At 48.6% G+C, this 144,179-nt stretch overlaps 4 protein-coding genes across 4 annotated transcripts; 1 reads left to right on the forward strand and 3 right to left on the reverse strand.

The window, feature by feature from the left end:
- Positions 1–40,014: 40,014 nt before the first annotated feature.
- On the reverse strand, positions 40,015–44,067 carry Polg1 (DNA polymerase gamma, catalytic subunit tam). Its single transcript, XM_077694868.1, has one exon. The coding sequence runs from the start codon at positions 43,984–43,986 to the stop codon at positions 40,501–40,503; it is 3,486 nt and encodes a 1,161-aa protein (XP_077550994.1). The 5' UTR covers positions 43,987–44,067; the 3' UTR covers positions 40,015–40,500.
- A 360-nt stretch (positions 44,068–44,427) lies between these two features.
- LOC144164354 (ubiquitin thioesterase OTUB1) lies at positions 44,428–77,538 on the forward strand. The gene is made up of 8 exons (XM_077694869.1): positions 44,428–44,564; positions 44,939–44,991; positions 49,579–49,677; positions 55,245–55,363; positions 59,431–59,515; positions 64,805–64,908; positions 68,392–68,482; positions 74,654–77,538. Exons 1-8 carry the CDS (start codon positions 44,486–44,488, stop codon positions 74,849–74,851), a joined length of 828 nt encoding a protein of 275 aa, XP_077550995.1. The 5' UTR covers positions 44,428–44,485; the 3' UTR covers positions 74,852–77,538.
- A 6,795-nt stretch (positions 77,539–84,333) lies between these two features.
- Positions 84,334–87,162, reverse strand: LOC144163904 (uncharacterized). The gene has a single exon (XM_077694570.1). The coding sequence runs from the start codon at positions 87,160–87,162 to the stop codon at positions 84,334–84,336; it is 2,829 nt and encodes a 942-aa protein (XP_077550696.1).
- Positions 87,163–98,552: 11,390 nt separating this feature from the next.
- On the reverse strand, positions 98,553–106,683 carry LOC144164110 (iris-like). Its single transcript, XM_077694662.1, has 2 exons — positions 106,451–106,683; positions 98,553–99,246 (listed from the first exon to the last, which is right to left on the reverse strand). The coding sequence occupies exons 1-2, from the start codon at positions 106,623–106,625 to the stop codon at positions 98,684–98,686; spliced, it is 738 nt and encodes a 245-aa protein (XP_077550788.1). The 5' UTR covers positions 106,626–106,683; the 3' UTR covers positions 98,553–98,683.
- Between the last annotated feature and the right edge of the window lie 37,496 nt (positions 106,684–144,179).

Below are 144,179 nucleotides of genomic sequence, written 5' to 3' on the forward strand. Positions count from 1 at the left end.
AAACTTACCATAGAGTGCCGTGCATTTGCCCGAAAATGCGGAATCGGCGGACGTAACACATTTAATTGTTATAATAGCGTAGACAGCGATAATTAATCGCAGGGAATGTGAAAAGGGATGCATACAAAAACATAAAAATCCTGAAATATGTACGAAGAGTACCAATGAAATAAAAAAAATTACCTTATATGCCGCCATCAGGAAGCGACGTCAAAATTAAAACAAGTCTTTTTTTGTCTTATAAGCCGCCCTCACGAACCGACGGCAAGAATTAAACAATTCTTACAGGATGACGGAAACACGAATAAAAAATTATGAAAAGCACCATCGCCCAAAAGGCATTGTTGTAGGAGATGCATAAAGGAATGTGCACAGTCCAAAAATGTACTCACCAATCTCACGCTAAGTCAACAAATATACAAGCATAAAAATATACAGAGACATTTATTAAAAGATCGCAGCCAAGAGTGTTGCTCTACACTAAAGGACCGCCGAAGAGAAAGGAAAGAAATAAAAAAAAAGGAAAGAAGTTTGGAAAAGGCGAAGGAAATGAAAAAACGGGCATCGTATAAAACCAATCAAACAGGTAATAACAATATTGCAATAAGCAGAACTGGGCAGTAGTAATAAAATATACAAATAACAAATAAAAGACAGGAACAAATTCACCGCAATTGAAGTAATGCTGCGTTCTACGTGTTACAACGTTATCTGCTACAATATCCGGTCACTAGAAGTTCTGCCTTGGCGAGATTTTCAGACTTATTTTTTAAAGAACAAAGATAGAGAGAAGAAAGACCAAATTCAAGGAGAAAGGCAGTAAATACCGATTAATCCGCACACAGAAACAGAATGCAGTTTACGCGCTCTGACTCCGCGTTCTTTTACCTCTCCCCTTCCCCCGTGTGCGGTTTTGCTCGGCAAAAAAGAGGGGCTGCTCCGCTCACTTGAACTAGACTCTCAAACAAAAACTAAAACTCACAAACTAAAAAAAAAAATACGTCGTGGTAGCCCTCCTTCCCTTTGACCGTAAGCCCTCCGCATCCAAACAAGTTCACAAAAGCCGCGCCCACCCGAGGGGCCTGCGCGGGGAGAGGGGCCAACAGTTTCAAGGGTGGTTCTGGCACGGGTGAAGTCGCATGCAGGGGAAAGGAAAGGGGGGATTTCCCCGCGTGGCAAGTGACATGCGGGGGAATCGGCACTGTGATTTCGGAACGGGAGGATGGCCCGCGGGGGGCGCGTGCTACAGCCCATAATGTACTTGTTTTTGCGGCGGGTTGCGCTATATTTTTGCTTCCGTTCTTTTTTTTGTTTTCTTTTGTTTTGTTTTGCAAGTTGATTCTCTCATGCTGCTACCTTCAAGCGCACCGAGCTTTTCTTGCGCGCGTTCATTTCGCCGCATGTGGTTTCGGTTATGCTCCCCTCTCCGTGTTTCTAGTTAAGCGCTTCGCAAGTCGCCCGTGCGTGCGCCGGGGGCGCACACATCTGGTAATTATTTACATTCTTGGGCGCTAACAACTAAAATAAACAGTAGACACAATGACATTTTTTTCTGCCCCATGTGTCGTTCTTCCGAGTTCTCTTTTGCCAAAGAGCAGAACTCGTGTTCGTTCGATCTTCGTTCACGGATGGATGCTCCAAAGGTGTAGAAAGCAGAAATGGTCTGCTCGTGCGTCGCGTTCGGCTGCACTAATCGCGCGAAGAAGGCGTCGGGGATCACCTTTCATCTGTAAGTACTGAGGGTATCTGTTTGTTTTGGGTTTCGAGGGCATTACTAGTATTATAACGTTATGAGTGCACATTTGCCCGCCGTTTGTGCGTGATGTAAAGGGAAAATTTGCCGTAGCACCTGCCGTCCGCAATTACTGAGTATACCTTACGCGCTTGTTTACGCAGATATGCGAATATTTTCGCTCGTAGTTGTGGTGGTCCTGTAGTCGCTTGGCTGCGCGAAATCACATGTTTGTAACTATGTGGGGCGCAAATTGTTTTTCCGCACTAATTTAAATGCAGAGTATTGCTAAGGCAGTTACCGTCAAAAATCAAGGCACTCTTGTTTAATATATTTCCTTTACATCCGGCCATACGTGAATACACTGACGTTTCTCGTTAGCGCTGTTTCGTAGAAGTCTTTGATGCACCGGAATGCTCTCCCGCGTTCTTCGTCCGCGTGATTTTGTTATCAATAGCACGCTGCTCGCGTCCGAACTTGCGCGGTCAACGAGGTTGTGAATGTGATTGAGTAACCTTCTGCGAGTAGTTTTCTTATCAATAGCACGCTAATATCGTGCCAACGTGCACGGTTAATGTAGTTGTGCATCCAATTAAGTAACCATCTGGATTTGAAAAATAAAGTCAATGCGAGTCTCATGCCTTCTGTAAAGTGCACGCGGAATAAAAAAAAACCTGCTTTAATGTGCTTCAGTGTGTGCCAAATCCATTTCGCAAAATAAGATTGAAAAGCTGGAAATAGACCCGCCGCGTTGGCTCAGTGGCTAATGCACTGTGCTGCTCATCCCTAGAACGCGGATTCGATTCCCTGCCGCGGCAGCCGCTTTTCTGGTGAAGGCGAAAAGCGAAAACTACTGTGTGAACGAGATTTCGGTGCACGTTAAAGATTCGGTGCACGTTAAAGCCTTTACCATAGCGCTGCGCGTTTTCCCGCATCGACAGCTCTGTTGACCACCGTAAGATATACACAGGCGAACTCGCTGCTTGAACCATATACGGCGCGCCTCATCGCCTGCGTTGCGTCAGCGCGTTAAACCCCACAATGAATCAATCAATCAACCAATCAATCAATCAAAAGCTCGTGCTTAATTTGGTCTTCGGCAAGGGCAAAACTGGGCATGTTGTTTAAACCAGAAAACGTGCATTTGCACTACATATAAAGATTGCAATATCCTGATGGATATGATTCTTGCAGTACTGCTTAAAAACCATTCGAACCGCTACTGCATTATTATTTATTAATCATTAATGAATAAGCATTCATTAATCCTAGCCACGCCGCTAAAAGAAACAAGCGTCAAATAATCGCGCTTTCGCGTGTCCCGCACTTCCAGCGTGAAATCACGGCTAATAGTAACCTTATAACGCGGAATCTCTTGCCATGGCGCGCAACATGAGGTAATTTTAATGTTAAGGGGGCGGTCTATAGCCTTAGCTATACCGAATAAACGTTTATTGAAATAAAATCAGGGGTGGAGCCTTTACCATAGCGCTGCGCGTTTTCCCGCATCGACAGCTCTGTTGACCATTGTAAGATATACACAGGCGAACTCGCTGCTTGAACCATATCTTACGTCAAAACCTTACACGTAAGGCAAAATTCAGTCTGCCCTCAAATATCGTAATCGATATACTAGCTTACCATCGTTTTCTCCCTTGTAAAGCCAAAAAAACGCGACCGCACTTCAGCGTCCCTGCCGGCGCAGCGCCTTTTCTACCCACGGCAATATGGCCGCCGACCGGTTCGCCCGGCTTCACCTCCCCGCGTTGCCCGCTATGGGCGGCCTCCACTCCAGAAGTTTTATATAACCTCCTTGACTGAGCCGCGTCGCTGTCGTCGTGACCGAGGAAACGATGGCTGGACCGACGAGGGAAAGAAAAAGCGAATGATGCCCCGCACTGGGCACCTTCAGTAATCTTAGTGACGGTATTGGCGAAACCGCGGACCCCGAGGCCCCAAACATAAGCTGGAATCAACCGTGGCGATCTGTTTTAAGGTGAAGGGTTCTGACGGCCACCTTTAACGGTGGCCATCGGAGCCCAGGTCAAGCTCCAGCCGATGGGCTGCCTGTCTGTTTACCTGGCAGGAAGCTCCGGGACCTCTCTCGGTATCAGGGTAACCCGAGCGAAGGAAGTACCTCCGTCCCCTTTCCCCCTCCGCTGCCTGTTCTTGCTCGGTTCCTGCGGCGTTTTGAAGAAGGGGGCGGGGGGTTGCGGCTGCGTCATTCTCCAGTGGCAAGTCAGGACACCTCCCTCCTTCCCCGCAGCTGTATCCAAGGTCTCGCCAGGGGGGGAGACGTTGTCGGCGCCTTCATTCCTTTCATTTTCTCAGTCTCTCCCCAGCTCTCAGCGGGTGCAGTCATGCACAAAGACGGCTCCTCGAGAGCGGAAGGCGCGAGCGCGCCGAACCGGTCCTCTGCGCCACCCGAAGTGCCCGCCGCTCGGGCGGGCTACCGTACCCTGCTTCCCACCCTGCCGACGGGTAAGCTAAGTGAAAACTCGGTGTTTTTGCATGGTGACCCGTCGGCACGGCCGTACAAGATCGACGACGTTGCAGCGGCTCTCAGCGCTGTGACTGACTTGAAGAAGATCACCGGCCTAGGACCTTTTCAGTTTAACCATGTATGGATGGTTACGTTCCAGTCGCCCGAAGAAATGAAAGAACTGGCCTCGAAGGGGGAAATCGAGGCGAAAGGAAAAAGGTGCCTGGTCATTGACCCGAACAATCAGGAAAAGACAGTGAAGCTCCACTGGGTACCCACAACCGTGCCAAACGAACTTCTGGTGCACCACCTGGAACGCTTCGGTGTCGTCAAAAGTGTTTCGTTCGAGAAGTGGCGACGCCCAAACATGGACCACATGGGAAGCACCACGAGGGTGGTGCAGATCGTGCCGAGGGACGCGAACTCCCTTGATGCGATACCCGACCAGGTCACCATCTACGGAAACCTGGTCCTAATAGAAGTACCCGGCCGGCCTGCCATGTGCCTGCGCTGCCAATTGCGCGGCCACATGCGCCGGCAGTGTACAACGCCCTGGTGTCGCGTCTGTCGCACGTTTGGGCACGACAGCGCTGCGTGTGTGCAAAGCTACGCCGCCAAGGCCAGAGGCAAGCGCGCGGAACAACCTCTCGATGAGTTTATGGACATCGAAGAAATGCAAGAAACAACGAACCCACAGCCTTCCTCCCAGGAAAAGGGCGTTCAACCCGCCAAGGAAAATGAAAGGAATGAAGGCGCCGACAACGTCTCCCCCCCCTGGCGAGACCTTGGATACAGCTGCGGGGAAGGAGGGAGGTGTCCCCGACTTGCCACTGGAGAATGACGCAGCCGCAACCCCCCGCCCCCTTCTTCAAAACGCCGCCGGAACCGAGCAAGAACAGGCAGCGGAGGTGGAAAACGAGCAGGAAACCAGCCGAGAAGAAAAGAACGCGGCGCCGGCGCCCATCAGCGACCCGTGCCCCTCCACCTCAGTAGCCAGCCAGGGAGCACCTCAAGAGAGAAGAGTCGAAACACGACGTCAGGCACGAGCCAAGCAAGCCGCCACCACCCCAGACGGTCAGGAGGGGAAGAGGCCCACCACAAAAGACGCACCACCGAGAATTCCTGAACAGCTCAGGGGGGAACAGAAAACAGCCCCAGCGCAAGACGGCAGGACCGCCTCCCCCACCCGCTGTGCGGACACGACACCGCGCGACAATGGCAGCGGTTGCGGCTGAGCGGATAATCGGTAAGCCCTCACCCCACGATGACAGCCCCCCTCAACGCGGTTAAAATAGCTACTATTAACGTAGTTAGCCTAATTTCTTCCAAACGTAAGAACTGGCTGCTCGACCTTTTAAACAACGAGAATATCGATGTTGCCCTTTTGCAAGAAACCAAGTTATCATCAATCGAAGACAGCCAAAATTTTGTACGCCTATTCGGCCACAAATTCTGGTGCTTCCACACCTTAACTTCAGCCCGCGCAGGCGGTACAGCCATTTTAATACGGAAAAACCCTTCCCTCAAAATTGTTGACTGCGAGCTCGCAGAAAACGGCCGTTTTTGCCTCGTTGATGTCCTCGTGGGGAGCGAGCTGGTGCGATTCGCGTGTGTCTACGCCCCCAATGAAACAGCAGCTCGCTCGGACCTGTTTAATGTCCTGTGGCCTTACTTGTGTGTGTCTGGGTCAGTTTTCCTTGGGGGTGACTTCAACTGTGTGTTGAGGGCTAACGACAGAACAGGGAAAGGTGGTGGCGTCGACGCATCGTCCCGTGTTTTGAGCGCAGTCCTACGGGACAGCGACCTGTCCGACGTAGCCTTGGGGCGCAGCTGGCCAACCAAACGCTACACGCGCTGGCAGGGCTCGTCCCACGCGCGTCTGGACCGGATCTACGTGTCGGGGGAAGGGGTTACACGAGTGTCCGACTACACCGTCACTCCCATCTCGTTCTCTGACCACGGCCTCGTAACGTGCACCGTGGCCCTTAAAACATACACGGCTAAGCAGAACTCAAGTACCCGATGGCTAATGAACTCCACAGTACTTAAAAACGAGACATTTGTCGAAAACACTCAAAAAGAAATTGAAGCACTTCGGTCGGGAACCATTAGTGTGGAAAAGTGGGAAACTTTTAAAGCACGTATAAAAAGTTTTGCAGTCACCATAGGGCGCGAGGAGGCCGCACGAAAAAAAGAAAAAAAGGGCCGCCTCACGGAGACTCTCTGCGCGCTCATCGAGGCTGATGAAGAAAGACCAGGGGAGTTTAAAGACGATATCCGGTTAATTAAAGAAGAGCTCCGGGGAGAGCTTGAGAAGAGTTTTTGGGGAGCCCTGGTGCGGAGCAGGGAGCAAAAGGTAGGGTTCGAGGCAAGGCCATCGAAGCTTTTTGCAGCCTTCGAAAGGGAGAACTCGGCACAGAAAAACATCACGGAGGTCAAACATCCCGCAGGTGTGGCAAGAAGCAATGAGGAAGTCGCAAGAGCTTTCGCTGAATATTATGCAGAACTATTCTCTCGACGGTCAGTCCTAGATGCAATCCCAGCTGAAGTGCTAAATCAAATTCCCAAAATACCTGAAGAAACCAAAGATTTGATCAACACCCCCATAACAGAAGCGGAAATAGAGCGTACCATCAAGAGCCTACCGTGGAACAAATCTCCTGGACCGGATGGTATCATCTCAGAGTTCTATATAGCCTTTAGAAAGGAACTGAGCCCCATCCTAGCCATGGTCTTCGAAGAAATAAGAAAACAGAAGCGCCTGCCATCCTCCATGCGGACAAGCCACCTGGCCTTAATCCCCAAAAAAGTACCCACCGATTCTATCCCCGACGTTGCCGATTACCGTCCGATCAGCCTTCTCTCAACGGACTACAAGATCCTGGCCCGAGTTCTCGCCAGACGGCTGGAGAGTGCACTAAGCGCTGTAGTTGGTCCTCACCAGACATGCGGTTTCAAGGGGCGGTCCATCAATTCCAACCTACATCGCATGAGGGTAGCCATCGAGGCGGCTGAAACAGGTCTGCTACCTTTGGCCATCGTTCAACTGGACCTGAGGAAAGCGTTCGATCAGGTGGACCACAATTTTCTACTGGATCTCCTCCAACACTGCGGAATCGGTGACACAATGATCGATTGGATCAAAACTTGCTACGAGGACATATCTACCTGCGTAGTAACAAATAGGTCTGTGGGAACGCCCATAGACATCCACAGGTCGGAGCGCCAGGGCTGCCCCATGTCACCCATCCTATTCACCCTCTATCTTGAGCCACTTTGCCGTATGGGCGTTGCATCCGAGGTCATCAATGGCCTGAAGATTGGATACGAGGAGCTCCGTGTTCTAACCTATGCGGTCGACGTGGCCTTCATCTGCACTCGTGGATCACAAGTGGGCGAGGTAATTAAACTAGCAAACCAGTTTTGCCGCTTTTCGGGAGCAGAGATAAATTTACTTAAGTTGAGGGGAGCCTGGCTGGGCGATTGGGCTTCCAAACCAAGTTACCTATTGGAATGGCCTGGGAAGAGGAGATGTCCAATTACTTGGGAGTCAACCTCAACCAAAGCGTCACAGTCAAAAATCGGTGGAAACCCAAGCTGTCGGCTGCGGAAAGAAAGCTGCAACCATGGAGAAATAGAAACATTGCTCTATTCACGAGGGCTCATGTGTGCAATGCGATTGCATACCCCGCAGTGCTGTACGGGGCCCGCATAACTTCCATCGACGCAGACACCCTGAATAGGCTGCACCGGTCCTGGGCGGTGTTTCTCTGGCGGTCCACATTCGAGCCCATGCGCCGCTCAAACCTCTTCTGGAGCCTAGAAAAGGGTGGATTTGGGCTCGTCAACGCGGAGCTCAAACTCACTATCCAACGATTCTTGTACTTTCTGGGTCTACGCGATCCGTTCCTAGTGGCAGCCACGCAGTGCCTGGGCACCAGACACTTGGCCCCGTGGCTTGCCACGACAGCATCACTCTGCTTTGACACGCGCGGAACGAGGTTCTACAAAGAAATCGCGCTAGCCTTAGCCATGCTCGAGCAGCATTTCTCTTGGGATTATCTGCTCAAAACAAAACCCAGAAAACTATACTGGGACCTCGTGGAGAAGGTCCTGCCGCCCCCTCTCTACCGACAACCCCCAATACCTAACGATGTCTTGAAGCGAGTAAGACGACTCCCTGTGCCCACCGCCTCAAAGGACTTTTTCTTCCGCCTCCACATGGGGGTGCTGCCCGCAAAGGCACGTCTGGAGGATAAGGGCTTCTTTCTCCATGGCGGCGCGGGTTGTCTCCTCTGTGGAAAACGCGAGACGGCAGAACACGTCCTCACAGATTGTAACGCCGCGGCCGTCTTCTGGGACGAGCTGCAGACCGCGTACACCGAGCGATGGGACCTGTCGTGGTCAGGCCTCCGGCACCTGAGTGCGCCCACAGAGAACAAGGCGCTTCGGGACTGCGTGCTTGTCCTGGGGCTCCACTCGCTGTGGAGGGCCCGAGTGGATGCAGTGGAGTGCGCCAGGAACCCCAGGCCTACCTGGAGGCACTTCACGGCAAAGGCTGAATGGACAGTGAGCGTGTTGGGGGCATCAGATTCTGACACGGAGCTCCGCGACTCACTGCAAAAAGGATGCCAAGCACTGCAGCGCTTTAAAGAAAAAGAGATGCAGCGCTGGCAATGGCTGTGATCTTGCCTCACTAGTACTTTGTAGAGACGCTTTTCCCCTCTGAACAGGCTTTGTACATCCTTGCCCAGAGTTTACACTCATATGTGAACATGTTACCTTCACACGATTCCCAGTTCATGTACTCTGATATTACACTGTCTCAGGATGTCATATTTTCCTGCTTGTTTGTTCGTTGTTGCCACCGCAGTCCCACTACGTTGCTTACTCTGCGGCTCAAGTGAAGGCACGCCTAAAGGTGATTGGAGTCCCTGCGGCGACAGTATGTACGCGTACCAGCATTGGTCACCGCATCGAGCGTGCCACTGCATTATGTATATATGTATATCCTTGTAAATAAAAAATCGTGTTTGGAAAAAAAAAAAAAAGCCGGCTCGTGGCCTAGCGGTCTGCGACGCTCGAATTTGTTTTGAAAGTCGCAAGTTCGAATCCCCGAGGGTACATGTATTTTTTTTTTGTAAGTTGATTTTTTCGTATGCGGCCGATGTTCCCCGAGGGTACATGTATTTTTTTTTGTAAGTTGATTTTTTCGTATGCGGCCGATGTTTTCTGAACTGAGTTCATCATTTTTGGGCCGTAACGTTCACTGCTCCACGAGTGAGATCGCAGAACGCGCGCATACTGACAATGACGCGCTAGCGAGTTCTCGTTGGCGTGCTGTTGCCACAAGCACCGACTGCTTGCGGGCAGTGGGCCCAGGCCTGAATCAGCACACCCTTGGCCTGGTGCGAACTAGCTTTTTACGAACAGACATGAGTGAGGCAAGCTTCGAATATGCGGGAAAAGCGCATGGCATTTGAGAGTCTGCGGTGACGCGGAGGGCGTTCATCCACTGCGTAGGCCTCGTCTAGTGATTTCTACGATTCCAAGCCGCCCTGGGAGGTTTATCTTAGACATTTGACAGCCGACAACATGGCAGAAGCGCGGTACGGCGATAATTGAGAAATCGAGAATGCCCATCCAACAACGCCATCAGATGTCAAGCATGTTGTTTTACAGAACCGAAACCGAAACCGAAACTTTTGATTGCTAACCTTGGGCATCGTGCAATCACGGTGCCCCCCCCCCTCCTGACGTCACAGCCTTTAGTTGGTGCGGCCGCCGCAAACCGCGCATAGTAGTTTTTCTTCTTTCGCGCTTTGTAAAATAATTACCGATTTGTCAACCGGATAAACGATGAATAGTGTGTTAATTTGAGCCAGTCTACACAGTGCAAGCAAAAACGGGAGCTTGACAAATTCACTTCAGTGTCCCTTTAAAGAACCCAGTGGAGCCCTCCACTACGGCGCGCCTCATCGCCTGCGGGCGTCGGGCGGTATACAATCAATCAAATCAATCACCATAGGACGAAATGATCAAATAATTCCAACCAAGCACATAATTTTAACTTTGACCGCTCAACACTTCCTCAGTCGGTCAACGCAGGTTTCATGAGATGTCCAACCCGACCCTACGTGCCAAACCCACGCCGCTGCTGCAAGTGTCAGCAGTTCGGACACGGCACATCCTCTTGCCATGGTAAACTGACGTGTGCAAAATGTGCAGCGCATGATCACTCAACCGACAATTGTGCATCCGAGAGCTTCACCTGTGCGAACTGCCAGAGACTGCACGCTGCGTATTCTAGGAGTTGTGAAACGTTCAAGCAAGAAAAACATATCATTGCCGTAAAAGTCAACGAGAACATCACCTTCCCAGAGGCGCAAAAGAGGTTTGCCTCTTTCCCTCTGGGGAAGTACGCCGACGCAGGTCGCCGGGGGGCCGAGAGGCGTCTGGTTTCGGTGGTGATCTAGTACCGCGAGTCGGACCTGGCCCCGCCCCCACCCCCTCTCGAGTTGCCTCTGGCGGCCCGCGCCGCCCCCGCACCGCTCGCTGAGCCAGTAGCGGCTGAAGTGGCAACCATGTCTGTTGGGGAGGCCGCTGCATCCACTGCTTCCTCTCCACCGGCCCAAAGCACACGCGAGGGCCGGTGGAAAGGAAGCAGTGGATGGAGCGGCACGGAAACGGATATGGAGTTGGAGGCACCCGCAACAGTTCTCACCTCGCCGCACCCCCTTTGCCACAAGCGCCCCCGGCTGCCGCGGCACCAACGAGGGCACCGGGAAGAGTGCCAAGTCCAAGGGGTCCGGTCCGCCGGCTACTCCCCACAAATCTGATGACGAGATGGATGTGGGACCTTTCCTGTCTGCTTTGCAGCGGAAGGAGCGGGTCCCTTCATCCAAACCTCCAGAGAAGGTAAAAAAAAACTTTCCAAGAGTCCAAGCCCCGAAAGACCATACATAAATAGTCACACTCCAGTAGCTCTGAACACATAATAATGGGAAGAGAAAATATTGTACAATGAATCTGCAGAGGCCTTCTGAATAATGTTTACGGCGTGTACAAGATTCTGCATGCTAATCAGCGCAGTGTAATGTCTGTCTTAGAAACACATTCAAATTCCAATGATACAAATTTATTAAATAGCTATATGGTATTCAGAAAGGATACGGTTGGCTGCACACACTCTTCGCGCATTGTGGACATAATCGCCAAGAAATCCTTAACACGCCTACCTATCACCTGGAACACTGTCCTCGAGGGTTGGCAATTCACACAATAATATTTAATAGGTTGATAACGTTATGCTCCATTTCCATTCGTCCTGATTTTGTCATTTCGATCTCGGACTCCGAGGCGCAGGTTCACCAGTTGCCCGAACCATATATCCTCACAGGCGACCTTAATACACACAATTCTCTTTGAGGCTCTTCTCGCACGGATGCACTAGTTTGCCTCTTAGAGAAATTCCTTACACCTTCAGGAGCATGCCTCTTCAACAAAAATAAGCCCACATACGTTAATATAGGACACAACACCACTCATATCTTGACTTCGCTATTGGCTCCGCAGTTCTATTTCCTCTCCTCGAGTGGGGTGTGGGCACTAACCCATATGCTAGTGACCATTTCCCAACTTCATTAACGCATATAGGTACAGGCCCAAGCAGTTCATCTTCCCAGAACAGGTTCAATGAAGCAAGAGCTGACTGTAATACATTTACAGAGACATCCAAACTACACTGCGCAACCATAAGACACCTACACATTGAAGAAGTTTCCCAACTACTCACGGCGCACATCCTCGACACCGCCGAAAAGTGCATTCCCCACGGCTCTGCTGCCCCGCGCAACCAGAGTAGGCCGTGGTGGAATGAGGGCTGTAGGCGGGCGCGAGAGGCCCAGAACAAGGCGTGGGTTATCCTTCGTCGGTACCCCACGTCGGGTAACCTCCTGTTGTTCAAATGGACCAAGGCGTTTGGAAAACGTGTGAGCCGTGAGCCAGAACGAGAGATTTGGCACACATTCTTGACATCAATTAATTCATACACGGACACACACAAAGTCTGGACACGTATACGTAAGCTCAAAAGACAACAGACACACACAGCCTTCCCCTGGTTAGCACAACACGGGACACGCTCGAAGACCAGGCTAACACACTTGCACAACACTTCGAACACGTGTCCAGTTCAGCGCACTGCACAAACACTTTCACGGAACAGAAATCATCTGCAGAAAAGAAGTCCCTGCGCGATACCAACAAGTCGCACACTTCCTACAATTATCCTTTTTCAGTTCATGAGCTGAAGTCCGCTCTGACCACATGTAAACCTTCGGCTACAGGTGCACTCAATATTACATACACCATGATACAACACCTACACTCAGACACCCTAGAAACCATTCTACGTCTATACAATAAAATATGGCTTTCAGGGCAAATTCTACGCTCTTGCAGGGCGGCCATAGTAGTGGCCTTTCTGAAGGAGGGGAAGGACCCTTCCTCTCCCGCTAGCTATCGGCCTATCACCCTTACAAGCTGCGTATGCAAGCTCTTCGAGAAGATGATAAATAAGAGACTTGTGTACTTTCTTGAGTACAACGGTCTTCTCGAGGGCTGGCAGGCAGGCTTGAGGGCGGAGTGATCCACGAATGACCAACTTGTCGCCCTTGAATCTTACATCAAGGACGCTTTCATTCACAAACAGTTTTGCGCAACGGTGTTTTTTGACCTTGAGAAGGGTGTCCGGTTGTGGACCCGATGGCTCGTGCGTCGCAGCAACACCGGCGTGCCCCTGTGGAACCAGCTTAGCTCTGGGGCGATTGGCGACGCTGCGCCGGAGCCGCTTGATAAATAAACATGTGTCACATAATACGTATACCCTGTGTGTGTCATTGAGGCAGCAGTAAGCATGATAATCACACTAATCCTAGACAACGAGGAAAGCTAAGAATAACCAGCTGAGTCTTAGATCACGCTATACGTATATCCTGGCATAGCCGAGCTAAGCCACTGCTAATTTTTTGTTTCTCTCTCCTTCAGAATTGGCCCTCTCCTCTCCACAATCTCTTCCTGCCTCTCCTCGCTAGCATCTCTTCTTTTGTTGTTACGCAACGGACACACCAGCAGTGTGCAGGTGTTCATTTCTCCTACTCAGCAGTTAATTGCTAACGAGCTTACGCAGACAGCCTTGCGCTTCTAGATGTGCTTGTCTTGATCGCGTGTGCCATGTTTCGCACTGCCTGGTGGTAATCACGCGAGTGGACAGTATTACAACATTTCTCTTAATAGAGCTGGGTTGGCGCCTATACTGTATTATTCCTTTCGCATTTTTTAGTGATTTGGATTTCCGCGCTCTCCAAAGCATTGTGTTGTACATTAAATTAAAATTTCTTGCAAGTCTGTCACGCGAAACTGTATTTATAGGCGTAATTGTTTTCGTTGGGATTTTACGACTCCCCCATTTTAAAGGGACCCTGCAACACTTTCGATAAACGCTTTCACTCTATCCTTTCCGCCTGGCAGCACCGCGAAAGCTATAGCAGAGTCTTTCAATGTTTTACTGGTCACGAAACTTCGGCGCTCGTTTCATATAGGGACCGCGCGCGCCGCTACAGGCGCCACCGCCGCACGAAGGTCATCCAGCCGCCGCGCGTGCGGCGTATTGGCCAGCTCTTGGCGTGCAAACGCTTGCTGCTTTTGGTGTCTGCGCGCGCTGATTAAGTGTGTTTTTTTTTCGCAGTAGTTACCGACGAATAGCCCAGTCATTGTGTATATCACCTGCCTTCAATGGGGTTTTAGTTTTCGAAGCAAAATACCGTATACTTCGGCCGCGAACGGCAACGGCTTCTGCGTGCTCTGGCACAAGCGCTGCGCCGTCGTGTTTACGGATTTTTAAATCTATATTGCTTTTTTTCGTAAAGCAAAGCTGTAATTACCACATATACGGTAGCTGTGTAGTCACGGAAGTCTGCGGGCCTATCGATAATACAACAAAAAAACTGAAAGAAACCAAGTACGTGTCGTTCAGACTACGCTTAATGAATCCGTTGATTGCTCTGGAATGCACAGAACGCTAAGAGAGATAGCCCAATAGTATTGTCGTTTCGATGAGTTGTTACATACTTGAGAACATGTAAAAACGCTGCAGAAACGCGAAGGATCAAAACACGAAGAGATATATGTTGCACCATGTGTCTTTCTGCATTCACGCTTTGCAATACTTGAACAAAAAAAAGGAAGCGAAAGAAGAATAATAAAACTGATTTTATCACACGCAACAAAAAATTTCAATGTTACGAAGGGAGACAAAAGAGCGTGGTCCAGCGTACAAAAATTTATTTTTTCGCGCTGCGATGTGCAGCACACGGAGAAAACAGAATAGTTCCACGTAGCCAAGAACGAAGCAAAGCTTTTCTGAACGCAGCGAGCAAGCGATCTCCTGCACTACAAAAGACTAGAATGAAACACAAACGTCGAAGAAGCAGCCCTCATTCCCACAGCCGTTTTTCACCCCGTCACGTCACCGTCCCGTCACTGTCTTCCGTCATGGGCGCCGTTTTTCGATCGATTTCTCGCCGAAAACGGTGCGACGGTGACGGGAGGCCGAGCTCTACGTTTCCGTCACGTCAACGTGACGGGACCATGCCCTGCGCTAAATTAGCTAATCAGAAAAATTTTTACGGCTAAATATTGCGAAAAGTGAGCCCAAACCATTTTCCTTACTTTTTAGATTAAAAAAGCTCAAGTCTAGGCTAAACTGATCACTAGGCAGACGACCCTGTAATCTGACGGAAAGCTCCCGTGTAGATCCAGTCTGAACACTTCTCCGTTCCGTCAACGTCGCTTTTTGTTGACGTGACGGTGCCATGACGGAGAAGGTGACGGCTGTGTGAATGAGGGCTGACGTGCACAGATGAACGTCGATAAAGTGAGTTGCGTGGCGTTTGCTATGCATGCATTACTCTCGGAACGTTATTAATTTCAGATCCATGGAAATGGGATCGAGAACATTGCCGAAGAAACAAAAAATCAAGTTAGCGACAAGGTGGCACCCTTTCCATATCAAAGAATATTGCCTGACCGGACGTACGACAAACAGAGTAAATGGGCGCTCCGGTTGAAACGCCAGATAAGAAACCGGAATCGGCCACGCGCGGTTACAAAACAAACAAAACGAATCCTCAGGGATAATTCGCGGAATATGAAAAGTAAAACCACAAGGACGTCCCAAAGCTTTTTTACACGCGAGCCTGAGCGCAAGGTAATACAAGTTTGCAAACAGGTAATGGAGCACCGCTACAACCTGACTGATATGACAAAAATCCGGCTTTAAGTTAGCCTTGTACAATTCTAGGTCCACGATGCTCTCAAAATAGTACATTGCTTTTTCCAATCTCACACACAGTGCATTTCCACACACTGTCGCACATTTATAATCGAAGCTGAAATCTCCCTTTGCTTGCCTCGGAATGGCGCGCCTCCAATTCTCACGCAGCTGCCCGACGCTCGGTCAACAGAACAAGGAAACATTTTCTGTGGTATCGTTGTACAAGGAACGACATCCCGGGACGCAACACATGTTCGGCATCGTCGTTGCACTACTTAAGTCGCATCACAAGAGTGCGATATGCCCGTTACATTTTTTTCCCGCACCAAACAAACACAACTCGCCGCGACTCCGCCGTTCGAGCCAGCGCAACGCCGCCCGAGGAGTGACCTCAGTGAGAGGGTGGCGCCACCGCGCGGCGGCCAAACGCAGCATATGAAGCTCTCCCATTGAGTTACGGAGCAGTTTCGTGACCAGTAAAGCATTGAAAGACTCTGGCTATAGTTATTGCCAGCACGGAGCGGCACAGCGCGATTTGCTCGTTGCACCAGATACGTCTTCCCTTTCTGCTTTGTTTTTGCGGCTTTATTTTAAAAGTTGCTATCGAAAAGCGTTCATTGCTGTAACTGGAGGAAAAGTGACCAACAACCGCTACATGGCCTTAATGACGTAATTCGAGCAGTCAAATAACGTTAAAACCGTGAAACAGAGAAAACTTTTTTGAGCGAGTTTCCAAGTTATCTGATGGACATGGAGCAATATTTCTTGTCAGAGGTACTTTGCGACCCGCTAATCTACGTGGTGGGTGTGTTGGGTGACTACGCTGTGCAAGCATTTAAAGGTGTTGTGCCACCAAATTTGTTGCTTGTGCATTCTTTGTTGCAAACGTTTTATATTTCATTAGAAAGCATGATACATGCTCTCACATGCACATATTCTGAGTAAAGAATTTATTATCGCACGATTCATGTGAACAGGATTCGGTTTCGGTTTCTGGGCGCCGATTCAAGCAGTGACGTCACAGCGTTGCGCCATAGCCTCCTTTAGTAGGTTATATAGGAGGCTATGGTTGCGCGGACGCTCTGCCACGCGTGTCTACCATGCGGCGCTGCGGTACGTTGCGACTTTACTGCGGCGTCTGCTCCCCCACATACGTGCTTCACCACGGAAGTAAACACGCCGACTCGTCACGTCAAGCCGCGACAGCTCCGACGCGGATTCTTTGTCTGCATCCTCGGATGCAGACAAATGAAAACCATGGATTTGCAAACCATAAAAATGCTAAAAAAACGCTCAAAAAAAAAAAAAGCTGCCCCCGCCGCGAATCGAACCGGCAACGTTGACCGGATGGGCGGAACGCGCGAGACCACTGAGCCAGCGAACAAACGGTTCCACTACGCGATATAGCCGGTGTACTAGATGGAGGCCCATCCTTGGAGTCGTACGTCGGTGTTTACTAGCTAGTTTACAGAATTCCTGGCTTGCAAACTCACATTTTTTAAATAGCGCTTGCGCAGCAAGGTTCCGCGAAGCCCCCGCGACAGCTTATCGCCATCAACTCTGCTCTTCTGCGAAAGCGCTCGCAAAAATAAGTGTGCCCGGCTGCGACTGCGATTTTGCACTGAAGGGATAGTGCTTGCCGTACTTTGGTTTTACGTTTTACGTTAAAAACCTTTGCCGATACTGATCTCTTATTACCCAAATTACCCTACGTAACTGTTCTTCTGCACGAAACTGACCTTATATTTTCTACAGGCGAGCCGATCGCACACGCATTCCGGGGTAGCGGCGTCGCCGAAGAGCACGGCCGAAGCGTCGAACGCCAAAATACGGATCGCATTAGCGCTAGTGTTGAGTTGTATGGGCTTCATGGAACTTACTGAGTTTATTACCCTCCAGAAACTAACAAAATAGAGCCGCGTTCATTGCGGCACGAATGTTGTCGGGGCGCAGTTTTCGCTTCTCGGTCGATTGCCGACGCGTCGTGCGACCAGTCAGGCGACCGGTTTTGTTCGCGTCTTCGGTCGGCGAGTCAGTCACACTACGGCGACTTTCCATCGGCCGACGTGTTTTTGTCGCCGTCGGCGTGGTGTGACAACGCGGTCTGGCAATTCGGCAGTTGGCCGATGTTTTAACCACTCGTCGGCGTCGTCGCCGTCGTATCGGTATAGTGTGTCGATACGACCAAGCGACCAAACAAACTGTGGTAACTGGAGTTCACGTTCACGTCGCTCGAGTCGCTAGCGTTGTATGACGTCACAAACTTTGCTGCGCTGGCAATTCACTGACGTCATGGTTAGTGGCGCTAGCGATGGGTCCCGATTTCCAGAAGAGCATTTAGGTAATTTTTAGAAGCGAATTAAAATATATATTAAGCGCTTGCTGTACCCAGCACTTCGTGTTGAGGGTCGTTGCATGCAGAGGAAGCCTACAGCAGGCTTTTTACAGACTTAAAATTTGGTGGCACAACACCTTTAAGATTTCAAAAAAGTTGAAAAATTATTTATTTATTATTTATTTGTAGATACTGCGATCTCGTAACGAGACCTTAGCAGGGTGGGTTACATCTTTGTAACGAGTACATAACATGACACAAAGTTATACAGAAACATAGTCGATGGCAGGTAATAGAAACAAAAGACAACAACAACAATCAAAGCAAGTGCGACTTGAATAAAGATAATGTACTTAGTGAAACAACATCATTCGCCAGGTCATTCCATTCTACAATGGTACGTGTGAAAAAAGAATATTTAAAACAGTTATTTCGCGGAACAAGTGGTGTAATCATAAGGGAGTGCCGTTTTCTGGTAGCATAACCTGAAGAACAGGATAAAATGTGCGACGTATCTACATGGTAGTGCCCTTTGACTAACTGAAAAAGAAATTTTAAGCGACAGATGCGATTTCTCTCGGAAACTGATTGGAACCCACTTCTGTTTAGGAGTTCAGTAATGGAGGAGCGACCATATGAGTTATATATAAATCGAACTGCTTTCTTTTGTATTCTTTCTAATTTTTCTATATTATTCCTAGTGAAAGGGTCCCAAATGACGACTGCGTACTCCATTATCGGGCGAATTATTGAATTGTAGGCAAGAAGGCGAAGATCGGGTGTGGCGGACTTTAACGAACGCCTTAAGAAAAAAAGTTTCCGAAGACATTTTGTGGTTACAACATCAATATGCTTCGTCCAAGACAGGTCATTTGAAATCCAAACACCGAGATATTTGTACTCCTGAACTTCTGAAAGTAAAACGTTGTTTGCTGTGTAAGAAAACAAAAGCGGTCGCTTTTTATGTGTTATTCTCATAAATACCGTTTTTTCAAAGTTTATTGACATTTGCCACTTATCGCACCAAGAAATTACTTTCGCAAAGTTTTCGTTTAGACTGGCCTGATCTTCAACGGAACTAATTTTCTCATATAATACACAATCATCAGCGTATAGTTTAACTGGAAGTGACAGGTCTGTGACAATGTCATTTATAAACAACAAAAATTAGAGCGGGCCTAGAACCGATCCCTGAGGGACACCGGAATCAACTGTTACTTTGCCTGAACAAACTTCATTCAGAACAACAAATTGGTTACGGTTAGACAAGTAGGCTTTGATCTATGTTAGTATTTTTTCGTTTCTGATTATACAGCCTAATTTGTGCAGTAATTTAGTATGCGAGACTTTGTCAAATGCTTTACGGAAATCCATAAATATAACATCGATCCGTTTACCTTCATTTATTGCCTGTGAAAAATCATGAACAGTTTCAACTAATTGTGTCGTAGTGGAATACCCGCGCCGAAAACCATGTTGTGCATTCGTCAAGACATTATGTTCGTCGAGAAATTTAATCAGGTGTTTATGGATGATATGTTCCAGTAATTTGCACGTTGTTGATGTCAGGGAAATAGGGCGGTAGTTAGAAATGCATGCTTTGTCACCATTTTTATGCAAGGGTTTAATTTTAGCGGTTTTCCAGTCTTCCGGTAGAACACCTTCATTCAGAGATCTGGTATACAGGATGCATAAATATTTTGCGCACCACTCAGCATATTGCTTCAAGAAGGCATTGGAAATACCATCAGGGCCCGTGGATTTTTAACATCAAGTTGCAGTAACAAATTAAATACACCATGCTCAGAAATAGAAATATCAGGAACAGGGGGGTCCCTTTAGGAGGCTTTTTCACGGTCCCTAGAAACGTGCAAAAGCGGGGTTCTCTTTACCGCATGATGTGTTCGAGATCATGTTGGCTAAATCATCCTACGAACACTGATTTTTTTGTTTCAGGGCACAGTCATTGTATGAAGTCATCAGTAATAGCACCGAAGAAACAAACCTCGCCCAACCGTGTTGGAAGAATTTCTGTAAAGTTTCTCCGGATGAAATGGCATTGGCCGAATCCAACTAGTTACTTTACCGAATGCATAACGGCGGCTGACAATAAAAAAATGGGATGTGACGGTCGTGCGTGTGTCCCAACTTCTCCGAGCCAGATGAAAAATCTTTGGCCGCAGGACGTTTTCCCGTGGGAACGCGCGGCAGCATCGGAAAGGACACATGTTTCCTTTTTGCCTCGGGGAAAGCCAAGCTTCCCTTCGCTTGTCGCGTCCTTGGCGGGTGCGCGGACAGCCGCGTCGTCCGCCGCCGCTTGTGCCGGCCCTTCTCGCCCTTCTCCCCGCCGCTGCTCGGACGTAGTAGGAGGAGGAGATAAAGAGGACCGAACGGAGAGGATCGGGGTTGGACTTGGGGCGACCGTCTTGCTATTCGGACGCAGCTGTAGGAGCGATCCGAAAGTGCGTCCCTCCCAGGAGCCCGCACGCTGCCAGCGTTCCCTGACCTGATCTACACCTCGAGCCCGCCGAGCTTCCGGTCCTGCCAGGCCTCCCCTTCCTGACCGCGGCCTACAGCTCGAGCTCGCCGAACTACCGGTCCGGTACTGCCTCCCATTTCTGCCCTCGGATTCACCGCGCAGACCTTTTGAGCCACGGGCACCGCACTGCCTCCATCTCCTGGCCCCGCGACCCACTTCGCCCCTCGGCGTCCCGTCGACGTTTGACCACCCCTGCAACCCGAACGATTCCGCCCAACCTGGTGAGGAAGTCGACACCACTGAGGCATCCTATTAAACTAATTGTTAATATTTTTCGCCCGCCTCAGTGTGTCTCATTTCCTCCAAGCTCTGCGTGGACTCACATTAAAATAAGTTTGTGACTAACCAATTAACGAGCGTCACAGGGGAATGCATTTATTGCATTTATAATCGCCTTCACGACGTGCATGGGTGGATGGGGCATGGCGCCCGATCGTTAGTAATTTTTACTCTATTTTCAAACAATAATACACAATGTTTCTTAAGTAGCTGAGTTTCCTTCATAGTGACGCTCATGAGCATTGTTAAAGATTCGTTTTTGAATTGGCTTTCGCTACCTTTCGCTACCGTTTTTGAATTAGCTTTCACTTTTGCTTTTGCTTTTGGATTTTGTTTGATTTGGGAAAACTTTAAAACGCCTATCCAGTCAAAAGCCGTTCCACTTCAGAGATTAGTACTACATGAATGTTTTCACATATAAAAGCTATGATTTCTGAACCCAAACCGTCATGAAATCTATTCAGCGTATTTTCATTGTTTCTGTTTCAGGGTAAACGCAGAAGCCCTGTTCGCAATATACCCAAGCCGCTTGCTTTTGCTCGGTATTTCCGAGAGCTTGTGGTCGATAAAAGTTAATCAAACCATTATTTGCAGCTACAAAAAATTTCGCGGTGATGACCTTAGAAGTACTTGAAGGGCGTCTGTATTAACGAGTCGATTAAGTGTGAGTCGGTGCAAGCTGTTAATCTGATTTGTCAATCTCGTATGACGCTTCTTCTGTATGGTCTGACAACAGCACTGGGTAACCATTTACGTGGCAATATGTTGGTGACATGAATTGCTAGTTGAGAGTCAAGTGTTGGCGCATCTGCTGCGTACCCATCTGCTGGGTGGGGTATAGCGGAGAGGTTATGACATTACCTCCAGCCTCGCGAAGTGCAAATGTGAACGCTGATGTCGCTTCCTCCGATCTTTTGCACCCGTATTCGATCAGGAAGCCCACAAAACCAGACGAAGCCATTAGCAGGAGTACTCAACAGATGCCCGGTACGGTCTACTGTGAAGGACGCATGCTTAGAAGTACATGCAAGTTGCTGGAGTGGAGGGTATGCACTCAATGCCAATAGACGGGAGCGCGCTTTCCTGGGTAACGTGCAACTTTTGGTCTTGTAGAAGGCTGGTGGAATCTTGTACAGTATCCACTCCATGAACAACTTTCCCTACTAGGTAAAAAGTAAAAATTTAGCGCTACCTTTAAAAGAGAACGCGATGCAACGCTTTCTAGGCTTACTTTTTCGTACGAGCAAGGTGACGGGTTTAATACAACCGAGAAATAAACAGTTCGGGCATATTGGAAGCTGCAGAGCCAAACAACTGTCCAGCGAATAAAGGAACATGTTCGTTATAGCAAGGAAAGAAATATCCATAATAGATGCAGAAGAACTGCGATTGACAAGGAAGAATGAAGAAATTCGTCTGGTTCGTTGAATGGCTCTGTTGCATGCATCTGTGACGGAGGAGGAGGAATAGACTTTATTGAAGCCATAAAGGAATTCAGGTGATCAACCTGGGCTGGTCCCTACGTCCAGGGTCCCTTTGGTCCTGCAGGCCTCATCCGCTAAGGATATCAGCAGGCGCTGACCCTCCGCGTCCGAGGCCCTGATAGCTGTCTCCCAGGTGTTGGGGTGGTCTCGCAGTCGTGCAGCGTCTTGTGGTGCCGGATGGTTGGGGCAGGCAAGGACCATGTGGTAGATAGTGCCGCGGGCCTGTTGGCAGTTGGGACATGCGGGTGAGGGGTAGAGCTGGGGGTAGAGCAGGTTCATTCTGGCTGGTGTCGGGTAGGTGTTGCTCCGGAGCAGACGCCATTTGACTTGCTCCCCCTTGTCAAGCAAATGATGAGGTGGTGGTAGAGTGCGCCGCTGCTCCCGATAGTGTTTTGTAATACTCCTAAAGGTGGTGAGGGGAGTAGGTGGGTCCAGCCGCTCTTCCGGATCTTAGTCCCCCGAAACCACGGCACGGGCGCTAGCTTCTTCGCGTGCCAAGTGATGGTACCGGGCATTGCCTCTCACTTTGGTCTCAGTATGGGACGGAGTCCAGATGATGCGGATGGTCCGCTTCCTTTCTGGTGGGTGGTGGGTGTCGAGGATGTGATGAGCATCAGGGCAAATGTGACCACGTAGGTAGGCACGGCAGGCGTCTTGGGAGTCGGTGTAAATGTAGCGAGGATGCTGTATGATGGCTAGAGCGATGGCCACCTGCTCACCGATCAGAATTTCTTCCCTGACAGGGGTGCGAAGAGAAGCTACTTTCGAGTTGTCATCCCCAGTACATGCCACGGCTACCACTTCACCTGCACAGACCAGGGCTGCGTCTGTGTAGGCTACTCTGTGAGGGGCTATGTACTGAAGCATCTTGCTGAGTGCTTTGGCGCGTGCTTCTCGCCTGCCCTTGTGCTTCGTTGGGTGCATGTTTTTAAGTGCGAATGCACTTCTTAAGCGAGCCTGAATCGTCCGCCGCCGTCGTCCGCATAGCAACAGCTGCGGGTGCGCGCGCTCCTCGTCTTCCTCCTCGTCTTCCCTAGCAACGGGGGGAGATGGGCGCGCGCTACTCTCCTCCTCCTCTCTCCGCTCAGACACTGCGGGTGTTGGGCGCCTCCTCTCCACTTCGGGCGGGAGAGCTCTCGCTCGCGTAGTGGGCGCTCCGCATTCCGACGCGTGAGGGCGCTCGTGTAGCCCTCGCCGTAACGGCGGGCGCAACTCTCCTCCTCCTCTCTCCGCTCAGTGACTGCGGGTGTTGGGCGCCTCCTCTCCACTCCAAGATCACGATATCCACCGTAATCGCGCAATCAACAACCGTGCATTCGCACTTACACACTCTCCCGCTCGGGGAAGTGCGAGGGAATTTTTTTGGTATTGGGCGGACGTCGATAGGGGATCTCCAGGCAGGTGGTATTTTCCGGGGTGCTTCACCAACGTGGATGGGCTTGAGGTTCAGTTGAGTAAGGATGGTCTTTCCTGCTGGTGTTTTACCTAGTCTAACCAGTTGGTTAACGTGGTGCGCCTCAACCAATTCTGCAAGGGTGTTGTGGGCGCCCATCTCCACAAGTATCTGCGTGGATGACGAGGCTGGAAGATGCAAGGCTGTTTTCGTAACTTTCCGGAGCTTCCAGTCGAGCTTGCTCAGTTTTTAAAAGATTCATGTACGGAGTCACGTAGACTACGCAGGAAATGGCGAAGGCTTGTACCAGGCGTAGGGTGTCCGCTTCTCTCATTCCGCGATGTCTAGTCGTAACTCTCTGGATCATGTGGCCTAGTTGGTCTAATTGTTGCTCGAGGAGGTTGATCTGATGGGTCCATCTGTTGTTGGCTTGAATGGGGAGACCCAAAATCCGGACTGGCTTGCATGCAGGGCATACCTTTTGGTCTTCTATGGTGAGGAAGACTTGGTGGATTGCAGGGTCTTCAGAATTGCCTCTCTCCATAAACAGCAGTTCTGTATTCTGAGGTGCATATTTGAGGCCCATGACATGCATGTGTTCAGTAATTATGTCTGCGGCTTCTTGGAGTGTATCTTGTAGCTGGCCCAGGGCGTCCGGTTTGGGGGTCCATAAGGTAATGTCATCTGCATAGAAGGCTGCCTTGAGGTTTGGAATGTGTTGTATTTTCTGTGGTAGGTGGAGAAGGGAGAGATTAAAGAGGAGTGGAGAGCGAACTTCCCCTTGTGGGGTGCCCCTGTCACTGATCAGGAAGGTGTCCGACTCCAAGCCACCTATCTTGATTCGCGCTGTGCGTCCTGTTAAAAATGAGCGAATGTAGTTATAGGCGCGCTCACGGCAGTCAGTGCTGTTTAATGTAGCAAGGATACCCTCATGTAGCACGTTATCAAAGGCGCCTTTTAGATCCAGTGCCAATATACCTCTTTAAGTGTACCGGGTGGTCTTGTCAAATATGTCTTCTTTGAGTTGAAGGGGGACGTCCTGGGTGTTAAGATGTGGGCGGAAGCCAACCATGTTGTGTGGGAGTTGCCCAGTCTCTTCGGGGAAGTTTTGTAGTCGGGAGTGTATAATTTTCTCCATTAACTTGCCCACGCAAGAAGTGAGGGATATTGGTCTCAGATTTTCAATAGTGAGTGGTTTGCCTGGCTTCTGGATGAAAGTTACACTTGAGTGTTTCCATTCCTCGGGAATGGAACCCTGTTTTCAGGCTTGGTTCATGTGGTGGAGGAGTGATTCAAGGCCGGCGTCTTCCAAGTTCGCCAGGGCTTTGTACGTTATAGAGTCGGCTCCTGGTGCAGTGTTCTTATTAGTCGAGGCTAGCGCTTCTCTGTGACGGATCGGGTAATAATGTCGCCGTTTGTATGGTTCGGCTGATTGTAAGAGGAACTCATATCATATCATATGCAAGCTTTCGGCAAGGCTATTCAAGAGTCAGAAATACTAAATTCCATGGATAATCGAAAGCTATTTTTCCTACAAAGGGTTTGAGGCTTTCACGTCCATCTTTTTGCTTTCTTGCGTACAGGTCTATTGTAAGGCCAATACTTGTTTACGTTACTGTGAACTAGTATTCGTTTACTGAACGTAACATTTAGAAATTTAAACGAATATAAAAATAATGTGGTAGATCGCTCTTTCATCGGAATGGGTTAAACACGAAACTGGAACGGGCCTTCAGAGGATTAGTTGAATGTTTATTGTGCAAGGATATCAACTTTCACATCGCTATTTATATTTCGTATGTATGGAACCGTTAGACGCATCAATATTAGACACTGGATTTCACGTGCCGGGCCATTACGTAAATCCGAGTGAAACCACAGGCGCTCGCAAACCGTGCGAACGAAACCAAACCGGTTGTCAGCGAGCCGTTTGGTGAACTCACCGTCCGCTCCATAGAAAGGAGCATGATTTGCGGGGCTGTCTTGCGGGTGTGCTTGGAGAGCAACGGGTCGCTGGTGAGTCGCTTCGGCAAAGGCGCTACCACTTCGGTCCCGATCTGTGGCGCGTACGCCAGAGGATTGCGTTGCGACGAGCTCAGCTGGAGCGAACTGTCGGCGCTCATTAGCGTTGTGATGCACTACTTCTCTGCACCTCTCTTAGGCCGCAGCACTATCTGAATGGAGGAGGTTATAGGGAAGGGTGAAAGGCGCGCTCGCACCTCTATTTACGCTTGACTTTATATCGCAGTTGGCGGAGCGCTCGGTGCCTCCCGTTGCGGCGAGAACCATCGCCGGCTCGATTCCTGGCTCCGCCGCGTCAATGGATCTTTTTCTTGCGATGTCATTTCCGTGAAGGGTATGACGTCAGTCAGATCTTGCTGTCATCTTCATCATCATCACCAGCCTATCTACGCCCACACGCATGCATGGCAAAGGCCTCTCCCATTAATTTCCAATTATCCCGGTCCTGTGCTAACTGCACCAATTTATCCCCGCAAACTTCATGATCTCATCTGCCCATCTAACTTTCTGCCCCCCCCCCCTGCAACGCTTGCCTTCTATAGGGATACACTCTGTTACCCTTAATGACCAACGGTTATCTTGCCTTCGCATTACATGCCCTGCCCACGTCCATTTCTTGTTTTAATTTCTACTAATATGTCCTTATCACGCGTTTGTTTCCTGATCCACTCCGCTCTCTTCTTGTCCCTTAATGTTACACCTATCATTTTCCGCTCCTTTGCCCTGCTGAGTCGTTCTCAATTTAAGTTGCACCCTTTTAGTGAGCCTCCAAGTTTCTGCCCCGTAGGTGAGTACCCGTAGGATGCAGCTGTCATACACTTTCTTCTTCAAGGACAATGGTAGGCTGCCATTCATTATCTGAGAATGTCTGCCGTATGCACTCCACCCCATTCTTATCCTTGTAATTTTCTCTGCCTCATGGTTGGGATCCTGGGTCACAACTTGGCCTCAGTAGATATATTCGCTTACCACTTCCACTGCCTCGCCACCTATCTCAAACCGCTGTGCTGGCCCGAAGTTAGTGATCATTACTTTGGTTTTTTTGCATATTAATTTTCAGGCCCACGGTTCTACTCTGTTTCTCCAGTGCAGAAAGCATGATTTGCAATTTGTCCTCCGAGTTACTTAGCAAGGCAACGGCATCAGCAAATCTGAGGTTACTGCGTATTTTGTATCCCCGCATAAAACACTTTCATGTTAAAGGGGTCCTGTAATACCTTCCGCCGATGCATGGATGTACATGTAACCAAATAAGACAATGTATTAGCAATCTCCTCCAGCAAGAATTTTGTCAAAGCGATGAATATTAGCTGAGAAATCGTAAATCAAAAACCGCGCATTATCGTCACGCCGCGTTTCCTCCTCTTTTCAACTGTTGACCGCGCGCGAGCACTCCCTCCCATGATGCTGCGCTAGTCAGCGGTGACGTACTTCCGCATTACGCTCCTCCGACTGCCGTCTGCTACGGGCAAGTTTTGTTGACACCATGAATTCCGCACTCCGCTCAAGGATGGATAAGCGAACGAAAAATCTGGCCGCATGTGTGCGGTGGCCTGGCCTTGCCCTTTCGCGGTGTGCGTTGCTGCAGTGCAGCACGTGACTTTTAATCGGCGGCGAACTCGCAGCCGCTGGGGAGGATCTTGCGCTCGGTCCCTTTATGCACCGCGCACTGTTCATCTAAAAAGCGCCGTATCAGATGTGGCCCCGCTGGTGCCGGGTCTTATTTTGCGGCGGTGGTAATTCCTGCCGGCGGCATGTGAAAAAGTCATTTTAAACCGATACAGAACCCGTAAACAAAACGCTTTAATCATGGGACCAGTTCAGCTTGGGGCGACGCGTGGTGGAGAGCGGCAACGTTGGCAAAACATGCTCCGGCGCGGCTCTGGGCTTTCTAGCGCTGGAGCGAGCGCCTTTCTTTGACGATCTCAAACATCGGTTGCCTTGGCAACAAGGCACAAACCGCCCCAGAGGTCAGTTACGGTTACGTGATCCCGGTTCAGCTCGGGGCCCCACCTCGCGACATGTGGGCACTGCAGACGTACCACTCACTCTCATTAGGAAGTGTGAGATGCGTTTGGCATTACAGGAGGCGATGGTGTGTGTGTTGTGGACGCCTTTGTTTCGCGATGAAATGCGACGCTGTGCTTCTGCGGGTGGATAGTGCTTCCCATGGTTTGGATTATCTTTCTCGAGCGACGTACGACTCAACCTCGCATGGGGTATGTGCGGTGTGCGTGGCTAAAAGCCATCTCGGCTTGCGCGCCAGAGTTAAGTGACTTGCTGTTCGTCCCCGCAAACCGCGCGCGAATTTACGGACGGGCAGGAGGAGGCAACCCATCGTCTGTCAATCGCGGTTCAGACTTGCAACGCATGTTGTGACGTTGTGTTCGTTCGAAACGCATCTCTGGGTTGTTTTGAAGTGGAAAAAAATGTATCCGTCAAACCCGGGCATTCGGCTCAGGGCGTTCTCTGCGATTGCACGAAAGAAGTGCCATGGGGCTTCAACGCTTTCTTTATGGAACGTACTCCGGTAAGAGAATATCCATGTCGTGTTATGGCCGTGTTGCATTCAATACGAACGGTTAAGCGTTTGTTTACACTTGTTTCGTTTGTCGTAAAATGTCCAAGCACTCCGGCACTACCCTGCAGATCAGCCGGCGAGTCGACGCTGAGCAGACGACTCATCTCTTTGCCGGAAGTGCGTGAAAAAGCCGCCCAATAGCAGGATGTCTAGCTCATGACGAACATCTGGGAATCGATGATGTAGACATGTGAAGATGGCGGCGACCAAAAACACGAAGGAAAGGGTGAGAAAAAAGCGACAAACTTTGCAACAAAAGTGTGAGCTTTCCGCTGCGCGTAAAAGAGTAATACTTGGCCCAGATGACCTTGACGACCCAATCTAACGATTGCGCTACTTCATTTAGTGTGCTCAAAATGCCTTTCAGGGCCCCTTTAAGAAGCCGTTGTCTTCATATATAACAGCAGTAAATGAACTTGGGTAACTGAAACCACACTTACCTTACCGCTCAGAAAGAAACGGTATATGACGTTTAAAATATTTATGTCAGATATTATTAAACATTTCAAAAATACACTGTGAAAATTTCTGACTATTTCATATGGTTCCGCCACTAAAAAACGCCACGATCGCACAATAACTGCGTTCTGTGACGGCAATACATCCATCAAACGTTCCTTTTTTATGCCTGTGCAGGATTGGAATGGTTTAAATTCCGATTACGCCAATAAACCAATTTTGGCATCCTTGGCTGGCAGCCTGGAATAAAACACAAACAATTTCATTTGCGTATTTGACTTGTCCTCCATGCGTAAAACGCGACTAATTTTCTTGCTAAAACCATATATATCATCATCATCATCATAGCTGCACCGATTATTATTATTATTATATTGTTATTATTATTATTATTATTATTATTATTATTATTATTATTATTATTATTATTATTATTATTATTATTATTATTAATATAATTAAAGAAGCGCCGAAGCCGGGCATGTGTGGGTGCGTCAGACACATCTGGACTGGTCGTCGTTTCGCAGCCGAAGCGCCCCAAAGCTATGTTTGTTTCCAAGCTTTCTCCGACCACCACCCCTGCCAATCTCAATGCTCATCTGTCAACTTTAGGTGTCTCGCCCTTGAGCTGCCGACGACTGAAGACTAAATTCGACACCTATGCATCCTTTTATATTTCCTTGAATGAAGAGTGTTTCGAGCGCCTAAATGACCCCGCTGTTTGGCCGAAAGACTGCCTCTTTAAGGAGTTTCGAGGCATGTTTCGCGAAGGCATGCTTCACAGCTCTGAGCGCATCACGTAAGAAAAACAACCATGACTAGTTTAGATGTTTTTTATCAGAATGTGCGAGGTCTTCGAACTAAGGCGACTGAATTTTTTGGTAACGTTCTGGCTTCTTGCTTTCCGTTAATAGCTATATCTGAAACTTGGTTGTGCCCTGATATCCTATCCAGTGATTATTTTCCTCAAAATTACCATGTATATCGTAATGATCGTGCTTTAACGGGATGCAAACAAAAAGGGGGCGGGGTCCTTCTCGCCGTTGACAAATCTCTCCCGTGTGTGCTACGTAGCGATATTGATAACGCAGATGAGTCTTTATGGGTCGAAATTCATTTCTCTAAAACTGAAAAACTTCTAGTTGGTGTTTTTTACATTCCTCCTGATGTAGCTCCTGAGACGTTCAATAAGTTAATCTCCTCCATTGAACAGGTGCTTATCACTCATGGCACCCGCAAAGTCCTCCTGCTTGGAGATTTTAATGCTCCTGGCGTGGAGTGGAGCCAGCTAACTTGTTCCCACTACAACCACAACATTGAACAGAAGAGTAATAGGTTGCTAGATTTTTTGGCTTTCACTTCTATGGCACAGTGTAATCGCATAAAAAATTACAGTGGAAATATTCTGGACCTGTGCTTTTCGAACTTTGATGGCGTTAGTGTGTTGCACTCTGATTGTTCTTTAGTAATACCGGACAGATTTCATCCTCCTCTTTCTATTTCCTGTTGCCTCCCTTCATTGCTCCACCGTTCCGTAAATTCCAACAACACGCAACCTCATTACGCTTTCGCCCGGGGAGATTAGGCTGGGCTGTATGGCTATTTTTCCGCTGCCCCTTGGTCGACCGTCATTGACCACACTGATGTCAATGAACAAGTCGACCGTTTCACAGAGATTGTGCTTTCGGGTATGAAGGAATACGTCCCGCAATATTTACCGAGGAGGTTCAAGTTTCCACACTGGTTTTCTTCTGAATTGCGGGATGCCCTGAAACTCAAGGAACGTGCGCACAGAAAGATGAAGCGCTCTGGTGCCAACCAGTTTGCTCAGGAATTCCGGCGCCTACGTGCCCTATGTAAAATATTGCACAAACGTGATCGTACTTCGTACCTGGCGTCGGTAGAAACTAAAGCAACTCACCAACCGGGAGCCTTCTGGAAATACATTCATTCTAGATCTAGTACAACTAAAGATTCTATTCGTCTTCTAGACTCCAACGGCGATGAGGTTGTCAAGGTGGCCGACTGCTTTGCTCGTCAATTTTCTTCTTTTTTTGGGATTAGCGGTGGTAGTGACAACAGCAGCGCCCCTTGTCACCAGGGCGAGAACTCCGGTTGTTTACAACTGGACGAGAACATCATTCGGACCAGCATCAAGCGGCTCAAGCCCTCGCTTTCTTGTGGGCCAGATGGTATTCCTGCTGCAATCCTAAAAACATATGCAAATATATTCGTTCCTGTGTTCACTTCAATATTTAATAACTGTCTCCGGTCGGGAACGTTTCCTCGCTCATGGAAAATCTCTCGCGTATTCCCTGTTTTCAAGTCAGGCCTAAAAACTGATGCTATAAACTATAGGCCTGTCTCGCTGCTTTGTTCTGCCTCTAAAATTTTCGAGTTATCTCTTCATACGGTCTTGTCTTTCTCATTTAAACACGTCCTCATTCCTAATCAACATGGATTTATGCGTGGTCGTCCAACTTCCACGAACCTTGTATGCTTCATGGAGCAGGCTGTCCCAGCAATCGTTGGTAGAAGCCAACTGGATGTGGTCTACTGTGACATGAGCAAAGCCTTTGATGTTGTCAACCACTCGTTATTGCTTGCAAAGCTCACTCTGTTAGATGTACACGCTTCTTTGGTGGGTCTTATACGTTGTTATCTCAAGGAGCGATATTGCTATGTAAGTGTTAACGGTCAAACATCATTTAGGTACAAAGCAACCAGTGGTGTACCCCAAGGCTCCGTTCTGGGTCCCCTTCTTTTTTCCATTTTCATTAACGATGTTGCTTCTGCCATTCAAAATTCTTCTTTTTTGTTGTACGCTGATGATATAAAAATCTTCAGAGAAGTGCGCAATATTCATGACTGTAATTCTCTTCATGTTGATATTGTGTCATTCCATCGTTGGTGCACCAAAAACGACCTTATTTTGAACCCTTCAAAAACTAAAGTTGTCTCCTATAGTAGAAAAACTCAACAGCTGCAATACCCTTATGAAATTGCAGGCATCACACTGCCGAGGGTGACCGAAATTCGGGACTTGGGAGTACTTTTTGATTCTCCTCTGACTTTCTCTTCCCACATTGCACAAATTACCCGTCGGTCTCTTCGTTGTCTGGGTGCTGTTTGGAGGTATTCTAGAGAGTTTAAAGGTCCGCTTCCTTTCTTAAAGTTGTATTCGGCTCTCTGCTTACCTCTTCTTGAATACGGGTCTGTTGTCTGGAATGGAACTTGCAAGTCCAATAGTGACCGTATCGAAAGGGTTCAAAATAAGTTCCTTTCTATCTTTAAGCACCGCTTCCGTCATGTGCAAGACGACGCAAACGGCATCATGTCTCTTCTGAAAAGCATTCCTTCCCTTCGGTGTCGACGAATGCGAGCTGATATTATCTTTCTCTATAAACTTCTTCATGGTAATATTTTGTGTGACGATTTGGTTACACTTATCAATGTCAATTTGCCAAATAAACTTTTCAGAAAATTTCCAGCTTTCAGACCAGTTGCTTTAAATAGCCCACGCTCGTCCATCTGCCGAATACAATGTGCATATAATGAATATTCCGTTCGGCTTGATATATTCCAGAGCTCCTTTACTTTGTTCTCTAATGAGTTGAAAACTGTTGTAGCTTAAGTCCTTTATGTCATTCCAAATTTATGTACCCTATGTATTATGTGCAAACTGTTCTTGCTTGCTTTTCACTTTTTCTTGTTTTGTGTTGCTTGAATATTTGTACGTTTTAGTGTCAGTGTTGGTAATGCTGAAGCTTTTCCCCCTTTTTTTTTTTTTGGAGCTTTCTAATATGTTGTTAGAAAACCTTGGTTATATACGTATACTCTATGTCATGTTGATTCAATATTTGCTTGTATAGTTCCTATTTTTCACATCTACTGAACGTTTCGCTGGCCGAGTGGCATGGCTTGCAACACTAATCCTGCCTTTTCTTTTTTGACTTTCTGTTCTTTTTTTTTTTCCTTTTTTGCTTTCTAAGATTTCTGTAACTATTTTTACTTTATTGTTTATGTCATACATATAGTTTTTTTGTGTTGTCTTGTCTTAATTGTAGTGTTTTTTTTTTTGTATGGTGTACCAGTACCAAGACCCTAGGGTTGTTCCTGGGCACCGAAAATAAAGGTTGATTGATTGATTGATTATTATGATATCATCGGAGCACTCCCTTTCCAGGAGTAGGCCCTTCTTCGCCTCCGCTCACCTTGCCGCGACATGCTTGGATGCCAGAATTCTCACGCTTTCTTGCATTATACTAGGAAGCAAATGAATCGTCTGGTGGAGACGTAAACTGAACAGGGCAATGCTGCGGTCTCGTTACAGTCGTCTTCCAGCTTTCTACCCCGCATTACACATTGGAGGAGCACAAGTTGCACCCCCCTCCCCTTACCGAGGGGCTGGTACCCGGGGCCCAGGCCCCCCGCCTCACCCCCCCCCCCCCTTAGCGACGCCACTGCGCGGAGGACGTTTGTCCACGGGGTAGGCCTCGGCTACTGATTGCTATGATCCCAAGCCGTCCTGGGAGGCTTATCTTAGGCATTTTACAGCCGACAACCTGGCAGAAGCGGGGTATGACGATTACTGAGTTATCGAGAATGCCCATCAGATAACGTCGGATGTCAAGCATGTTGTTTTACAGAACCGAAACCGAAACTTGTTTGAATGCTAATCGTGGACATGGTCGAATAACGGTGCATCTCCTCCCGCCGTCACAGCGTTTAGTTGGTGCGGCCGCCGCAGACCGCGCATTGTAGTTTTTCTTCTTTCGAGCTTTATAAAATAATTACCGACTTCTCAACCGGATAAATGATGAAAAGCGTGTTAATTTGAGCCAGTCTATGCATTGAAAGCAAAAACGGGATCTTGACAAATTCACTTTAGTGTCCCTTTGAAGCTCCCCTCTCGCTGTGCCAGGGCCGCGCCTCTTATCTGGTATGCTGGTAAACACGGCACGCGCATCTAACATTTCGAAAAGCAAGTGCTCTCGCGATAAGATAAAATGGCAAAAAATCCGACCAAATAGTAAAATTATTTCATTTCTTGCTTTTACAATAGGAGAGAAACTTTCAATTACTGCGTGCTCTTGACGACGCATGCATCACGGAAATGTAGCATCATCGTAAACGCAGCTTTACCGCACAACGCGCCCTGGGGTGAAGCTGCGTTTAGGACAAAGTTGCCGCATTGCCCGCACTGTATGTACAGTGAACTGAACCCTAAGTTCACTCCCAATTCCCGTGAAACCACGCTGACACACGGAGGGCAGGAAATTGTGACAAGTGACACCGAGCGTTAGGCCTTTAGGGTGTCCACCGGAGCGCGCCACGCCATGAATGACAGCTGAACTAATGAGTCTTTCCTGCTTCGTGCACGCAATTCGACTGGCGTTGAACATCGCCTCGCAGTTGCCTTATATTTCACGGCACTGATTTGGAGCGGTTTCCTTCCGGCGCAGGCGGTGGCTACAAGGTTTTCCAGCGCTCGTTACTACCTGCGGCGCAAATAAGCCAATGCAAGCTTAACTTGAATTGTTTCCATGACATCATGATGTGCCAGTAGTTGACGAACGGTCAAAACCTTCTACCCCATCGATACGCATAACAAACATTGCAAACAAATACGCCGCCAAATGTGCTCTGGCAGCACTAGAATACACTAGAAGCAATCAAGTTGTAACACGTACGTGCTCACGCATTATCAGGGGTGGGGTGTACCAGTCAGAGGGCGCCAAAGTGTCGACGTGTGCACGTACGTTGGGAAGCGAAAAGGGAGACACGTCATCTTCCGAAATGCGATTTAAAGAGTGCTTTGCTCCAACAAGTTGATATGCCAGCGAAACTACGCCACGCTGTTTCACTGACTACGGCTTGGCGTAACCTTTACCCGTCGCTACAAGCACCTCATTGGCCTTATGAGTGACCCCGACTGTGAGACATGCCATGTACCAGAGACTATTTCGCATGTTCTCAGCCACTGTCCACGCTATGCGCATCCTCGAGAACAATTAGCGAGAACATTGGCCCGTTTTGACTGTCGTGTGTTGCCGGAGGAAGTGCTGCTGGGACCTTGGACAGACGCGAAGCGTTCCCACAAGGCATTTAAAGGGACACTGAAGTGATATGTAAACATTGCGGGATTACTAGCGCAAATTGTAGTCCGGAGTCCCCAGGCCATGTTTCGACCACTCTAGGCGCGTTTACGCGATTTTATTTAGTAGAAAAACTAATTCGAAAACGCTGTCCTCCTCTCTTTACGCTCGCCCATTTTCTGTGGCGTTTTCGTGTGACGTCAGGAGGGGATGAGCTGGCTGCGCCACGGCTGCGCTACTGCACGGCTCCCCGGCCGACAGAGTCAGTCGGCCCACCGTTTAGTCCGCCGGCCGCCAACGGGTCGTCGCAATTCGCTCGATCAGTTGAAACTAAGCCACAACACGTTTGGGAATGGAAGAATGGGTTTATTTACTTCGTTAGTTTGTACACTGTATCTAGCTCCAAGTCAAGGTCGCTTCACACAAGCGTTGCACAAGCGCACATGCGACGCTTCGCTGACTGGTACGCCAGTAGGAAAATATAAGGCCTCTTGAAGGGGGAGAAGAGTGAGCGAAGTCAATATAGGTACTAAGCAAATAAAATCAACTGATATTTTTACCGTACAGCGTAAAACTAGGGCGCGGGAAGCACTTTTTTGCGCTGGGCGAACAAGCACAGCGGTCAGCAGCACGACTGCGCATCTGCGAACGCTTTTCCGTCTACGAAATGCAATTGCTAGACGTGAGCTACTGTGGAAACTCGGGCGACGCTTACTGCACGATCGCAGTACAACAAATAGTCACCTTAGCGGCTTGAAATGCCAAAACTAAATAAAAGTGTAAACCGGTTGTACAAAATATACCCTATATTAGCAAGGCCTTCGCGTCTCGCTTTGTGGTCTAGCAATCTGGGGCGCTAGAAATTCACCCCAAATCTTTTGCGAGTGACGAGTTCGAATCCCCGCGGGTACGTGCTTTTTTTTTTTTTTTGTAAGTTAACTTTTTTTGTTTTCTGCCGATGTTTTCTATATTCAGTTCCCCTTTTTTGGGGCCGCAACGTTCATGGATACATGAACTAGTTCACAAAACGCGCGCAGGCTGGCACTGGCGCGCTAGCGAGTTCTCGTTGGCGTGCTGTTGCCATAAGCACCGACTGCTTGCAGGCAGTGGGCACAGGCCAGAATGAACAGACCCTTGGCCTGGTGCGAACACGCTTTTTACGATACAGGCATGAGGGAGGCAAGCTCCAAATATTGGGGAAAAGCGCATGACATTTGGGCGTCTGCGGGTACGCGGAGGGCGTTCATGCCCTGCGTAGGTCTCGGCTAGTGAATGCTACGACTACAAGCCGTCCTGGGAGGCTTATCTTGTGCATTTTACAGCCGACAACATGGCAGAAGCGCGGTACGATGATTACTGAGATATTGAGAATGCCCATCCAACAAAGCCATTGGTTATGTTTTACAGAACCGAAACCGAAACCGAAACTTGTGTGATTGCTAACCTTGGGCATCGTCCAATCACGGCGCCCCTCCTCTCAACGTCACAGCCTTAGTTGGTGCGGCCGCCGCAAACCGCGCATGGTAGTTTTTCTTCTTTCGCGCTTTGTAAAATAATTACCGATTTGTCAACCGGATAAACGATGAAAAGTGTGCTAATTTGAGCCAGTCTACCAGGGCTCGCAAGCTTGGACGTTCCCTGTCTTCCCTATAGGCGGCGTAAAAATCGACGCCCCACGTGACCAACCTTGACCAACCTAAAGCGCTGTTTTCGACCATCAAGCCCACCAGACGGCGCAGGCAAAATGTTACTTTTGGTATAGAATACAAAACATTCATTCCGTGACTCAAAGAGCCCACACAGTTCGCTTACAATGTGTTATTTAAAAATACTATTAACAAGTTCCGCATCAAACATCCGTTGAGCAAAAATGTACGCAACTTTTTACGAACAGCCGACTGGTGCACCACCTTGTTTCTGAATTCGCAACCACAAAGCCGCCAATTCAAATTGAAACCGCTGCAACGGCCGACCGTTTCAATGTGCGCGGAGCACCGGTTTCGTGACTGTTATTGCTGTTATGTGCTTTTGCGTCCATCAGTTGTTGAGAGGACTGGCAAAACACGAGAATTGAGTGCTTGTGGAATGACAAATGTGGGAAATTCCGCATCGGAAGGCAGCTGTCGAGGCCAGAATATTCGATTCTTCAAACAGAAGGTGAGTGTTATGCACTCCGCTAGAAAGACGGTGCAAAGGAAACCGTTGTCGCCGTCAATACTTCATTTGTGCCCTTCGTTCGAAATCTTAGCGCAAGTGAACGAGTTGTTATGGCAAAAAAAAAAAAAAATGTTGTCACGAAAGCGACGTACAATTGCAGCGATCGAAATGAAATGATGTCCTGGCCTCTGTAAACTTGCGGATGTCAATAAACGATTTGTTCTCACTTGCTGCTCACTGTGGTCTGTGCCAGTCGAGGCCATCTGGTCACCTGGCGTAACATCACTTCACTAGCGCGGCGCAAGTAAACACGCGACCAGCGTGCCAGCCAGGAGCCAGCAGGAGCAGCCACGGCCGGACTCGACGCCCCTTTCGCGCGCGGGAGGAGGAGAGTCGAGTCCGGCCGTGGAGCAGCGAGCCGGCGGCCGCCGTGCGAGGGCAGCCATGTTATTAAGGAGCTCAAGCGGCCTGTGCAAAAAGCATCCGCCATGTTTACAAAGCCGTGTTTACAGCGCCATCAAGCGGGCGTACTGGGTAGTTCACGACGCCGCCACTACGCTTTTTCTGGCACTACAGGCAAAGCTAGACCTTTGCTTCTCTAAAATCCTCCCTGTTCTGTGAGTCTACGCAGTGCAAGCAAAAACGGGAGCTTGACAAATTCACTTCAGTGTCCCTTTAAAGCTGTGCTGACATTTGTGCGCAGCAGTGGCCTCTCAGACATATTGTAGTTGAGGCCCGTCCGGCTTAACCTTAACACATGCACAGTATCGGTATAGGCATCTTCTATACATAGCCATTTATTTATTTCTCTGCCATCTTCATCTTTCTCGTCCTCTATCCACGCCCTTTCCTCCCCTTTCCCTTCCCACACACAGAATAGCTGGCCAGATATACTACCATCAGGCCGACCTTTCTGTGTTTTGTTTCATTTCAATAAAATTCCTCTCTCTCTCTGCATACAGTGAGCCCATTCTAACAAAGCAACTTTAATAACGTGCTAACTGTGCGTACCACTATAACCGTCTCAGTGGTCATGTTTGCTGGCTTTAGCAACTGCATTTGCTGCCTGCCGCTGCTTTTGTAGCCCACCAGTTTTGAATTGATTGATTGATTATGAGGTTTAATGCGCCAACGCTACACAGGCGACGAGGCGCGCCGTAGTGGAGGGCTCCGGATTAATTTTGACAAACTGGAGATCTTTAATGCGCACTGAAATCTCGAGCACACGGCGTTTTTGCTTTTCGCCTCCATCAGAAAAAGCAGCCGGGATTTGAACCCACGTCCTCGTGCCCACCAGTATTGACATTTCGTCGGTGCAATTTTTCATTCCTCACCCGTTTTGCTGCCCACACTGGCCGTTGACTCGATTCCACAATGCGTGCAAACAGTGGCGGGAGTCACAGGACTCGTCGAGGCAGAGGCATACTGGTATCATGGTGGCTGAACTCATGGAGAAAGTGCAGGCCAGATCGAAGAGACCTATTGCGAGCATACTGAATCAGCATTGTGGTTAACTGGCACAAGTGTGGAACTTACATTGGGGCTTTCTAAAAGTGCGCTTAGCTAGAGCAGGGGACAAGTATGCACTAATGCTTGACCCTTCAGACATCAACTGGTGGCTGCCAGGACTGACACAGTTGTGTTCTGAGCATCATCAGGGAATGAGTATTAACTTTAACAAATCTGTGCTTATGTCTTTGACTAGTAGCAAGTCCCCTTCCTCCTTCACGTACTCTTTTAACGGATCCACCCTAAAAAAGTAACAGAATACAAATATCTGGGTGTTATCCTTTCTAGCAACCTATCTTGGTCTCCACACATTAACTCTATCTGCATGCGATCATTAAAACAATTAGGGTTATCTAAGACGAACGCTGTACCAATACCCAAAAAGCACTAAATTACCAATGTATAAAACATTGAATTGGGCCGGTTTTGACTACGCATGCCCCGTATGAAACCCTCACAAGAAGGGCGATATCGATAAAATTGAGGCCATTGAAAAAAAAAGCCGTCAGGTCCATTTGTAATCGTTATGACCATTACTTCTCGCCTTAATTCCCTTGCCCTTTCATCCCTAGAACTTACCCCACTACGCACGCGCCGACTCAATAATTCTATGAAACTGCTTCACTGCTTTATCCATTCAGCTTATCGCATGTCTGACGTTACCTACATTTCATTTGCCTCGCCGTCCATTACTAGAAGCTACCACCATCTTAACATCACACCTTACCACTGAAGAACTAACACATTCGAATTTAGTTTTTTCCCTTTAACCGCCGAATACTGGAACGGATTGTCTGGCGACACCCATTCCTTTCCGCTCGAGCAATTTATAGTTGCCATTTCTGATTCGTCATGATTGTGCTTTTGTTATGTTGTTCCGCCGCTCTGTTTAATTGCTATTCGAGCTTATTCTGTTGTATGCTCACTCCTGCCATAGCCCCAAGTGGGGGCTGCAGTATTTGCAAATAAATAAATAAATAAATCATGATCATAATGTATGGCCATAAGGACAACGGCTTGAGTTTTCAGTTTTTAAATGTGCGGCGCTCTTGCACGTCTGCTTCTTGGCTCCTCAATCATACACTACTGTGTGCTGTGATCTTTGACATGATCATTCTCTGCAAACAAGGTCACTGCCGCAAGCGCACAAAGCAACTGCGTAAGCCAATGGCCCACAATGTTGTATTTTGGGGGCGTCCCAGGACCGCCACAACTGGAGATCTATGGGAGAGGCCTTTGCCCTGCAGTGGGTGTAGACAGGCTGATAATGACGATGATGATGACATACATCCCATGCCCGAGATTAGTCTTGCAGCTTCTACGTGAATGAAGTCCACAAAGACAGCACAAGCCACCACTGCAAAGCATAGCAGCTCTAGCGTTTTGCAAGCCATCAGAAACGATAGCTGCATAAGAACAGTGGACCAGAACATGGACAGAGAAATGCTGCTTGTACATAAGGCAGTATCTGATGATGATGATGATGATGCTATCTCTCTAGCCTTATGACTATGCTCTAGAAGATTTTCTAGAAGACCTGTAGATGAGTTTGGCCACAAGAACTTCTCAGCAGCAAAAGGTGCTGAGCATAGTAGCACGCGAGAATGAATCGTGATTGAAAAATGTAATTTATTCAAGCAAACTGCTCGTAGGAACTATGCAACGGTCCTGTTCCCGTAAGCTTCTCCCAAGTTAGGATGATACGGAAGAGTGTGGATACATCAGTATTGCAACAGCCCACATGTTGATGTTTCACTCGCATTTTCTTGGCACCAAGCTTGTGGATAATGTAAGGTGCAAGCAAAAATTATTTGCTTGCATAAAGCAATTAGTTCACAAAGGACACAAACTGTGTGATATATAGGTAATTTACAATCTAACTTTCTCCTCGAACTGAACAAGGCACTTGGCACTACCATAATGTATGACCGGAAAGCGAAATAATAGCACAAATGGTTACCATTGAGTTTGTAATGATATATGGTAACCAACGTTTGAGCAGAAGATCTTGTTCAAATACGCACCCTGTCTCAGCCAGCCTAGCTTCCAAAGTGAAACAAACTATTCACTCACAGGTACATTGAAAACTAAGTCATCAAGCTTGCCTTGCTTGACAAGAGAGGTGTCCTCCATGGGTCTTTTCCAAGACAGTGTAAATGTCCAATGCTTCTCCCGGAGGAACACCGTAGCCTTTCCTCAAGCCCTGAGGGTTCGACGGCGTCACACAGTCCATGTCCACCTCTTTCCTGAGCACTGTGTCCACTTCCACACTGCTGAAGAAAGCCACGCTCTGCGGGAGGTCCCACATGCCCAGTCTCCACGCAAAGAAGGAGCGCGTCAGCAGGTTGGTCACCTGCAGAGCCAAGGCAGCCCTGTACCTATCTTCAGATGCAACCAGGAAGCGGACTTCGTCGTGGATACTGACGGCAAAGCGGCCTCGGATCGCAAAGTCCTCCATGAGCCACCTCATGGTGACCAGCATGAGGTGGAGGTAGTCCACGGCCGAGCTCTGGACGACCCAGTTGATGCGGCTGTTGAAGAAGTTGGTGTTGACAGCAGCAGGCTCCAAGGCACGGCTGATGCAGCAGTCTAGGACAGGTGTCCTCGGAACCTTCGAGTCGGCGATCGCTTCAAGCTTGTTGAACATGTGCGACTCAGTTCCGCCAGACCAAACTCTGCGGGCGCCGTGGACGTAGACCTTCTGGCCGTTGACGTTCTCACCTGCCGAAACCCGAACGCCTTTCGTCTGGGCATACATCATCTTTGCCTTGGACGCGGCCTCTTCAGAGGTGAGCCGGTGATTGAACTGCATGAAGAGCCGCTGCGCGAACGGAATCCCGGCACCGTAGATGCGGGCGTAGTTGATGACTTTGGCCTGGTCCCGGCTGATCCCAACAGAGTGGGCAATACGGCTGTGCATGTCTGTGCCGGCCGCCTTGTTTCCCTGAAGGGTCATCCACCCAAAGGCAGTGCAACCGTGCATTCCGGCAAAGTGCGCGTCCGCAAGGACAGAAGCGATCCAGAGTTCCTGCGAGTCCACATCAGCACCGACAATGTGGTAGCCCTTGGGGGCCTGCACCATGCACTTGAGCTCGCTTCCGACGCGATCCTTGTACGCATTGCTTGCTGTGAGCCACGTCGTCTCGACACCTCGTCTCGTCACTGTGCCAGCTGGAATGATTCGTGGAAGGATGACACCGTAACCGGTCCGGTCACTGGCTTCGATGGTTCCCGGCAGCTCGCCCTTGTCAAACCAGACCACCATCTGGCCCATGATGCGGTCGCGGGCATTCTTCCAATACGATATCATCTTGCTCAGTGCCAGCACCTGATTGGCTTCAGGGTTGTCGCTCGACTGGAGGGTGCCGTCGGTCACCTTGGGCAAGAAGTCCTTGGCGAGCGGGTTTCCTACTCTCTTGTGAGGACCGTCCTTGTGTGGGAGCCGGAAGAAACTGCAGCCTTCTATGCCGATGTCCGTGTCCACATCCCTGGAGGCTGGCAGTTTTTCGAAGTTGTCTCCAAGCACTCTCTGCCATAGTTCACCCTGCTTTTCTTCGGGAATTGCTTCAAGCTTCTTCCACATTGCATCAGTGTCACCGTCATCTGTTGAACTCTTTGAGTAGCCACAAACCTTCAAGAACTCCGCAAAGGGGAACTTCGGCTTTTTTGCTTCTCCGATCTCTTCTCCGTCCACTGGTGGCGGGACAGCCACAGTTCCATCACTTCGTGTCTTCGGGACAAGGTAGCCCCAACCGTTCTTTTCATCGTAGTGGACAGGATAGCCATCCCACTTCAGTCGCAGTAACTTTGGCACAGAGCGCATCTGGGTGCTTATCAGGTACGGCCCAGGAGCCCAGTCCGGATTGTCTTCTGGCTTTGCAGGTGGCTTCGCGCAGAAGTCCCTGTACCAGGCAGGGTACCCAGGCATGAAGGGCTGCACTTTGTACAACAGCTTCGATGTGTCAAAGATATGCTGGACTTGGGTCAGCAACCCTTTCCCCGTAGCAACTGGACTGGCATGTTCGCTTCCTTCTAAAGTTAGGCTAAGGTTTGGTCCTTTCTCTGACGTACTAGGCTGTGTGTTTAGACTGCTTCTGGACCCACAGTTGGCTGGAGATTTGACTTTGGAAGAACTTGTTTTTCGCGGTGCTTTGGAGCCTTTTTTGCCATTTTCGGAGGTGCCGTTTGTAGGAACACTTGAAGCAGCAGGCATCTTTTTTATCCTGATGCTCTGGACTGTCCAATCCAGGTCCCAGAGCCATGGATCCTTCTTGTATGCCTCACCGTGCAACAAACGGCATGCTGCATTGGCGATGCTCGTGAGCATCTGCTTGAGCTCCTGCTGGTATCCCTCGTACACCGAGTCTGCTTCCTTGAGGTAGCGCTCCCAGTTCTGGTTCACTGGCAGGTATGCTGTCGACATTTCCAGCATCCCCGCAAACGACACTGGATGTGGGAAGCGCTCAAAGTAGAGCGGAAGCAACTTTCCTAGAATGAGATGTGTCGCGACCACGTCGTTGGCGCAATAGGTCATCAGTCCTTGGAAGTCGTCCGCAATGTCCTGCAAGGTTCCAGTTACAAAGGTGTCCCTGGACTCCTTTTTGAGCGTACCGCCCCCTGAGTAGAGCTTGTACACGTCCGCCAGGTTGTTCAGAGAACTCATTTCTTGCCACATTTCGACCGGGGGTCCGCGCGGCTTTTCCGACGTCTTCTCGGACTTACTGGCCATAGACAGCGCTCGCTGGAGGCTTGTCAGTCCAGAAACGCACATGTGGAGAGACAGGGTGTCCAAAAAGCGAAGCCGACTTCCATCGATCATGTATTGCTCCCTGACGAACGACCGGTCGAAGCCCACGTTGTGGCCCACAATGATTCGCGACGGAGCATTGTCCCGGTCTGTACTTCTCTCCAGGGGGATAAGATCGGCAAGCCTCACGTGCTCCTTCCACCTAAACCGCTCACCGACCAACTGCGGGCTGCACCACGAGTACCAACAATCGGCGGAGGCTGCCGTCGCGAGCGTCGGAAAGTGTCCCTCGTTCACACAGACTTCGACGTCGAAGACCAGTGACGTCTCGTCGGGGAAATCAACCATTGTCATGTCTTTCCCGCCATTGGTGTACTTCGTCCAGCCAGGCGCGAAGTTCCACTGCGGCGGCAGAGGGGGCAAGCGCGTTTGGCTCAGCGTTTCGGCGGCGAGCCTGTAGTCGGCGGAATAGCGTCGTCCAAGCTCCAAAAAGTGCTCCTCCAAATCACGTCCGAGTAGTTGGGGCAAAGCGAAGTCGAAGTCGGGTAGCGAAGCGGTTTCGTGACCCCAGAGCTTTTGCTCTTTCAGGTGACGTACGCTTCGCTCCACGGCTTCGGCGCTGGGCGTGTCGCGGGCACCGCCGAAGACCTGCCGGTGCAGTCCGGGTGACAGCATCTGGACCCCGATGGGATTGAAACGGCGCGCGTTTTTGGGCGCGTCGCTGCTCCGATCCAGCGGCGCGGTTTCCGAGAACGAGGACACATTTTGACGACGCCCCGTCGCGAACGTCGTTTCGCGAACACGAAAGAGCGAGAGTCTCATGTGCGTCAACATTAGGAATTCTTAACTGACGCCAATTTTTTTCATGGAACTTAGCAAAGCGAGCTTCGACCATGTGCATTGTGTTGTTTATGTTTATGTTTCTGTCGTGTCATTTCTCCAGGCTGCTGTAAAATAAAATTTTTTCGTGAAGTTGTGTGTTTAGCAGCGCCACCAGTATAACGGGCAAGGAAAGGTATTTTATTGTCCTACTAAAATTATTATGTATTGTAGTGCAATTTACTTTCAAGTATCAGTTGTTATTTAAAAATAATTTTGGGAATAAACATTTTAGTTTTCTCCGCTGGGTTGCCTAAATGTTCCTACCACTCAAATCTTGAATTCGTTTATTTTCAAATAAACTTCTCCAAAACACTTTCAATTAGGCATAAAAAAACAAACTTTTTTTTTAAATTTTCATTAGTTTTTACTTGATTCTTTTTCAATCACGTGAAAACCGAAATGAAACGCGCTGTGCGACGCTCGCGAGGCGCGCAGATGTCGCCACTCAAAAATGAACCCTCCAAACGTAAACATGGCCGATGATGTGCGGCAAATAGACCCGAAATCGCCCTCAAAAGACTCGGTGCCGGGTAAGTTGACGGCCTTTTTTGCATCGCGAACGCCTCGGGAACTTTTCAAACTTTCGCCTCGGTGCACCCGAAAACACGGAGACGTGAATTCGCTTAATCCGAGCGAGTATCATCGCACCATTGTATGGGCCTCCTAGGCCTTAATCTCCGCTTGCTCCTGCGCTTGTTTTTACCGAGGGATGGCGTTTTAGGATTTGTTTATGTGCCTGTTAATTTTATCAGGCGCTCTTGAAAGCTTGTCAGCTTCTGCCGGCGCGTCTTGTGAAGCAACCGTGACGAAATGGGGCCGTCTACGAGATTAAAGCCTGCCCGTTGAGGGGTCCCCTGGACAGCCGGTCATTAGCTTGCTTTTCTGCTTTCCTGCCCTCTTTCAGACATCAATCACGACGAAGCAATACTTGCGCAGGAGAAGGAAATTGAACGCGAGGTAAGTTGGCGGACGCTGGCTTCTTTTTTAACGTTTTTTCTTTTTGAAGTGGCTCGTTTAAACGGGCCCGCTTTTGCGGGAAAACGGCATTCGGAGCGTCCAGTACAGCGCTCGCCGTTGTGGGTTGGACCGGCGTGTTTCAAAGGCGCAGCTTTTTTTTACCAACAAGCAGCATACCACTTGTCTTCTTCAATCTTTCTTTGTTTTTTTCCATTGTGGCAGCTGTTTTAACGCCCAACTCTTCGCTGCGAATAGTAAAACTTAACCAATGAAGGTGTAAAATTGTGAGCTACTCGATTGTCGTGCGGCCGCAAGAAAACTAGCGGTCGGTTACTCTAAGCGCATTGCTGACGGCGGTGAATCAGTGTTTTGTTTAAGAGGCAACAGGAACAAACTTTTATGGTCAAATTTCGGGTAGCAGTATATCCAGCCAACTGGACGACGAATGGCATGTTTCTATTCCGCCATTTGCTGCGGCCATCGCGTGGGCCCTGCGTATTTGGCTGTGAACAGCTCTTGTATGCAAGAAAAAGGTTGCACGATTTTCGAAAGGGTGCTATGATCTAGAACCTCCGAATGTCATATAAGGACCACGAAAGCAAAATACCAGTTCAGTTCATTGAGAACACTGTCTCTATAACAAGTATACCAACTCTATTTCGAGGCCGCGTCTAATCTTACGGCAGCCGTGAGAATTACCTCCGGGAAATTCGCACGGCAGTTATCAATAGAAGCTGGCTGGCCTAAAATTTTCTGAATGATATTACGTCCCAACATACCTCACCGAACCTAACCTAACCTAACCGAACGCGTCATAACCTACCCAAATCCAGCCCAACTGCAACAAACCTAATCAAACCCAGCCCAACGACACGGAACACAGCCTATATTAAACGTAATTCAACCCATTCTAGAAGTCCTGTGCGTCAATCTTTTGATATAGTAAAAACCAGGGTAAGAAACAAAGCATTAACGAAATTGCGATGACCAAAATATTCCGAAAGCCAAAAGAAAAAAAATCACGGAAATGCGGGACTTGAACCTGAGCCTTCTCGTTTAAAACCGAGCACTATACCACAGGGTCAGCTGCAAATGCGGCTTTATTAGGGAATATTTATCCCGTAGAATCTCCGGGTAGCGCTCTTAGTCAATGAGGGGCGACTGCCGGGAGAAGTTTGAATGCTAACTTGAGTGATTTGAAAAATAGAGCGCAACTTGGACAACCACAGTAAAGAAGGATGACGGGACAAGCGCTTGTCCCGTCGTCCTTTTTTACTGTGGTTGTCCAAGTCTCGCTCTATTTTTCAAACATGCAGCACTGACTTGCCTAGCAACTTTGTTTAAGCAAACTTGGGTGAGAAGGTGGAATGCTAACGTGCGTTTAACACACTGGTAACTGTCTTACAGTATTCCCTTTACGACGTCACTGCCCAATGTAGTGCAGGATGTGCAAGTTTTTCTTTACCTGATTTTGTGTTTACAAGTACATCTTTCAGGTACTGAGTGGTGTTGTGAGACCAAAGGCTATACTCGGTTACAACTCAAGAACGGCACCACTTCATGTAGTGTATCACTCCGCCAAAGCGCCGGACCCGTGACGTCGGTGCGCGCGCGATTTGAAACGGGTTTGCTATGAATGCGTGATATCGTCTGCCTTGTCTCACGCAGTTTGTTTGTCGTCACTGGAGTCGTTTATAAGCACATTAAGTCCAAAAAATCACGGGAACGGCTCACGCCATGTTCAAAATATTCCCAGTAACGCCCTACTTGCGCCGCGCGGAGAAACATCCGGCTGCGGTGATAAGGCACAGCGGCAACTTCTGGTGCTGTTCTTAAGTTGTCACCGAGTATAGTTCTTTCATGAGGTTGGGCTTTGTTTTCATGGTTCTTTCAAATAGCCGATCTTAAATCTAGTGGCCACTGTGTGTTTTATTAAAGGTCAGAGTAGTGAATATTCTGTACACTGATATATATTTGTTCTGAGCACGTTGTAGGCCTCTTTCTTTCCTTTTTTTTTTTTCTCTCAACATTCATTTTACTTAAGGTGGAGTTGCAATTGGAAAAGTGATGTAGTTGGTTGAGGATTTAATTCGCTTTCGTGATGTCACGCAGTGGCAGACACATTCCGCGCTTCATTTCAACCACAGGTGTCCGTATTGACGACTGCGATAGTCGTGAGAAAGTCAGCGTGCCCGTTACGAAGTATCAGTGTTTGCAAATGAATCAAACGCCCTTCACTGTGACTGTATTCATATGCCAGTTTCTTCATCTTAATAATAAGGCCAGGTTTTGAAGTTTTTTGTTGCTGTTGAAGTTTAGCCATTACAGGAGCCAACTAATGTAGGACAGTTCTGTAGATTCTATCGTAACGGGGCCATGAAGACACAATTCAAGTTCTGTTCATTAGAAATACTTGCTTTGTCCCGATTGCAGTGAGTCAATTTTATCACACAGTTCAAACAAAAAGTGGAGATATTAAGGGAGACGGGGGAATGAGTGCGACTCCTCCTCAGCCAGTTTCCAGTGAAGTCTGTGTGATGTCGCAGGATCCTTTTTGTAGAATTGCTGGCCAATGACCTAAGCCACTGCCACAAGAAGCATGTCTGGACTATTTAAGTGGATTGTGTAGTTTTGCTTAATTGGATTTTTGTTTTTTGCATAAAATATACGTAATTTTATGGTGGATTTGTTGGGGAAAAAGCCGCTCTAGTCAGCTTGACAAGCACTATAATCCGTTGACAGAGGCAGCAGCAGGGGTGGTGTGAGAAAGAAAAGAAAAACAAAGAAAAAAACCCTTTCGATAAAAAAAGGGAAAAGAAGAAAAAAATAACAAAGAAAAGGAGGACTCCTCCCCAAAAAAGAAACCGGTGCCAGAGATGTACAATTCAAGGCATATTGTAATTCAATTCAATGTGGCAAGTATAACGGCTCGAGTGGGACACTGTTGCAACTAGTGACAAGCAGAACGCTAAATCTTGGGGCAGTACAGAATCAAGGCGACAAACATTACAAGAAGAGTACAGTTTACAGGCATCAAACATCAATGGCACACAAGGCGCATCACTAGAATTCAAAGACAAATGCGGTTTTGGCGTGGTGGGCAAACAAGATATGAAATGACATGAGCGTCAAAGAAGAAAATGGGTTTGTGCGCAAAGGAAACGCATTTGAAATTTGAGGCACGTATGAAAAAGGAAAGTGATGGCGGTTGTGAAGGCATCCATTGCATGCTAACTTGCAGTTAGTGCTGATCACTGTTTTTAGCATTAGGTTTGGTGTTGTCGCTGTTGCCCCTAAGCACAAATTTTGTTTAATATTTTGCTCTTTCGGTTAAAAAAAAAATGGCAGCATCTCCACTCCATGGATGAGGGTGAGGAGTATGGGGACTCGAAATGTTATCCAAGTTGCGCCTCGAGTGAAATCCGATTTGCACCCCGACCGTCATTAGATTTGAGGCGCGTGTTGCACCTTGATTATTCCCTAAATGAAACTGCAACTCACGGTTCAAGTCGAATTTCGCTTGATGGTGGTGTGCGCACGGATAGACGCCGACGGACATTGGGAGGTCCCAAGGTACTCGCACCGTTACAGGCAAGGGAGTCAGCCGTTTGACCCTCGGGTACTAACTCGCGGTCGTAGCCCAATGGGTAAGGCGACTGACACTAACTCTGTCTGGTCCACCAGACACAGGCTCGAATCCTGCCAGTGCCTGTGTGATTTTTTGCGATTGTAAATGGTATGCGTACGGACGCGGACGGACATTGTGCGGTCTTGAGGTGCTCCGCACCTAAAACTGTCTTTTGTGGCTGGAAGAGAGCTGGGCGAGGTACCAAGGGCTAGTTCTTGCAAGATCATAAAAGTTGTGTTTTGTCTTCATGGCCCCTTTCGTTGTTTAGTGCCTATTTATTGCAGTATTTGGTGAAGCGCCCCTGTCCCGTTCAGCATGATCCGAGCTTGCCGTAACACCTTGCCTATGCTCTTGGGCTCACGCGTAAACTGGCTGAGTGAAACCTTAAATATTGGCTGTGAAGCTGCAATCTCCCCATTGCGACAGCTGCCGCACACGGCCCGGCCCTTATTTAATTGGCAAGCACTCACCTCAGCGCCTTTTTTCTGCGCCAGCCGTTAGTCGTGACGCAACAAAACCACCCTTAACGTTTGAGAGCACGCGGAAAGATTTCCAAGTTGATCATGCTTTGGGAGAAATCGGTACAAACATTATATGCGATGAGGCAAGAGAACTTAGGGTCATCCCTCTGCCACTGGAGATTGGGTTATGATGGCTGTGTACAGGTGAACAAGTTCTCACTTGGTGGTCAGGTTTTGTGTTCTTCGCTAAAACAGGCCTTGCTCTAGTTTAAGCAAATAGTCGGCCACTCCCCAGAGGGGTGCGCAAGAGGAGGTGTTGCTAGAAGACATTGGAGTGCCGTCATCAGGTGTACCACAGGGCTCTGTACTGTGTCTACTACTGTTCAAACTCTTCCCTGAAGAAGCAGTGTGCGCGTCAAGACAGCAATAGTGGTGTGCGAGGCATGCCCCGTGTCATGCTGCGTGCCTTCCCTCCCTCCACTGTGGTCGTCCGTGCAGATAGCGGAGCGCATCCCCCTGGTGGACTGCAAGCAGGACCTGTCCATCCTGCAGAAGGAGTATGCTCTCGAGGATGAGGTGTACCAGCAGAAGGTCAAGGTGAGTGGGGCCACCACCCCCATGGTCACTGCCCTGGGATCACCCTGGGGTCATGAGAGTGGGCGGAATCTGCTAGGCCGCGACAACGCACGTGGGCGGTGCGATAAAGTCGTGGTAGGGTGAGGAGGGATCGCTGTTTTCGCAGAACTCGTAAACGATGAGCACGCTTCCAAAGCGACGTCTGGCGTGGTGTGGGGAAAAACTTTATTTCTGCCTCGCCTTGCTGCGACTTTCTCGTGCCACCACCCGTGCGCTGTTGCGGCCGCGGAGCAAGAATTTTCCAAAAACTGGATTTCCTTCTTTACCGTTACGTTGTCTCGCTGTTTGCGCGCACTGCCGTTGTCACAAACCGGCGAGCCTTTTTCGAAAGCTCGCCATGCACATTTTGCCTCGGCCACCTGACGACGGAGGGTGCATAGGCGGCGTGCCCAATGCTGTGACTGTATTGGGTCTCCAGAGCGAGTGGTGTCGGGGCTTTCTCCGTGGCCTGGGGGGCAAGTTTTTTACCTCTTTTCATGGGGGGTTGGGGGGCGGTTGCTTGTATGCACACACAAAATATTTTCCCCCTGCTGAATACTTTTGTTTTTGCAGCTGTTCTTTTTTTTTTTTGTATGTCGAGTGTTCAGTGGTACTTGCTGTACAAAAGCACTCCTTAGTTGTCAATGTGGTGGGTGCATTTCCCCTGTGCCGCCGAACTGTATATGTAGCACACTGGAGAGCTAGACACTAGAGAGTTATAGCAGATCGGAAAAACGGTTCCGGTACGGTACACGGTAGCCGCTACGGGACCGTACCGGGAAGGCTCGTTTTTAGAGTTATAGCAGACCGTCACTACCGCCATGCTACCGTGACTGGGAGCGACTTGTGTTGTACGTCGTTTGGCAATTTTTCGTGAGTCTGTGGCGCTTCCTGTGCTGAAGTATTAGTTTTCAGTTCTCAAAAGCATTAGAAAAAAAAAAAAAAAAAACATCCAACGCCCCTACGGAGATTCGAACTGCGACTGCGTGAACATGGAGCGGCATTTTAACTCTACGCCATTTCAATAGATGGCGCCAGTAGGTCAAGCTCAGTACATACGGCTGGCTGTTTCTAGTTTTTCGTTGCATTTGAGAGTCCCTCGCACTGATACCGCCTGTTCCTCACTCGCCGATTTGTAGACGGGCCCCATGTTGCTGTTAATGCTAGTTAAGTAGCCGCATCGCCTTTATTTAACCTAAAAGAAGCTATCTGACATCCGTCGTTCGACGACACAAGCCACGGCAGTTGGGCCGGGACCGTGTTTCGCTTGCTGCTTGAGCTGTCAGAATCGCGTGGATTTCACTTGTTGCAACCTCATTTTTCTTAAACGATCTCATATTTACAATCCATTCGACTAGGCGTGAGCCAATCGTACGTATCCTAAACTCTTCCAAAGCGGCCGCCCGCTTCCGAACGACGGACACGGTATGTCTCGGTACCGCGCGGCCAAGTCGCTCCGGTATACGGTAGGGTTCTGCGCATGCGCGGTGGCGTCCAGGCGGTAGACGTTAACGTACCGGAACCGTTTTTCCGATCTGCTATAACTCTCTACTGAGGACTGCCATCGTATGGAGACGAAAAGCAAAAATACCTGTGTGTACGAGATTTCGGCGCACGTTAAAACATCCCCAGGTGGTCGAAATTAATCCGGAGCCCTCAACTAGGCGCGCCTCATCGCCTGCGTTGCATCGGCGTGTAAAACCCTACAGTCAATCAATCAAGGACCGCCATTGTTGTGATCTGAGAGAACTGTTTCTCCTTTGTACTAGCCTATTTTTCCGAGTTGCTGTATAGCTTGTGAAGGATCCCAAATGTGAGTATATTTCCCACTGGGCTGCTTTTGGGAGAAGCAGAAAGTTGCCAGAGGGGCCATGTTTCATTATGGCGAGCATTTGCTGGCCAACCATTTTATAGACGTCCCAGGGGGGCATCATATGATTGGCCATGGCCGGGCTTGCGCCGTACAAAGCCGGAACGCTTTCGTAGTAGTACTGCATTCAGGAAGCATTGGCGTTGTGGGCAACCCTCTTTTCTCTATCATCATTGAATCACCATCAGGTATTGAGGGGGGGTATTTTATGATATCACTTTCAAGTGCCAAAATATTTAGACGAAGGACGTGAAGGACAGAGGGAGGTGCTTCAAAATTTATTTTGGGTTTAGGGGCAGGTCAGGATATATGTTCAATAATGAGCAGCATGCTTAATGTGTCAGCCTTTGGTTTGCAAAATACAAATTACAATTACAATTTTTCAAAAAAAAAATTTTTACAGACTGAAATTGCATTCTGATGAATGCCAGATAGAATACCACCACCATCGCTTATGCGCTGGCTCAGTTTCCAGTTGTGAATTCCTCGCTTAGTTGAGCTGTCCCAGCTGCATGTATTGCTTTACTGAATACAGTAAAAGCTCGTTAATACGGATCTCACGGGACCGGGAAAAAATGTCCGGATTATCCGAATGCCGAAATAATGAATGAACAGGAAAACAACATGAAAATCACGTTGGAGAAGCATACCTTTATTTGCTGATGTATTTTGTAATAGTCGTCTGCTTTTTCGCGGAGATTCCGGCTGACATTACAATTTTTCTTGACTCTTCCAAGTGGCCAACAGCACGCAAACTGTCGAAACTGCTCAGGCAAACGTCCTCCAATATCAAAAGCGCCTCCGAGACTTCTCGTGAGGTGCAATGAGGTCGCGGCTGCACCTCCTCGCATGACTCTTCGTCAGAATCGTGGTCTTCCTGGGCGCCCGTGACAGCATTAATAATTTCTTCATTCGTCAGGACACCAGTAGTGGCCACACAATCATCAATCGCGATGCAATCACGATGTAGTTCGGTGACGCTGCGATCGCCCCCACTAGCTGATGACGATGGCGATGCCTCTCAGGTTTCAGTTTCACTCCAGTAGTGCCAGCGCTGCTAATTTACCACACTTTTGTGTAGCGGCAGCCGTCAGCATTTGTCCGAATTAAGCGGTGCGGGGCCGAATTCTGACGAATTAACGAAGGTTTGGTCCCATATACTAACATGCGCTTTGGCCAGGACCAATAGAGCCGTCCGAATTATCCGAATTTCCGAATTAACGGGTGTCGAATTAACGAGCTTTTACTGTATCTCTGCTTGTCCCCTTGCATAAAAGGGTTAAACATCCTTCCCGCTGTGTGAGGCTGATGCTTCAGTTTCTTTAGCGTCTACCTCTGTGTTGGTGAATGGGCGGGGGGAAAAAACAGACTTCACGATATTTTATGGTTGTTCAGGCAGTTTACGGGTCCAATTGCAGATAAACATGGCAATGGCCGAGAACATTGTAAATGAGGAGAATGAAGCTGTTGGCAGGGTACTGGTAATCCAAAGGGAGAAGAACACTCCTGTTCTGTTTTTTTTTTTCTATTTGTTTCAAGTGGGGGTGCTGTGCGCATATGCTGCAAATGCAACTGCTTGTTCAGATTCAGTGTTGGCCGCGATTTCCGCAGGTTAGGCCTTGTTTCTTTTGAACAGTAGAAGTGGAAGACGCTGCGTGGCTCAAGTTACAAGAAATATTCGTTTCACCTGCCGTGTAGTGAGACCGAGTTACAGCTGGTGGACAATTAAAGTAACAGAGTGGATACTAAGAGATGGGCCTGGAAGATGGGGAAGGCCATTAATTGGCTCGATGGCGGGATGAAATAGCGAAACATCGGAGGCAAAGAACGGATTCGGGCAGCACAGGACAGGAGAGGGTGGGGGTCAAAGGTTGAGGCCTTTGCCCTGGAGGGGACCTAAATGGGCTGATGATGATGATGATGATGGTGGTGGGAAGTGGCAGAGTGAATTAGAATAGCATAAGAGTCCTCAAGGGGGGACACCACTTTTAAAACACCTTCCTTTAATTGTTAAATGAACTCTGTGCAACTTGTTAATCTTGCTGCTTCTTTCCCACATATTTCAAACATGCCACTATTTTTTCAGCTGTTCAATTACTTCTCAAGGTAATTAGAGGTATTAAGTCATTTTTGGAGGAACATTAGGCAGAACAGTGTTAGGCTAAAAACTGTAATCTTTATATTTTCCAATACTAGGAACCCTGGTGAGTGCGATAAGAGAATCGGTTTTTTGACGCACCGCATGGAACTACTATCTCCAATTATCTGGGTAACTATTTGACTGACAAGTTCCACAGAGTTTACTTAACAATTAAAGGAAGCTGTTTTAAGAGCAGTCTCCCCCCTTAAGGAAGTCATACCGTGTGCACTTGAATACTGGTCAAAACTTGAATATGCCACAGTTGTCTGGGACACTTTTATTAAAAAAAAAAAGTTCCCTCCAGCCCCTCGTATTCAAAAAAAAAAAAAAGTGGTAAGATTTATTTTTTTAAAATATAAGAGGTGTGTGTCTCCAACATCTTTGATGAAACTTAACAACATTCCAACATTAGAAGCATGCAAGAAAATTAGTCGACTTTCATTCTTACATAGTTGTGTAACTGGCAAGTTAGCTCTCCCCCCCAAATTGGGAAACCCCCGATTGCCAGTATCACAAGACGCAGTCGTAGTGCGCTCTAGCACCAATTTTCACTCGCGCAACTGCTTTTAAAAACAGCTATTTTTTTTCCCGCGCACAGTGTCAGGAGGGAACTCGCTGCTGCCAGGTGTGTTTGAATCCGGCAGATTTTTAGAACTACAGCGTCTCTTCTTGTTAGCTTAGAACTGCAGGGGGGTTATGAAGTGCTTTGCCGTTTTTTCTTCTATTGTGGGATGTACTTTGATGTGTCCTACTGTATTTGATGTGCCTCCTGCATTGTCTGTGATGATGCTAGTCTTGTTTTGCTTACTTTTTTTTTTTGTTGCCTATCCTCCCTGTGCCTAAATATTGGCCTGCAGTACCAATAAATACAAAAAAAAATTAAATTAGTTCCACTCATTGTGAAAGCTGTCGAAACAAAATTCCCGCCTTCGCAGTGCTCGCGCACCCCCTGCCTGAAACTGCGCCAGCGGGAGTTCTATTCTCTTTGTGCTTTTCTCCCCACACATGCCGGCGTTGCACTGCCATGTTTTGCGCTTACTATCGTAAAAACCAACCCAACTGAAAGAACGCGGGCGCTGCCGGTTGATTGCGTATATTTTCCCTCAAATGTACCTACAGTTTTCTTTGCGCTAAACAACGGGAAGGTGTATGACGAGCGCCAGCGTTTCACGACTTTTCGAATGCTTATGACTACAGTAAGGCCTTGTTACAAGAGACACTCAAGGGAACCAAAAAATGTGTCTCTTGTAACCAAGGTATCTTCTGTGCAATGTTGCTAACATGGCGAACATAGGAAAACCAACCAAACCGCTTTCATTCGAATGTCTCTTGTAACGAGGTTCTACTGTGTGCAAACCGTTTGGCTTTGGAAGCCTCTGGGGTACGCCGCAAACAACAGCGTTACCCTAGGACACCGCCTTGGTGCTCTATATACATGGGTCGAGTGAGCGAGCTAGGACGACAAGGCGAGCGCCTAAAGTGCTCCGCACTTAACGAGCATCAGTTCCAAGCTGACCCGGTTGCCCTCTCTGGTTGCAGGACCTCCGAAGCAAGTACCAGTACATCCGCAAGACGCGCCCGGATGGCAACTGCTTTTTCCGGGCCTTCAGCTTTGCCTACCTGGAGAGCCTGCTCACCGACAACCAGGAGTACATCAGGTGGATTGGATTGGATTGGATTTTTATCACTCGCCGCTTGTACAGGCGTTGTATGACGGACTTTACCAGGGGAAAGTGTAAAAAAACTCTTTTACAACAGCCTGACACAGCTTTGCCCTCCTATAAACGAAAACAAAATAACAACAGAACCAAGGCAGTGGAGAAATATATACAAGTAACGCATCTTGCTGTACGTGTCAAGACAAAAATCAATGCAATAACTTCACTAGGCACCAATGCAAATAACTGACATTGCAAATGTCAGTGCACATAATATGGATTGCAACGTAGCAGCGCTACACACGTTACGTTATATGGGAAGACACGAACGCGAGAAATATAACACGCGGAAACAATTAAGCATACTTCTGAAGCAACTTCTAGGTAGCTGTTTTATGCTGTCTTGTTAGGTTAAGTGGCAAAGGAGCCATGTAGAGAAAACGCAAGTTTGGTTCATTCAGAAGATTGCCTCGTTGGAATCATAGTGACACCACTTTTAACGTAAACTTTGCTCGAATAAGCTACACAATTAGGAAAAAAGGGAATGGCCATGCGACCCACTAGCTCATTTCGCGCCACAGAACATACGATGTTGTGCCAGCCAGCTGTGCGATTGGTGGAGGGCGGCATTAGGCAGAGCTTACAGGCTTTCCGGACGAACTATTTGTGCCTAAATTTAGGGCACATTCTTTTTATATCAGTAAGAATGGTGGGACAAATAGTGGAAGGTACGAAAGCAGACGTAAACATAGAAGTACCGATGCGTATACTGGTGTTGGTGCTGCGCGCACTATGCTTGGTTTAGCTGCACAGGACTGCGGGGCTTTGGGGTTGTCTCAGACGACACTGGCCGATTGACGCAAGTGACGATGTCTTACGTGACCGTATTTGTCGAGCGAGCACTCTGTTTCACAAAACGATTATTTCCTCCCTGAACGAAAACAAGCCAGGTTCAACAAATACGGTCAAAAACAAACCAAAGGCATGAAATGGCTTGCCACGGTATGGTGGCGCCATGTGGGTTCACTAATGGTAAACAAGGCTTCCCAATCGGCTGCACAGCAGTCAGCTCGTGTGATGTCTATTGGAGACCGCAAAATCACACGATTTAGCGGGAAAACGAAAATTTTAACTTAAATTAATTTCTCAGTGAATGCAGTCAAACCTGGTTATAGCAGCAGCTGTTATGTGGTTTTAGCAGGGGTGCACAGTTTTCTCTTCGAAAGCCATATTCGTCCGGTACCATGTGGTTATGTCATTGCAAGGCTAATGAACAGTTAACACGTACACACCTTTTTTAAGTGCGGGCCCATATTAAGGCACTGTGGCGTCAAGCTTGAAAGTTTTCTGTATTTGTTGCGTGTGTGTGTGTGTGTTTTTTTTTTTTTTGCTTTTTGCTTTTTGCTTAAAAAAACACCTGTTAAGGCTGGAATGGGTCTTTGTATGCTACCCGAGGCTACCTCTTTCAAGTGGAACAAATTGTATTTTGTGTTTCTCTCCTTTAAAGGGGCACACTGCTCTTAGAAAGTTATGTTTGCTTTCCAAGCAATTTTGATAAAACTTCATTGGCTTCTTCAGTTTTCCTAGCTGAGTTCGAAATTTCAATTAGTTTTTATCTGAGGTAATTAGTTTACAAGTTAATTAAAAATCTTTTTCAGTTCTTCTTGAGAACTATAGGGAAGAAAAACTGTTCATTAAAAGATTGCCAGTAAGGCCTGAATAGATAACCTGAAGTTGTGGAGAATGAAATGTGGGAAGCAGTTATTTTCTTCTGCAGTCACATACACGTTTACATCAACTCTATCTTGTAGGTTTGAACTACTCGTGCTAACCTATGAGAAGCAATGCTAATTGAACAACTACTGAAACACGAAATGCTAAATCTGCTTCCCATATCGCACGGTTTGCACATTCAACTTCCCAGTGCAAAAGAAATGATCATTTTTCTACCTGCACTGTTTGGTGGGATGTATCTCTCGAGAATTTCCTATCACTGTGACACCGTTTGTAACGAAGAAGTGGGGAATTATGGGAAAATTGTTATTTATTTTCTGAAAACGGGCCTTTGTGGCTTTTATAAGTGCTTGGTACTGTTCCACGTACGGAATTTTTTGAGAGAAAAAACTGTGGAAATGAACGTAAAGACAAGTAATACCTAAATAAACGCTTTTTGGGGCAGTTTCTCGGCCCCCAAGACCCACGTTGCTCCTTAACTCTTTCGTTACCGCGGGAAATTGACCAATTTTGAAGGGTCTAACAAAACATTTTTTTGTGCTATACATATTGGTTAGGCACACATTGCAGTGGCATACAATGCAGATTATTCCACGCGCTTTCCAATGACACCAGTTTTGTTAATGTTTTCCTAAATAATGATTCCGAAAAAAATTATCGAATTCGAAATTTTTGTCCGCGCGTCGAAGAAAAAAGAAAAAAGTAAGTTGTGTATAATAAACCACGTGTAGTAGAAAAAATTTAGAATATACATTTTGTAGGTAGACATTTCAAAAACCCATCCTAGAAAAAAAATTGAATTGCGCAGTATAATTTGTCAGATATAAAAGAAAATGTTAGCCCACGTGGTGCCCATGCCATGTGGTGAAGCCCAACCTCTATTTCAAGTTTTGCTATTTTGGATAGTTCTCTAGAAGAAATCTGGTGGTTTGACATTATTAAAGGCCCAAATTAGCCTCCACGTAATGTAAAAATACCTTGTCAATAATTATGACCGGCACAATATTGAAGGCAAGCAAGCGATGTGAAAAAATCCGCTTGGAGTTGAGAACCAAACTCTTTGGTGAATGCTTGTTGACGTTCTGATGATCGCTCATCAGTCAGAACTTTCATTTGCGTTTTATTATCATGTTCTGACTCACTATGGTAGCCCTGTTTGCAGGAATAAGGTACGTTGCGCTAGAATCATGCCCAGCAAGCTTTCACCAAGCCGCCGTCGGGCTGTGAAGCGAGTTCAGCACTACGAGCCTACTACATTGCAGCGCCACCTAACAATTTCGAAAAGAAACAAATACAAGGCTGTTGGAGACTTTGTCAGAATAAACAGTACTACTAAGAAGCGACACCAGAGTTCCGGAAATACCCTCGTATGAAACCGAAACTGGCCGGTGAACAGCTGGCGGTGTTCAAGGCCAATTGGAAACGTTCTCCTCGTCTGAACTGATACCCGACGACTTGGTGTTATCGTTTGACTTTCAGCGGAAGCTCTTATCGCAGATGAAAGGCGTAGATAAAGTGGAAGCGCGAGCGGCATGCTTGTTTTGAGGAGCAGTAGCGGGCAACGGAGGCGCCATGGCAAATGAGCTTGTAGTTGGGTAACTGCGTAGTAGCGCCAAATATGAGTTTCGCAATGCGAAAACGAAACCGAAACTGCTGGAAACTGGTTGAAAATGGCAGGCACACTTGCTAGACATGCGGGGGACCATCAGAAATAAGCTTTGGGAGAATAAAGCTGCCCTTTGTCCGAACCAAAGATCATTAGTGAATAGCTGGGGCCATTTTCAAGTAATTATCACCTCTCAGCGCTGTCGCATTACAAAGCTGACCCCATTATTTGGTTTTTGACTTGCCAGGAGCCTTTTGACAAAAAAAATATTATGGTAATGCAGCCTAACCACGACCTGCATCCTTTTTTCTCAAGTGCAGCAGCCACGCCCCCTTCGCCAAAAACACGCGCACCTCAGCTCGCAAAAAACGCCGCCAAAAATCTCAATGTCGCCGGAGCGGGAAAATTTAAACTGATTCTAAAAGGGCAATGCCTAGACTAATCATTGGCTGCATTAGGTGTACGAGAAACGACTACAACAGGTCGAAATAAACAATATAAATCATCGATCACCGGTGATCGATTTGAATAGGCGTGGTAACGAAAGAGTTAAATGTCCCTGAGCAGAGGGCGAACGCTTTGCTGGCCTGCGAGAAAGCAATGCTGCGGCAGTGCGACCCGTTCAGTTCCACCTCCTTGCCAACGACGCTGCAGCCTCACCTTGTTTGGGAGCTTTTGCGAGCCCAGCGTAACCTCCCTCCCTCCTCCCCTCTTGAACCTTGTCCAGGTTCAAGAAAATTGCCGAGCAGAGCAAGGAGGCCCTGGTCTCGCTCGGCTTCCAGAGCTTCACCATCGAGGACTTCCACGACACGGTGGGGGCCATTTCTGCATTCCTTCTTTTCCTCGCTGCATTGTGATGGCGTGTCACTCTGTCGGGACATACGTTGTACCTGCCACGGTGGCTAAGGTTGTGCTGTGTAGCCCAAGGACACAAATTCGGTCCCAGCTGCAGTGGCCATGTTTTGGATGCGGGCAGGGGGCCGAAATTCCCGAGTGTCCACATTTCAACGCACATTAAACACCCCCGGTGGTTGGAATTAATCCGGAGCCCTCCACTTATGTGTAGCTCAGGTGTGGCTTTGACGCTTTGGGCCGTGGTAATAATAACAAGAAACAGTGACTTATGTTGGTATGCACACGTGAGAAACTTCTTTTTCTTTTTCTTTTTTTGAAGCCACGCATGTAAAAAAGCAACCTGTGCTTCACGGTTTGTAGCGTAAAAAAAAGTTGCGCAAAGTGAAGGGCTGAATTAAATATCGAATAATGCATTATTCGGTTGGATATCCGAAGCGGGAAAAAGACGTTTTTTTCTACATGCCTGTTGGTAATCTTCCCAGTCCTGCTGGTGCATTTTGATTTCTTCCCCCCCCCCCTCCCCCATTTCCTATGCACTTTTTGACGAAAGAAAAAAAACCAAGTGAATGTGGCCCATGGAACTTTTTTATTGTCGGACTTCCCTAGCGTCGTGGAGCCTCAAGAGTTCTCGGAGACAGCCTTTAACACTGTAAATGACCTAGGCTCTCATTTTACTTGCTATTGTTACACCAAGCACGATCTGCATTTCAAAAGGATCTGAGAGGGAAGCCACCCTCAAACCCCCGTTTACTGAACTCGCAACAGAATGGGAATAACACTCGGAGCTGCCTACTACAGAACCGGCAGGACATGCTGCAAATTTCATTACACTAGAAACTCGTGGCGAAATCTGCTGCAACACTCTACAATACAGCTAGAAAAATACGTCCGTACATTACCCACATTGTTGACTGCGTAATGCCGTCTCTGTTAAAGGCAGTGTTGGCTAACTATGTCGTGTTTTTTTCATTGTTCAGATGAACACGCTAGTAGTTACGAAAGGGTTTTTTTTTTTCTTTCTTTTCTTTTTTTTTTTTTTTTTTCGTAAGGTTCAAGAAATGGTCCAATGGACTGTTGTCATGCCTTGTGCAGAGGCTAGCCAAAAAAAGCGCGCCTGAAAGTCTCGATCCCCAGAACGCACACTCACGCAGCCTTTGTTCATAAGTATGAAAAGCTTGTTTTGAAAGCTTGGGGAAACAAGCAAAATATTAAAAAAATCCTCTTTCTCTTGCTTTTTATGTGTGTGTGTGTGTGTCTGTTTGGTCCAGCTCAATAAAACGTAGCCATACTCAATGCCCTATATTCTGAAGGGAACTGTCACCTCCAAAACCCCCCTGGCTGTTGTCGAATCTTAATGGGGCCTCTGTTGGAAAGGCTGTTGTTTGGTGACTCCACATTGAAAATTTGGAATGCAAATAGAGTACTGTTGGTGTTTGAACCTTATTCGGTTACAAAAAATTTGTATCCAAACATTCCCGATTATTCACAGATGGCAAAATTCTGGAAAAGGGGCGAATATTTGAGCGAGTAACAAAATATCTTCAATAATATAGCAGGGCAACCATAATTGTTTGTTTTGGTGTCCTGCGGCAATGGCAAAGTAAAGGGGTGGGGGTGTGGATACCAGTGTGTACCTTTTCGTGCAGAAGGGAGGCATACGGTGCTTTGTAGGCTGACATGAATCAAAATGAAACGTTGGTACCTTTTCTATACTGTGTCCCTCGCCAAAGGAACAATTGCAGCTAGCGTACGTAGTACAGAGCAGTGGTCCCCTTTCTGCAGGCAAGAAGGCTGCTGCTCTGTGAAAGGCAGTTACTGAACTTTTTTTGTTATTATTATTATGTTGCAGGAAGTTTATTTCTGTGGTGCCTTCATAGTGATATAACAAACTTTGGCATTCTGTGAACATATAGAATATGATGAACCTATGTTGGGGACTGTTACCTGAACTACTTTCTAAACGAAAAGAAACAGCGCTGAAAGCACAACCTCAGAACATTGCGCGATTTCATCAACAGTTCCCGCCAACCCAAACAAGACGGTGGCCAACGTTTTTTTACGGACTGTGCTCGTGCGCTGCTTGCCTACATGCTACTGCAGAGCGAAGCAAACGGAAACTGAAGCACTGCCTCGCAATGCTCTCGTCGTTGTCAGCGCTGCGCAACTCGTGCGAACATGTTGTTGTTGTTAAAAATGTTTATTTGCGAACATGTTCTTTAAACTTTTAACGGGGACAATGACCACCCTTCCAAATCACAGGAAACGGCACCCTTTGTTTGATAGCAGGATGCAACGAACATGCTGCGAACACACCCGTCGAATACTCGGCTAAGCCTGCATAATGTATTTCAACTGGGAAGGTTGTCTCGAAAGTGTGAAAATGCACTTCACCAAAAAAAATAAGAAAAAGCAGAAATGGTCACTGTAGACTTTTTAGCCGGACAGCTTTATTGAAGACCTGCAATTCAAATTCCTTGTGAGGCTGGAACAGACTACGATCTTTCACCTGAAACAAGATCTTTGTGCGCGCTCTTTTTGCGCCTGTTCGGCGACACGAGGGCAAAAGTGAAGTCTGGCCTGCGAAAAGTATTCAAAGACCGTACTAGCACTCACTTTTTCAAGCAATGTCTGAACCTCGCATCCGATTGAGGGCTTTAAGTTATTTTGCGCTTACCAGAAATGAAAAACTGCGAATAAATGGTGTTTGGCTGTAGATATCTGCTCCCAAACAGACTTGCACTGCTTCGAAATTCGCCTTTTGGTGCTTTAAAGCTGCTTCATAACAGCTGCCTGAGCTGCTTCAAAAGGCTCATGCCCGCTCCACCACTGAAAAACCAAAAAATAAAGGCGAAAAAAAAAACAAACGCGAACACCTAAATCATCATCACCAGCCTATCTACGCCCACTGCAGGGCAAAGGCCTCTCCCATTATTCTCCAATTACCTCGGTCCTGTGCCAACTGTGAATAATTTATCCCCGCAAACATCTTGATCTCATCTGCCCATCTAACTTTCTGCCGCCTTCTGCAACGCTTGCCTTCTCTAGGGATCCACTCTGTTACCCTTAATGACCAACGGTTATCTTGCCTTCGCATTACATGCCCTGCCCACGTCCATTTCTTCTTCTTAATTTCTACTAATATGTCTTTAACACCAGTTTGCTCCCTGACCCACTCCGCTCTCTTCTTGTCCCTTAATGTTACACCTATCATTTTCCGCTCCATTGCCCGCTGAGTCGTTCTCAATTTAAGTTGAACCCTCTTAGTGAGCCTCCAAGTTTCTGCCCCGTAGATGAGTAGCGGTAAGATGCAGCTGTCATACACTTTCTTCTTCAGCGACAATGGTAGGCTGCTATTCATTATCTGAGAATGTCTGCCATATGCACCCCACCCCATTCTGATGCTTCTAATTATATCTGCCTCATGGTTGGGATCTGGGGTCACAACTTGGCCTAAGTATATATATTCGCTTACCACTTCCACTGCCTCGCCACCTATCTCAAACTGCTGTGTTGTCCCGAGGTTATTGATCATTACTTTAGTTTTCTGCCTATTAATTTTCAGGCCCACGGTTCTACTCTGTTCGCCCAGTGCGGAAAGCATGCTTTGCAATTCGTCCCCCGAGTTGCTTAGCAAGGCAACGTCATCAGCAAATCTGAGGTTACTGAGGTATTCCCCATTAACCCTTACTCCCACCTGTTCCCAATCCAACGTTCTGAATACTTCTTGTAAGCATGCTGTGAATAACATTGGAGAGATTGTGTCTCCTTGTCTGACACCCTTCCTTATAGGTATTTTACTGCTCTCCCTATGGAGCATGATGGTAGCTGTAGACCCACTGTAGATATCCTCTAGTATTCTTACATAATGCTCATCTCCCCCTGGTTCCGTAATGCCTGAATGACTGCTAGGGTTTCGACCGAGTCAAATGCTTTCTCATAATCTATGAAGGCTATATATAGGGGTTCAGTATACTCAGCGCACTTCTCTATCACCTGATTGATCGTGTGAATATGGTCCATTGTTGAATAACCTTTACTGAACCCTGCTTGTTCTTTAGGTTGACTGAAATCTAAGGTTGCAGAAATTCGGTTAGCGATTACCTTGGTAAATATCTTGTAGACGACTGACAGTAAGCTGATCGGCCTGTAATTTTTCAAGTCCTTCATGTCGCCTTTCTTATGGATTAGGATGATGTTCGCGTTCTTCCAAGATTCCGGTACCATTGCGGTCATTAGGCATTGCGTATACAGGTTTGCCAGTTTTTCAAGTACAATTTCTCCGCCATCCTTCAAGAGGTCTGCTGTTATCTGATCATCACCAGGTGCTTTGCCCCCTTTAATTTCTTTCAAAGCCTTCCTTACTTCTTCGGTTGTTACTGGTGGGATGTCTATCTCCTCTGAACTGCTGTCTCGTTCGGAACACCTAAATAGGGGCAGGCTAATTACGTGTGAGTGAAAGTGGCTCTTTTCCTCAGCAGCTGAACATGATTGCAGTGTCAAAAAAGCTTGAAGGAGGTATGGGTACCTGTTAGTGGCCTTCCAAGAGGAACAGCAGGTTTGATTGAGTGCTGTGTGTCATCATCATCAGCATCGGCCTATCTACGCCCACTGCAGGGCAAAGGCCTCTCCCATGGATATCCACTTACCCCGGTCCTGTGCTAACTGCGACCAATTTATCCCCGCAAACTTTTTGATCTCATCTGCCCACCTAACTTTCTGCCGCCCCCCGCAACGCTCACCTTCTCTAGGGATCCACTCTGTTGATCTTAATGACCAACAATTATCTTGCTTTCAAATTACACGTCCGTTTCTTCTTGATTCCACTAATACGTCCTTAGCACGCGTTTGTTCCCTGACCCACTCCGCTGTCTTCTTGTCCATTATAGTTACACCTATCATCTTCCGCTCCATTGCTCGCTGAGTCGTCCTCAGTTTAAGTTGAACCCTCTTAGTGAGCCTCCAAGTTTCTGCCCCGTAGGTGAGTACCAGTAAAAAGATTTTTTCTTCAGGGACAATGGCAATAGCATAGTATAGCATTGTATTGTGCGGTGTATAGGTGGTACGCCAGTGTGCAGGTTGTGCGACGAATTTTTTTCTTCTCTCTGTCTTCTCTCTCTCTCTGTCTTCTCTCTCTCTCTCTCTCTCTCTCTCTCTCTCTCTCTCTCTCCCCCCCCCCCCCCCCCCCCCTGTGCTCTTGTAGTGCTCGTGCACTCACTATTCGCTTCCCTGCTTGGCCCCTCTCGCAGTTCATGGAGGTGCTGAAGAAGATTGAGGACAACATCACCGTGGACGACCTGCTCAAGGTGTTCAACGAGCAGGGCTACTCGGACTACGTTGTCGTCTACATGAGGTGCGTGGGGGAAGGGGAAGGGGACGAATGCCGGCTTCAGGGGTGGAAGGGGTTGATTGGAGCGTGCAGTGCTTTGTGCATTTTCTAAGCTACACTGGTTGAAAGGTAAAATTGGTGGGGTAGCTTCTTTGCGATATTCTTTCAGCAGAGGTGGGCCAAGCCTTTTTGTCGGTGCACTGAAGGTCGTGCAGGGGTCGGGGCAGGTTCCTGTACCCACCGATTGAGGGTGCCGCTGACATTCAGGTGTCGATTCCTTTTCGCAAACCGTAGAATTCATGCAACAGCAACATTGCCATTCTCGGCTGACACAAGAGAACCGCAACTCCGCTGTTTCAGCATGTTTCAGTGGGTGCAACTACTGGGTTTAATTCCCAAAGCGCACTCCATACGAAGTGCACTCTCTCAGCTGAATTGGGCACAAACACATGCACCAGAGAAGAACTCATTGTGGGCATTGCAAGCCGCGTGGGCTGGGAACAGAGGGCATATCTTCTTAACTGTTCCGGCCCTGGTGGTGTCAATTGACACCATCGCATAAAAGTTCCTCTAGCACATAGAGAATGAAACCAAAAGTGCTAGTTTTATTTTGGGATTCTCCTATTGTGTTAATTATCACTGCTGTTTCATTTTATTGGAGCTACTCGCTATGAAAAAGAAAAAGCTCCGGTAAAGTCGAAATTATGAGACAGAGGCTGAAAAAATTGCGGCCTCAGTTTTATTCCCAAGCTTGTAAACCTGTAAATAAGTGCACTACGAAGCTGATATTTTGTCTGTCTCTACATAGGATTTTTAATTGCCAGATGACCTAATTAATTGCCCCATTATTAGCTCTTATTAACTTTTACATCCAGCTGGTTTTTTTTTTTTTTTTTTTTTTTCATTTGTGTGCTTATGAGACTAAAATTTAGGAAAACACACAGCAAAAACTGTTTTGCTTGAAATAAAAAAAATCAGGGCTTAAAGGGTTAAGCATTGTGTGAGCCGACGGTTCCGTCTTGTGCGGAAAGGGGACATTTCTCTGCCCAGCGGGCGTGCTTGCCTGGTGGGCAGGGAGCGAAAGTGTTATTGTGTACGCAGCTTTAGTCTCGGCTGGTGTGCATCTGTTCAGAAGTTGTCACGAACCCAAAAGTATTGGCCTGCCTTGTCTTCTGACATCTACACCTTGGAGTGGTTGGTCTGGTGGATGGCACTCCCAGCAATCGTGTTCTTTCGGAGGCAGTTAGGTGTGGCTCAAGTGCGACAAAACACGATCCTGTGTCTATAGTAGATACAGGCTGGGATGAAAAGTAGGGGGGTTTGTGCTGGTTGAACCACTGTAGGCACTGCTTTATGGGAGAAGGTGTACAGGGGGGCTGGATAGCACCATCTACGAAGGGAGGGCAAGTTTTTGTTGGCGCAGAATGATACTGTTTTACTCGCAGTAAAGTGCATTCTGCGGTGCTGCTATGGTTCCAAGTGCAAGGTGTGCATTGTTGGGGAGGCTGAGAGGTCCAGCTTGTGATTGGACAGTGTTCGTGGCGCCGCCTTCTGGGTATCGAAAATCTCTCCTCATTTTGGTGACTTTGTGCAGGAATTGCCAGTGAAATTGCGCTCGCAGCAGACGCGTTTTGTGTATTCATGCTGGTCGAGAAATGCAAAGTCAGGGTACCCACCAACCAGACAGAACACCAGGCATCCTTGGGGATTTTGAATACTTGGAAAAAGAAACTCAATTTGTCTTTCTAGCGGGGATTATTGACGATAATTTATTAAGGAGACGGAAGTCACGGTAACGTCGGCTCGAGTAGCAGTGGGAGGATGTGCTTCGTATGGCTTGTGCAAAGCGCAACCTCTCCACAGCCACCAGTGGCCATGTGGCATGTATAAAGTGTCCTGCGCCACGCACTGTTTCGGTGACTGCGGTTGACTAGACCAGGGGTTCTCAAGCATGTTGGTCCCAGGGAACCCTGCTAAGTTCTGTTAAGTGCCAAGAAACCCCCCCCTCCTCCTCCCTTTTTCATTCCGTTCATGCTACATTAACGTGCAATAAATTCAAAAGCAAGCAAGGGTATCGTTTTTTTTGCCGTCGACTTTACGCGAATGCGTACGCTAGCGGCACCTATCTCCAAGCAGGAGAAATGCGCATGGGGGTAATATAAGGCCGAGATTCAAGTGCAATAGTTTAACCACGTGGCCCGTTTTCGGAGTCTGGCTGGCTACAAGCTGCTGGCGATATTTATTGCGCAGCTCGCGCGTTTCTGTTATGCGCCGAGATGTGCTTACTGACACTCGGGCGTGAGTAATGGAGGTTCCTTAGATCGATCGCACCTCAAGTTCACCATATAATATTTTGCGACTGCGGAACCAGGGAAAATTTATCAGTGGCCCGCGGAACCCTGAGGATGGGGCATGCGGAACCCCTAGGTTCCGCGGAACCCATTTTGAGAAACCATGGACTAGACGTTTAAATGAAGGCTTTCCTTTACCATTTCGGACCAGTAAATTCCATCCTATCGAGAAGTGATAACACCCGGATTTTTTGCATGGCAACTGTCGCATCTGGGAAGGCCGACCCGAGCCGAGCTCTGTCGCCTCCGACATGTGTGTGGTAGTGTGGTGAAGCGAGCGGCCAGCCAATGTTGCTGCCTTGAAGAAGTCGAGAAGCCGAAGCCAAAACTTAGCTTGTTTACTTCATGACGAGAGATGGCCGAAGCCAAAGATTCAAAAGATTGCCTCGTTGGAATCATACTGACACCACTTTTAACGTAAACTTCGCTCGAATAAGCTATGTTATTAGGAAAAAAGGGAATGGCCATGCGACCCACTAGCTCATTTCGTGCCACAGAACATACGATGTTGTGCCAGCCAGCTCTGCGATTGGTGGAGGGCGGCAAAAGCAAACGCAAATTAGGCAGAGCTTATAAGCTTGCAGAACGAGTTACTTGCGCTTAAATTTAGGGCACATTCTTTTTAAAGCAATAAGAGTGGTGGGACAAACAGTGGAAGTTAGGAAAGCACACGTAAACATAGAAGTACCAATGCGTACTGCTGTTGGTACTGCGCGCACTGTGCTTGGCTTAGCTGCACAGCAGTGCGGGGCTTTGGGGTTGTCTCAGACGACACTGGCCGATTGGCGCAAGCGACGATGTCTTACGTGACCATATTTGTAGAGCGAGCACTATGTTTCTCCCTGAACAAAAACAAGCCTGGTTCAAATACGGTCAAAAACAAACCAAAGGCAAAAGACTGCTTGCTACAGTGTGGTAGCGCCATCTAGGTTAACTAACGGTAAGGACTTGTGCAGACCACGAAAATGCACGATTTAGCGGGAAGATCAAAATTTTAACGGGAATTAATTTCTCGGTGCATAAAGCGTCGTTTGCATTTGGAGAGGGCACTATAAAACACGAAATCTTTCGGAATAACACAAACCTGTGTTTTGTTTTCATGGCTCCTTTAAGCGCACCCTCTCTCTCTCTCTCTCTCTCTCTCGGTTGTGGCCAGGTTGCTGACGTCCGGCCAGCTCCAGAAGGAGGCGTCCTTCTTCTCTAGTTTCATCGACGGCCAGCGGACAGTGCAGGAGTTCTGCAAGCAGGTGGGTGTCCACATGTGTCTTTTTACTGCGCAGCACTTTAAGCGCCCGCTCTTGTTGTTACACGGCGGCGGCGTCTCTCGTTGTAACCGAGTGAACGAAGAGCGGACGCCGGAGACAAGCAAGATACCGTATTTTCGCGCCTATAACCCACACCAAAAATGCGAAAATTTCAGTGGCAAAGTAGGGGTGCGGATAATACGTGGAGTTTCGCCTTTAGTGCAGCTTCATGGCAATGCGCGTCGTGCCATGAAGCTCCTACGCAGTAATACTGACTACCGTAATTACCTGATTCTAACGCGCACCCCTTTTTCCAGGTCAACAAATGAGAAAAAACTTTCACCTCCGATTGTAACGCGCGCAGAACTTCGTGATCAAGAAAAACGAATGCGAGAGAAACAGGCGATTTATTTACCGAAGTAGTCGCTCATCTCGCTCCTCGTCGCTCTCCGAGAGCTCTTTGTCGCTTTCCGCTGACCACAACATGTCGTCCTCGGTGCCGTCAAGCGCATTCGCGATGCCACACTTCTTTAAACGAGCGTTCAACCATGGCCGATGGGATCGTGGCCCACGCCTCGCACACCCATTCCGCGAGCGTCTCCAGAGGCGCACGCTTCAGCCGACCGCTCGTCGTGAACGCGTGGGAGCCGCTCGTCAGCCACTCGTTGTACAGCACTCGAACACGACCTTTCACCCGCTTGTTGAGGCACACGTCGAGCGGCTGAAGCTGTGACGTTATTCCGCCGGGTATGACAATGAGGTCTGTGTTGCACGCGGCGAACTTGTCTTTAACGCGCTGGTCAAGGTGGCGCTTGGAGGCGTCGAGGACGAGTATAGCACGGAGCCTCAGGCTGGCTCCGGGCCTCTTGCGTCACACGCAGTCGATCCAGTCGAGGATTATTCCGGTGTCCATCCAGCCCTTCTCGTTGGTGCTCACAATGTCGCCCGGAGGAAAGGTTGCCGCTTTCGGGAGTGTCTTCCGTTCGAAGATAAAAAACGAGGGCAGCTTGTGGCCGTTTGCTGTGCAGCACAGCATTACCGTCACCCGCGTCTTTTTGTGGCCGGTCGGCAAAACGCGCACTTGTTTGGACCCCCTCGCTTCGACGGTCGTGTTGGCGGGCACATCGAAGTACAGGGGCATCTTCTGGTCCGCGTTGGTGATTTGCCCCAGCTGGTAGCCGTGTTTGTGGCGCAACGATATAACGAACCATTGAAAGGCGCACAGCCTCTCCTCGAACGCTTCCGGCAGCCTCTGGCATATTCCAGTCCGCGTCCGAAGGAAGAGGCCTTTCCTCTTCATAAATTTTGAAATCCAGTTTCTGCTGGCTCTAAACGTGCTCCTTGGCAAACCGCGATGCCTAGCGAGCTCCAGCGCTCGGACTTTCAGCACCTCAGACGTGACTGGCATGAGGTCTGCTCGGAGCTTCTTGATGAACACCACCAGGTTGTCTTCAATATCCAGAAAGCGGCCTCTCTGTGGCCCGTTGAATCCTTTGCGGGTGGCCTTGCTTTGAAATATGCGGTCTTTAAGTTTTCGCCAGTCGTGTGCACATGTTTCGGGGACGCCGAAAGCACGCGCGGCGGCTCTGTTGTCGTCAGTCTCGGCACACAAGATCACTCTTTTCTTGAAGCCGGCTTCATAGTGGAAGCGGCGGACCTTCGTTGCTGCTGCCATTGCTAGTAACAAGCGCGCAAGTGGGAAGACTAGAAGGAACAAAGCCTTGGCGCCTCGGCTCTCTGCGTCCAAAACAAAATGGTTGCTAAAAGCTTCGGCGCCATCTTGAGGTGGCAATGGGTGGGACGAAATTTCCGCTGTTTTGGCAGCTTCGGTTTCGTATCCGATTCTAACGCGCATGCGACTTTTTGGCCTATTTTTCCGGGGAAAAGGTGCGCGTTAGAATCGGGTAATTACGGTAAGCCTTCCATGGCAGCGATAGCGCAAGGCATGCGTGAACAAGGATGAAAAAACAATTGGCGAGTGCACTCTAACAACTGAATTTAATTTGTGAATTGTGACTTTCACCTTGCAGTCAGTGTATTCTACTTTCTAAATATATGCTTTTTCTGTCTAAGTAGTATGTGTTGCTTGAGCAGTGCCATTGGTGCAGTTTTTACTAGCTGTATGAAATGTGCAAGCAATACGCGAGGCTTTTTTTTCTTGGTGGGCTGAAAGTGGAGGTTCGGATTTATATATTTATATGCAGGGGCGGGTTATACGTGCGAAAATACGGCAGGACGAGCAGGTGCGAAGGAGAAAAGTGTGGCGAAAGTGTGCCAAGGCAGTGCAAGACAGCAGAGACGCGCCCCGAGGTAACCGAGGGAAGGGAGAGGCCACCGAAGAGGAAAGCGGAGGATGAAATTATGGCGAAAGGCGCTATTTCAATTGGCTCAATATGCCCCAAATAAATGTTATGAGTAATAATATGAACTCATTAAAGGGACACTAAAGGGCAAAAACAAGTTGGTCTCTGTCAATAGATTAGGTGCTCCGGGAATCGAAATTCAACATTCTCGCAACTCGCATTTGTTTAAAATGAGGCAGAAAGTGCCAGAAATGTGAAAAGTGGGGATTTTAATTTGTGGTCACGGATATGCACAGGATATGCACAACACTCTGGGATCATTTTATTTCCAAACTTGAAAAAATCGCTGATCCATTCAGGGGGCCCCGGTCACGTGAGCAGCAAGGTCAGTGCTCTCACCGGCGGGCCCCGCCGGCGGGTGCCGGGCGAGCGCGAGAAAGGGCGAGAAGCGGTTTCCTCCTCCTCCGCCGCCGCCGCCGCCGCTTTTGAGCGCCGTCGGCGCCAATATTCCGGACATCGAGAAGCGGCAGCTTCTCGATGTCCGGATGTTCGGAGAAAATGTTGCTACTATATAATTTACATTGTTAGAACTTAACAAAATTAGTTAGAGTGGTTCAGTCCGTTGCAGATCGAGTGACTTGTGTCCCGGGAAAATTTCGTTAAACCGGGAGAACATTAAAAAAAGTGGTTCGTTGTGGAGGGAGTTTTAAAACATTGGGGCCTATGGGATGCGGGCGGGGAATCGAAAAACCTTCGTTGAAGCGGGAATTTCGTTGTAGCGGAGTTTGACTGTACTTGCTCTCTAAAAAATGTGGACATTTGTCCGCTGTAGTGAAAACCATGCAACGAAGGGTTAGTCAGCAAATGCATCGGTGACGGTGTCCACAGAAAACACTTTCTGGGCGCAGCCACCTTACCTATCTGCCAACGGAACGAGGGAAGCCGGTGGAACGGAGACCAGCGACCTTCGTCAGCACCAATCACTGTTGGGTTTCCAACAGCGATCGCGCTCCTGTGTAACTCCACCTGACGGCCGTTAAGCACAACTGCCATTTTCGTTAACGGCCGTTAAGTTGCCCGTGTAATGGGGAATAATTATGAGAATTTTTATTTATGGCCGCCTGTGCGTAGGGGAAAACATATCTGAAGTTATTTTTTGGGAAGAAAAAGTTTGGCTGCTTAAAGAAATTCCCGAAGCCAGCTCGAGTAGCAGGTGCATTGGACAAGTTGCGCGAAATTCGAAACTCGTGCGGCTGTAAAACACATACTGCAGCTATTTCTGTGCAGCTACTTTGTGTACTGTCAGATGAGCTCACATACTTATTTTATATTTTCAAGTAAAATTCTTTGTACTAAAAAATTGTGAACTTGACGTTTTCCCCTCCATTGTTTTTCTATTCTTCAGGCCAATTTTAGTTTACGTAGAAAAAGTAGTAGCTCATAATGAAAAACGGGCTGCATTGCAAGTCAGTTGCGGATTTTGGTCTAATTTGAAAACTGATATAAATAGGCAAGCTTTGATTTTGTTTTTTTTCAGACTCGCAATTTTAAACAAACGTTTTTCTCTGTCACAGGCTTGAAGAACATGCTGCACTATTGTAGTGGTTTTGTAGCTATGAAGCACTCTAGTATATCATCGCAACTCTGCTACAAGGTCCTATTTGGTGCTATGTGGCTAGCCATCTGGGCTGTTAACAGGGCTGCCGTATAACCCTGCTGCACTAGCGTCCGAATGTCATTCGAACCAAATGTCATTTTACTCAAGTGCCAAGTTAAGTTGTGCTGCTACACTAGGTCTTGAAATGCCATTCGGCTCAAATGACATCCAAGCCAAGTGATCGCCAAGAGAGACATTTCGGATTTCAAATGCCATTTCTAGCACTCTCGCACACGCAGCGTCTTCGATCGGAAATAAAAAAATATAAACTCCTGTACGTAAAAGCAAACAAAATGTTTTTGATTGTGAAACTTTGTTCTCTGCTCATTTACTTAAAATATGAAATCAACGTATTTAATTTTCATAATGTCAAAATCAGTGGGTCAGTTGCAAAAAAAAAAAAACTACGCAAACAGCGACAGTCAAAACTGGCATCTCTTCTAATTTAAAATCATTTTAGTGCCTTAGACTGCTCCTAAATGTCATTGTTGTATTATCATACGAAAACGGAACGGGGCAACAACCGCGCCACTAAAGCGCGGCGAGCAGTTGTGAAAGGTTTCAAATGCCATCGAAATTGTAGTGTAGCACGGCGAATTCTGAATGGCATTCGCTAAGCACCCCATTTGAGTCAAATGACATTTGGTTCAAATGACATTCGGACCCTAGTGTAGCCGGTGTATTATTTGGGTAGTGTTCAGGAGCAGCTTTGAAAAGAGATGCACTAGGGTGGAGCTAGCCCAGTGCCAAGCAGATGGGAGGCAGGTTCCCTGCACGATTGCCTTCCCGTTGCCCCTTGGCCACATCTGCGTTGCGGGAAAGCCCGTTGTCATTAGAGGAAAACGTTTTGTGTGCATTTAGCGCACAGAAATCCTCTTTTTCAACTGGGCTTAATTTTATGCATGCAGGTTTATCGAAACAACTGCCCGCCGACATTATTGAAGTTCAAAATACTGCGAAACTGTGCTCAATGTTTGAAATAGGGCTATTCGACTGAAAGCCTAATAAAATATTGTTTTCGCTTCAATGTCGGTTTAGTTTCCGAAATTGGCATGCTCCTATGAATGCCAGATACTGTTCCCTCGTGAATACAAGCCAGGCCCTTTCTGCATGCATCTAGTGCCACGACCTGCTCCTTCACTTCGAAGGCACCTCCTGTTCCGTACTGCACTGTTTAGCGTGGCTAGCCTAATGGGTAGAACCACGGGCTCTGCCGTTTGAAATAAGTTTCTGCTGGGTTCCGGATCACTCTGCGACTGTTAATGAGACTGCTGATCAATACACTTTTGGATAGAATACACATAACAGTACACAACGCTGACCTCAAGCCACACATTAAAAAACACGTTTGCAAAACATGGCAAGCACACTGGAATGAACATACAGGCAACAAACTACACGTAATAAAACCACACTTGGGACCATACACCGCCGAGAAATGCAACAGACACGGAAGTCGCCTTGGCGATGCTACGGATAGGACACACCCATGCAACGCACTCGTATCTGCTCACGGGCTCTACAAAACCGCAGTGCAGCAGGTGCACATCTGTAGTTTACATACTAATTCAATGCAGGACACTCGACACCACATGGCGCAAACGTTTTCCATCCCGCCACACCTGTCAAACTTCTTGGCCGACAACCCAGTGTTTTCTATCAAGCAAGTTTTTCAGTTTTTATCAGACAACAAGTTTGTACAGCTTCTTTCACATCGTGTATAATCATCCTGGCCCTATATACCAGCCTACTTCATGGATTTTAAGTCGCTTCACTTTTGTTTTTATGTAAATAATTTGGCATTTATTTGTACATCTGCATCATCATCAAATAACCGTGTCTTTGGCTCATTGCCCTTGTTTGCCTTGCGCCATTAAACCCAAACCATCATCGTCATCACGGGCTCTGCCGTGAACGGGCTGGGTGCAAGCCCTGGTATTGCGGAAATTTTTGCAAGAACTGCGATTCTTTCTTTATACTTTAAAATGTTTTCTGTGCGCAGTTGTAGGCCTTCTTTTCCTAGACAACGGTTTCCGGGTACCTTTTTGGTCACTTCAGAAATACGGCGTAGCATGTCAAGCCGTTTATAGGACGTTGCGCACCGCACTGAGAATGCCTGGCTTGTGCACTCCTAGTATGAAATGGAAAAGTGCCCTGCAGACCGACTGCCCTCTTCCTTTTCCGTCATCCCTTCCGTTTCTCTGCTGCGCGCAGGAGGTGGAGCCGATGTACAAGGAGAGCGACCACATCCACGTGATCTCGCTGACGCGCCACCTGGGGGTGGGCGTGCGGGTGCAGTACATGGACCGGGGGTCCGGGGGCCGCGTCAACGCCCACGACTTCCCCGAGGACCGGCCCCCCCGCATCCACCTGCTCTACCGGCCGGGACACTACGACATCCTCTACCCCTGATATCGTCCTCCTTCTCTCTCTCTCTCTCTCTCTTTTTGTTTTCGCCCCCTCCTTTCGTTCTCGTGTTGTGCGGACGACAAGCTGAAAATGTCGTGCAGTGGCTGAAAGCGAGACAAAAATTATTCGAGAGGGTGTTTTTTTCTTTTTCTTTTTCTTTTTTTAAGAATGCCGGCGTACCTTGTTACCTTCCTTTGTATTGTTTTGTTTGCAAGTTCTCATTTTTGTACGATATCTGTTCTGAGCTCGATTGGTTTAATGGAAGAGAGATATGCGAGCGCACGCTGAAATGGTCTTTTCGTTCGGGAGCTGGACCATGCTGAAGGTGGTAGTCACTCTGGCAACAAGACAACGGTGGTGAGACATTCAGCGCAGTGTTGGTCGAGAGGGAGACATATACAACTTCGGCTCTTGCAGAGCTTCTTGCATCCAGAGAAGGCTTGTGACGGTTGTTAGGCTTAGCTTGCCAGCTTATGCAAATTGAGGCTCTCGAGAGGGTTTCACTGTTCACGCACGCGCTGGTGATTTTTTTGTGCTTTTTTCTCTTTTCTTTCACCTTGAGGATAGAGTGCGAGATGTGGTTCTTTTCTTCAGAGGGGCTCACGATCGCGTAAAATTTAATTTGATGGCGCAGAATAAGCACCCGACTGACTAGCTGTGCTGTTGACAGGCCGGACGTGGCCTCGCGCATCGGAGGAGAATCCACTGTCGCGTTTCCTGGGAAAAAGGAAAGGACTGATCCGGAGTGTTCAGGGATGGGCTGGAACTGTGTTCTTAACCTTGCTGTTCTCTCTATCACCGACTCTCTTGCTACGCACTTCTCTGGTCATGTAATCAGGAAGTTATTGGTGAAGGGGGGTTCACGTGAAATTGTGCTGAGACGGGTGGCAACCAAGCACATTCCACCGGAGTTGCGGCAGTTCCTGGTGTGAAGAAAGAAAAGAAATCGCAGCTGAATAAAAGAGGTGTTCAACTGGCAACTACGTGGAGGCAGTTCAGTATGGTTTAGGCACAATTTTGTGGCTTGTGTGATTAAGATGTACCACTCTCTCTTACTATATGGTAACAACAGAAATGATTGGTGCAAGAGTTTTTCATTTTGCTTGTAGTGTGGTAGGGCTTTTCATCTCTGTGTCACTGGAAAGTTGATCTTGTGAGATATCTATTGCGCACTTTAAACATCACAGAAGCTACAAAAGAACTAGATGTGTGGTGATTTGGGGTCGCTGTCGCAATGTAGAGGCTCCTGAGTGTTTGTTGTTTGACTGTATCAATAGAACCTGTGTGGTCCTGAAAGTCTGCAGTTTGCAGATGTACTGCAGGGAACACTAAGGACGTTTTGGCACATGTCAATGCAGGTTGCCAATTTAATCTCTGGAAGCAGTTGTTTTTTTTTCCCCTCGGCATACGGCTTGTGGTTGACGCTCACAGTAGGGCTTGCTGCCACGCTGTCACCAGTTTATCTCAAGACTATTTTGATGTCTGAACCTCGAACTTGGTGAAAGTGACTGGCATTTCTTTTCTGCTGGGCAGAGCACAAGCGAAGAATTATAAGCAAACCGTGACGCCGATAATCCTCTAAAATTTGAAAACTAAACCTTGACCAGGGTGCGGCAGTCGGCGAACTGATTGAACGAGCTGTCATTACGGCTGAAGTTGGCGTATAGCGTTTCCAGCATTTGCTGCACAAACAAACGTGCTGTACTGCAAAAGCTTTCAACTCCACTAACACAAGAGAAGGATAAAATAAATGGAAGGGGAGAGGCTGGTACAAGTGTGATACGAAAGTGGAAGTTTATTTGCCTTTTCTCGCACGTGCGCGCTATTTCCTTTTTTGGTTTGTTTGTTTTTGCGAAACCGTGGCTTGTTCGGCTTTCTGTTTCTTTTGGAAAGCACATTTCGCTTTGAGCCTTCAAGTCCTAAGAGCTCTGGTGCGGTTTTCATTGTTTTTTAAATGTCTTCTTGCAATTTTTGTTGTTTTGCTCTGTGCGAACTCTTTGCCGCAGGCATTGTGAGTTGAAGGGGAGGGATGTTCCTATTATTTCATATTTTGTGGCATTTGAGGTAGTGTAGTTGCGTAGAACAGCTAAAAATACTAACGGGAATGGTCTGATAAAGCAGTCTGTGTGTGCGTGTGAGCTGAGAGCTCTTTTTTTGTACGCCTCTCATCATTGAGGTGCAGTGTGTTTAGAGAAAGTTGTTCTTTTCCGTGACCTGACTATCGATATTTGCACAGCCTTTGAGGTACTAGTTGCGGACATGTTGCGTTAGTGCTGTGACGGGGTGAGATCTAGTGTTGAGCCCTTTTTGCTCTCTCTTGCTTAACGCAGCTTCATATGGCTTAAATGGTTTTGCCTCGACATTTTACGATGGGGTGGAGCTGCTGAGCATTGTAGGAGGACCTTTTTTTGTCTTCAGTAAACTGTAACTATTTTGAAATCTCTAGAAAAGGGAAAAAAAGGTGTTTGCAGTCACTGCTGGGGTGTTTTTTTCTTTTGTTTTTGAGTTGAAACATGTGAAGCGTCTGCTGCTCCTGGTGTGTACAGCGAATGTTCGGGTGCGTGTAGACTGTGCTTTCCTTGGTGTGCCACACAGCTGTTCCGAGTGGATTTTTTGCATTTGTATCTTTTGTTTCTCCTTGCGAGTTTGTCTGTGATTAAAGGCTACCAGCGCGCTGCTTTTGCACTACATGTAATTTGTGTGCGTATACGTCGGGCAGCCGGCTTAGCAAGCAGGCTGTCCAGCTGGTCGCAGCGAACCTGTTGCTGGACATTGCCTGTGGTTGCCAGAAGCAGTTCCCAAGGAAAAGGAAATTGAAACGCTGAACAGAGCTTTCCCTTGTGCTCTGTGTAAAGGAGGCACTGACTTGGCACATTAACATTGTGTGGACGGCCATGCAAGCCTTTCTTGGAATTAAACTCAGTTCGAGACCCCTGCGCCCTCTAGCAGTGGGTCTGGCAACCTGCCACTGGCCTCGCTGAAACCGATTTCTAGGTCCACTGATAGAGGGCGCAGTTGTCCTGCCGCAGGCGAGTCTGGGTACCCTCAAGTTAAGCGTGCCATGTCTTGCCTTTCAAACTCTTGCTTCTCTCCACTGTCTTTCCAACTGATTACGTGGGTACAATTACACCAACAGCGTATCAACCCTCGTACTGTTCTACAAAGCTATTGTCAGCTGCCATGGGGTTGTCGTTGCACTACTTGGCAACATCCCTTCACAACTCTCCAGTATTGTCCAATGACGCCACAATGCTTATTCGCTGCAGCTCCGAGTGAGCATAGTTGGGGTGGGTTCTGGTGAGAATCGAACTAGTCAGCTTTGGTGGGTAAACCAGTGGTTGCAAAGCAGATTTCCAACTCTGCGAGAACCAGGATAATAATTTTCCGGCTGGCTCTTCATGACTCGGTGACTTCCTGAAATTGTTGGGGATGCTAGTGAAAAGTTAGACTGGGTGGTATTGTAGCACCAAGCAACCACGGGATGTTCGTCGGCCGTCCAGCGTTGTCTGTTTCAACTCTAACAAACGTTTGTTTTAGAGCTGAGGGGCATACCATGTACAGTTAAACCTGGATGTGACGAACCTTTCATGTAACGAATTTCTGGATTTAACAAAGTTTTTCAATGCCCCATTTCAACCTTCATTGAAGCCCATGCATTTAACCTGGATGTAGCAAATGCGCTACGCTGATGAGTCCAGGTTTCTTGCCCTTTGGCGAAATGTACTAATTCAGCGAATTTCGCCAGCACCTCAATCTCTCTTGCATTTCCATGTGTGATTGCGGTGACGATTATGTGCTAGGCCTGTCTGTCGCATGTGTCCCCTGATATCTGTGGTATGGGTTCGTGGATGATTTCTGCTGCCTGAATACAAGGAGATTTGTCTTTTTCGAGACAAGCTCGCAATTTTAAATGCCGTCTCCGCCGGCGAGAAAAAAGGTTATCGTCTGGAACAGTGTCCCAGCTAGCATCCCTTCAACAATTTTGACTGCAGAACAGAGAATGAAGTTTGCGAAAAGGCACCCTTTCAGCACACATTTTGGTGCATGAAGTGCGTTAAGGCAGCGAGAAGTATCAGAAAGCAAAAGTGATACTTAGTTACGTTTGTGAATTGGGGAGGGCGTGTAGTAGCAGCAACCGCAAATGACGCAGTTTTTCAATGTGAAATATATCCCTGAACAAGGGTGAGTTCAGCATCAGCGACGCCTAGCATATTAGTTTCATTTCTGCTTCATTCCCGCAAGCTTTAACTCGAAACCTGCATGTAGCGAAAACCTGGATGTAATGAAAAAATGCGAATTTTTGTCAGCTTCGTTATATCCCGGATTAACTGTACGTCCGTGGGACATCCGGATTGACTTCATGTCAATTCGGACGTCCAAAATGCGATGTATTTTGGACGTTCAGTAAAAATGTACAGAATCTCAAATGTTGTATTAATGGGAAGCAGATGTTCCTACACCGCACAACACAGCACACTACCTGAGAGATAAGTGTACATGAATGCGGTAAACTTGCTTCACACGTTATGTACCTATACAGTCGAACACGGATATATCGAACTCCAAGGGGATCGCGAAATAGTTCGATATATGAAAAATTCGATATAAAAATATGGGCTCTGAGGCCTCACCTATGGCGGACGATCTCTTATCGATCGTCTCATTCAAGAATGACAACTAATTCCGCACTCACGACGCAACAGGACGCTTTATTTCTGTGAAAAAAAAATCGCTGATCTTGGCCTGCTTCTTCGTCCTGGAAATGAAATTAAAGACGCTGGTCTCGATCTTCTCTAGGCTGCACAACTAGAAAATTCCAGCAGTACGCTGCGCCTTCGCACACCATGCACAACACGCACGCAAAAGAACAGCGCGCACGTACCACAAGAACTTTGAAGGTAACAATTCCAAGGCTCTCTGAACGGACTCCAAAAAAGCGCTCGCGATGGTCATCTCCGAGAGAAACAGTGATCTCCAAAAGGTGCGGGACAACTCGCCAAACAGCAGCAACAGCAGCAAAATGCAAAAGAAGGAGGATGCCATCAGCGCCTTCGTTCCCTCTTCCCTTTCCCGAGACGACATCGGGGGAAGACAAACCCAAAGAGAGAGAGAAAAAAAAACTCTTTTTCGGCTATCCGGGAACGTATGCAGCCGAAAAAAAAGGACGTGCGCAGTCGGGGCATCCCTACCTCGCGCTGTCACATTTTCTGAGCGTTCGGGCTTGTGTGCCTAGAGAGATTTAGCATACCGGGCTCCGTCCGCTAACGCTACGGCGGCCGGTAGCGGGGCCCGATTGGGCAAGGGCAAATTCGTTCAGGTAGGGGGGATTACTTCCGCGAGCCAGTCTTCTCCATGCCCGCGCATTCCTCCACATCCTCCTCAACCTTAATCGGGGGTGCAGCGACCACCGAAGAGCACCTTCCAGCTCGCACGGCGTTCGATATACCCAATCTCTGGAAAAATACGGTTCGATATAAACCTACGAATTCCTATACTTTTACACAGAATTTTCAAGGGGATAATTTATGAGTTCGATATAGACAATAATTCGATATACCCGTGTTCGATATATCCGTGTTCGACTGTATATCATCATCACCAGCCTATCTACGCCCACTGCAGGGCAAAGGCCTCTCCCATAGATCTCCGCTCATCCTGGTCCTGTGCCAATTGTGACCTAGTTATCCCCGCAAACGTCTTGATCTCATCTGCCCATCTAACTCTGCTGCCTCCTGCAACACTTGCCTTGTCAGAGGTCCACTCTGTTACCCTAATGACCAACGGTTATCTTGCCTTCGCATAACGTGCCCTGCCAAAGTCCATTTCTTCTTAATTTCTACTAATATGTCCTTAACACAGGTTTGTTCTCTTACCCACTCCACTCTCTTGTCCCTTAATGTTACACCTATCATCTTCAGTTCCATTCCTCGCTGAGTCGTCCTCAGTTTAAGTTGGACCCTAGCTTTTAGTGAGCCTCCTTGAGATCAGTGTTGGACTAGGTGTGGTGCTTCAAAAAAAAGCTAACTAGGCTTAATTTTAGTACACACAGATGGAACTTGCAATATGCAAGGGAGGTTGTTGCTATAAGAAATATTTTTAATTGAAAAGCAGAGTAGCTTTTCCGCTTTTGTATTCAACTTGAACTATCATTTGATGCGTCGTAAATTTCAATGACTTTCAGACATAGGAAAACGTGTCTTTTGTACATTCGTTGCTGGATGTCCAGAGTACATCCGCAAAAGTACATTTAAACATGGGCATACAGTGGCCACCCAAACTAGCCATTGGATGCTCAGCTGTTTTTCGGACGTTCCACGGATGTCCGTGGTTGCTTGGGACGTTGGCATTTTCAAAAGGAGGCCAGGTTGGGATGTATACCCCCAACTCTTAAAGGGGTGATGCAGACAGAATACGTTTGGTTCATTCGAAAGATTGCCTCTTCGGAATCACTGACAACATTTTATATGCACAGCCGTGCAATTGACTGCGACCAGCGAACGCTAGTTAGGCAGGGCTTATAAGCTTGCCGAACAAGCTATTTGTGCTCAAGTGTAATGCATATTCATTTTAGAAAGTACACGTACCACTACACGCTGCTGTTGGCACTGCGCGCATTATGCCTGTTGTAGGTGCACAGCAGTGCAGCGCTTTGGGGTTGTCTCAGACGACACTGGCCGATAGGCGCTAGCAACGTTGTTTTACGTGACCCTGTTTGTCGAACAAACCCATGTTTCACAAAATGATTTCTACCTACCGTAACAAACAAGCCAGGTGCAAATATGGTCAAAAACAAAGGAAAGGCAAATAGTGGTGCGGAACAGTAAGGCTGCTCCATTAGGAGCACTGACGGTAAACAATGCTCCGCAATCCACTGCTCACTGAACAGCGTACTAGAAGTTCTCTTGGAGACCCATACATGTGACGTAATGGCAGACATCACGAAACACAGATTTGGAGGGAGAATCAAAATTTCAACTGAAATTCAACAATTTCTCGGTGAATAAAACATCACTTGCTGCTGGAAAAGCACAATGGGCCCTGTAAAGCATCAAGTCTTTCGAAAAAACAAACTTGTAGTTGTCTGCTTTGCCCCTTTAGGGGTGCATCGAGTACCAGGGTAAGCTCAATAAGGAGTAACTACTGGGTCAGGAGGTCAAATAATACTTCAAGACCCAGTTAACTCCTGGTGGCGTCCATACTGCTGCACACCGCATCTTTTGACGTTTAGGGCACCCAGCGGCACACTGCCTGAACAAGCCATAGATACAAAGCTGCCCCCTGCTCGACTCTTAGTTGTAGCAGAGTCCTTCAATGCCTTTCCGATCATGAAACTTCGCCGTCACGCTATGGGAGAGCTTCGTACGCTGCCGCGCCGCGGCGCTGGTGTGGATCGGAGGGCAGCCGGGGGCGTGGTCAGAACGCGTTTGGCAGGGAACGGACCACGTAGTAAGATAAAACAGACGCTCGCCGTCATATCAGCAGTGCGCTTTCGCTTTACGTGTCGTGGGCCGCTCAAATGGACTTATCAGGGCATGCTGCTACTGCGTTCCTGCCTGCCGGTCTGACTACAGAGCAGCGGCGACCGCCCGATGCCCTCCGATCTGCGGTGGCGCCCCTCGCGGTAGCCTTTGTCCCCATACGAAACTTGGCCGGGAGTTTCATGACCAGAGAAGCATTGAGGTACTCTGGTTGTAACGTAATGGTCTAAACAGTTGCGCCATGGCGGCGATGGGAGCACACTGTTCATTGTACCCAACTGGCCAAACCGCTTCCGCTCACTGACTAGCCAGGGTCACTGTTAATTAATAATAACTCTGGCTAGTCAGTGAGCGAAAGCGGTTTGGTCAGTTAGGTAAAAATCTACACAGACTGCTCGCATCCAGTACCGCAATCTTCGCTGGTGTCGTTTCGCAACTGCAACGGATCGATCTGTATTGATTTTACCCAACCGGACAAACCGCTTCCGGATACTGAATAGCCAGCGTCGCTATCAATAATTAACAGTGACCCTGGGTAGTCAGTGAGCGGTAGCGGTTGGTCCGTTTGAGTGGACTGCACCCATCGCCGTCATGATGCGACACTAATTAGACCGTTGCCCCAATTGTAGTCCATTATACTGGGCTGGCCACGATGCTCTTGGGTGGCAGTTCCAGAACGTGTCCAGTGTTGCTTTGTGCAAATGGGCAGCCAGAGATGAGATGGTCATTGGCCTAAAAAAATTTACACCATCTTCCCGCGAGGGAACTGTTGAGGGTGGCCGAGCGGGTACGCCGAGGGACCGCCCCGGCAGAGCACGCAGCCCTGAGAGACACGTACAGACACGATGCTACCAGCAGGAACATAACCCGCCCCGGCGGGGAGCTCGCTTGATTAGCGCACCTAGAATCCACTGATGATGATGGTCGCCGTGGCGCCATCTAGTCGAGACGCGACACACTACATCCCCCCTTCAGAAGTCCAGCTTCAGAAGCCCTCACAAGTCCAGCCTCCTTGGCTGGCGAACGGTTCGACCGAACCGTGACACCTGCGCAGTGGGCTCCCGCACAGTTGGTGGTGTCGCACCCTGTGACGCAGACGGGGACGCTTGCTCACTCCTGGTGGCCACTGCTGGTGAGGGAGAAGTAGGAACAAGGTGACTGCGGTTGCGCTGCAGCATTCCTTTGGGTGTCTCTACTACATACGAGCGCGGACGCTGCGCTGGGCTCAAGACGACAGCTGGACTCTTGATATCTCGGACCCAAACATGTTCACCTGGCTGAAGCAGACGAAGTTCACGAGCAGCGTGTCTTCTGTTGAAGTCCTTCGCCTGTCTTTGCCTGTTAGCGCGATCCCGCTGGTCCACTTGTACCGAAGATGGCCAACCTGGCTTCAGCTGGTTTGTCGATTTGGGTATGCGAGTTTGCAGGCGTCTGCCCATTAACAGCTGTGCAGGGCTATGTCCATTGACGCCCGGTGTGTCTCGGTAGGCCAGCAGGGCCAGGTACGGGTCTTCCGACTTGCCTAGGAGGTCTTTGACAGTGCGGACCATTCGCTCCACCTCCCCATTTGACTGCGGGAACCGAGGACTGCTCGTGACGTGATGGAAGCCGTAGGCCAGTGCAAAGTCCCCGAATTCCCTGGCCGCAAACTGAGGACCATTGTCTGTGCGCAGTAACTTGGGGATACCATGGCGGGCGAAAACGCTCTTGATTGCTGTGATTACTGCTGCTGCTGATGTTGACCCAAGGCTGATGACCTCGGGGAATCTGGACCTGTAGTCAACCAGAAGAATGTAGTCCCTGCCGTTCACGTGGAAGAGGTCGGCGCCCACCTCCTCCCACGGAAGACTTGGTGTGACAGTAGCCATCATGGGTTCTGGACGTTGGACCCGAGTCTCAGCACACTTGGGGCAGCTGGAGACGGTGTGTTCAATTTGGCTGTTGATGTCAGGCCACCATACCGACTCTCGTGCCACTGCCTTGCAGCGGTTGATCCCTTGATGGCCTTCATGTAGCAGTACTGTACCGCTGAAGAGAGGTGGGGATGACAATGCGAGTGTTCTTCAGGAGCAAACCATCACACACAGTGAGGTCTCCCCTGTGTTGCCAATACTTTTTCAGATGAAGTGGCAACCGAGACTGTCTGGGCCAACCCCTAGTACAGTACTCCACGAGAAGGTCACACTCGCCGTCAGATGCTTGGGCTTGGCGCAGGTCGTCCCACCGTGTGGAGACAAGACCTGGAAGGGAGCGGATGAGTTCTTGCACGTAGAGTTCGACCTGGTCGGCCTGCTGCGACGAAGGAGCATCCACAGGAGCTCGAGAGAGCGTATCAGCTGTAGCCAAGAGTTTGCCGGGTACATAGAGTACCTTGTACTGGTAGCTCATGAGCTTCAGACGGAAGCGCTGGATTCTAGGTGGCAAGAGGTCGATTTCCATGTTGCCTAAAAGTGCAACGAGAGGCTGATGGTCGGTCTCCAGGATGAAGTCCAGACCACAGACATACTGGTCGAACCTCTGCACAGCCCAGCTGGCTGCCAATGCTTCTTTTTCGGTTTGGCTGTATCTTGTTTCTGCCGACGTGAGAGACCTTGAAGCGAAGGCAACTGCTCGACGCTCTCCGGATGGTTGCTCTTGCAGAAGCACGGCCCCCAGGCCAAAGGAGCTTGCATCTGCTGAAACAGTTGTCTTGTACTGGGTGTTGTAAGTTGCAACGCACCGTTCAGAGCACAGCAGTTCTTTTAGCTTCCCGAAAGCAGACTGCTGCGATGGGCCCCATGTCCATTCAGAGTTCTTCTGAAGCAGGGCGCGAATAGGTGCGGTGACGTCCGAAACATTCGGCAAGAAACGTCCCACATGATTCACGAGTCCCAGTAGACGACGAACGCCAGAGAGGTCTTCGGGAGCAGGCAGACGCTTGATGGCTGCCACCTTGTCAGGGTCGGGTGAAATACCGTGGGCACTCACTACGACTCCTAGAAACTTGACACTGTTGGTGCCGAAGGAACATTTGTCTCGGTTGAGCGTGATGCCTGCCTTGGAGAGCCGTGCGAGGACCTGCTGGAGGCGCTGGTCATGCTCTTTACGAGTCTTGCCAAAGACAAGGATGTCATCAATCATGTTCACTACGCCGGTCTGGCTTTCTAGTATCCGAGACATTTGCTTCTGGAAATACTCGGGTGCCGATGTGATGCCGAATGGCAGCCGCAGAAAGCAATAGCGACCAAACGGGGTAATGAACGTTGTGTACAGCTGTGACTGTGGAGACAGCATGACTTGATGAAAACTTGACTTAGCATCCAGCTTAGAAAAAAACTTGGCCTCTCCAAGCAAGCCTAGGCATTGTTCCACCGTCGGTAGCATGTGGCGTTCGCGAAGGACGGCTTTGTTAAGCTGAGAGAGATCTACGCAGATCCTGTAATCACCATCACCTTTTGGCACAGCTACCAGTCCAGCACACCACTCTGTCGGAGCATCGACGCGGCGGATCACTCCTTCCGATTCCATCTTGTCCAGTTTTCTCTTGATGGGCTCATGGAGAGGTAAAGGAAGACGTCTCGGGGCACTTAGTGAGAAGGGCGTCGCCCCGGGTTTCAAACGGATTGTGTAGGCGTCAGGCAATGTCCCCAGTCCCTCGAAAAGGCCAGGGTCTAAGAGCAGCTCTCCGGACGACTCCTGTGAGCCTGAGACATGGTCAAGGAACTTGCATACCCCCAGGGCCTGAATTGCAGGGAAGCCTAACAAGGGAACTGTTTTGGATTCCAGAACATACAGTTTCTGCTCCACGGACTTGCCTTTCCACGTGAGTGTGGCTTGGTATGTACCCAGGACAGGCAACGTGTGATTACCGGGACCTTTGAGCTCGCCTTCTGGAACTTGAAGTTTTGGCGGAACTCCGGAAAATGAGCTTGGTACGACCGAAACTTCGGCTCCCGAGTCCACCTTGAACGACAGTGGGGAGCCATTCACGAGTACTTCGATGAACTTGGCGTTGGGGCGGTTCTCTGCCACCGCGTGAAGCTCAACGGAGCTTGCTGAAGACCGAGTGCGCTTGGAGTTGCATCTTCTTTTCTTCATGCAGACAGTTTCGAAATGCCCTTTCTTGCTGCAGAAATTGCAAGTTGCTTGTCGAGCCGGACAGTCTGCACGCTCGTGCGAAGAACGTCCGCAGAAAAAGCACCCTCTCTGGTTGGGCCTGTCTGGTGACCCAGGCTTTCCTTTCGCGTTACGAACACGCGCGGCGGCGTCGACGGCAAGCGGTGACGAGTCGGCCGAGTCGCGTGCCCGGCGCTCGTTTTCTGCGTCTTCGTGTTGACGGACATGCGTAAGTGCCTCTTGCAAGGTGAGCTTCGGACTTCGGCACAGTTTATCCGAGAGGTTACGGTCGAGCAAACCGACCACGAAGCGGTCGCGGACGAGCCTTTCCTCGACTTCCGGCGACGCGTAGTTGCAGCGCTTTACCATCGAGCGGAGAGCCGTGTAGAAGGCATCGGCAGTTTCGCCCGGTTCTTGAGCACGGCGGTGAAAGCGGGCCGTTTCGTACAGCTCGTTGGGCGGATGAATGAAATGGTCGGTAAACGCTTTTTTGACGGCGGCAACGTCTTTGAGCTCGGAGTCACCCAGCGGCGTGGTTGCGAGTACGACGCGGGCTTGCGGACCCATACAGTAGAGCATAGAACGCACCTGAACCTCCGGCGGTGCTGTGTAGTGGCCCGTGGCGAAAGTGTAATCCTCATATTGGAGCAGCCACGTAGTCCAAGAGCCGGGGTTGTCGAAGGGCTGTGGTGGGCGTAGCTGAGTCAGCTGCGGCGCGGCGGCGATGGCAGGGGTAGTCATGGCGGGGGCGGCGGCGGTTGTCTCGTGACGGGCGTACGGGGTTGAACTGGTTGAACCGTTGAACTACGGACGAGCGTTGAACCGAAGAACTAAAGCCACTTCTGACACCATGTTGAGGGTGGCCGAGCGGGTACGCCGAGGGACCGCCCCGGCAGAGCACGCAGCCCTGAGAGACACGTACAGACACGATGCAGGAACATAACCCGCCCCGGCGGGGAGCTCGCTTAATTAGTGCACCTAGAATCCACTGATGATGATGGTCGCCGTGGCGCCATCTAGTCGAGACGCGACACACTACAGGAACCATGGGGTAAATGCGACGCATCGGGGGTTGCCGTTGCGTTTCCGTTATGTTAGCGTGTGGATTGCTGTTGTTGTGTGTCCTATTTACGCAGCATGTTCACCCCCGGCCCGATGCGTCGCATCTACCCCATGGTTCCCCTCGCGGGAAGATGGTGTAAATTTTTATCGGGGTGGCCGGTGCTTGTTACGGTTGCGCCGACCATCGCGATATCAGGCCTGTTAGTCTCCATTTCAAATCATCGGTGGTCACCGGATGATGTCATCGGAGGAGCGCCGGCGGAACGACTGAGCGGAACGGCGCAGTTAGCGCGTTTATATGTACGGTGAGGGGAATGAGAGAGAGCAGCGCATGCGCATGTGTTAACCCACACCCACGCACAGCTAGCACGGCGACGGAGCGAGTGCAGCCGAGCGCTAACACGCAGATAGCGCTGCGGTGAGAGCGGCGCTAGCACGGAGCTGGCGCGGCGAGGAGAAGGGGGGAGGGATGCGGACGCCGCTGGACTACGCCGGAGGGACACGGCGGGTGAAAGAGATGCGTCGCATCTAAAAATGGGCCAGCCAGGGAGGGACTGGGGTGTCATGGTGGACCATTTCTGCAAGGCTCTTGCGTAAGCAGCTTTAAAGATTAACTTCGGCTACTTAAACCCGGAAATTTTGGTCTGCCTGTCTGTGTGTCAATTCGGCAATCCAGAAAAAAGTTAAAATTCTTGAACGAGGTAATAATATAGGGCTAAAACCTTTCAGAACCACTAGATCTGGGAGCAATTTTTGTCAACATTGTCGGGCAAAAAAAGCATTACGCTCATTTGAGGCACAGCATCGATGAACAACTTATGATAGCCGTGTTGTTTCAATTGAAAATAAATTCGTGCTTGACATTCGCGAGAGCAAAAAAATGCACACTGAAAACAATATTTTGACCCAAAATTACAAAAAGACCTTGCTCGAGCCTGGACCTCGTGGCAGTGTTCCCAAGTTAGGTGGCGCGAGCAGCGGAGGACGGGAAAATTGAATTGACCAACAAACCTCCTCCGTGTTTTTTATCAGCGTTTATTTTGGCACAGGGCATAGATGAGTGGGTATGAGTTGATGATGACGAAAGTTGATGAGGTAAAGTAGGAGGAATAGACTATTTCTATATTAGTTCTGGAGTAGTGGCAATGGGGGGTCTTCTCAGTCCAGAAGTCCCTGGGCCGTCGCTGCCACACGGGCCCTTTCAACCAGCCGAAGCTGATTTCCGGGGTCCGGGCTGGCTAGCATGCCTTCCCACTGCTCATGCATGGTTGGGGGAGGGAATAGGGGGGTGGGGGGATGGTGTGTGGGGCACGCCCAAATCATATGGTAGAGTGTGCAGGGTTGGGAACAGTACTTGCAGGTGGCGGAGTAGCAGGAGGGGTGGATGGTGTGGAGGAGGGTGCCGTGCGGGTAGGTGTTGGTTTGAAGGCGGCTGTAGGTGGTGGCTTCTTCTTCCTTAGTCAACTTGTCGTGGGGCGGAGAAAAGATGCGGCGTTCGAGGCGGTAGTGTTCGAGGATGTCTTTGAATTTTTGAGGTACAGAATGGTATGCTTCCGACGGTGACGTTAGAGTGTTGGATGGGAACGCCCGGTAGATAAGCGTGCGGGCGGCGACATGCATGGAAATATTCCCTTCGCGGATAAAGTCTAGGAGGGAACGATGTTGGCGCCCATGTGTCCATGTGGTGTATGCGGATGCGTCGCCTAGGCGGAGGCCCAAGAGGAGGCGGACGCAAGAAGTCGCATTCTCGTTGGGCACAAGGTGAGGCAGGACCACAGCCAGTGGTGGTGGTCAGCGATCGCATCGCTGCGGTGGCAAACTGCGCCACCGCGGGGTTTGCAAAAGAATCTGGGAAGGGAGGCCATCGAAGGGTCACGGTTTAGCGTCGGATGGTCGAAAGGGGAACGGCATGAGTGGTGGCATATGGGAGGGAAGAGAGCCATTTACGTGGCAGGGCAGCAAAAGACTGTCGTCTTTCGGCGAAATTTGCAGCGTGAGAAGATACGCGGGCAATTTTTTATCGCTCCTATTTTACTGTTTTGTATAAAGCAAATTGATTAGTAGAGAGTTTTAGCATAGCGGCGAATGTACGCTACGATGAGCTCGGTGGGTAGTGAAACCTGACTGCGCATGCGCTCGGGCATGGCCACAATTACCTCGTTGTATTCACTGAAACATTAAGGGACAAGAGATCGGAGTGGCTCAGGGAAGAAACGCGTTTTAAGGACATATTAGTAGAAATTCAGAAGAAATGGGCGTGGGCAGGACAGGTAGTGCGAAAATAAGATAACCGTAGGTCATTAACGGTAACATAGCGGATCCTTAGAGAAGGCAGGCTGGCAGGGGGCGGCAGAAAGATGGGCAGATGAGATGAAGAAGTTTGCGGGGATAAATTGGTCGTAGTTAGCACAGGACTGGGATAATTGAAGATCTATGGGATAGGCTTGTGCCCGACTGTGAACAATGAAAGGCTTAGGATGATGATTATGATTCATTGAAAAAGTGAATCATCGCGTGGCAACACTGAAAACCGCCATGACCGTGCTCGCTGTGCCTGCGCATACGCTTCGCGCACGGAACTCGCTGAAGAAAAAAAAAAAACACCAGCGTGCATCACCAGCCGCGTTTCAACCGTGTCAACAGATATATTGTTAATGGCACTTAATATTATGTGGCGGCGCTCTCCTAGCTCTCGAGCACTTGGCATCCCCACGAAATGAAACAGCGGATATGAACGAAAGTGAAACTGCGCCCAAGAGCCCGACGCTGCAGTTGACTGCGACCACGGATGTCACCACTAGTGTCCTCTAAAGCATAGTTGAGTATAAAAACCTATTCATGTTTTTTTAATGTTTTACCAAAACGTACACCCGGCGTCAAAATAAGCCGGGGCACGCGAGCGCGTGGCAAAATGCATTGCCGCGACATCTGACGTTGCACTTCTGGTGTCGAGACATCGATGTGCGTGTGCGCGTCCAACCACGCTCGCTAGCCTGTCTTTTACTTCGCTTCAAACGGTAGCGCTGATCACATTCAGAGCTTGGCGCCAGGGGTCACTTTCTTTGCTCAACACGTCTTGCTCGTACACGCTTCAGCGGCCGAGGGTGAGAGTGAAGATGTGTTGCTCGCCCTGACCTGCTATGACAGATAACTATATATAATCTTGCCCGTCTCGCGGTGACGAAATTGTGTCCCACATATGCTCTCCCACTTCGGTATTTTTAACAGCTACGCTGTTCTTGGGCTGGGCTTGACTACAACCTGTTCGTTTAACGCTCCCTCCGGAGTTCCCAGCAATGCGTCTATGTTTACAGGTAAAGCCGCCTTTATGAAGATCGGCGGAAGCTTGGTCTTTGTAAGCTGGCCTTCCGACACTGCCTGTTGTGCAGCGAAGCATGGAAATCTACGGAGGGAGTATGATTAAAGAAAACGGCTTTAATTCATGTGTTATTAAATGTATCCAAAACCCAGTTCTATGAACCTATGCTGATAGGACGATTATACCGCTATGCCAAGTTTCGTTTACTTGTCGTAATTAGGTAGTGAATTTGTAAGCGTTGGACAATTAGTTTGTTGTCATTATAACGCAATCCACGGAGAGAGATTGCCAAGTATTGGAGAAAACGGTTGTAACTGCTGGTCCGCGCTGGTTCAGTAGATATCAATCACAACCGGTGGAACGAGTTTTAATAATTTTTCGTAAAACATGCCATTGGTTGTTAACTAAGAATGAGCACACAAAACAGAAAACGAACTGAAGCGCGTAATAATCCATTTTATGAATGTGTGATGATGATGATGATGAGAAAACTTTATTTTGCCCAAACTGGGGGAGGGAAGGGGACGAAAGAAAGCGTTCGATGGTCCTTCCCCGTCAGATGGCGGCCAGGAGCCCGTGAGCCCTAGCGGCATCTTCGGCCAGTTGGACAAGGCTGCGTTGAGTATCTTGGTCGGGGCTGAGCAACACGGCCTCCCATTGCTCCAGAGTCCTGATCACTATTGTCTGTGATGTGTGTTGTGGTTTCTCGGGACAGGCCCATACCATGTGCTGCAGGTTGGCTCGTTCGGAGCACCATCTACATTGCTCTTTGTAAAGGTCTGGGTATAGGTGGCTGTAGGCTACGGGGTTTGGAAAGGTGTTGGACTGCAAGAGTCGCCAGGCCACAGACTGCCACCGACTGAGGGAGGGATGCGCCGGCGGGTACTTCAGGCGGCCTAAGCGATAGTGAGCGGTGATGTCCCTATATGTCACAAGCCTGTCCCTGCCCCCCGTATGTAGCGATTGCTCATCAAGATCGAGGCGGTCCCGGTAGCTGAAACCTCGGGCCGCTTCGTGAGCATGCTCATTACCTGGCAAGGACGAATGTGCTGGCGTCCATATAAGAAGGACCTCGCGGAGTTTAGACCCAGTAAAGGGTTGAAGAAGGCGCTGCGCTTGGGGTGAAATTCTACCCTTCTCAAAGTTTCTAATGGCTGTTTTCGAATCAGTCACAATTATTTTTGCGGGTGTGGAGGATATGGCAAGTGCAATGGCTGCTTCCTCCCCGGTCTCTGGGTGAATTGTACAGACTGAACCAGAGGCAGTTGAATTACCCTGCTGATCCACGGCCACTATGCTCATGACCGCTCTGTCTGGGTATTCTGCGGAGTCGACGTAGAACACTTGTTTCTCCTCTCGAAGGCGGCGGTGGAGAGCAGCCGCCCTGGCTAGGCGTCGATCAATGTTGTATACCGGGTGCATATTTCGAGGAAGTGGAGATATACGGATATGCGCCCGCTGTGAGTCAGTAAGCATCACCTTTTCCCCATGCTGGGAGGCGTAAGTAATGTGGAGCTGTTGAAGGATAGTGCGCCCCGTTTCGCTACTGGAGAGCCGTTGAAGTTGTGCTGAGACTTCACCTTGCACACGTTCTGAAGCAGTTAAAGAAGGGGAAACGGGAGAAGAGTTCGGCGTGGTCCTGAGTTTGACAAAAAATTAACAAGAAATTCAGTGCTCTTCCACTCTGTGAAGAAGGATGACCATCAAAGCTGTGGTGGCAAGCCTCAACGTGAGCTTTGACTGTGTCGTAGTCCAAGGGGTGCACAAAGGAAAACCTGTTGTAATTTGCGATTGAGCATAGTTCAAAGTTAATTGACTGAATGAACTTGATGAACTAGAGTTTTCTCTGGGTGGACAAACATGGGGCTGTCCGTTTCCCTACCGTAGAACCCCATATATACTGACAGCGGATGAGAATTTCACAATATTTACAATTTCAGTGTGAACCATATAATTTTGAAAACTATATAAAACTCGGCTTTGTGTTAGATTCGTCTTAGCGGCTAACATTCATATAATTTGTTTCGGTATAGTTTTAATGAAACAAGCGTTAGAGCCATTTTCCGTGATGGTATTCCCTCCGAAGATTGACGTGATTCACTCAGTCGATGTGGGAAAGCCATCCTATACCCCTGTCACACGGCAAATCTAATGCAATTAAAACTGAATGACATTAGCTGTTACTGACATTCGGCTCGGCCATGCGGGTCTACACGGCGGGACAAATGCCGTTTGATAATGATAGCGCTGACGATTAACGAGCTCGCAAAACCGCAAAATTACATTTCAAGCACATCTAGACTGTTTTCACGCGTAATATTTAAAAAAAAACGTAAAAAAAGGAATATTTTTTAAATAAATACTGTGGGGATTGCGACTTTCACGCGAACCCCTTTTCTGGCTAGCTTCCCGTTGCGGCCGGCATGCACACGCGCCTCGCTCGCGCGACGGGAACCATACCGGAGGGCGCCAGCGACCGGACGGTTTGTTTTCGCCCTGGTGGAAGCGTTTACCCTTTTCCCCTCTGCCTTACCCGAGAACGAGTTCTTCCTCGATACTAGCGCCACCGTAAGGCGAAGTCTGGTGGGACGTAGCATGACGAGGGGACGCTCTCTTGTCTTGGGGATCCGGTAGCGCGCGGACGTTTCGGCGCGCTGGTCCTGACCTGGGGAACGCTCCACAAAGGACGCGTCCGGACGAGCTGGGAGACTGCACCCGCGCTCACACGAGCAGCGCTCCGCTGCTCCGGTATGCAATCGGTGAGTCGAACCATCTCGATCTCTAGCGTTGTTTAATGCCTCGCTCCCAATGTTACCGTTATGGCCTACGATCAGTCTGTATGCAGTGTATTTGGTTTGCACTTTGCAATAAATGCTGCCATTGATGTTTTGCCCTCGCCGCCTCCTGCCTCTGTCTGTCTCCGCAAACAACGGACCCGTCCGCAGCCGGCGCTCGCAAGGCATGTTTGCTGAGCGCGATGGCTGCGGGGTGGGAAATAACTGGTGTGTGAAACGTAGAACCCCACAATACAAGAAAACCCCCGATTTAGCTTGACATCAGTACACATCACAAGCTGCGACAAGTCTGGAAAAAATCCCTTTTACGGTAGCGCGCGCACTGGGGACGAGATTTTCTTTTTTGTTAGTACTTGTTTGTCTGTCTGTATTTGAACAACAACACAAAGAAGAAAATATAAGTTCACTGACAGTTTTTAGAAACAGTATTTCTTGGTTTATTACTGAATTTTCATGTCTAGGGACGCGCTACTGCTGTCGAGGCTACTCATTTGGCCACTAACTGAGGTCCGGGACCTGAGTTAACCGCTAAATGTCATTCGCCTCAAATGTCATTCGGTATTCACGTGTAGCGCCGAATTAATCTAAATAATCTAATTAATCTAGATCTACCGGCAGATCTAATGACATTTAGAGCAAATGTCATTCGCTCTAAATGTCATTAGATCTGCCGTGTGACAGGGTTACAAAGATCAAACTTACAACGATCCCCTTAATGTCTGCTTCACCTCCTAACACAAATGAATTGCTGGGAAGACATTTTAGGGAACAGCCCTTTGGCGCCCTTCTCCGGGCTCAGCTGCGTCGGCGTCGTCGTGACCGAGCGAACGATGGCAAGACTGACGAATGAAGGAAAGCAGAGGAGGAGAATGTCGCGAAATTGGGAGGGGAGTAGGTTCGCCGTGGTGGCGCGAGCCAGCGCTCTCCGAAAGTGTGCGGTAGAAGAAGGGAAGGGGCAGTATGCTGTGCCCGCACGAGGCGCTCGACGCTTGGAGAAAACGTGAGGGGGGCGTTCGCGCGACAATGATGTGCGTTCGCTTAATGCTATGTTCAGACTAAATACGTAACAGCCGTATCGTGTGCTATGGACGTAAAAAAACGGCGTTTCACACAGTTCGGTTGGCTGAGACGTCAAATGACGTCATTACTTAAAGATATTACGACAGTTGCGACAACACTCTGAACCCGGCCTAAGACGCAGTGGTCTACGTCTTGTCTACATTCTTGTCTACATCGCTCTATTACCGGAGACGATCTGCTGGATCCTAGCCATAGACAGCTTTCCTGTAAAAAAAACTCCCAAGCATTTCCCCGAGGGTGAACATGGTTCAGTGCGAATGCACGGGGTGATGCTATGAGGGGGAGTAAAGTTAAAATCCGTTGGCATTCGCCCGTGAGCGCGCGCGAGCCGACCCACGGAGGTCTGGCAGTTTATCGCTGCATATATAGGGGGGTACGCCGCGCCGAGCGCGCCGAGCCAGGTGGCTGAGAGAGGAGGCGAGCGCAAGGGGAGAGGGACAGCGGCGCACGGCAGCTGCAGCCGAGCGAGGGGGAGAGGAGAGAGTGTGACGTCACGGTGGAGAGAGAGGCGCGCGGCAGCAGCTGGGGAGAGGAGGCGCGCTGTGACGTCATACCATGACGTCACGGCGCGAGGAGCGGTGGGGGGAGCGGCGCGCACCCGCGCAGCCACGGCGAGGAGGCGGAGCGAGCGCGGTCACGTGGTGAAGTGACGTCACCGCGCCGTTGCTACCGACGCTCCTCTCCGCTCCACGCCGTTGCTAGGGAGAGGAGGACTGCGGACGCCGCCGCCGCCGACGGCGGTGGAAGGTTTGGGGTCGCTTATAAAGTGCATTCGCACTTAAAACGAATGCAGTATTTAAAACTAAGATAGCAGTCCCGTTGCCATGTATCCTTTGTCAGAGCAGCGCAGAGCGAGCAACGCATCTTCACCCGCGCCCTCGGCCGCTGAAGCGTGTGCGAGCAAGACGGGTTGACCAAAGAAAGTGGCCCCTGGCGCTAAGCGCTGAATGTGACAAGCGTTGCCGTTTGAAGCGAATGAAAAGACAAGCTGGTGAGCGTTATTGGACGCGCACGCACACATCGGTGTCTCGACACCAGATGTGCAACGTCAGATGTCGCGGCGATGCATTTTGCCACGCGCTCGCGTGCCCCGGCTTATTTTGACGCCGGGTGTACATTTCATACAACAAGTGCATGCGAGGCCGTCACCTGAACGGTGCCGTGCCCGCACTGCCCAGCCACCACAAGCGCTGGGGAATTGCGAGCGACGTTTAAACAAATAACAAGCTTGGCTTCCGCGCGGCGAAATTTCGGCAACAATATTTCTCTTGTCCTTGAACAGGGGTGACACACCTTGAGCGGCAATCGGCTTTCACTAGCACACACACGCGACTTGGTTTATGACGACGCAGTTGCAAGAATACTGTCGGCTCTGAGGCTTTCACCGCTTTACTTACTCATGCTACTATTTCAACCGCGTCTTACGATGAGTAGATTGCAGGCTGTTGATCGTACCAGTATTTGGCGTCGAGGTACTACTTCGAGCTGGGTGGGGCATTGTTCGGAACATCGAAGAGCTCACTGTTGCCATGTGGCGTGGCGGGCGGCAGCACGGACAAGTACTGTCCCCTCGTGGAGCCCGACGCAACCATTGCGGTGTCGCCTTAGCAAAACAGACGCTTGGGCAAAAACTATGTAGGCGATTGTGTTGCCTACGTGCGTGCCACGGCAGTGAACACAACCCATACGCGGGCTCGGCGAGGCAGTCCTGTCCCTATTATTGCCAGAGTTTTTCCTTAAAGAACACTGCAGGCTATTCAAAATGCTAACTTAGTATTTTTAACTGCAGGACCATCTTTCTTACCTCTTGGGAAGGCAAGCGGTGTCCTATTTGCGCACTCCTGCTTTTCCCTTGTTCTTTCCGAGACGTAAAACAGTGCGCCGCAGATTAAGAGGATGAAGCACCACCCACACGTCATTCTTATTGTTAAAGACGCCAGAATTGCGACTACATTATACCTTGCTTGTTCAAAAAATAAATACAGTAGCTGGCCGACCGTTTTTTGTGACTCCAATAATCCGGACATGCTGGTTATTCCGGACTTTCCGGAGGAACTGCCAGTTGTCTCATATGAGTAATGTACACAAACGACGAATGTTTCGGGCAAAATAAAGCCAAAAGTTCGATTTTATTTATTTTAAGCGTTATTTCAGCTAGCGTTTTTGCCCACGGAGATGAAGTGTTCTAGTCCGAGGCGTTGGAAACGCGAATCTCTCGGTGTGTTCTTCTAGTGCGCGTTTTTGCTCATGGATATCAAAAGTTCCAGCACGAGGCGTTGGAAAACGAGTGTGTGCTCTTTTAGTGCGCATTCTTGCCCATGTCGATGAAACGTTCTAGCGAGAGGCGTTGGAAAAGAGTTCTAGTACGAGTTTTTACCCACGGAGATGAAGCGTTCTAGCGCGATGCGGTGAAAAACGAGTGTCCCGGTGCGTTCATTTAGTAGGCGTTTTTGTTCACCGAGATTAACCGCTCTAGCGCAAGGCAATGTAAAACGAGTGCCTCAGTGTGTTCTTTCAGTAAGCGTTTTTGCCGAACGGAGATGAAATATTCAATCGCGAGGTGTTGGAAGACGAGTGTCCCTGTGTGTTCTTTAAGTGCGCGTTTCTGTCCATGGAGATGAAACGTTCTAGCGCGATGCGTTGGAAAACGTGCCCGGTGTGTTTTTTTACGTGTTTTTGCCCACAGAAATTAAAAATTCAAGCGTGAGGTGTCGGAAGACGAGTGCCCCGGTGTGTACTTTTAGTACGCGCTTTTGGCCACGGAGATGAAGCTTTCTAGCGCGAGGTATTTTAAAACGAGTGTTCTTGTGTTTTAGTAATGTGATGACATGACGCGACAACAGGAGACGCCGCCAGCCAGAGCCAGTAAGGGGCTTCGCCCGTAATGAACGTTGAAACTTTGCAGCGAAATGGTGATCAATGTCCGTACATCTGGTCGTTGCGTCGAGATGAAAAAAAAATTGCTGCGTTTTCTTGGAATGCCTTGTAGCTGTCAATCTTATGCTGTATCTTGGCAAAAAGTCACACTGGAATTGACCGCTGAACTCGATCATTACGCGCCGTTTTATGTACTTGTCATAATTCTCAGCGAAGTTACATACGTCATGGAATTCCCGTCTGCTGTTAGAAAATGGCCGTCTACGAAGGCGGTGTGGTTACGGAAAATGGCTGTAACTGGTTTTATGTAAACTATCTTGAAATACGTTATGTGATATTCAGCAACAAAACTACCCTGACATTACGCCGCGTTTAATTTACTTGTCGTAATTCACAGTGGCATTGTAAATATTGTATTATTCCCGCCCGCAGACAATACATTAACAAGCTACAAGGGGAACCGGAAAGGCCCATGTTTTTTCGTGAAAAAAATACAAGGATGTGTCAGCATATCCCCGCATGATCGAAGGACATAAAAAGTGGCCTGCTGACGCCTTCAAACGAGTCTCTTGGCGAAGCGACCTGGCTAGCCTTAGTGTCAAAAACGGAGGATCAGAGCGAGTTTGTGTCATTAGTAGATAGAACCCAGGAATAGAAAAAAAATAGCAGCGCACTGCGAGCGCAAGGCGGCATTGGTCAGTGCACACGTATGCCACGTTTTACCAAAAACGGCAGAGCGCGCGAACCATGCCCCATTATCCTTTTAGTCACTCGGTTATTTGGAGACCGCGGGGCTTTCGTTCTTGTTCACTGGCATATAACTTGGAGCTACGTGAGTGTATACAAGAAAATCCACGCAATGGTCACGCTGCGACTTTACCCCCCGAAGCTTTTATACATCTACGTGAGGGCTGATGAAGAAAGTCTTAAACCTAATTATATTTATTTATTCTGTAGAATTTCATGAAAGATAAACATCGCACAAGCCGCTCCTGAAGTTGATTGTGCGATGCAGGCCAACTCTAACGCTAAACGAGCGCCACCCGTTTTTTGAAGCGTCCAGAAGCTATTCCGCGCACAGAAGACAACCTGGAATCAGTCATCCCAGGCGTTCAACAGCGAGGCCAGATCAAATGTAGGGTAGGCGGATCTTCCTCACTGAGCCCATCAGCAGCACTGCTTCCGGAGACCGGCTGATGACCAGAAACAGGAACGGGTGGTCCACGGTGAACTTGAGGCGGGGAGTGTCGGTCCAGGGGCCGGCCTTGTGGCCTTTCTCTCTGGTCTGCACCGACGCGCAGTGCACCGCCAACGACAGGTGCTGTCCCGAGAGGCCAGACGTTGGGGACGCGACCTCGGCCGCCTTGAAGCCCGGGAGGTCGGCCAGGCCCCGAATGAAGACGTCCACGATCCCCAGCCTGGGCATGACGTCCTTGAGGTCGAACGCTTGCCTGACGGAAAACTTGGGCAGCGTGAGGTCGACGCAGCCTCGGCCGCGGAGCTTCTCGAGGCACATCTGGAGGCGGGGACCCGTGAGTGCTTTCTCCAGGGACGCCAAGCCGTCGCGCTGTCGCGGCAGGATGAACACCATGGACTTCATGTGGCGCCGGTAGCGGAGCTCCAGCGCCGTGGCGTCCAGCTCTTCGCCGAAGTCGGCCGTGGGGAAGTGGCCGCGTTGTCGCATCATCGCCACTGCACGACGCGTATACGAGAGCGGGAGAGAACACTTGCTGAAACAACGTTGCAGATGCTACACTGCAGCGGTATTGCCGGTTTATAACGTAGTGTTGAGGCTAATATACAGTTTTGTGGAACGACGTTACTGACTGACTTACTGAGGGACTCGTCATCATCCAGCCCACGTGAAATTCGGAAAGAGCATTGCTTCCCTCACGTAGAGCAGCCACTATGCAGTGATTTTTCTTAACTTTAAACATGTAGGGTACACGAAGGCTTAAATATTTTTCACATACCTTTGAAATTTCGTTAGTAAGCCCATGGAATTTTCGAAGACAATAACCCTGCTGTAAACAAACAGCGACTGCCGATAATTGTTTTTTGCCGATAAGCTTCGCACCAAACACATGAAGCTTCGATGTAGGTCCTCACCATGAAGATCAGCCAATTTGCAATTTTAGTTTGAAAAAAAGTGAACAAAACAATCCAAAAGTTAGGCGGAGCATGACTCCCCCCGAAGGTATCATAATATAAAGGTCTAAAATCCGGCCTTTGGCTGTTTTTTTGTTTTTTGTATTTTACTTTTTGCCTATTTCATGATTTCCTTTCTCTTTTTTTCAGTGATCCGGCCCACCTACTTCCCGATATGATACCCTGCGTATGCCACGTACTGCTACATATTTTAACAAGAATGGGTTGAAACAAGTTCTAGACTTCGCGAAATGTCTCGTATAACGAACAAAATGAATCACTGCTCCTTGCGCACATGTCAAAATTCCCCCGGTACCAATTACCTCCTACTGAGACCGGTTATGTAGGACGAAAAGCGGCATTCCTTTACCTATTGGTAAGACAGCAGTAGTCCAAGTACGTTTGCGGTCCTGATCGCTTTTGGCTCAGGGCAGGCGCTTTAAGCGCCGCACGAAGGTGGAACATGTGTTTGTACATATGGAGAAATTGCACTTAATAACTGAAGAATTGTTGCCACCGGGGATCTGGCGTATCGGGTAAAGTATTTGTACCAGCACTACCAGAACCCTTCCTGGAATAGTTCTTTTCTTTGCACCGTCAGAAGGCACCACGGGTGTCAAAGAGTATACAGTACACACAGAGAGCGCGCTCGTTCGCACAGAAGCGTGGGAGGCCGGTCTCTGCATGGCCGGTCTGGTTGTGGCAGCAGGCGAGGCTCTCGACGGGTCCGGCGGGTCGGTCCACTTAGCTCCCCACCGGCTGATCAGAGCGAACGAATAGACGGAGGTGGGTGCGCAGAGCACGTGAGGAATTACCCAGAGTCAAGGAATATAAATAATTGGGATTGTGGATAAACGAAGGGGACAACTACTCACGAACTCACGACGAGTTACTTACGAACAAAGGAAACCGAAACTCAGCTATAATGAATCATAGAGTTCTGTGGGGGTATACGAAATATGAAATAGTGAGTGTACTGTGAAAAAAGGAATACGGTTGCGGGCTTCACATTTGTGGACGCAGTCTCCTGCTTAAAATCATAAGCTCTATCATGCCTTGAAGTGAACCAGAGAACGGTAGACCGTTTGGCCTTAGGAGCGCATGGTAAAACAACTAACAAAGCAGTGCATGTAGATATGGGCCGGGCGTCGTTTGAAGTTCGAAATGGTCAGAGTAAGATATGTTTTGAGATGGGGTTGAGAGCAGTGGATCAACGCAGGTGGGGAGCTAAAGTTTTTAGGTACCAGTACATGGAAAGCGTGGACACGCATTGGCTAAGGAAGACAATTCTTACGATGAAATACGGATAGAACAGAGGACGATCATAGACAACCAAAGTACCCAAAAAAGAAGCAAGGCAGATAGAAACGAATTAGTGGAGAGAAAATGCAAACTAAAACGTCGTTAGAGATGTACAGGGAAGAAAAATCGGACATAAAAAAAGGAAAATTTCTACGATAAGCCCAATGGCAGTGCTTCGCTTTTTCAGGCTAGAGCAGGATACTTAAGAACCAAGAGCTTTGTGGGGACGTATGCACAAAATGATGGAGTATGCGTGGTCTGCGGAAAAGAAACAGAAACTATGCGGTAGATAGTGTTAGAATGTGGGGATATCCATCCAAATATATCTGGGTAATGTTCGGTTTCCAGAAGGATTTATTGAAGGGTAGCACAGAGGCAGTTAACGTCAATGCTGCCGAGGTGACTAAAGAGGATTAGACTGCTGGTGGACGAAAAGCAGAGAGGGGAATATGACCTATGAGAGCTACCACCTCTGACAGAAAAAAAGTATTTCGAGCCTGCCCTAAGAGCAGCGCTATGATTAAACGAAGATGGTAAAACATAGACATATTAGATTCTTTCGTACGATGACACCTCATTGGCTTGTCACATAGCGGATACCATTAGCAATCAAAGGATTAAAACAGGCACGTAGGTTGCTGAGAACCGCCGTCCCAATTCCAAGGAAGGGTCACTAATCATCATCATCATTCCATGCCGGGCCTGTACCTATCTTTACTGAATGTCACGTTTTCCTGGATACCGACCGCTCGCGTCTTTGTCCGCATTGCCGGCATTGACCAGAATCGCGAAGATACTTCCGTAACAGAGGTAAGCCGCCGAAGTGTGGCTTTACTACCACGTCGATAGGCCTGTTTAACTGAAAGTGTCGCTTTGGCCGCGGCCTAAGTGTTCTTCGAACAGATAAGTTTCCCGATGCATCATGCATCCATCAAAGTGCATGCGGTGTTAACATGTGATCAATGCGTGGCTGCTAACTATTACTAAATACCACGTAGGCCTAGATCTCCGCCCCGCACCACGACGCAACTTGGCCGCGCCACCTTCTCCCTGCATTCATAAAAGAATGTCTTGGTTTCTCGAAAGCAGACGCCTTTACCCGCAAGAGATGAATGGATTCCGTATGCACAGATCGCCGATTGGCAATATAATTACCCTTATCTCGTCAGTTGAGGAGCAACTGGATTCTAGCCACATACCAATCGCAATTTTCTTAGACATAAAAGCTGCCTACGACTCTGTCACACACTCAGCCATTGTAACTGCTCTTGCAGTACATGGCTTTGGAGAACGACTCTACGCCTGGAACGAGGATTACCTTGCTGGAAATCAGCTTTTCATGCGCACTTCAGATGGTGACACATCACGTTTCCCCGTCGAAAAAGGCGTTCCACAAGGAGCCGTTTTAAGTCCACTGCTATTTAATTTGACTCTCATAGAGCTGAAACGGTGCGAACCGCGGGGAGTTACCATCAAGATCTACGCAGACGACATTTGTATCTGGCACGCAGCACGCTCCGGACGCACCACTCAGCAACGTCTCTAGAAGGCCCTCTTCTCCATTTCAACCTACCTTGCTGCTCGTGGACTTCACCTATCGCAGGAGGAAAGCGTTGCAATGGCGTTTACAAGGAAGCGCATGGATCGGTACCCAATTCTGCTGAGTGGACGAGCTCTCCCGTATGCCCGGGCCCACAGGTATCTTGGCGTAATTTAATCATCGACCGCAATCTCTCCTGGTCGCCTGAGATAAAAAGACTGTGTGCCTGCATCTCTGCGACGTCTCAGGTTCTGAGATACCTTGCCGGTTCGCGATGGGGCAGCAATTGTGGGTCGATGCTACAGCTTCGCAAAGCTTACGTCGATGGCTTCATACGCTATAGCCTTCCCTTACTACACCATGCCGTGCCTACTAACAAAATGAAGCTAGAAGCGGCACGACGGGACAGCCTGCGCATTGTCTTGGTCTACCGAGAGGTTCCTCGGGTGCCGAGACCGTCACTGAAGCTCGTTGCTTGCCTCTGGACGCACTCATGTTGCAGGACTCGCTCCACGTCCATTACCGGCTTCTACTTCAACCTACACCACACTGTGTGAGCAGCATCCCTGCGGCCCAGAGTTCTGGGTTTGGAGATGCTATTATAGCTTTGTCCCTTCCCTAAACAACGCAACCGCCGCGAGAAATGTCATATCAGTTTCCGCCCTGGACATTAACGTCTACTCGTATATGTTTAGGCAGCCTAGGGATGACAACTAAGAAGATAACGCCCCAGGCTGAACTGCTCCAAGAGGCGTTGGACTACATGCACAGGTTGCATTCCGCCAGGGCTCATATTTTCACTGATGGGATCTTCGTTGCCCCAAAGTTCCTCCTCTGGATCATACGTAACGTCGACCAGTAAACTCTTCTTCTACCTTTCAGAAAGACCAACGTCTTCGACATCAGCTGAACTACATCCCTCAAAAAGGCAATCCGCTACATCCTCCGTCAAGAGACCAATGAATGGAACATATTCACCGACTCTAAACCTGCCCTTAAGTGCCTGCTTAAGAGCGGCAAGCAGCTTACATATGAACTTGGCGTTCAAGATATTCTCTATCTAAACCACCTTGCAGTAGGCGCTGGGAACAATATTGTGTGGGTGCCTGGTCACTGTGGGATTACAGGAAACCAAAAAGCTGATGACGCTGCCTCTGCAGGCCACACCTGCCGAAATATACGAAGAATATTTTTTTACCAAACACGACGCTTCCACCTTAGCCACACGCTACGCCCTTTCAGAGAGAAACAGAATCTGGTAAGATCCTACCTTCCACCACAAGTTTCTCTACTCCCTTGACCCTCAGCTGTCGTCAAGACTTCCTCACCTGCTCCCCCGTCATCTAGAAACATTATTTCATCGGCTCCGAATTAATGCAGCGTACACCAACTGCTACCGTTTCCGCATTGGACTATGTCCCGATTCCAGGTGCAACAAATGTGCATCGGAAGACACAATTGATCATCTCTTACTCCACTGTCCTGCATACAAGGACTCTAGATCAATCTTAATACACAACGTTGCACGCATAAGTTATACGCAAGGACCAGTGACTTTAAAAACCATTTTAAGGCCCTGGCCTTCTTCTTCTCAGCAACGCCTAGCCCTAAAATTTCTGTTTTCGACCTCAGCGACACTGGCTTAATTCAAAAAATTTAAATCTCTTCACTCTGAGACTTTTGCACTTGCCTTTTTTACCTAAGTTCATTGGCCCTTTGGAAGCTTGTATTTCTTTTCTACCGTCCTCTCTCTTGGGCCTTTCTTCCTTTTCCCCCTCCCCTAACAGAGTAGCATGAAGGCGATTCTGTACGCCGGCTGAACACTCTGTTTTCTAATAAAGAGCTTCTCTCTGTCTCTCCGGGAAGTGGAGGTTCGCCGTGGCCACTGACCAGCAAGTGCTGCGCTTCGCCGCCACAACCAGACTAGGCCGCACGTACCCATCGCCGTACTGTGTTACGCATAACGGTTTTGTTGGCCCCATATCGCTCACCCACTCTCCCACCGAGTGCACTGGATGTGTTGTCAGCAGTGTTCCGTCGTAAGAAAAAAATGCGCGTTGTCTCAGCCGCAGTATTCTTGATATGTCCCTTCCGCGTCACGTACGCGCCCGTATGATTTGTTTGCCACCTCGGTTGAAATCACACCGGGAAAATGACGTAATAATGTATGTTAATTATATTACAATAATTTATATTAGTAACAAAGAACATCTATATAATATTTACATAATGTTAGTACACTCAAACAAAGGGGTCGGCAATGCTTTGTGGTGGAGGGCCGAGTCGCATGAAGCCGATATGGCAGAGGGCCGTATACGACAAATCAGGTGCAGGTCGGGGAGGCGGGCTTTGCAGAAAAAGGAAAAAATTCAGCGAGTCGGCAATAATATTTGGCAATAATTATTTGGCAATTATCTTGGTAAGCGTGAAGAAGGGAGACAATGCCAACTAGAAGCGACCAATTCTCTGTTCTTGTCTCCCGTACCATGTGAGGTCAAAACTGGATTGTCGTAAGTGACAGGGGGAAGGGTGGGGTTCTCACGATGTGCTGGGGGCTGCATAATGCTGCCCCGCGGACGGCACGCAGGTTGCAGGTTCCCGATTCCTGCTCTAACACGAGCATGCGGTTCACCTTTACCCGAATGCAATCCATGAATCACTCGGTGCCCTTAAAGGGACCCTGAAACACTTTTTTCAAGTGTTTTTGAAAATCTTAAATGCTTGCAGAATGTATTCACTCAACACACCCAGTACCTAGGTTACCGGGTCACAAAGTACCTCAGCCAAAAATTACTGGTCTATGGGCATCCGATGACTTGGAAAGTTGCTCAAGAGATTTTAAGTGCGAATGCACTTTATAAGCGACCCCAAACCATCCACCGCCGGCGGCGGCGGCGTCGGCGGCGGCGGCGTCCGCAGTGCTCCTCTATATTTAAAAAAGAGGAGGCATCCGGCGCCAGGTTTCGATCCGAGGACTTTGCGGCCGCAGCGCGACGCTCTACCGACCAAGCCACGGACACGACGCTGATATCAGCGTTAGTGACGCGCCTTATATCTTTAACGCATTCAAACTACGTCGTCAGCGGCGTGCGTTGGCGACTCAGCGGCGTTATAGCGGCTTGATAACTGCGTGGTGTACACGTGATACTACAAACCCGATGGAAGAGATGGAAGAGAAGGCGGCGAGGCGGTGGGTTGCGGGGGCCGAGCGCAAGCGCCGCAAGCGGGCCGACAACCGTGCATTCGCACTTTCACATTCTCCCCCTCGGGGAAATGCGGGGGAATTTTTTTTCTCTCTTCCCCGGTCTTGACGTTCTTCGACTGCTCGAATTACGTCATTAAGGCCATGTAGCGGCTGTTGGCCCGTTTTCCTTCAGTTGCAGCAATGTACGCTTTTCTCTACCAACTTATAAATAAAGCCACAAAACCAAAGCAGAAACGGGAGGCGTATCTAGTGCGACGAGCAAATCACGCAGTGCCGCTTCGCGCTGGCGTATAACTTTCGCAAAACTTCCAGATGCGAAGGAAGGAGTGAAAGAGTTTATCGAAAGTGTTGCAGGGTTCCTTAAATGACGGAAATTCGACGAATGACAACAACGTGCGTACAATTTGGCTGAAAAATGCTATCTGCGCTGCCTCATTGCGCAATGCAGAACGTCATTCTTGCATTGTGTGATGTCACAGCGCAGAGCGAACTTTAACGTCTAATCGCACGCTCGGCATCGTCGCTCGCTTAAATTTCACTGTCGGCTGCATAGATCAATCAATAGAGCGCATTGTGTTGAAGTTGAACCACAGGATTGTCTAAGAGTGTACGCTTTGTGCGCTCCTCCAGCTAATATCAACCTAGTCGGGTGGCGCTGAAAAGTGCATCCTCGACCCCAGATTCCGAGGGGCCTCACCCACCCTTCTTGGGGATCCCCGAGGGTGCCTCGTAGAAGACTCCCGGCTGGGTGTTCCTGAGCGGGAACTTCCACTTCCAGTCGGCCGATCGCAGCGACGTGACGGCGGCCACGAGTAGCGCCGTGCGCTCGTCCAGGGCGCCCTTCGGGATGGCGCCCTCGCACTCGAACGCCGTCATCGTGTGAAGCCACTCGTTGGTCCGCTCGCGCACACCCGCGCCGTCTGCGACCCCAAGCGAATAAAGTCTTCCTCCGCCCGCCGCAGCTACACGCGCGTGTTGTAGAATACAAAAAATTCTCTGCTGGTCTTCATACCGCTTTTTAGCGGCGGAACTGTTTGCGCTTTCTACCGTCCGCGCGGATGGTTAAGAGGAAATTCCGCTCGGCGAAGGGGAGAGGGGGCAAATGCTAGGCGAAGAAGTGTGAGGGAAAGTGGCGAGGAGGCTGGTGTCGAGAGTGCACGCACCAAAAAAAAAAAAAAAGAACGCTTCCCGTCCTTTGAATCGTACCTGGGTCTCTCCCGTTATGATACCGGCATCCAGTGGCGTCGGAGGTATTTTTTCCCTGTGGGAGCTACAAATATGCTACCGTAATATTAACAATCATCATCACCTACATTATCTTATTATTGTTTAAATGTTACTTAATATATTTTTTGTGTTCTGCAGGGGCAGTACAGTGGCGCTACAATGACCAGTAGACATAAGTAATCACAACCAATCTATTTACAGAAAAGCAAATCAAATAATTCATTCAACTCCACACATGCTCAAGACCACATCTAGTTCTAGAGGCAATGGTAGTACGCACGGTTCTATATTTTATTTATCAATGCAAAAACGTAGTGTGCAGTGGTGGACAAATGAAACGCGCACACGAAAATATGAACCAGAATACACAAATAGCGCGATGTTTTTCAATGTAAGTCAAAATGACTCGTGGTTTCGTCAGAAAAACCGAGTTGGGAAATATGGCTTTCCAATGATACCGATAGCTCGCCATTATTTGACCCCAACGAACAGTATTTTTCAGTTTCGCGCGTTCTGGTTCATATTATCGTGTTCGCGTTTTGATTCTTCTTGGCTGTACATATTAATACACACTTCCACCGCACTTATATACATGTCTCGTAAGCGCGAACATACTACGAGACCTGCACATTCATGCTAACAAATAAAGGCATACATGAGGAATATTGACAAAGCAAGAGAGGTAAATACAGATTCGTTGAAAAAAGAAGCTATGCTATGCGTTAAAATGTACAGGTAGCTCGAGTGTACATGCAGCTGTGCGATATTAAGGGAGAACGTGTATGCACAAGGGATAATTTGTTTTAAAATTTTTACCGATAACTTCTGGTTGTTGGGTGTGCCTTTATATTAGAAAAAAATATAGGGTATGATGCTGATGCAATCATATTTTGTATTATATGGCTGCACTTGTAGGTGCAGGGCGCTTTAGGCGCTCGCCTTGTCGTCCTAGCTCGCTCGCTCGCTCGACCAAGGTATACAGAGCACCAAGGCGGTGTCCCGGGGTAACGCTGCTGTTCGCGGCATATCCCAGAGGCTTCGAAAGCCAAGTGGTTTATATAGTCATAAGGGTTCGAAACTCGCGAAACGCTGGTGCTCGTCATACATCGTCCCCTTATTTAGCGCAAAGAAAGCTATAGGTACATTTCAGGAAAAATATACATAACTAAACGGCAGCGCCCGCGTTCTTTTAGTTAAGGACGCCCGTCGGCTTGGTTGTTACGGTAGTAAACGCAAAATGTGGCAGTTCAATGGTGGGCGGTGCGGGGAGGAAAGCACAAAGAGAACAGAATTCCCGATGGCGCAGCTTCAGGCAGGTGGCGCGCGAGCACTAGGAAGGCGGGAAACTTGAATTGTATAGGCCTCCTGCGCTGGAGTTTTGGCGACATGCAGCCCCCCTAGTGGCCGACGCCTCTGGGTAGCACAAAAGCAGACGACCCTCGCCGCCCTCCATGCGTTTTCAATTACCAGGCAGAGTGAAATTTGGTTGTACTTAGTTTAATCGCTTTGTGGCGTGTTTAAATGACTGTATACTGTATGAAATAGCCCTTAAAGTAGTTGTAGAGGCTAAACAAAATAATTTCTCTCAAACAAGCCGATTTATCGGCTTTCTTTTCAGCGAGCTGTCGCGGTCGTCGCAGCGTGGGACAGTATCGCCAGGTCGGGTGGTCTCACTTCCTGAAGGCGATTACTGTTTTTTCTTCTTGCGTGCGGTCGACAACGGAAAGTTCACGAGTAGCATAAACACGGAACGCTGCTCATCCTATAGCCTGAGGTAACTGCAGAAGGTTGCTTCAGCGGGAGCATGCAAGCGAACCCAAGAATTGCGCAGCCGACTCAGCTGACACTGCTGGCCTGGCACCGCCATGAAAACGAATGAAAATTTTGTTTTGTATTTTCGCAAACTAAATTATCCTTGCGGAACGTTTTACGCCGCAAGATTTACAAACGGCAGGGTACATGTATACTAGCGAGTAGGTGATCCATTGCGTCAAATAAACAAATTAAGCGCTATTAAAGAACGCAAAACAATCACCAAATCGCACGCCCGCTGCCTGCAAAAATGTGTACAGCCGGTAAAAGGCTTGTCTATAACACAGCGTTCGTACTCACAGCCCTATCCTGCCCCGCCGGAGCGGGATTTGAATAAAACTACTGCACAATTCTGAAGTCTTAGCCCTTCGTTTTTGCCTCCGACGTGTTTGGAACGAGTATGTTTCGGATGTAGCTGGTTGAAGTTGAAATCGCTGTTATAGACAAGCGTTTTACCGGCTGTACTTCTATATTTGCATCACATAACACAACACAGCCGCATACACGGCGCGCGGCCCCGAATATTTACATGGGATCATCACTTCCTCGCTAACAATCTGAACGCCGACACGCCAGTTTTGTCCTCAAATTGAGTTAGACAGCGAGACAAGAACAGAAAATTGGTCGCTTCCAGTTGAATTGTCCCCCATCTTCACACTTCGCCAGATTATTGCCAAATATTATTGGCGATTCGCTGAATTTTTTCGCTTTGCATTCAAAGCCCCCCTTCCCCTCCCACCCGATTTGCCGTCCAGCTCTCCGCCGTGTCGGCTGCATGCTTGCAACTCGGCCCTACACTTCTAAACGTTTCTGACGCTCATTCTAGCCTATTAAGTGCGAACTGGGAATATATGATGCAAGATCGTAATTAAGAAAAGTGAGCGTAAACAAGGAAAGCGAGCGGTCTCGGTTTGCCCGACCACTTTGTTGTACGGGCACTAGTTTCGGAATGACAAAGCAGATTTCACGCTGCTTACGCTCGCTGAATTTTGTCACTGAGACACGCAACAAAACGGCAAGCTAACGCTGCACCATGTATTCGTAACGTCGACGCAAACGAGCACTATTTAATGAAAGCGCACGCATAGTGCGCAGGTACGCAAAAGAGCGGCGCACCGCTGCAGGCGAGCCAGCGGTCCGCCGGACTCGCTGGCTTTTAAAGCGCCATCATCGCCGATTGCGTCACTCTTCTATTTTGATCGGCTGTTGTTGAAAAGTCCTTGTCACCGAGAGTATTAGGTAGTTTAAACTAGAACTTTCACTTCAAATTTCACTTCATACGACCATCGATCGGTGAAACAGCAAGTAGAGCGCCGTCACCGCCCCTGCACCTTCGTCGGCGCTGTAAACGCATTTAGCGCTGCAAACCTTTTCCCCCTAATGCCAAGTTGATCGCCGGAAGAGATCGGACGTGTCGGGGATGGGCTGGTGACGATGTCGCAAAACAACCGGGAGCATCGAGCTAATTTTGCTCCTGCTAACATGGGATCCTATGGGACCCGCGCAGCTTTGTACTACCCGGAAGTACTGCCCGGAAGTCGCCTTGCGCAGCGCCCCCTGGGCAGCGCAGGAGGCCTATGGCGTAGTAGCAGTAAGCGGATAACGGCGGTACAGCCCATTATGGCGAATCACTGCTCTGCACTTCCGACAGCTTTCACATTGAGTGGAACGGCTTTGATTTTTTAATAGTTTTCGAGACAACCTGCTAAAGCATAATGATCTTGTGATTGATGCAGTCCACTCAGGAAACCATGGTTTCGTAAAAAAATCTGAGCTGTTTAACGTACAGAGATCTTGGTCATATTGTACAGAGGTGATGGCTAGTGGCATGATAGTATGAGCCCGATACAATGGGAAAAGCAAGTATACCGTTCATGCTTTGATTGATACATCAGGCATCGAATATTTGAGACGGGAGATTAGCTTATCAAACGCTTCATACTGAGGTATTTAAATAACGTCTAAATCGCTATATTTTTAGAGTTGGCATCCATAAAGTCGGAAAATGTTTAAATAGAGACCAGGGCCACTGGAATTCTACTGAATGTCGCCTGATACTTACGCATTTTGCATTTTCCATTATAATCCTAACTTCTCGGTGCTGTCTGTGGCTCAACAGAAGTCTTAACGGGCTCTTTCAGTGGGTAAACCATGCTCCCGCATCTATAAAAGAGGGGAGGCGTCGCTCTCCCTGCACCCCCGTTCTGATGCCTCTGCCGGCGTCTATTCGATTGAGCTCTCATTGCGTTCCGGGAGCACGTTATTTTCTTTGGGTTCGTAGGGGGGGGTGGAGGGGGGGGGGGTTTGGACTTTTACTGAGTTGAAGTGGGCTTTGGCTTCGAACATTGGCAGTTGGGACTTTGGACTTTCAGTTTGTGGCTTTAATTTGACTGAGTTTGCATGGGGAACGCTTTTATTTTTAACCGTCTGTTTATTAAGAAAGGGGCAGGCATATGAAAAGCCAAGTTGAAGCTAGTGAACACTATTGGCTTCGCTGTTTGCCCCGTCTTCGTATCTCAATTGCCACGGTGGTGGAATTTTTCTTCGCAAAATGGCGTGAAAGTTGTCATGACGACACTGTATGACATCGATTTTTTATTAAAAAAAAAACTAACCTTCAGAGGTGATTCGGTCAGCACCATTGTTGTACCGAAGGGAGTTGCTTTCGGAAAAGCAAGAAATACAGAAAAGATATTTCAAAATGTTGCGCTACACAACTTCACCAGTGACGTCATAGGGCTGACGCATTAGTGGTCGGTTTCCGCGAGGTGAATTTTTGGAAACTTGTAGCGTAGGTTAATATTAGGCGTCTTTGGGAATCTGAATGCCACGCGCTTTTTAACAATTGTCGTAGTAGTAATAGCAATAATAATAAATTTAATATAATAATAATAATTATTATTATTATTATTGGCGAAAAGGTTGGCTCAGGATCGCAAGAAAGGCTAGACAAAAAGGCAGCGGGAAAACAGCCTGTGTGTTCCATCATGGCTGCCATGGGAGCAGTCATAGTTGATTTCACCCACCGGCCGGACTCCTTCCGATCACTGACTAGCCAAATCACTGCTAATTATTGATAATGGCGCTGGCTAGTCAGTAAGCGGAAGTGGTTTGGGCATTTGTGTAAAAATCACCATAGACTGCTCCCACCCATTAGAGCAATCTTCGCTGGTGTCGTTTCGCAACTGCAAGTGATCAGCCTGTCTTGATTTTACCCAACCTGATAAACCGCTTTCGCTCACTGACTAGCCAGCGTCGCTATCAATAATTAACAGTGAGTAGCTAGTCAGTGAGCGGAAGCGGTTGGTACGGATGGATGAAATAAACTATGGCTGCTCTGATGGCGGCCGGCATGGAACACTAATTAGACCGTTGACGGCGGCGGCACGTACGCCGGTGCGTCTGCTGGCCTGCCGCCATGAGCAGGTGATGCATGAGGAAATGCCCACATGCACACGAAAACACTGCAAGATCTGCAGACCTATAGTTAAAAGGGGCGTGAAGACCAAACACATATTTGGTATATTAAAAGACTGTTGTGGGGCAATAACAATGACACTAATTTTATAAGGAACTTCAAATAAATAATCGAGATTTAAAGAAAACATATCAAGTAGTGGCGTCCAGGCTTAGACAGTGCACAACGCGACGCGCCTTCGTACTTTTCCGCGGAGGCCAAGTGACCTGCGGCGAAGCCCCCCTACAGAACGTTTGTATCCATGATCGGCCGCTCAGGCGATGGACTGAACTTCTCACTTCAAAGGTGAACGTGTGTTAACTGCACTTAAAGGCGATAAGTGTACGAATAGAGGGTGCACAACAACCGTGGACGAAATCCTCGCAGTGGTGGTCCACGCTCAACCCGTCCAGCACCGCCGACAACTGGTGGCAGCTGTCGATGTCCCCGGAGGACGCTGCTGCCGCTACCGGTGGGGTGCTGCTGATGAGGTGCGTCTTGTTGTTGAGGCAGAAGTAGGGGATGGCCCCGGCCTGGCCCGTCAGTTTCTGCGTGCGCTGGCGCATGTAGGCCTGCGTGGACGAATTTACGCAGACCGGAGTTATTCCTTGAGCCAAAGTTTGTTTCAGCGGTAAAGAAAATGGCTGACGATTACCACACTCCCGAATGCAAAATTTGTGCGCAGAGCGAACTACAGTCTTCTCAGTCACGGCGAATAGCTGCTGCGTCTCAGAACGTGATAGCGTGATCAGCGAACGCACTGCGGAACGCGCTACACTGCCGTTATATGGACGCACATCACCGCACCCGAGCATGTTGTTGAAATTGGTGTTTGAATCTCCCGCGCAGTTGTCACGTGGTTCACATCCGCCACGCGACGAGGAGGACGAGAAGCGCAACCACCGGTTGCCTCGCTCGTTTTTCAGCACTGAGTTCTGAGTGCTTCAGCGCGCTGAGGCAGCACTCACTCGTGGCTTCTCTCGAGGAAGTGAACGAGTCATCGCCGAGCGCATCACGGCACGCGCTGCTATGGCATTGTCTTGCCACGCGTCCCCACCGCCCAGCATGACTCGAGGGGGATCGCAATACCGTCCTCCCCCTCAGACTTTCGCTACACGCTCCTCCTCCGTTTTCCTTCAGTATTCGGCGTTTCTTTCGTTCGCTCGGTTACGAGGCCGGCCAGGATGCTAAACAACAGCAGCAGACGTTTAAGTCCTGCGGACTAAATTGCAGCAGCTGTTAAAAGGCTATCAATTTACAGCGCAGACACACGAAGGACGAAGGAAGAACAGCTCACCACGAGCGCTGACATTTAACAACGTTTATTGTAATGAAAAATGTGTTGAGCTTATATACGAGAAATCATGGAAAACAACACGTGGTGCTTCCTGAATTAGTTACAGGCAGTTCCGAAGATAACAATGAGCAGGTGGAAGACACCCGTAAAAACTTCAGTTCCTTTTCCTGTAGGGCCCAGGAAGGGTCACACACGCAGTGTTATTGCATCTACGCAGCAATTATCTCACAACTACCTATAGGTTATTCAGAAGGTGCCATGTGTTGTTTTTCATGATGTTTCGTATACAAGCTCGCTTAATTTTTCGCCTGGATCTACCACAGGCCCGCAACGGGATCCCTCCGTTAGGTTAGTTTTAATTGGATTACTCAACATACGTCTCAAGTTCCCTGCACAAATATGGTTATTGGAGGCGACTTGAATGCAAAGAGCCACAGATGGGGCTGTACCAACACAGAAAAGAGAGGGGCGGCTCTGGAGGAAACTGCTGAAGTATGCAATCTACACCTTGTTAACGACGTCGCCTGCGCGACAAGAGTAGGGCTTCATCCAGCTCAACGAGACACTATCCCTGAACTGACTTGGACCACTGCAGGCCTCATCAGTAATTGGTCCATGTAGAGCACCACGTGGGGTAGGGACCACTAACTTTCATCTATTACATTACGCGGCAAGCGACTACACATAACGAAAACGATCACTCGCACAGACTGGTGTGCTTGCGGCAAGCTCTCAATGCTCGTGAGGACCACGATCTTTCGGCATTCATCGCTGGCGTCCAACAAGCCTCCCACACGGATTCCGAACAAGTCACTTCTTATGAAGACACCCCTTCCATTGACGGGCATTTATCGAATATGTGGAAGCGAGTCGAGCAGCTCACCAACCACTACCGTTATAATGCTCATCACCATCGGGGCCTCATGCGGATCAGGCTTCAATCCAAACTGGTTATTTCGTATCAGAAGCCATTACTGAATGACCATTGGAATGATTTGTGCTCCTCACTTAGCGAGGAACGTGGCTTCTCCAAGCAGTGGCGAATTTACAGAGGCCTCGCCGGGAAATCGAAAAAACACCAACCACTGTTCTCCACCCCTTGCACTCACGGACGATCCACCCACAGTAGAGCACCAACTTATGACTACCTTCTTTCTCACGGCATCACTCACCCAGCCCCCCACACTACCGGTCATCCAGGTTCCCAATTCACACGAAGATCTAGACTCTCCGTTCACTATGGCAGACCTCTGTGCGGCCATAATGCAGGAAAAACTACGTTCTTCACCTGGCCATCACGGCATTACCTGGCAACAAATTCGGAACATGGACGGTTTTACCCTGACTCGACTGCTAGGCCACCTGAACAAGCTATTTGAGATGAGCGAGGTCCCTGATTACCTGAAACTCACCCTCGTCTCTCCCATTCCCAAACGAAGCAAACACCGAAATGTTACCACAAACTTGCGGCCGATTTCACTTAATAGTATAGTCTGTGTAAATTAATAGAACGTCTCATCTATCCCCGACTACAATACTACCTAGGATACGTTCAACCTTGGTTTTTAACCCATCCCAAACCGGCTTTCACCATCATCTCGGTACACACGACTGTCTGTGGCTTCTTCGTTGTGCTATCAACTGTTCGGCAAGGAGTCGTAGCCTAAAAGGCTACGTTTTAGCCGTAGACATTCGTGGGGCATTCAACAGAGTCAGTTTAACCGCCATTATAGAGGAATTAGCCCAAGCGTATCCCAGCCAAAAAACTCAAGACTGGGTGCGCCACTTTCCCCACAGTAGACCCATAAAGTTTAAAGATTCCCATCAGCGCTGGTCGCCCCGTACTTACTTTCTGGACAGAAGAGTGCCTCAAGGGTCTATACTCGGGCCAATCCTCCTTAATCTGGTGATGACCTGTATGTCACGTCAACTCTAGCAAGACACATAAGCGCGTTTCGTCTTCAACGCGATACGATACGCCATTAAGATATGGGCAGAATGTATAATGACTCCGACTGAATACTGAACTTCAGGCGGCTGTCTAAAGCATTGAGAACTATCTACCTCAACTCCGGCTTGAGATGGCGCCTGAAACAATTGAAGTCCTTCTTGATCATGGGACCAAGTCCTCGCCTTCTCCAGACCCTTTACAAAGTCACACTCCAAAACCATCACCGGCCTACCTCGGCATGCAAGAATTATGGCACTGTAACAAGCCGCTCCACGTCCCCCCTCGATCTGATAATGAAGGAAACTGGAATTCAAGGGGACTTGAAGCGGATTCTTACTCTTCAAGGACTGGCTCTCTCAAATTGGGACAACAAACGGCCCATCCAGGTGCACAATCTGCTAAACCCAATGGCTCCATGGGATCTCCCGGACATTGCCCCCAATGCACCTTCAAAACCAGTCCCGCACGGTCACTTCACGCTGCGCAAACAGCGCCTGAAATAGCTAAACCGGTCCCGCCTGCCAGGTGACATTAACATCTATACGGATGCCAGCGTCAGGTACCACACCGTCGGTCTAACTTGGCGCTGTTCAGAGAACTGATTGATTGTGGGGTTTAACGCGCCGACGCAACACAGGCGATGAGGCGCGCCGTAGTGGAGGGCTCCGGATTAATTTTGACCACCTGGGGATCTTTAACGTGCGCCGAAATCTCGTACACACGGGCGTTTTTGCTTTTCGCCTCCATCAGAAAAGCGGCCGCCGCGGCCGGGAATCGAACCCGCGACTTCGTGCTCAGCAGCGCAACGCCTTAGCCACTGAGCCACCGCGGCGGGTGTTGTTCAGGGAACCAAGATCTATGCGGCACAGCTAGCCTTAACCTGGTCCACATCACGCCGTTGGAGGCAGATCTCCATGCCGTGTCCGGTACCCTCGTACACATAAGCTTTGACGTCTCGCAGATGCTCCATCCTATATTCGTATCCTCATGGACTCCTTTGGTGTAGTTCAAGAACTCGGATGCACATTCTCTCTCAACCCCCTTACATAACAAATCCTGACCCATGTTGGCCTATGCCGCCGCAACGGGATATCTGTACGGATTGATTGGGTTCCTGGCCACGAGACCGCCTGCACGGGTGACCAGGCCACCCATTCTGCGGCACAGGAGGGCAGTATCATCACATCTCCGCAGGTTTCCCGAACGCCGACTACGTCACCGCTACCTCCTTCTTTGCAGTTACTTCGACATGAACGCGACAAGAAGAAACGCTACATTGCAGTCACTCCTGAAGGATACTTGACCGGCATCCTTCCCCTCTCCCCTGCCAATAGCCGTTGAGGTATTTCTCAACAAGCTCCTAGCCAATGCTGCCTACACCCCGCACATCACCCGAAAATGGCTCTCACCCACTCTTCCTCTCAATTGTACGTTCTACAATACCCTTACATGTGCGGACCTCAACCATCTCTTTTGGGATTGCTCCTTGAACTCACAACATCGCTCAGACATCATCACATCTTTCCACTTGCCTTCAAGCACTCCAGAAGACAATCACACTATGGAGAAACCTCTAATGTGTACGATAGGGCTTTTGCCATCAAAGGGTTTTCTAGCACAGGTTTTCTAACTGGGGTCGAGTCTGGTCCCTGCAAAGCTGCCACGTCCCTGAAAAAGACGCTACGGCGTTCCCCTCCTGTACTCCCCTTCCTCTTCCCCAAACCGGCCTTTGGCACTCGTTATCAATAACGGTGCTACTACTACTACTACTACTAATTACAATAAATGTTGAAAGGCAGCCTTTGTTTTGTGCTGTTTTTTGCACTAACTTTCTGGATACTGTGCAATTTCATCACTCCTTTTGACTACTACAGGCTGGGTTGTGGTCGTGAGAGGGACGTGTGTAGGTATATGAAGGTGCTTTACACGGTCGAGGCGTGAGCTGTTCAGAACAGTGACGTCTTAGTCAGACAGGGTTTGTAGAAAGACAGGGGGAGAGGAACAGCCGTTCCATGCAAAATTTCGGAAATGAAGGAAGAGCGAAGGCAGTGGAGGCCACTTTCTTTGGCTATAACGAAGCAGACACAAACAATTAGCCAATGGTTTCATTGACTTAACATTGGAAACGATGATGTTAACATCGAAACTTCCTGTGGTGCGAGATAAACCTTATCAAAGCCAGCAGATCGATTCCCGTTAGCGCCTATTTAGTTTTGTCGTGTTCGAACGCTTGCGCGTTCTACTGAAACCTTTTATTACTTTTGGATTTGGAAGAGTGCGACGAGACGGCGCCGCGAGCGCTTTTTCGTATTTTGAGGTCAAAAGACTTTTTTAAGACCAATATTTTTATTTGCTATCGGAAAAATGAATCAGCCATGTGAGAACAAGGCAAAGAGCAATGATGCATTAGTGTTTTCTATTTGTTCAACAGTAAGGTGCCAAGTATAAACATTGCCACCAGGACTACAAGTCTGTAGAAATGCTTTCCATATATAAAGGTCGCGTTCAAGCATTCTGTTAACTAGCTGTACGTGTCCTTGGCGCTTGCCCTCTTTTTCCCTGTCCACATCGCCGCGATCGAGTTACCGCGCCTCGTCCCATTAAAGGCTCGTCCAAGATGTGCTTCGGTGTTCAAAACCGGGTCGCGGACATTCCCGGAAAGGGTTGCCTCGGCCCTCGTCACTCATCAACGTTCGCCTCGTATGCTTACCGTGCTTTGTCTTCTACGAAGAGTGGCCGTCATTGATTTTCACTTGTGTAGAATATCGGTCTTCGCTTTTGCGGCCGTGACCCTGTACGTTGCTTCCTGGTTGTATGGGTGATACGCAAATTTCCCGGCTCCGTCAAACCTGTACATCGCCTGTCTCTCTGACGAGACACGTAAGCACATTTCAGTAACAACCTACCGAGGAATTCGATTCTCGATATTCATCGGGAGTGAAAGACTGCCCGCAGCCAAGCCCGCGAACGCACATACTACGGTCACTCTGACGAAAGTCTTATACTCTGAAAGCTGAGCCATGCTTCCAGTGGGAACCCCTAGAATAAATTTAATCGCATGCGCCACCACCAGCAGGACCTCTTCTCGGGACACTGAAGAGAACGACATTGCCTTAGTCGTCACCCAATCGTCCAGCAACGTCATTGCACATGTTTACAAGCTGCCAGTTTAAGTCTCCGACAAGGACGGCGGTCCGTGTACTTCAACCCTGCCATCATACTCGCCGGTGTTTCATCGTGTGGACATTTGCTCGTTATTCTGTAACTGGCAATAACTGCGCCCATTACCAGGCTCTCGAAATTACCCATCGAACCGAGATCACTGCAGCGCCCACACCACTTGTTGTCCTTTCTTAAAACATTGCGGAATGTTACAGGACCATTTAAAAGCGTCCTCATGCCTCACGCTCCAACTATGCAAAAACTACGCGATCACACGCGGACAATTGAAAACAGGCATGTGCGTTGATGGTGCCCGAGAAGTAAGAGCAATGTTATTAAGTGCAGGAAACATCAGTTTTAGTACGACCTCGGCCTCCGTCACTGACGTGTGTCGACAATGTTTCGTTCGTACAGCTGCTCGAGTAACCCGCTGGGAAGCATCTGCAGTCGTAAATATATTTCGGGATGCAGCACCCCTTGTTGAACTAGTCACACCGCCAATAGGTGTTTTCGGGAAAAAGAAAACAACTCATTATACGCCGCGCTGAAGATCATCGGCTGCTGACCAGTTAGAGAGAGATTAACCACAGCTACGATCCGAAGAAGAAATGTTGTAAGGGGATTCCGACAGGGCAGCGGCAAACCACGGATAGCGCTGTACATCGACAAGATGCTGTCACAATGATAACTAACACGGAGTTCAAAGGTTTAGTAGCTGCTGCGGCGAAGGAGAGGGTAGCGGCGCCTCATGGACGAAGGGATACCGGCCACAAATCATACCGAGATTGCGCCGTGAAATTCCGATCGCGGCGGCCGCGCAGTTTCCTCTCCTGTTTTGTTCTTACTTCGTGGGGCGGACCGAAAATTTGTTACACGTGAAATTGTTTAAAGATTTCTTCAACATCCAATCCCTGCGCTTTCCCAGTTCACCTGGAATTCCTGTAGAGGGCAGCTGGACAGGTGAAGGGCGCTGGTTATCTGGTCAGCCGTGCGTCCCGCGGCCATGGACAGCATGAGAGCGAGCGTGGTTTGCACAGACAGGGGCGAGAAGAGCACATTGGCGCTGTAGTTTCCGCCAGCGGTGGCCACCTCGTGAAGCTGCTTGTACAGGTCGGTGGAGAACTGGAGCAGGGCAGCCTTTATGACCGCCTCATTGGGCTGGGCACTGCACAAAAGTGGTACCGTAGCATTCAACGGTGTGCACGAGCGTTCGTTAACTAGGGTGGGTGTTAATAGAGCTTGGGAAGATTAAGAGAAGCCAAGAGGTCAACACTTCGGACCTTTTTATAGCGAACCTCCACGATTAATACTGGTCACTTGCTAGTTTTTAAAATTGCGTTACTCATTCCCGCAAGGAACGAAGGGTTGGATTGACAGTCATTATATTTCAAAGTGACCCTAAATTGTCACCACGTCGTGTCAGAGCAGACTTTGTCAGAACAGACTGTGCGAACAAATCAGTAATGTTACTTGAAACAGTGCCGACTAATCTACTCAAGACTACCGTCCGTAGTCCTCAAACGAGAGTGCATCACGTAAGACCAGTTGGGACGGCACAAGCCATCTTTGAAAAACGAAGTATGGCGGTTCTCTGAACACTACACGAGATTCATAGGAGCTTGGCTGCTCTACAGAGGAAAGGACGTCTTTACTTGCAGTAAAAACGCTTTTTTTCGCATGGTGGCGGAAAATTAGAGCCGAGTACCTTCAGTAAAATACAAGCGTAGAGATGAGTAGTGCTTATGCGGCAATTCCTAGTGCAGTTAACGCAGACGCAGAACCACGCAATATGAAACACTGTTGGCAGCATATTTTTTAGGGCAAGTATACTCTTCCTTCTGGGATTGAAATCTCAATAATGAATGATGGGGATTGAGATGCATACCATAAAAAGCAAGACATCCGTTATCTGAACGATTCTGTGGACTCGTTGTTTGGGGGGACCAAGACATCCAATCCCAAAGTGCTGCTGAATTTAGTGAATCTTAAGCGTCACAGGCAGTAGAAGCAGTGCATTGACGATTCCTATAATCTCCCCGCCAATAGCAGTGGAGTGAGCCGTTACATTTGTGTGAATATTCCTTCATACCCAGCTTTCTCGTTCAAAATTCTGATCTCTCAGGAACCTAGGAAAACCACTTCAGGACAGTGATATTTGGCACAAAGCAAGAAGTCAACGTGGGGATGAAAACCCTAGAAGAATTTTCCAGGATTCTGAATATTTTATGGGCAATTCGCTGTGAAATCTTACTCCCCATGCATTTATATGGGATAGCTTCCATGGCTCAGGAACCTAGCCGCAAAACGTGCGAGACTTGAAACTGTGCGTAAAGCAAGTTTTCACCTCCAATATTAGCAGCGCAAAACAACTTTCAATTACAATAAATAACGGCAAAGTAATCGCTGTTGAAAGGACTGCCATGAGCGGGAAAGCTGCATATCAGGGTTGGTACGAAAGCCGAAACGTTTAACCCACCATTTCTTTCTCAATAACTCTACGTTATAAACAAGGTTTATTTCCAAACGAGGCTGTGTATTGCTGCCATCCGCGGCTTCTCTTCCGGAGGCGACTATTTACTCTGTACCGCTTCTCACTGCCAACGCTTCTTTCATAAGTTGCGTAATCGGCTGATAACGGCGCTATTCTCGGGTACAAGTTAACAACGGCAATAGCTCATGAAGTGTAGTACTCCGCCGAAGCGACGGTCCCGGATATCAACGCGCGCGCGCGCGTTTTTAAACGCGATTGCGCTTACTCCGCAACATCGTGTTCTTTTCTTACCTGGGTATTGTTGTCAACGCTGCAGGAATTTATCAGCAGATTAAGTCTGAAAAATCACGGAAATGACTAGTGTCGTGTTCACAATACTCGCAATAAGGAACTATTTTGCGCCACTCGGAGTAACAGCCGGCTGCGGTGGTGAGGCTCAGATGCACCTTCTGTTGTCGTTCTGAAGTGTCCCCGAGCATAGCGCCTCGTGGCTCTCACTTGCCCTGCTAACTCACTATGGGACGACGGACGCGGGGCGTGCGCTCGGAGGAACAAGAGGGGCATGTAAGCAGCTTCGGTGCGCACAGAAAGACAGACAAGGAGAAAGACAAGAGGAGAGAGAGAACTTTATTTTGGAGCCTGTGTCCAAAGGACGGTTAGGCTTCTTGGTAGGGTTACATCGTCTTGTCTGGTCCTTGCGTGTTCTTAATGTGGTCCAAAGCGCGAATGGGAGCAAAAACAACGGGAAGCCGCTGCCGCAGAACTTGGGGCCGACGTACGTCGTTCCCGCCTCGAGTTCCATATCACGGAGTAACTGCGAATCCCTCGCGGGTGAAGAGCATGTCGTTCGTTTGGAACACCGGTTTTAGCCAATAACCATATATAAAATTCGCTACAGCAAAACCCCACTAGCGCAAAACCAACCACAGAAACATCTTCGCTGGATTCTATTTTCCAGAGTGGAAGGGCTGTTAGTTTTTCCGCTTTGTTTTTCATAGCTTCAGCATATCTGAATTGGGGGTCGCTGCATCGCGGAAAGAACCATTCCGGCAGTGGATATTCTGGGTATTGCGGTCGTCTAATTATGAGAGGAAAGAGAATCTGTGTTATAGTTAGACTGAATGATTGTCAAGTTTCAGAGTGACTGGTTGCGATTTAGGGGAGCTACTCGCCTCGAAATCTTCAGCGAGAGTAAAACTGGCGTAGTTTTTAATCACACACCAGAAAAAATATTAATGGCTCATGCATTGTTGATGTTTCTATTGATTATTCGTTTCTTGCAGCTCCCAGTGGGGAGTATGCTGAATATTGATGTTTATGGCGGCAGAATGCGTAATGTTACAACCATTGCGCTCTCCTTTTCAGACGAAGCCTTCGGGTTAGACTAAGCGATTTTGAACGTGACTGACCCCAATTTGGTGGACCCGGCCGAAGAACGCAGCCTGGAAACCCATTCAATAATCATGGTAGGGCAAAACTGGATAACGTTTTTACCCCGCCGAAAAAAAAATATGGAAGGCTTAGGCGTTGGTAATGTTGTTAACGTTAGTTCTTTTAGCGTACCCCCCGATGCGGAGTATAAAGAAAAGACATTGGGGAATTCGCTACCAACTACGGTTCTGGGTTGTACTACATATATAGTTTCATGAAATAACTTTACGCCAAGGAAAGCCATGGTCCCATTCGGCCGCATCGGAGCGAGAAATGAATGCGATGGGGAGATTTATGAATGCTTTTAGGCGCGGGGAGGAGTGAGAAGAAGAACGGGGCTAATGTCCCGACAAGAAAGTGAAAATCGGCAATAAAAAGAGAACGATAAAGAGAATGATGGTGTTGGATGCAAAGACGGAGTAGACCAATGCAAGGAATATCATGTCAATGAGACGGTAAAATCGATCGCGAATCCGAAAAAGAGAGAAAAAGACAAGTTTCACAAGTGGGGAAAAGTTTGGGGTGTGGGAGAGGTGACGAGTGCTTCGATGGAGTGCGAAACATGAAATTACCAAATTACTTCAATCTTCCCAACAGTCAATGCACCCTTTCAATGTGAAAATATAATGCTGGGATCATAAAATCTTAGTAAATACTTGGAAGGGGTGAAGGAGTTGTACCGAGGACTATGGGATTCTTGCACAACGTCCCATTGCTCACTCCATTATTAATCTTCCCTTGCGACCTTGATGAGGCTACAATGAACGTTCTGCTGCCCATAGGCCTCCTGCGCTGGAGTTGTGGTGACATGCAGCGCCCCTAGTGGCCGACGCCTCTGGGTAGTACAAAAGCAGACGACCCTCGCCGCTCTCCATGTGTTTTCAATTACAAGCCAGAGTAAAAGTTGGTTGTACTTAGTTTAATCGTTAAGTGGCGCGTTTAAATAACTGCATACTGTATGAAATAGCCCTTACAGTACACTCTAAGAAGACGAGGAGTGCTGGGCACTCTGTCTAGGAGTAAAAACTTTTGTCCCATATTTCACTCTCTTTGGCAGCATTGGGCGACTCTTCCGAGGAGTAGCGCGTGGCGGCCAAACGAGAGGCGAAACACTCCTCGTGGGATTTACTTGCTGCTGTCGAAGCGGGGTACTTGAACCCTGTGTGGGAATTGCTATGCCATGTACAAGGCAGCGTTCCGTCACTCCCTTTAGGCGTGAATAAGCTCTATTGGTTTCGGCGTTCCCGGATACTGCAGACGGGTACTACTACTCTCTCTTGTAAAGCATCTCGTTACGCCTCAAGAGCGTTCTGTTATACCCCGCGAGACAGCGTGTTTTCGCTCCGCCTGCTACTAGCCCCCCCCCCCCCCCTCCCACATCCCCACGTTGGTACTATAGGCAGTTACAAGCATACAAAACAGGACAAGCCATTTTGAAACATGGAAAAGAAGAAAAAACAAGGTCAGACTTTATTTTTCAAAAAAATACCACAACAATCGGTTCATTGTGCAATTTCACACAAAAAGCAATTCATTTTGAATTAAAATATCACAGCATAAAAACGGTTCTTACTCCACATGCACACAGGAGACGTAACGCCTATTGAGGATATATCCAAGAATCACAAATAAAAATGCAGCAAAGCAATTGATAACACTGAAATACAAACATTAAATTAAGACAATAAAAATGACATTAACACCCACAAATAAAAAGGTACTGGCATTAGCACGAAAACGTCAATAGAAATACAGCAGTGGGAAAATAGTTAACAGTATTAACATAAAACAAAGTGGCCTTAGTACATCAGTGAGTGCTTCACATGGACTGGAAAGCCAGCTCTTATTTAGGACACATCAAAAACATTTACAAATAAATTTTGCGAAACAAAAATCTTGGACTAAAACTATTCAGCGTGGATTACTATTACCGCATTACAAGGTGCAATCAACACAAAGATACAAAGCCACTGACACAGGAACTTTGCAACTGATATATGTTGGTGGGACAATAGGAAACCACCGGAAACATTCCCACTGGGTTTTTTAGGCGGGTGGTTCTCAAATGAGGATGCGCTAGTAAGATTTAAAAAAGGCATAACTTGCTATTAAAAACAAACACGTTCTAGCTGAATGCTTCATAATGTTGGTGGCGGACTTCAGAACAGTACCGACCAGGGCACCGTGCTTGAGCCGAAGTAACGTCTACAGAAGCAAGAAGGTGCGCTTCCCCTTTGAAAGCACAGACAGCAGCAATGGGAACTCATCCACGATGTCCAAGGATGTGAGCAGAAGTGTCTTGAATGCGACGGCCACTCCTGCTGACGCCTCGGGGATCTCGTTCTCTCTCAGGAAAAAAAAAAATCTTCGGGCAAGTACCGTCTTCCCGTGGTTCCTGCATAGGAAGACAGAGGGTGACAGCAAAGATAAGTTCAACAATGAAAAAAAAAAATTGACGAGTTTGACGACGTGATAGATTAGTTTTTGCGCCGAGTGAACGCATTGAACCCGTATTGGAATGCAATACTGCTTGGCGCAGTCACAAGTCTACATGCGAATGTGCGGTGACCTTGGATGTAGCCACGCTCATTGTGCCACTTGGTCAATGTCATGTCAGACAGCGCGCCCTACAGCTGTCTACCTACGCAATGCGCCCCAAACCCATTAGTGCTTACGTGTCCGTAGCTTCTATTGTTTACCCCGCTATCGTTCCCGGTATAAAAACATTTAACAAAATTTAAGTAAAGAGAACTCTTTTTGTAACGTTATAATCCCTGATTAATTTGCATAGGATTTTGCCCTCTGCCGACTGCAACGTACGGCCCATTATACGTTCACAAGTACAGCGTGTAAAAGTTGCTATGGCGCATATAGCTACTGTTTTTTTCATTCTCGAGTACGCTTCGTTGCATGCACGCTGCAGATCGCAACACCTGATGAGAACCAATAGGCTCGTTATTGAACGATCAGAACGCTCGAACATTAAACCACACGCAGCGACGGCGACAACCGACGCGAAAAAAGTACCGTAATTGGTACAACTAACACTATGGGCGACAGCGACAAACGAAAAAGAAATAATGCATTGCTGCCAATGCCATTCGTCGTCGTTGCTGCCGCTCGCTCGTGGGCTGCTTCTGGCCGGTATAAGCCCGCGACGGCGACGGCCCGTCGCCTGCCGCAGTTGCCGCCGTCAGCGGCCTGTGTAAAAAAATTTTGTCTGTGTCGCCCACAATACCTGTTTGCCGTACCCAATGAGTGAGTTTTCTCGCGTCGCTCATCGGCTTAGACGCATGTAGTTACCCCTTAACAGTCCCATCTCCGGCCATCCTGCCCTCAATCAAAACGCAATAAACCTAAACCCTGTCAGGACAGCATTTCAGTCTGCTGCTGTACGCGCGGCGGTCACTAAAATTATTGTAATTTTAGTGACTGCCACGCGCTAGACGCGCTCCTATCACTCAGCCTATTGGACGAAATTCTTTGGAGCCGCGCAGGTCGCCACAGCTACTGCACGGCAGCCACTCTAACCCTAGCCGCCTGGCCGCCGAGCTAAGAGTACAAATCAAAACGCAAAAAACCTGTCTGGACAGGATTTCAGTGTGCTGCAGTACGCGCGGCGGTAACTAAAATCATTGTAACTTTAGTGACTTCTACGCGCTAGACGCGCTCCTATCACTCAGCCTACTGTACGAAATTCTTTGGAGCCGCGCAGGTAGCCACAGCTACTGCACGGCAGCCACTCTAACCCTAGCCGCCGAGTTAAGAATACAGGGTAGCGCTGCGACTACTCGCGCGACCGTGCTTCTTACCTGCGAAAACATTCGGCTAGGATACCAACACTTCACGAATCAAAGGGATTGAAACGGTGCAAGACTCGACGCTGTTTGCACACGGGTACAAAAGCCGCCCTTCAAATCTAAGCAACGGTCAAAATGAGTGACGAAAACATTAGGGTTAGCCGCTTCCGCGGACCGAAGCTAGAGAGCAACTCTCCTTCGCTAAATACACAAGATAAGAATACCAGGTTAACTAATGGCTTACCTCCACTTCCAGCCAGCATTTCTTCGTCCGGTAGATAAATCCATGGTCGTCATCCCAAGATCCCAAGCTTAAGGCGCGAAGCCTGCAAAGGCAGCGACTGCACACCGGCTGGTCCGGCGGCTTACGCGCGCATTGCTACACAGTCCATATAGTTCCGGTATCGGCCTCTGCGCCGCCGCAGCTGTGATGTCCGTCCGAAATAAAAACTAGTTCCACGCATGCACGCACGCACGAACGAACTAATATACGGCTTGCTTACGTGTTCGTGATCTAACGCTGACGCACAGGCATGCAAGCAGTTAGCGAGCACGCGTCACACTGCGTTCAAGCAAGCATGACGATAAGGGCAGGTCAAACTTCCCATGTTGAGCAAGCCGTCTCCGAAGCTTCGGATAATTCTCGCGCCGAGAATGCTGGCGCCGAGAAGGCGAAAACGAAAACAGACACCGGCAGCCTGCCGAGGGGCCAAGCCCGGAGCACGAAACACCTGAAACCGCCACCGTCGCAGCGAACGCGGCCGGATGTTTATACCAACGAGTGAGAGCTTTGGAGTCTTGCCTGGGGCGTGTCACGTGTGTGTGCTGTTCGCCGAGGAGAGTCGCCCCACGCCTGCGCACCGCGTGAGACGTTTTCTCCCCGTGCTCTTCTGTCCTGATCCACTGTAACCTCACTTTTCTCAATAATTATACCTTTAATTCTCACAAACTAGTTTCTCCTATTCGATGCGAGCACGCGTCGTACTGTGTTCAAGCAAGCATGACGATAAGGGCAGGTCGAACTTCCCATGTTGGATGAAGCGTCTGTTTGAAAGTCCACTTCGTGCGTAGCACATGGTTTACAAAGCGCAGCCCTGGCAGCCCTGTGTTCCGCGCTGGCGGGACATCACGGTCTGGTGCGATCAGTCGTCGCTCGCCCGGTTCTTGCGGGTGCACCGCCTGTGTCGGTTTTCACCGTAGACGCGAGATCGCGTGGCGGAAAATCCGCCGTGGTAGTACGCCGTATATTCGTCGGGCTGAGCTACGGAGACGCGGCGTCCACCGCCGCGCCCCCGCCGCTGGGACGCCCTCGGTGTAATCGGCGTAATCGCTGAAATCGGCGCGCAGTATTCTTTCCTCCGTGGTGCGCACCTTTTATGATGCATAGTCTGACAACTTTTTAAATGTCGATAACTAAGCCATTACAGAGGAAAAACAAAACAAAGAAACAAAACCAAATCTAGACATGCGTTTTTTTAGTTTTGTCAAGCTTGCTCCATTCATGTCACTGAACGCTGCGAGCAATCGTTACATGAATTCATATTCTTGCACGTTTAGAATACGCGGCGGAAGTACTCGGGGGCTTTTTACACAACTGCTTTATATAATATATACGTATGCAAATAAAACATCGCTGATGAGTTGGTGTGCGTAAATGGTAGGAGTGCCTCTCCATGCTTACTCCCGCACTTGACAAGAATGAAATTGCAATTTTACTCTTCGTACTGGAGAGAGGAGACGATGTGCAGCTTTACTCTTCACTGGTGCGGGAGCGGAACTGGGGCTGCACTCCGCCGCGCACGAGAAGAGTACGCTGTCAGTTTTGCTCTTCCTCCTCATGGGAGCGAACATTACATCCAACTCCCCGCAGCTTTCGAGGGGAGCGCGCCAACGCTTGCAGGAGTACAATGACTGTTGGACTCTTCAACTGCTCCCCCGATTTCTTAGAGTGTAGTGGCAGAGGCTAAACAAAATATCCGCTAAAACGAGCCGATTTATCGGTTTTCTTTTGAGCGAGCTGTCGCGGTCGTCGCGGCGTGGGACAGTATCGCCTGGTCGGGTGGTCTAACCTCCTGACGACCATTACCGCTCGTTCTTCTTGCGTGCGGTCGACAAAGAGGAAAGTTCACGAGTAGCATAAACACGGAAGGTTGCTTCAGCGGGAGCATGCAAGCGAACGTAAGAATTGCGCAGCCGACTCAGCTGACACTGCTGGCCTGGCCCCGCCTTGAAAATGAGTGTAAATTTTGTTTTGTATTTTCGCAAACTAAATGATTCTTGAGTAACGTTTTACGCCGCATGATTTACGAACGGCAGGGTGCATGTATACTAGCGAGTAGGTGAGGCGATAGCGTCAAATAAACAAATTAAGCGCTATTGAAGGACGCAAAACAAACACCAAATCGCACGCCTGCTACCTGCAAAGATGAGCCGCATACACGGTGCGCGGCCCCGAAAATTTACACACGATCATCACTGCTCTGTTCGTTATCTTCTAGTGCACGGGGTCGTCGCTAACAATCTGAACGCCGACACGCCAGTTTGGTCCTCAAATGGAGTTAAGCAGCAACAACAGAGAATTGGTCGCTTCCAGTTGAATTGTTCCCCATCTTCACACTTCGCCAGATTATTGTCAAATATTATTGGCAATTCGCTATTTTTTTTTTTTGAGTTCAAAGCCCCCTCCTCCTCCCACCCGATTCGCCGTCTAGCCCTCCGCCGTGTCGGCTGCATGCAACTCGGCCATACAATTTAAAACGTTGCTTACCCTCATTCTAGCCTATTAAGTGCGAAGTGGGAATATTTAATGCAAGAGAGTAATTAAGTAAAGTGAGAGCAAACAAGGAAAGCGAGCGGCCTCTCAGTTCGCCCGACCACCTTGTTTTACCGCCACTAATTTCGAAATCGTAAAACAGATTTCATGCTTCTGACGCTCGCTGCATTTCGTCACTGAGACACTCTACAAAACGGCAAGATAACGCTGCACCATGTATTCGTAACGGCGACGCAAACGAGCACTGTTTAGTGAAAGTGCACGCATTGTGCGCAGGTACGCAAAAGAGCGGCGCACCGCAGCAGGCGAGCCAGCGGTCCGCCGGTATCGCTGGCTTTTTAAAGCGCGATCATCGCCGATTGCATCCCTCTTATTTTTTGATCGGCTTGTGTTGAAAAGTCCTTGTCACCCAGAGTATTAGTTTAAACTAGGAGTTCCGCTTCAAATGGTCAGTGAACTGCTAGTGGCAGAGCGCCGTCACCGCCCCGGCACTTTCATCGGCGCTGTAAAAGTATTGAGCGCTGCAAAGCTTTTTCCCCTAACGCCAAGTTGATCGCCGGAAGAGACCGGACTCTTCGGGGGTGGGCTGGTGACCATGTCGCAAAACAATCGGGAACATCGAGCTCATTTTGCTTCTACACGCGATCCTATGGGACCCGCGCAGCTTAGTACTACCCGGAAGTACTGCCCGGAAGCCGCTTGCGCAGCGCCCCCTGGGAAGCGCAGGAGGCCTATAGGGTTAGCTCAAGGTGGGTGCAAACGTGCATGTCAAGCAAAATTCTACGCTCTGTGCTTTTTACCTCCTACGAATAATTTGCTATCATCTCCACCAGAGTTGTGATAGGAGGCACCGTGTGTATAACACCCTTTATTATTGTTGCTAAGTGACGCTAGCAACGACAATTATATGCCTTGTAAGGATAGTGCGTATCGAAAGTGCCATCGTTACTCGTCCTTCTGTCTGGAAAAGCTGGAGACCGTTTTTTCTAGGTTAGCGACGGTAATTATTGTCCGCTTAGGTCATGTAGTTTCCTATTCTATAGCTGATTTATGTACCTGACAATCGTCGCCCTTCGCGTTTTATTTTGGCTGCGTCTAATCTCACGGCAGCCGTGAGAATTGCCTCCGGGAAATTTTCACGGGAGTTTCCATAAAAGCTGGTTGGCCTAAAATTCGCTGATTAAGATATCGTCCCAACGCAACCTAACATAGCATAAACTCACCGAACCTCACATAACACTACTGAGCGCATCATAACCTACCCGAATCAAATTCAACTGGAACAAACCTAATCTAACCCAGCCCAACTACATAGAACACAACCTATATTAAACGTAATCAAAACCGTTCTAGAAGTACTGCGCGTCGATCCCTTGATGTAGTAAAAACCAGAGTAAAAAAACAGCAATAAAAATCACGATGACCGAAAAACTCCGAAAGCTAAAAAAAACAAAAACTTCGCAACGTACGACTCGAACCTGAGCCTTCTCGTTTAAAAACAAGAACTATACCACAGCGCCAGAAAGGCTGTTTTTTTTCTTTATTGCCCTACTTTGAAAGGCAGGTGCAAGCGTGGCTTTTGGGGGAATATTTGTCCCATAGAAGGTGGCGTGCTTAGCCAATGAGAGGTGACTGCCGTGAGAAATTTCTCGCGGTAAATCTCCCGGTTGCCGTGATAATAAACACTACCTTTTATTTTACGTAATACGCAGCTTGGCATGCTCCTTAATAATATGCAAGCCTATGTAGCACCTTCACAGCAGCTCGTATCTGAATTAAGGGCGTGAAAGCAAAGTTTACCTGATGAAGGTGCAGCGTGCATGGTTGCAGAACCACTGCCTTTTTTGTCACTGAGTCGCCCCAATGTTCCGTTGCACTCTTGGCCTTCCCATTGATTCGAATGCATTATACGTGTAATGCATATACGTACCGCCTACTGCGCCGGTCCTGCTTGTCGCGCGTGCCCGGTGACGCAGAGTCGGACATCGTGGAAGGGCTGGCGCAAGTGTCGGGAGCCGACAACCCTGGTGGAGGCCCGGCGATCTTGTCGCTATTGTCGCTTGGTCGCTGGGCCAGACTGGGCGCCGCCGGCTGCTGCTGCAGCATGGTGAACCTCGTGTCGGCCGGGTGGGGGGCTTTGATGTTCGTTGGCATGATTCATCTGATGACGATGATGGGGTAATGATGCATTAGTTCACACGGCGCACTCTGGCGAAAAGGGATTTGCCAGGTCCGACGAAAGGGCTGTGGGGCTGGAGCATCGCTTACTCGTTTGCCTTTCGGTATGCTCTCATTGAGGTAAGGCTGAAACCATGTCCTTTTAGATTTGGCGTGGCTTTTTTCTTGAGGAACCGGATGTGACTTCGCTTGTCATCATCTTCATTTTTGTGAAACACTTTGTGCCAGGTTGTTTTCCCGCATGCTGGGCGTTTTGGGGCGACATAGAACGCAATGAGGGAGGCATAGAAAGGCCCGCTTAAAAAAAATGTCCGCGTATCTGCTCCTTTCGTTCCAAATGCCGTCAAAAAACGATAGTCTTTATCGGCTTTTGCGAAGTAAATGCCTCCCTTCGGTTTCCCGCTCACCTCTCATGTTGTCCCTCTTGCGTCGCGCTCCTCCCAAGGTAAAGACGCCAAAGGTCTGCTTAAATCATTTTAAATTTCCCGCGTTCCACTGCTCCAAACCGGGTGTCTCGATGCGAACGCTGCCGTACGGCGCAGACGCGCATTAATCGAGGCGCCCTACTTCAACGTTTATAGAACAGCGTTTCCTTACTCCACGTGCGTTGCAAGGAGAACGTGGAACCTATCTAGTGGAACCTGGCGTAACTGTTGCCGGTTGATTTCTTCAAATGGCGCCAGAAGCTATAGTGGCGCGGGCTACAGCAGGCGACGGTGGAGTGAATTCGTTTTCTGCAGTTAATGAAGTATTTAATTTCGCAAAAATCAAGCATGTTTGATTTTTTTATAAAGGAACACTGCAAATATCACTTCTGTATTGATTTGTTGTCTCATATTTGCGTAATGTCTTGTTCTTCTTCAACAATGTTGACAAGTATGAACATTACACCGGACATAGACGGGTAGATTTAGCTGTGACTATATAAGACTATTGCGCAGGCATTGTTTTGCTTTGGCCGGGTGGCTGAATCGAGTCACAGACAGACAGACAGACAGACAGACCAAAATTTCTGGGTTTAAGTAGCCCAAGAAAGACTAAGCATTGACGGACTCTGCTATCGCCTTTAAAAGAAGAAGGGGTAAAGTGTTGTCAAGGAGTTATAAGATTTTAGGCATCCCACATCCCTCGAGCGCATGTGGCGTGCATGCGCATGACCTCGACCGTTACGCCTTCCCGAAGTGCACGTGCCTTTATGTGTCTGTTCATTATTGCCTCATCGTTTTCCTTCGAGGACTGATAACTCCGTGGCTCGGATTTGAGCTGCAGAATAAAGTTTGATTTCTCTCTCTCTCTCTACCTCGGGCCCCTCGCGCTCATTCCAGCGCTCTGTGGTCAATTGAAGCCGCATTTCGTTTTCATTCAATTGTAAGTTCGTTCTGAGTGACGCTTTAATAGTTTTTTTCTTGACTTATCCCTACTCCAGAATATTCGTATTTACTTTAACTATTTTCTGTTGTTGAAACCTGGTGTCGTTTAAAAAATTGCTTCTGATTTTTTTCTTGCACTGGAATTTCAACCCAGCTTCGTGACTTCCAGGTAATGAATGTTTGTGAGCATATCTACCCATTTATCAGTAACAACGCCAAGGTCCCCAGTGTATAGTACTCCGGGAACAAAGTACTCTCATACGTTGCATTCTCGGGCATGCGTCATTCCGAACCGTGACTGACTTTCTTCGACCTTCTGTTCCAGCCTTGGCAAGTCAAGCGCGAGATGTGGTGTTTTCAACGTTCATTCCTGTTCCGAAACCCTTTGGATGTGTGCCGGCTGCGTGCTTTTCTGTCTCTCCCCCGTTCTAATGCGCCCTGTTGTTTTGTTATACTCCAAGCAACTACACCAGGTCGTCATCAAAGCCCCCAGTTTTAGAATGCCCACTTCCGTTCCCCTTGCCGTACTCTTTAGTGCCTGAAGGCGTACTTGTAAGGCATTACCGACACCCCACGTTAACACTAATAAATTATATCCCATGTGCCTGCGTTGCCTGAACCCATTCTGTAAATAATGATGGTGATGATGACTATGTGATGATGATGCTTTGTGAGTGACACATACCCAAACAAGGGATAGGGCAAACATCTGTATAGTAGGAGATAAGATCTTATTTAACTTGAGGGGCCGGTCGAAAGTAAATTCAGGGCGGTTATAATCTTTTTGAATGTAAAATGCAAGATAGAGAAAAGAGAGAAAAAATCTCCAAGGATTTCATTTTCTACGATCTTAGTTGGAATTTAAACTTTGATCTTTGCAGAAGAAATTGCAATAGCCCTCGCAGCCACTACATCTCAAGACATTATCACCATCGTCACAGATTCGCAAGCTGCCTGTCGCCATTACGCCGCCGGTCACATAGCTCCCTTAGCCCTCCGCATTCTACAGTCCATCCCTAACCCTCCTTACCTCTACATTCTCTGGACCCCGGGACATGAGTCTCTGGAGGGGAATGAGGCTGCTCATGCTGCCGCCCGCGCGCATATCTACCGGGCGTTCCCCTCCAACACTCCAGCATCACCGTCGGAAGTCCACCATTCTGTGCCTCAAAAATTCAACGACATCCTCGAACATTACCGCCTCGAACGCCGCATCTTTCCCCCACCCCACGACAAGTTGACTAAGAAAGAAGCCACCACGTACCGCCGCCTTCAGACCAACACCTACCCGCACGGCACCCTCCTCCACGCCATTCATCCCATCTCCTACTCCGCCACCTGCAAGTACTGTCCCCAACCCTGCACACTGTATCATATGATTTGGGCGTGCTCCCACACACCATCCCTCCCCCCTACTCCCTCCCCCAACCATGAGCAGTGGGAAGGCATGCTAGCCAGCCCGGACCCCGGCGATCAGCTTCGGCTGGTTGAAAGGGCCCGCCTGGCAGCGACCGCCCAGGGACTTCTGGACTAAAAACTAATATTGAAATAAAGTTTATTCCTCCTCCTCCTCCTCCTGCATTACGGACATCTGCGACACCTATGCTACTGCAAGTAGCCTAGTATGGCTCTCTATTGGCTTTGTTCCGGCCTTTGTAGATGAAATTCATCCTATTCTGAAGCGAATCCTCCGGTATATAGCTAAGGTTGTGTAACAATTTATCGTTCCGTGAAAAATACCAATAACAGTTTAATAGAAGTCGGTTTATGAGCTGCATTCGCATTGCGTCCTGTTCATCTGCTGTTGGGGTGTGTTGGGATCCTGGCGTCGACTGCCAATGCGAGAGCGCTCGTTTTGTGCCGTCAGCGCGGCTATTTAAGTAAGATCGTTAAGTAAGATCTTTTGGTGGGCGGGGTTCTTCTATTCTCCTGGTGCTTCTATTCTGGGTTTTTCTTTCGCATTTTTGTCGTGCAAACTCATCTCTCAGGGAAGTTCTTGGCTTCATACCATTTTTTCCACTACCATTTTTTTCTTTCCTTTGAGCCACGACGCACCAGAGGGAGATAGAGGAAGAAAGATTTTTGTCTTTGTGTTTTCTGGCCCAGACCGCAACCAGGAGCGTGAGCAACACCGCTTAGACCGCAAACGCAGCAACCCGGAACTAATCGCTAGCGCTATTTTTTTTAAAGCGCAGCTCTTGTACCAGCCGTAAGTTCGCCGTTGCAGGAAAAAAATACCAAGAAAAACCAGGCCATCTCGGCTAACGTGTGCACTGCAGAGGGCAGAGGGGCGCAGCATCAGTATATAATGCGGTTTTAATGATGCGGTTTGGATGTATGATGCAGTTTCGAAGTTATGATGAAGTGTATACTACGGTTTCGATGCTGAGCGCTCGGCATCTTAGGCCTTGGCGCTTTTTCGTTTTTGCCACGAAGATGAAGCCGTTGACGGTTCAAGGTATACAGCTTTGCTGTAAAGTCTGGTGGCTTTGAAGCACGAAGTGTCTAAGCGCGAGGCGTTCAAAAACGAGTGTCCCGGTGTGTTCTCCAGTACGCGTTACGTTCTAGCTCGATGCGTTGAGAAATTAGTGTCCCAGTGTATTAGTACCGTGACTACATGAGACGCCGACAGCCCAAGCCCCGAAGGCGCTTCGCCCCTAAAACGTAGAGCGCTCGTGAGCGCGAACATCGCGGCGACCGCAGAGTCCACGGCTGGCGCAGTGGCTTTAGCATAAAAAAGCTTTAGCGTTGTTGTCAAGCGCTACCGCGCATGAAATGCTTGTCATGAGGAACACAACCATATCGATGCATATGCCTATAACTAGTACTACTAGCACAGTGCAAAGCAAAGACGGAACATGTAAATAAACAATTTCAAACTTGTACTAATGCGTGGTAGTGTGTCCTTCAGTGCTCACGTATAAATAAATCCAGTAGCCTCGCTATGGTTCAAGCCTTGCGTGACTTGGTGCCATTTGAGTTAATGGAAGTATACAATGCTGAGGATGACTTTGCATCCACCCCTCGCTGCGAAGAAGACGACGACCTCTTCGGTGCACAGGACGACACTTACTAGCACCGCAACTGTGCAAATTATAAGAGGGTTTTCAGGCTTTATTCTTCAGCCGCACCAGCAGCAGCGGTAGCACCGAAGCACCAAGTCGCGCTGACCAGCAAGTCGAGACGGAGAGCCAACGAGACGAGACTTCTTCTTCGTCCCAGCGATGGCGATGGGACATCCACGAGTTGGTGCCTCTTCCATGTGTGGCTTCTGTGTCACATACCCACGTGTTGCGACTGACCAGTGCTGTCCACGCTCCTACATTATTTAAACGAGCATGGTGTTGGCGATGGTCTTCCTTACAAAATAAACAATGATACTGAAACTTAACTATAGGTCCGGCAATGATCGCCTACAACAGGTTCGCCATTCAATCTTCCGTTCGAGTGCAAGCTTCCCTTAATTGTTTTAATACGCATTAACGTATAAAGTAAGGTTCAGAAGGTTTAATTAGGCTTTCACGCATGCTGTTGCTACATATTGTCGTGAGATTCGCTCGTGCGTTTTCATGGCACCCTTTAAAGCCCACTCATTAATCTTGAGGCGAGCCGAAAACGTGACTGCGGCATCTACGAGCAGTCGTTTCCGCCAGTGCCGCGCTTGCTTTGTCTGGTGGACCACGTCTACATCGTGCTGCGGGGGCAGACACGTATAAAGGCGAACCCTCAGTGCCCTAATTGGGTTGGTGACGTCACGGGAGCTCCAAGAAGCATCAAATGACGTCCCCCCCCCTCCCAAAAAGACACTCCAGTTCCCCAATCTGCCTAATCTCTCCACCCGAGATGCCCTCCAAACCCGTCTATTTGAACGGCGGGGAGGGACACTTTAATGTATACAGCGCACCGATTAGAGGATGCAGTTTGGCGGGAAATTTCTCCCCGACGCTCAGCCCCCCTGCCGGCGAACTACGGCGGATCGCGGTTCCCAGTCGCTGGAGTATCGTCTGTCAAAACAAGCACATTAACTTCCTTGGTTTGTCTTTGGGCTTAGTGACGCCCGTCGGGTCAGATATTTTTTTTGTTTGGGTGCACGTAGCTTTTTCAAGTTTTTCTTCGGTATCCCGATTCTGCGCTGGGGTACTGTGCACATTTCTCTGGAGCGGGACATGCATTTAGGTAGCATTTTGAAATACACCCCTCCGTGAGTGACTGGCGGAGAGCGAAATAGAGACTATTGATTGTTCGGTTCATGACTGCAGCGTAAGGAATTGGGGTGTTCTTGCGGCCGAGTTGCGGCGCAGCGGGCCAAGAACATCTTTTACAGCAAAAATGTGAGGAGTACCTGTCACCGGATATTTTAAGCCCGTATTTGTCTTCCACGTGGAAATAAAATAAAAATAAGCAATGTCGAAATAAAATTTCTCTCAACTGTCGAAATAAAATTTCTCTCGATTGTCAATGACCAGTTCCTCCTCCTTAGTCTTGGGAGAAGTGAGAAGGCATTGGGTTGGTGTCATTCGGCAATGTTATGATAGTTACAATACCAGCTCCGCAGAACTATTGTTTGACTAGACCTCAATATGCTCCATTACAAAATCTAACTACTATAGTTTGACCGGTTTCAGGATGTGAAGTTAATGGTGTAAATCTTATATTAGAGAATAAAAATTTACGTCCTTCAGTTCGGCGTTAGTTGCTCCCACTGCACTCGGTCCTTGCATTCGCGTTATATATTCGTTGCGTGTTTTACGTTTAAATGTTGCCGTTAACGATACTACGTGAACGATCTTGTTTGTGCGTTGTTGCCAACGCCTACACAGGCCCGATTATCGTCCCTCGAACCCCCCCTCTTCGCGATAAATTTTATGATTATGATGGTGATGATGTATCCCGTGCTGAAGGGGGAGTGACCATCTGTTCCTTCTGGCTTGAATAGAGAGCGCTCAAACTTTGACTAGTAAACAAGGACGAGATAGACTACAAAACATGACGAAGCGTAAACTAACAACTGATTTATTAACGTAGATGAACATATATAGGAACTTGCTTGTATGAGAAAGATACAAAAAAGATACAAAAAGTTTGAACGTATGTGATTACAACTGCACACGGTGTTACAAGGAGCGCATGCTCAGTTTTTAGCGCTACAAAAAGTCTATTTCTCTTTTTGATCATGTGATAGGTGGTGCATTAGACCTTCTGCATTAAACCACTCCCGGAAATCTTGTGTAACGCCTTCGTAACCAACCTGTACAGTTCTGGTGTGATCGACGGTGCTTGATGTTTCATTTGATTTTTCCGCCGCAGTGGCTCAGTGGCTGAGACGTTGTGCTGCTGAGTCTAAGAACACGGGTTCGTTTCCCGGCCGCTACGGACGCTCTTCTAGTGGAATCGGAAAGCAAAAACGTCCGTGTGTTTGCGTTGGTCAAAATTAATCCAGAGCCCTCCACTACGGCGCGCGTCATAATTTGCGTAGTTTCGGCATGTTAAAACCCCATTAGCAAGTCAATTTGATACGATTTGAAGTCAACATTTCATTTGATGTTTCTGGAAAGGACTGTGATTGAACGTAAATGCAAGTAGACGAAATACCGCTGTATAGGCTTTGTAGATGATCGAGTGCATATATGACTGCTCCTTCAACGCTAGTGTTTGTGAACACGAGCGTGAGTAGTCTCATAGAACAATTTGCCGCTTTCGCTAGCGCTCAGTAGCAGCCGCGGGTATAAGCCGCACACTAAACTTTTAGATGCGACGCATCTCATTCACTCGCCTTGTCCCTGCATCCATCCGGCGTTGTTGTCGGCGTTGTCGGCGTCCACCCCTTCCCCATTCTCCTCGCCGCGCCAGCTGCGCTCTCCGCCGCTCACCCCCTCTCTTCTCCGATAGCGAACACTCTCTCGCGAGGGGCCATGGAGGAAAGAAAAGCTTAGGAGAGGCCCTGACGTCACACCCAGCGCAGCCGGAAACGCCATTTCTGTAAGTCGAATGGCGGACCATTGGCCCTCCATGCCATTGGCGGACTCTTTTTGCCTCTCTCTCTCGGTGCACCTTCTCCGCCTCCTCCGTCCTGTATCGCCTCTCTTGTCGTCTGCATCTGCCAGCGCCGAGCCGGCGGAAATCAGCTGATAGGCAGGTAGAAGGCCGTTTTGCAGCGCGTGACCGTGAACCTAAACGCGCGGTTACACTGTTACACGTCTTCAGTGTGGCCGCAGCAGGTTTGCGAAGCGGCTCGCTCTAACAATGCCGCAATGCTCGGTGCCAGGCTGCAAGTCGCGATCGGTACCCAAGGAATTGGGCGTCACTTTCCACCGGTTAGTGCATCATTCCGCTGACAAGTATTGCTGTACATTGGTGTGCATTCATCCTTTGCTTGCAATCGCCGCCGTTTATAGGTTCCCAAGCGATGGAGAACGCCGCAAACAGTGGGCGAACGCCGTGCGGCTACCGGACTGGAAAGTACCCAAGTTTGCGTTGCAGTTTCGCTGGCAGTCCCACAGATGACTAGTCAATTAAACGGCCGTTCTATATATATAGGTAAGCAGTACTTCATGCAGATTTCACGCTAAAAAATTGTGGAATGTTTTTACCGTTGTTCGCGTGCCTTCGATAGAATTTTTTGCGAAGGAGGAGGAGGAGGAGGAGGAGGCAAAACGTTTTATTGAGTAAAAAAAATGAGAGGGTGGGTGGCGTCAATAAACTTTTTTTCGCCAAGTTTCAACTTGTCTCAGTGTCAATAAATTCAAGGTGATATCAGTTGAAAACGTTCATACACTAACCTCGCAGTATGAAGTGTTGAAAAGCGAAATCCAGAGCGAGACCACAAAAAGATCCAGATTCCAGATCCAGCACTCTTCCAGTCAACAGACGGACACCTACTAAGGTAATAGGACGATGGAATTATATCAACTGGGAATCTACCTTGTAACAGTTGCAAAAGCACTGCCGCGCATTGCCGGCCTAGCAAACTATATATTGCAGCGGCGATAACCAAAAAATTGAGTTGTGAATCGTTCGGTTGCAAGTCGCCTACGTACTGCACACCGTGTATCACTTCCCGAGAATCTACCTGACGGGTGTCCGCGCGTACGACGGGACGGCGCGTTCACGATATCTGCACTTCAATAGGCGCGTCGTGATCGCGACCGGAGCAATAGCTTGACGCGGTACAAGGTGCACTCGCAAGTAGAAATTAAATGACATATTCACATCGGCGCAGCTGTCGCAACTCGCAGCATCCTTTTCGAGTTCCGCAAGACCACAGCGCAGCAAAGCGAAGCAGCAATCTTCGCAATCGGACGACAAGGCAGGCGCTGCCTTTCCTCCATGACTGGCGAACGGCGGGCGGGCTGTTGCTAGGACGCCGTTGCTAACGCGACTTCCAATGGCCGCCGAAAACACGTGACTTCCTCCACACTTTTGCCAATGCGCGGGGATAGCTGGGGGCCTCTCCTAAGCTTTTTTTTCCTCCATGCGAGGGGCATTGAATTGGAGTCGATTAGCTTGGCTTGGCTTGGCTGGGCTTGGATTGGATTGGATTGGAACTCTGCGATGGTTCGCATCACCTCAGGGTTCCCCTCGGGAAGATGGTGTAATTTCTTATTTTACACACTTTTTGCCAAAAAAGGTGTAGCATAAGTAGAAAAATGGTACTGGGAGACGTTTACACAATTTTTCTTAAATCTCAACACCATTTTTCTATCTCTACACCTTTTTTGTGTTAAAACTGGGCGTTGATCAACTTCAACACCCTTGGTTTTCCTTAGGGTGTTGAAAGGGTGTGGAAAAGGTGTTCAGCTGTTTATTGAATAAGACCATAATAGCACTGTAAAGAACAAGACATCCCTTCATATACTTCCCTACAAGATATTTTCAAACGCAAAAAAAAATAATAATTGCTCGTATGCAATGCTCGTTCGTTTCTATATGCTTTGAACCTCACGCCCAAGTTTAGCTTTGGCTGGTGAAACGCCAATTTGAACCTTCAAAATTAAAAAGACTCTAGTCGTGTGCGAAAAGGGTGCTTACAGACTGCAATACGCTTGGCTTTCTGTAGGGTGTTGAAACGTCGTGAAATAGGTATTCATTTGCAAAAAAAGAACAGTGGAGCTGGGGGTCGACCTAGATCCTCTCGGTGTTGCTAAGTTTTGTTAGGTTTGCCAAGCTTTGCAATGTTCTTGCTAAGCTAGGATGGACGCTGAGGGGTGAGGACAAGTTCAACCGGATTTTACATGGCTGTTCCAGTGTGTTCCCCCTCCTCCCCCCACCTCCAGGGGATCTATCTAAGGGGGAAACAAGCTAGGTCGACCTCCAGCTATGCTGTTTTTCCAGCCTTGCACCACTATTGCAAGCTGTGCCAGTTTTTTTTGCCTTTCAAAATCCCTCCCCCCCGCCCCCCCCGCCCCCCCCCAAAAAAAACGACTAGTACTTCTGAAATGGTCAAGTAAGAGGCGCGCATTCGCATACGCCCTTGTGCTCACGCTCTGACAAGCTCAAAAGCCGACTTCACTGTTATACTACCCTATCTGCGGTTGTGTACCTTTTAAAGGTGCCGCAGTTCTTTTGTAGCGTAAGCTACACTGGCCGAGGTTGAGCAGTTTCGCGTGTGCCGTGAAGGGCAGTTCTGCGCAAGCGCGAGGGGCATTGGTTTGGATTCGACTGAATTGGATAGGATTGGATTGAATTGGATTGACCTGGCTTGGCTTGGATTTGGATTGGATAGGATTAAACTGAATTGTGCTGGATTGTGTTGCGTCATAACCGCGGCAGACGCACTGGCGCCGGCGCGTGCCCAGGTGTGCGCCTCAATTGCGCAGTAGCCAAATCTGACGGTGCGTCGGAGCCGCTTCATAGCCGTTTCGCGTGGCTCGTGAAGAGCCGTGATGAGCATGCGCGAGGAGCAGTGACCTGACAGGGTTAGACTGGACTGCATTAGACTGAATTAGACTGGACTGGATTGGGCTGGATTGCTGAACCTTAGCTCACGCTACGTATATCCTGGCATAGCAGAGCTAAGCCACTACTAATTTTTTTCTATTTTTTTTTTGCTAACACCGCCGAAACTAGCTCAAGCTTAAACAGCTTTACTGGTAATAAATCATGCTAATTCATATTGCTTTCAACATCGTGAGGTACAAAAAAACCCCTCGCTTGTAGAAAATGTTCAGTCCACCCGTGTAAACAGGTACAAATGCCTCCAAAGTTGGAGGTCTCTTCACCTTTTTTCTTAGTTGGTGGTCTTTTCTTACAACCTTTTTCTTTACGCCCTTTTTACAGCAAAGCTGTCTATGGCTAGGATCAAGCAGATCGTCTCCGGTAGCAGAGCGATGTGGAAAAGAATCGCTAGCGAGCGCAGCGCCACGTTGCGGAGCCCACTCAAATCCCCGGGATCGTAAAACTGCGCGCCACACCCCCGGCGCATAGAAAAAATCATACAAAATTAAAAAGGTCCTAGAGCCTTCATAGTTTAATACAAGACGGCTTATATTTCGTTTAAAAAATTGGCTGGCGATTACGATACTCCCTAATGCGATATTTTGGAGCAGCTGTTCGGGCAGCTCGTTTAGCAGCAGCGGCAGACGATGCAGTTCTACCAGTTGCGTCGCTGATTACTCAGTAAGAACTGGCTAAGTTCGCATGTGCGCGTTCCACACAGCCGCTGCAGATGCGCACGACCGGTTGCTTCACTCGCAGTTCAGCACTCACTTCTGATAGCTGTAGTGCGCTGGGGCAGCACTCACTCGTGGGTTCTCTCGATGGTGGGCCTCTCCGACGGCGGCGCGAAGTGCGTCTCAGGAAGGGACCGCGAACTGTATCTTAGGCCGGGTTCATACTCTTGTCGCAAGTGTCGTACAGGCATTAGTGAGGAAAGCTCCAAAGATGGAGAAAAAGCGCATGGCATATGAGCGTCTGCAGTGACGCGGAGGTCGTTCATCCGCGGCGGGCACCTCGGCTAGTGATTGCTAGGATTCCAAGCCGTCCTGGGAGGCTTATCTTAGGCATTTTACTGCCTAAAACATGACAGAAGCGCGGTATGGCGATTATTGAGATATCAAGAATGCCCATCTAACGATAACGTCGGATGTCAAGCATATTATTTTACAGAACCAAAACCGAAATTTATTTGAATGCTACTCTTGCACATCGTCAAATCACGTTGCACCTCCTCCAGACGTCACAGCCTTTAGTTGGTGCGGCCGCCACAGACCGCGCATGGTAGCTTTTCTTCTTTCGGGGCTTTATAAAATAATTAATGACTTTACGGCTGGATAGACGATGGAAAGTGTGCTAATTTGAGACAGTATACGCAGTGCAAGCAATAACGGGAACTTGACAAATTCACTTCAGTGTCCTTTTATTTGAAGGAATACTGCTTGTACCGGGTTTGTAGTTACGGATAGTTCGGCTTCTAACATGTCGAATGTTTTCTTTATGTAATACAAAATTGAGAAGTATAAAGTGTGTTACCCGGATCGCAATTCCACAAAGCACGAGATTGACCGGAATTCTGTAGACACGAGCTTAGCAACGCCCCGTATCATGATAATAATATTTCGAGGTGGAGTTGAACAGCTAAAAAAATGCGATTCATGTTATTTTATGATTATTGAGGATACGTAACAGGTCATGGCGCATGTTTCAGCGCTTTCTGTCGCTCCACTGTTGCACTGGTTGCTACTGGGGCAAGCAAAACCAACTCGTTTACTTGATCGCGCGTTTATTTTATTAGTTTGTATTTCAGTACAAAGTTCATTAATTTTTTAATTTATGGCGTTCATATAATCTTTTTGTTTGGAATATGTCGTCCAAAAAAGGCGTTTCTGCCCATTTCTACCGTCGGTGGAAGACAGTGCAACCACGTCATTAAAGCAGGCTGGGAAAAAAAAGCGGGTGATAGAAGCGCGCCACATTCAAAATAGTTGTTGCTGGATGTTACGTTATTAAAGCCCTTCGTCTGCTTCTCGGTACGTCTGCTTACCTGTTTTGAATCTTATGAACAAATTATTTAATGATGCATTGTATTTGCGTCTTTTTCCTGGCTTTCATTTCTGTCTTTTGGCACGAATCGCTTCGACTGGCTTCGTTTCTGCTATACTGTGTTTGCGTCAGTTTCTTCTCTTTCACTTCGTATCGAACTACGTCAGAAAGAGGACTGGCACAGGCCACGACCTCCATTTAGATTTGGGGTCACAGCGAGGCTGGTGTGCACCTGTCCTACTCCCGTGCCATAACGTTCAGGTGCCACGCGCACGCACTATTCCGCAACTTTTACTTTTTAAATTCAGTGACGTGAATTTTGTGAATCGGACACATTAGCTACTCCAAGCTCCAAGTTGCGGGCCAATCCCCCAAGGGGGCATGTGTTACGAATGAAGGAGTGGCAGCAACGCCAAAAACCACTCCATCAGACCTCACACACCTAGTTTGGTGGTGCCCAGCTTTCGCCACGCACCGTACATTTCAATCTCCTTAACCCCATCC

This window comes from Haemaphysalis longicornis, unplaced genomic scaffold, assembly GCF_048455015.1.
Source record: "Haemaphysalis longicornis isolate Haplotype H1 unplaced genomic scaffold, Haemaphysalis longicornis Haplotype H1 scaffold_13, whole genome shotgun sequence".
Lineage (NCBI taxonomy): Eukaryota > Metazoa > Arthropoda > Arachnida > Ixodida > Ixodidae > Haemaphysalis > Haemaphysalis longicornis.

Bases quoted from the DNA above. Each gene is read 5' to 3' on its own strand.
- LOC144164354 (XM_077694869.1), top strand. From the start codon at position 44,486: ATGAACCCTCCAAACGTAAACATGGCCGATGATGTGCGGCAAATAGAC. The intron at 49,678-55,244 runs GTGAGTGGGGCC...CTCTGGTTGCAG, and splicing joins TGTACCAGCAGAAGGTCAAG to GACCTCCGAAGCAAGTACCA. The intron at 55,364-59,430 runs GTGGATTGGATT...AACCTTGTCCAG, and splicing joins GACAACCAGGAGTACATCAG to GTTCAAGAAAATTGCCGAGC.
- LOC144163904 (XM_077694570.1), bottom strand. From the start codon at position 87,162: ATGACTACCCCTGCCATCGCCGCCGCGCCGCAGCTGACTCAGCTACGC.
- LOC144164110 (XM_077694662.1), bottom strand. From the start codon at position 106,625: ATGACGGCGTTCGAGTGCGAGGGCGCCATCCCGAAGGGCGCCCTGGAC. The intron at 99,247-106,450 runs GTGGGTGAGGCC...CGCGTCGTGCAG, and splicing joins CTCGGGGATCCCCAAGAAGG to TGGCGATGATGCGACAACGC.
- Polg1 (XM_077694868.1), bottom strand. From the start codon at position 43,986: ATGTTGACGCACATGAGACTCTCGCTCTTTCGTGTTCGCGAAACGACG.